Below are 121,217 nucleotides of genomic sequence, written 5' to 3'. Positions count from 1 at the left end.
GCAACTTTTTGGGGGTGCAGGGTTTTTTTTTTTTTATATATATATATATATATACCTGTCAGTTGCACCAAAGGTTGTGCTGCCTGTGCAACTGACTGCTGCCCCCCCTTTTGTGCTGATCAGTATAAACTAAGTGATCAGCACCTTTTTTGGGGTCCAGGGTTTTTTTTTTTTTTATATATATACCCTGTCAGGTTGCACCCACAGTTGTGTGCCTGCTGCCCCTCACTGCTAATCAGTGTTGCATCACTGCATCACTGATCTGCAGGTTTTTTTTTTTGGGAGAGTGCAGTGGGGTTTTGTTTTTACACCCACGTTGCTTTTGTGGGTGTCCTGTGGCCGCTGAGCGCTGATCAGTGACATACATCACTGAACAGCATTTTTGGCACAGGGTTGATATAATTTTTTTTCTGCAGTTTTTTAAATTGTTTTTTTTTTGGAGAGTGCAGTGGGGTTTTGTTTTTACACCCACGTTGCTTTTGTGGGTGTCCTGTGGCCGCTGAGCGCTGATCAGTGACATACATCACTGAACAGCATTTTTGGCACAGGGTTGATATAATTTTTTTTCTGCAGTTTTTTAAATTGTTTTTTTTTGGGAGAGTGCAGTGGGGTTTTGTTTTTACACCCACGTTGCTTTTGTGGGTGTCCTGTGGCCGCTGAGCGCTGATCAGTGACATACATCACTGAACAGCATTTTTGGCACAGGGTTGATATAATTTTTTTTCTGCAGTTTTTTAAATTGTTTTTTTTTTGGAGAGTGCAGTGGGGTTTTGTTTTTACACCCACGTTGCTTTTGTGGGTGTCCTGTGGCCGCTGAGCGCTGATCAGTGACATACATCACTGAACAGCATTTTTGGCACAGGGTTGATATAATTTTTTTTCTGCAGTTTTTTAAATTGTTTTTTTTTTGGAGAGTGCAGTGGGGTTTTGTTTTTACACCCACGTTGCTTTTGTGGGTGTCCTGTGGCCGCTGAGCGCTGATCAGTGACATACATCACTGAACAGCATTTTTGGCACAGGGTTGATATAATTTTTTTTCTGCAGTTTTTTAAATTGTTTTTTTTTGGGAGAGTGCAGTGGGGTTTTGTTTTTACACCCACGTTGCTTTTGTGGGTGTCCTGTGGCCGCTGAGCGCTGATCAGTGACATACATCACTGAACAGCATTTTTGGCACAGGGTTGATATAATTTTTTTTCTGCAGTTTTTTAAATTGTTTTTTTTTTGGAGAGTGCAGTGGGGTTTTGTTTTTACACCCACGTTGCTTTTGTGGGTGTCCTGTGGCCGCTGAGCGCTGATCAGTGACATACATCACTGAACAGCATTTTTGGCACAGGGTTGATATAATTTTTTTTCTGCAGTTTTTTAAATTTTTTTTTTTTTTTGGAGAGTGCAGTGGGGTTATGTTTATACACCCACGTTGCTTTTGTGGGTATCCTGTGGCCGCTGAGCGCTGATCAGTGACATACATCACTGAACAGCATTTTTGGCACAGGGTTGATATAATTTTTTTTCTGCATTTTTTTTAAATTGTTTTTTTTTGGGAGAGTGCTGTGGTTTATTTTTTTTAAATTGTTTTTACACCCACGTTGCTTTTGTGGGTGTCCTGTGGCCGCTGAGCGCTGATCAGTGACGTACATCACTGAACAGCATTTTTGGCACAGGGTTGATATAATTTTTTTTTTTTTTATTGGGATCAAATTCCTGTATAAAGTATTTTTTTTCTGCACTACATACACACTACACACTACATACCCCCCGTGTTGAAATAAAGTTTGTACCCCCCCTACACTATACACGTGTTGAAACATTACATTTACAGAAACACAAAAATAAAAATGGCATCCCAAATGTCATCCCAAATGTCATCCCAGTCATCCAGAAGAATGTATTCAGCGGAGGAGGCATATGCCATGCTTGCCTCTGACTGACACAGCCAGTGATGCAAGCGGGGAATTTGAAGGATTCATCTTAACCTCATCTTCCTCCTCTAGTGATGAGGGACCCCCTCAAAGACGCCCCCGTAGAGCAGCTGAGACCCCCCCCAAATGATTGATCCCGTATGGACCCCACCACCAGACAATTTTGAGCCCCAGGTTCCTGAGTTTTTGGCCATCCCAGGAATCCAATTTGATTCAACAGATCTCAGAGAAATTGACTTTTTCAAATTATTTTTTTCTGATGATTTTATAAATTTAATGGTGGACCAAAGTAATTTATATGCCCAGCAGTTTATTGCTCAAAACCCCACGTCATCATTTGCTAGGTGGACCCCTGTAGATGCAGTAGAGATGATGACATTTTGGGGTCTGGGCATAGTAAAAAAGCCAGAAATTAGGCAATATTGGAGTACAGATGTTCTGTACAGCACCCCACTTTACCGTATGGCCATGACTCGGACTCGTTTTGAGATAATCCCTAAATTTTTACATTACACCGATAATGCACAGTGCCCACCCAGAGATGATCCCACCTTTGACCGGCTATTCAAAGTCAGGCCGGTCATTGATCATTTCAGTGCCAAATTTGCAGAGTTGTACATCCCTGAAAAATGTATTTGTATCGACGAGTCCCTTATACATTTTAAAGGAAGGGTTAAATTCCGCCAGTACCTTCCCAGTAAGAGGGCAAGGTATGGCATAAAAATGTATAAACTGTGTGAAAGCACCTCAGGGTACACCCACAGGTTTAGGGTATATGAAGGGAAGGATTCAAGAATTGAACCGCCAGAATGCCCCCCCTCCCTCGTAGGTGTTAATGGAAAAATTGTCTGGGATTTAGTGCACCCCTTCCTGGATAAAGGTTATCACCTCTATGTGGATAACTTTTACACTAGCATCCCCCTTTTTAAGGCCCTTGGTTCAAGAGGTACAGCAGCTTGCGGTACTGTGCGCAAGAACCAAAGAGGCCTCCCAAAAACGCACATTGCCCAAGTACTGAGAAGGGGTGAAAGCAGGGGAATATGCACCGAAAATATGTTGTTGGTCAAATATAAGGACAAGAGGGATGTCCTTATACTGACAACAATTCACGGAGACAGTACCACCTCCGTCCCTGTACGAGGTACCAGTACCCACACCTCAAAGCCGAATTCTATCCTAGATTACAATAAGTACATGGGCGGAGTGGATTTTTCAGATCAGGTACTGAAGCCGTACAGTGCCCTGCGGAAAACAAAAATCTGGTACAAGAAGCTGGCCGTGTATATCATCCAGATGGCACTGTATAACGCTTACGTGCTATTCCGTTCTACCAGCCAGAGGGGGACATTTATGCACTTTCAAGAGGAAGTCATAAAGGGCCTAATATTTGGGAACCAGCAGGCAGAGGGCCCCAGTACTTCTAGTACTGGCCCCCGTATTGTACCAGGGCAGCATTTTCCTAACGAAATCCCCTCCACTGCAAAAAAGGGCAGGACACAAAAAAGGTGCAAAGTTTGCTATAAAAAGGGAATAAGAAAGGATACTATTTTCCACTGTGAAACTTGCCCCGACAAACCCGGCCTATGTATAAAGGATTGTTTTAAAATATACCACACATCTATGGATTATTAGGTTCATCATTTCACCGTGCTTCGGGGGTCTTGCTAATGCCACATAGCACCCACCATTCATTCCACCAGAATCTGTGCTGCAAAATCCAAAAATCACTCCTTCCCTTCTGAGTCCTGCCATGCACCCAACTGGTATTTTTTGGTCACATATGAGGCATTGCCATACTCGGGAGAAATTGGGGCACAGATTTTGGGGTGCTTTTTCTCCTTCATACCTTATGAAAATGAAAAATCTTGAGCCAGAACTGCATTTTTGTGTAAAAAAATGTAATTTTTCATTTGCACAGCCCAGTTGTATCAAAATTGGTGAAATCCCTGGGGGTTTGAAATGTACACTATAGCCCTAGATGAATTCCCTGAGGGGTGTAGTTTGCAAAATGGGGTCACTTGTGGGGGGGGGGGGTTCCACTGTATTGGTGCTTCGGGGGTCTTGCTAATGCGACATAGCACCCACCAACATTCCACCAGAATCTGTGCTGCAAAATCCAAATATCACTCCTTCCCTTCTGAGTCCTGCCATTTTTTGGTCACACATGAGGCATTGCCGTACTCGGGAGAAATTGGGGCACAGATTTTGGGGTGCTTTGTCTCCTTCATTCCTTGTGAAAATGAAAAATTTTGAGCCAGAACTGCATTTTTGTGTAAAAAATTTAATTTTTCATTTTCACTGCCCAGTTGTACCACAATTGGTGAAACCCCTGGGGGTTTGAAATGTACACTATAGCCCTAGATGAATTCCCTGAGGGGTGTAGTTTGCAAAATGGGGTCACTTGTGGGGGGGTTCCACTGTATTGGTGCTTCGGGGGTCTTGCTAATGCGACATAGCACCCACCAACATTCCACCAGAATCTGTGCTGCAAAATCCAAATATCACTCCTTCCCTTCTGTGTCCTGCCATGCACCCAAATGGTATTTTTTGGTCACATGTGAGGCATTGCCGTACTCGGGAGAAATTGGGGCACAGATTTTGGGGTGCTTTGTCTCCTTCATTCCTTGTGAAAGTGAAAAATTTTGAGCCAGAACTGCATTTTTGTGTAAAAAATGTAATTTTTCATTTTCACTGCCCAGTTGTACCACAATTGGTGAAACCCCTGGGGGTTTGAAATGTACACTATAGCCCTAGATGAATTCCCTGAGGGGTGTAGTTTGCAAAATGGGGTCACTTGTGGGGGGGTTCCAGTGTATTGGTGCTTCGGGGGTCTTGCTAATGCGACATAGCACCCACCAACATTCCACCAGAATCTGTGCTGCAAAATCCAAATATAACTCCTTCCCTTCTGAGTCCTGCCATGCACCCAAATGGTATTTTTTGGTCACATGTGAGGCATTGCCGTACTCGGGAGAAATTGGGGCACAGATTTTGGGGTGCTTTGTCTCCTTCATTCCTTGTGAAAATGAAAAATTTTGAGCCAGAACTGCATTTTTGTGTAAAAAATTTAATTTTTCATTTTCACTGCCCAGTTGTACCACAATTGGTGAAACCCCTGGGGGTTTGAAATGTACACTATAGCCCTAGATGAATTCCCTGAGGGGTGTAGTTTGCAAAATGGGGTCACTTGTGGGGGGGTTCCACTGTATTGGTGCTTCGGGGGTCTTGCTAATGCCACATAGCACCCACCAACATTCCACTAGAATCTGTGCTGCAAAATCCAAATATCACTCCTTCCCTTCTGAGTCCTGCCATGCACCCAAATGGTATTTTTTGGTCACATGTGAGGCATTGCCGTACTCGGGAGAAATTGGGGCACAGATTTTGGGGTGCTTTGTCTCCTTCATTCCTTGTGAAAATGAAAAATTTTGAGCCAGAACTGCATTTTTGTGTAAAAAATTTAATTTTTCATTTTCACTGCCCAGTTGTACCACAATTGGTGAAACCCCTGGGGGTTTGAAATGTACACTATACCCCTAGTTGAATTACCTGAGGGGTGTAGTTTGCAAAATGGGGTCACTTGTGGGGGGGTTCCACTGTATTGGTGCTTCGGGGGTCTTGCTAATGCGACATAGCACCCACCAACATTCCACCAGAATCTGTGCTGCAAAATCCAAATATCACTCCTTCCCTTCTGAGTCCTGCCATGCACCCAAATGGTATTTTTTGGTCACATGTGAGGCATTGCCGTACTCGGGAGAAATTGGGGCACAGATTTTGTGGTGCTTTGTCTCCTTCATTCCTTGTGAAAATGAAAAATTTTGAGCCAGAACTGCATTTTTGTGTAAAAAATTTAATTTTTCATTTTCACTGCCCAGTTGTACCACAATTGGTGAAACCCCTGGGGGTTTGAAATGTACACTATAGCCCTAGATGAATTCCCTGAGGGGTGTAGTTTGCAAAATGGGGTCACTTGTGGGGGGGTTCCACTGTATTGGTGCTTCGGGGGTCTTGCTAATGCGACATAGCACCCACCAACATTCCACCAGAATCTGTGCTGCAAAATCCAAATATCACTCCTTCCCTTCTGAGTCCTGCCATGCACCCAAATGGTATTTTTTGGTCACATGTGAGGCATTGCCGTACTCGGGAGAAATTGGGGCACAGATTTTGGGGTGCTTTGTCTCCTTCATTCCTTGTGAAAATGAAAAATTTTGAGCCAGAACTGCATTTTTGTGTAAAAAATGTAATTTTTCATTTTCACTGCCCAGTTGTACCACAATTGGTGAAACCCCTGGGGGTTTGAAATGTACACTATAGCCCTAGATGAATTCCCTGAGGGGTGTAGTTTGCAAAATGGGGTCACTTGTGGGGGGGTTCCACTGTATTGGTGCTTCGGGGGTCTTGCTAATGCGACATAGCACCCACCAACATTCCACCAGAATCTGTGCTGCAAAATCCAAATATCACTCCTTCCCTTCTGAGTCCTGCCATGCACCCAAATGGTATTTTTTGGTCACATGTGAGGCATTGCCGTACTCGGAAGAAATTGGGGCACAGATTTTGGGGTGCTTTGTCTCCTTCATTCCTTGTGAAAATGAAAAATTTTGAGCCAGAACTGCATTTTTGTGTAAAAAATTTAATTTGTCATTTTCACAGCCCAGTTGTACAACAATTGGTGAAACCCCTGGGGGTTTGAAATGTACACTATACCCCTAGATGAATTCCCTGAGGGGTGTAGTTTGCAAAATGGGGTCACTTGTGGGGGGGTTCCTAACTTTTAGCATCTTATGGTGCCTAGAAACCTACATGGTGCCTAAAAAATATTCTCATAAAAAGGAGGCTCCAAAATCAAGTAGGTGCTCCTTCTATTATGAAGCCTGTGGTTTGGTCAACGTGCACACTAGGGCCACATATAGGATATTTATGAAAACAAAAGAATTGGGGGAATCAATTTTTAGTCACATTTCTCTAGTAAAATCTACTGTGTTCCTTAGAAAAATGTATTAATATTGAAAATCTGCAAAAAAAATGAAATTTTGAAATTTCACCTACACTTTGTTTTAATTCCTGTGAAACACCTAAAGGGTTAACAAACTTCCAAAATGCTGTTTTGAATACTGTGAGGGGTGCAGTTTTTGAAATGGCATCATTTATGGGGGTGTCTCACATACAAGTCCCTCAAAGTCACATCAGAACTGAACTGGTCCCTAAAAAAATCAGTGTTTGAAATTTTCTTGAAAATTTGAGAATTTGCTATTCATATTTTAAGCCTCCTAGTCAGGGGCGTAACTATAGCACCGCAGCCCCCGCCACCGCGGGGGGGCGCTGTGCATGTGGGGGCGCCGGGGGCTGCGGTGCTATAGTTAAACCCCCCCTCAATCCCCCGCAGCGCAGACTTACCTATCGCGCTTGTCCCGGCGGCTCCGTTCTTCTGCTGAGGACCACCAGAAAATGGCCGCCCCCATATAGCATACAGTTATCTGAAACTGTCTGCTGTATGGGGGCGGCCATTTTCTGGTGGTCCTCAGCAGGCAGAAGAACGGAGCCGCCAGGACCAGCGCGATAGGTAAGTCTGCGCTGCGGGGGATTGAGGGGGGGTTTGCATGGGCGGCGGGGTAATTGTGCTCGGCGGGGTAGGGGTGCTCGGCGGGGCGGCGAGGGGGGGGCGCCCCCCCACCTAACGGCGGGGGGGCGCCCAAAACGTAGCTACGCCACTGCTCCTAGTGTCCAAAAAAATTAAAAGGAGGTTGAAATAATGATGGAAACATAAAGTAGACATATGGTCTATGTTAGTTATTAACTATTTTGAGTGTAATGATTATTTGTCTCACAAGCAGAAAATTTAACATTTTGAAAATTGCTAAATTTTCCATTTTTTTACGACATTTTGGTATTTTTCACAAAAAAACACAGACTGTATCGACCCAAATTTACCACTAACTTGAAGTACAATGTGTCACGAGAAAACAATCTCAAAATCACTGGGATAAGTAAAAGCAAAAAAAGTTATCCCCACTTAAGTGATACATGTCAGATTTGAAAAAAAGGGCTCTGTCAGGAAGGCAAAAACAGGCTGCGGCGGGAAGGGGTTAAGGTAGACAATTGAGTTAATAGAAAACAATTATTGAATAACAGTTAGAATAATTAATGAATTGTCTTAATTATAGTTGAAAGGCAAGATTTGCAGTGCGATATATGTGAAGGGTATGCCACCATGCACGGCCGTACGCTCACTCTCACGATCGGTGACACACGCTGAGTTTTCGATTGAAAAAAGGCGAGACCTGTCCATGCACTGTGGCGTACGCTCAGATATATGGAAGATGTCGGTGTGAAAACAGATGAGACCCGTCCGTATACGGTGGCGTACGCTCTGTTGTACGCCAGTTAACGGTGTCTAAGAGGAGACCCGTCCGTGCATGGTGGCGTACGCTCAAGTGTACGCCACTTCCCATTGTCTGTGTTTGTGACCGTCTGTATGCGGCTGTTCTGTGGGCGGACTTTCGCTCACCGTCCGCGTACGGTGAAACGGGTCGTACGTACGTTTCACCGACCTAACTAGAATAAGGCCCTTTATTCTTACCCTGCACTCTATTTAAAAAAAGGTAAAAAGAAAACATAAGCCACTAAAACACAGATAAACATTTTTCAAATACACGATTTCAAAAAATAAATCTGCAAAATGTCTTAGTGCAGGGGTTCTCAGCATGCACAGTCCAAGTCGCCCGGCAGGTACACAGGTGCACTCATTACTCACTGACACATTTTAAAAGATCTACAGGTGGAGCTAATTATTTCACCTGTAATTCTCTGAGACCTGGAAAACTGTACTGTGTGGAATCCTGAAGACCAAATTTGAGAACCTGTGTCTTAGTGAATTTTTACAATAATAACCACTTTATGCCTGACACAGAGTTGTATGCAATGCACATGTGTCTGCTCTGTGCGTCTTTCATGCTGTGCATGCTGTTGATTAGCAATGGTGAATGTGGTGAGGATTAATTTGCAAAGGGACAGTGAGCATTTATGGGAGGTAAGGTGAGAGGGTTTTCCAAATGCAGCCATGCAATGAGCATAGGGCTGCCCAGAAGTTCAAAGCTATGAAAAATGTTGCTGATGGTGTACCTTATGTACATTAGCAGCGGATTAGATACATAGCTGCTGGGCATCTCTGTATTTATTTCTTTAGTTTCTTATATAGCGCAGCAGATTCCATTGCTCTTTACAATAGTAGACAGTGATAAATCAAACTAAGTAACAGACAGACATGGAGGTAAGAGGGCCCTGCTGCAAGCTTACAATCTATAGAGACATACAGTTGTAGGGAAACACAAGGACGGGCACCAGTAATAGCATAGCAGTCCCATCTAGTCCAGAAGCGGAGCTAGAAGATACATAAGTGCCTCTGAGGGTTATGTGTGTGGTACTTGCCTGAAGAGGTGAGTTTTCAGGGAACGCTTGAAAGTTTGGAGGCTAGTGGAGTCTTGTGTGTGGAAGGACATTCCATAGGGTGGGAGCAGCCCAGTGAAAGTCCTGTAATAGTGAATGGGAGCAGGTGATCCATGCAGAAGAGAGACACAGATCGTATGCAGAGCAGAGTGGTTGAGTTGGGAAATATTTTGAGATAAGTAATGGTGTGTACACACGTTAGATGTGCCTTAAGATCCTATCCACGATCTGATCAGATAGGATCGTGGATAGGATCTTAAGGCACATCCGATTTGCATCCTATCTTGACTATATAGTGCAGATCTGCACTATATAGACAAGGCAGCCAAGACTTTCTGGCTTCCGATACATGAACGCGCATCGGGATCGGATCGGGATCGCAAGGGTTAAAACCCTTGCGATCTGCATCCGATGTTGATCCGATGCCGATCCGATGTTGACGATATCGTCAACATCGGAAAGGAAATCGGACCGTGTGTACACAGCATTAGAGATATAAGCAGGTGTATTATGGTTAATAGCTTTATAGTACAGAGCTATGTTGCTGGAGCATTAGCATTTCTTGAGATCCATTGTTTATGGGATCGCTGTTGCAATTGCATTCATGCCCATAACTTATCATTAGCGGCATTGTAAATATGAAACATTTATAGGATGTCAAAATACAGTTTTTTACAGCGTGGGTTTATGTAATAAGATAAAGAACTAGTTCATTTTTCAGTTTTATAAAGCTTAATTTTTATATTAACATTGCAAAAAATGGTGTAGGCCAAACAAGGCATGTGTTAGCAGGCTTTACTTGGCCATCATCTGCTAAAACAAAATCTCCCATTGTCCACTACAAGCCAATGGATAAAGGTTAGTACACACTAGAGCAATTTGTGACATGCCTTGTTGGAAGTGCTGCATGGTCAATCATATTCCTTACTGATCAGTGTAATAAAGGACAGGACAAGGGGCCTGATTCAGACCTGATCGCTGAGCTGCGAATGTCCTACCCTGTGCATGGCAGCGAATACGCTTGCAATCAATCACCATCAAATGGTTCCCCCTGCTCGAAGCTGCCAAGTAAGTCTAAACTGTGATCACCGTAGGGAGACGGAGGCCGCTGCTAACGTCAGTGTCATTCCCTCCCCATGGCAGGTACCACCTGAGTTTTTAGGCAACCCTCATAGAAAACGCTGGAAGCCTTCGACAAACGCCCCCAGCTGTAAATCACCTTGCGAAACAGCCAGTCATGGCTTTCCATCTCTGGCTTTGTTCACACGGACGGCTGATGCATGCGCATTGCAAACCGTGCAGATGTGCAATCGCTCGATAATCGCTGGGACTGCGAATTCGCAGCCGACCGAATGGGTCTGAATTGGGCCCAAGGTATTGTTACTTTATTCTTTACATAGTTTAGTGTGTACGGCCCATGTCGCAGGCTCCAGGCTGAATGGGACTTGGCCCGGCCATCAGGATCATTGGCCTTTGTTCTGGAGTGTACCTTTTCATAGGTGTTAGTAACACATGCAAATGCAATTTAGAACCTCATTTGTTTTAAGACCTCTTCTGGCTGACGTTAACATTTATCTACTGACAAAGAAACCACAGAGAAACTTTACACATACATTTTTATTACATGATTGACTTTTCTTTTAAACACTTTAGGGAAAAATGAACAAATTGGGTAGAGTGGGAATGTATCCTATATATACCATATTTACAAAACTATTGGGTAAGGAGCACGTTCATGTTTTTTTCACTGTCAGTTGAGCAATTAATTTTATTTTTATCTTTTTATGAAAATGGTGTAAAGTAAATATGGTACATACATTTAGCATATTTATTCATTATAAATATGGAATATTTTTACTGTTTATTAATTTATGGTGGATGGTATAGTATTTTCAATATATGTGATTGGACACACAAGTATATGTCAGTAGGAAAACCAGTTCATTCAGTGTCATAATAAAGTTTATCTTCTTCGTTCTTCTCCAGTGTTACATGGAAATGTGTCCTCCAGTGCTAAAGAAAACTCAGTCTTTTCCTTGATAGAAATATAACTCCTTCAAAATGATTTAATTTCCAATGTCCGAAGATGATGCAATTCCTCCAGTGTAACAAAGCAATATCTTCCAGGTTGTAAAATAATTTAAAATAAACTTTATTTTAGAGTCAAAATATTCTATACCACAGTCCATGTAAGAAATGATACCTATATTTCACAGGATAATTTATCACTCCCCATTCCATTGTCAAAAACGAATCTGACCCTCAGCATTTCTCTATCTATTCTTTAATTCCAGTGTCACATGATAACCTGCCCCTTTATTCCAGTGTCAGATGATAACTTACCCCTTTATTCCAGTGTCACATGATAACCTACCCCTTTATTCCAGTGTCACATGATAACCTACCCCTTTATTCTAGCGTCACATGATAATCTCCCGCCTCCCAGCCCAGTAGTGCTGTACAATTATTATTTCCCATTTAAGTGTGACAAGAGTAAACTGACCAGCCCTTTTCCAGTTTCGCAGATAATTTGGTCTATTCCAGCATGTCAAAATAATGTTATCTATTCCAACATGTCATAATATTTTATACTTACATGGTTTCAATTATAAAATAACCTATACATTCCCCAACCCCCCTCCCCCTTTCCCCACATTCCAGTTTGATTGAGTGAGCATTGTCACAGAAGGAGATATAGTCCAGCTCCTAGTGCTTATTAGTACTCAGTAGTATCTGGCGGTTTCTTTCCAGGTGGTGACCCAGTGCCTTGGGCTACTGGGTAGCCTGCTGCATAGCTTCTGTCTTTCTTGTTGTCGGACGCAGACAGCATAGTGAGTCTGTCCAAGACTGTAATGTTTCACACGATGGAAAAATCCAACCTACAGAATTGTGCGTGGAAAAGAGACGTTAGGAGAGGGAAGCAAGTCAGAGATGTTGCAATTACAAAATGTTATGATGGACAAAAAATGAAATAGAGTAAGGCAGTTTCAGGATTAGGGAGAATAGAAGGAAAAGGGAAAATTGAGACATTTGCCATTGGAGAGATTGATGGGTAGGTAGGTCAATGTAGGTTACACATGAGAGATAAATTGTTGGCAAGAAGAATTCAGATATATCATGATTTACAGAAAAGGAGAGAGGTTATGTGAAAAAGATGACAGAAATACAAGGAAGTTTACAAAGATAACAATGTGATAAGTTATAAAGATGAGAGGGAAGAGTGGGAAGTAGTGAGTATGCAGTTATATAGTTGGGAGGGAAGAGGATAGAGTAGTGAGCTTTTAGTTATAAAGGTGAGAGTGAAGAGGAGTTTGCAGTTATAGCGGTAGAATGAAGAGGAAGGAGTTTGTAGTTATAGATATGGGAGGGAAGAGGATGGAGTTTTCATTTATTGAGGTGGGAAGGAACTGAATAGTTATATAGCTGGTAGGGAAGAGAGGGAGTAGAGTAGTGAGTTTGCCATTATAGAGAGGGGGGAGTAGTGAGTTTGCAGTTATAGAGTTGGGTGAAAATAAGAGGGAGTTTTCTAGTTATAGAGGTGGGAGTCCATTATGAAGAATATTCAGAAGCATTGATGAGGTAGAGTATAGTTAAACATAGATATACAAGGTTATATTTAGGAGGAAAGTAAAGAATGGACATAACAATAAAAGGATATTAGTAAAATGATTTCTCTAAAAGAGGAAAATGTTTAAAGATTAAACAAAATTTGAGAACAGTGAAGACAGAATTGTACATATACTTTAGAAGAGAATATATTAGCTTAGATAGAATTATACTGAATATATCAAGAAGGCAAAAAATCTATAATAAATAGTAGGAGGAGGAGGGAGAGGCCTGCAAAATCTGGGCTGGAATTTGGTTACCCGACTGGCGGGGTTGGGGGACAGTGGTCAGAGGTTGTACTCAGGATTCCTGTGTTAATCTCTCAGTTTCTGATGGTTGCACCTTCATCTCAGCCTTCTGACCTCTGACCTCATACTTGGCACGGGTGTTGGCTCTCCGGAAGAATCCACACTACAAGGCAGGAGAGTGGTGAGGGGCCGACCACAAATACTTATTTAGAGAGAATAGGACTATGTCAGAACTTATTAAGAAGCACAGTAGTGCAGAGGAATTGAGAACAGTAACCAGTTGTTACCAAGTAGAAAAACACCATGAAAATTTCACAAGTGTGAGTTCAATGGTGCAAACAGAAAATAATTAGATCAAAATGTAAGCAACAAAGATCCCATAAGAGGTTAAATTCCTTCACCAAAACTCACTCAATTCACTTGCATATTTTTGACTATTGGTGCAAGGTGGATGTCACCAAGCCCCGCCCCCATACCATACAAACTCCGTCATTCGAGGATCCACGCAAAAAGAATCAGGGCTAAAATTATGCGATTTGCATCATTTTAGTCCCACCCCCTCCACAAAGACCTGCAAATTATGGAATTTGTATCAGAGGCTCCCTCCTGCAGTGCAACATGGTTTTGTCCATTTACGAAAAAATGTGATTTGCAATCAGGTCTGAATAACCCCCATTGTTCTGACTATATTTTAGATTTAGAGTTGATAATCCTATTATGCATATAGAGGTGCTGCAGATTATTACCATAAAGCAAATTTGGAAGAAAAAATGTATAGCTCCTATAAGGTCTCCTGTGCCCTGAACACACTACTTCTCTTTTTCTCTCTTAGGGGCCCATTTAAGTAGGATCGCATACACAATGCCATCTGGGTGGAATATTACCACCAGGATCCCATTGTAATATGCAATCCTATCGCAGCAATGTATGTCCCTACGGATGCGTGGACAGGGTTCCAAAAGGAACCCATCCCTGCAATGTGTTCAGCTGGCTGCCAGGGGGTCTGCGCATGCCAGGTTACCGCTGACCCCCTACCGACCCCGCTGACCACACTGCCCTGCCAGCAGTAGGTCTGTAGCCAATAGGAAACAATTGCCTACCGCCATCTAAAGCTGGCCATACATCAGAAAGATCGATCTTAAGATCGATTGCACTCATGATTGTGTACAATTTCCCTTGAAATCCCCAGCAGTCCTTGGTGGTTTTTGGACACACAATCTACACACAATCCATCATACAATCAGTCATACAATCCATCTGATGCATGATTATGTATACAAGATGTGCACACAATCTGCATACAATCCATCATACAATCAGTCATACAATCCATCTTATGATTGATTGTATGATTGTGTACACAAGATGTGCACACAATCTGCATACAATCCATCTTACAATCAATTGAGATTGTATGATTGGGTACAATATCTTTCTGATGTATGGCCAGCTTTAGAATGGTAGTGGCCCATGGACCCGATGCGATGCTGCCCGATATTGATACATTGGGCAGCATTGCATAGCTCATAGAAACCTATGTTCGATGCAGATATCAGCAGAGCAGGAAGGATCGCAGCAGGTACTGGGTACATTCGGGGATACTTAGGGGATATTCAATCCTGGCCGAATTTCCTGGCCAGTTGAAAAATCAGCAATTATTCACCGATTAGCATTCAATCATGGGCGTTTTCGCCTGTTTTTAGTCCATTTTTGCCGATGCCGTTTCACTTTTTTGGGGGCGAATTGGGACGGATGAAAACAGGCGAAAAGAGCCGCGAATTTGGCAAAATTCGTGAATTTGTGGCAATTTATACCCCGTTAATATTTGCAGCTAACGGGTGTTTTGGGGGATTTAGCCGCAAATAATAAATGGGCCCCTTAATCTATCAAAATATAAGCAAGCAAGGTATAACAGGTCAAGCAGGAATAAAAAGAAATAGCTTCAAACAGTAGAAAAAAATTGGATAAGTAACACTTAAACAAAATGATAGGGATAAGATCATTAATTTAAAAAAGGGTTTGTTTTTCTTTATTTTACAATATTTTATTGAAAAATCTGTGCAAATCATATAGTGAATACATTAGAAAACAGGTATTTTCTATTATACATACATAATATAGGTATTAAAAGTTTCTATTTGTAAACAAATATAACAATAAAATAGAAGTGTTGGTGTCTAATTGTTATTTAGAGTGATTGTGAGTCTTACATTTATCCTAAACAATCTTTACATGATAACCTTGTCTTAAGTTAGAGCATTCCATATATGTGGTACTAGTGTATGGCCTCAAAGAGAAAAAAGCTTAAAAAGGAAATGTGCCTAAACTTGACGTTTCTAAATGGAAAAGGCTTTGTTTTCTTGATCACTAATACAATGCAATACACATAGCTTAAATCTTATCAATGTCAAGTTGCCATCAAGCCAGCAACAGTACTTAGCCTCTGGAGGCCAGCAATCTACAGCAGCAGTTCCATCATACTGCAACTGTATATGTTACTGGTTCCTGAAATGGATCAATATACTGTCTAAAAGCCCATACACACTAGACAGTATTAGTCACAATATAATTCTGAAAAGGCTTGCTGAACGATATTGTGAACAATGTCGTCCAGTGTGTACGCTGTGCATCGTAAACGATGCGCACTCCAGCGTATCATTAAGGACCCCCTCCGTCCTCTAGCATTTCCGGATGAGGGAGGTTATCGTTAATGATGGCCATGCTGCAGTGGCAACACAGGCATCATTCCTCCGCCTCGGTCACCCCCTCATGTGTAAGCACCTGCTGATGCCGGTCCCTCCCCTCGATATTGTTGATACACATAGCCATCTTTTCATCAGAATAGGATCAACTTAGTTAATATATAATTAAGATAATTTAAGATAATGATTTTTCCAAAACGACTTTTCCATAATGGAATTAGTAGGGGAGCCTAGGAAAGATGGTCAGTAGATACTGTATTGAGCACACAACCAGCAGATGGCTCAGATTATTATTATCAGTCCTTACCTTCCAAAGGAGAAGAATGATAATACCCAAAAGCAGGATTCCAGATCCTACAGAAACGATGATCACCCAAAGAGGGAGTTCAGCATCAGGAAGTTCCACCAGCTCAGAGTCTATAGTTACTGAAAACTAAACCCAGAAGTAAACAGGGAGGTAGGAGAGAGAGAAATAAAAAATAAAATTAGGGGTTTTTTTTTGTCAAATTCTGCTTTAATCATAAAATGTTCTTTGCTTTAGATTCCTATCTATATATATGCGCAGACACTTGTGGTGTAATCTCATGGTAAACCAGGAGCAATGGGAATCAGCATACAGGATGGTAAAATCTTGAGGGCAGAGAGGTATTTTTTATGTTTTTAAGCTAGCTCTAGAGGCAAGGCCACATTAACAATGGGGTGAATGGGCCTACAGTTCAAGGCTTCAACATTAAAATAAGCCCATCACCATGACACCAATTGGCAGTTTACCACATAATCTGCCATACATCAGAAGTATTAAAAAAATATTAGGGACTTTTATTATAAGGGTATTGCTGGAGATATCACGGATATCTCTTTCTTGTATTTAAATCAAGCTCCTAAAATACAGCAGGAACCTTTGTATCCAGACCTTTGTTCCTTTCTATAGGAGGAAGTCCAGATTGCAAACATTGATCCTTTAGGTTCCTCTATCCCTGCCCTGCTTCTGATGAACAGGATGGCGTTTAAAAGTTGTCATCTCCTTAGGCTCAAGCAACAACCCAGCCACATCTGCATGCACCTCTGAAACAAACTCATTCCCTGGTACTGGTCCATTGTATTTTAGGAACAGGACCAGTCTATGATCCGGTCCTGTTGCTTCTTAAATACGGGGGACCCCAGTTAATCCCCCCACCTCCCATCATATTTAGGAAACTCGGACCGGCTATAAGAGCCCAGGGCTGGTTATACTTGAAGGGGGGATTTGGTGCGATTTTTTTAGCTGTTTAAAAAAATCGCACCCTATTACATCTCACCCTGATGTGCAAAATAACCAGTCTGCTCTATAACTGAACCACTGTTGCTAAACAATTTCCTTCTAGAATCAGGAACTGCAACTAGTCCATCCTATGCAAGGAAATCTGAATAGGATAATCTTAAAAGTTTTAATGGTATAATGTTCTCTCTAATTTAAAATATATGGATATTAAAAACATTGAGGAGCTCTATCCTATATAATAATAACAACCTTACACTGTTCCTGACCTCTGTGGTGTTGCTGGCGGCTACTAGGACAGACACACATGTGCACATGCACGCGCGCACACTCACACACACACACACCTGCTCAGCATGACAGAGCCCCAGCTCACAGCAGCACTCCCAGCCTCAATGGAAAAAGCGGACTTTGATTTCTAATATCCATTACAATTTACAGTATGGATTCATTATGTATAGAAATGTTGGTACTCTTTACCTATCACGGCGCCCATCGCGGGCATCGCGGGTACATTTATGTCTGCCCGCGACGCGACCGACGCGATGTCCGCGATTTCCCATTGAAACCCATGTTAAACATGGAAATCGCGTCGGTCGCGTCGCGGCCGGCCATAAATGTGCACGCGATGCCCACGATTTGCCATAGGAATATATGTTAAAAGGCCCGATGGACACGATTTTCATGGTAAATGGCTCAATGGACCCGATTTTACCATAGCAAACAATGTTAAATGGGCCTTAGAGCCCAAATACTTACCCTGAACTCTGAAATGGCCCCCCCCAATTGTTTACGCCACCCCACGATCAACGTCAACCCAAAGCGTGGCGAGCGCAGCGAGCCCGCGAGGGGCGGCGGTACGCGTCCTCCGACCTTTTCATACCCCCACTATCCACGTCGGCGTGGAGTTGAGAATAGAATAGTGTGGCGAGCGCAGCGAGCCACCGAGCCCGAAGCGTGGCGAGCGCAGCGAGCCCCGCGAGGGGACGCGGATACCTTCACAGGTAAACGCGTCCCCTCGCGGGCTTCACAGGTGCCCGCGTCGCCACGGACACCTGTGAAGCCCGCGAGGGGACGCGTATAGCTGTGAAGGTATCCGCGTCCCCTCGCGGGGCTCGCTGCGCTCGCCACGCTTCGGGCTCGGTGGCTCGCTACGCTCGCCACACTATTCTATTCTCAACTCCACGCCGACGTGGATAGTGGGGGTATGAAAAGGTCGGAGGACGCGTACCGCCGCCCCTCGCGGGCTCGCTGCGCTCGCCACGCTTCGGGTTGACGTTGATCGTGGGGTGGCGTAAACAATTGGGGGGGCCATTTCATAGTTCAGGGTAAGTATTTGGGCTCTAAGGCCCATTTAACATTGTTTCCTATGGTAAAATCGGGTCCATTCAGCCATTTAACATTAAAATCGTGTCCATCGGGCCTTTTAACATTGATTCCTATGGCAAATCGTGGGCATCGCGTCGCGGCCATCGTGTGCACATTTATGGCCGGCCGCGACGCGACCGACACGATGTCCATGTTTAACATGGTTTTCAATGAGAAATCGTGGACATCGCGTCGCGTGCGGGCATCTTTAGCCCGCATACGACGCGACCGACACGATTTTTTACCTCACGATGCCCACGATCAAGATCGTGGGCGCCGTGCTAGGTAAAGAGTACCGAAATGTTTCCTAATGAACACTGAAATGATAATATCAGAACTCACCAATTCTAAACACATGATATTAGATATTATGTAAAGGAGTTTATATGCACATGAACATCACTTGCATAGTATACAGATATACATACTGTGACATGGTGACTCTGCATGTTTATGGACTGAATATCAGTTTTTAGATAAAGTTCTGCTGATCCTTCCACCCACACTCTGTCAACGTGTCTGTAATCCTGGGGGTATAGAAGTGACGGATGTTTAGTACAACATTGCTGATAAATAAAACAAAAAATAAACATGTATCGTACTTTCTGATATTACTGCCCCCTCTGAAAAGGGTCAGCAAGGTAGGAGGTGTAGGAGAAGGGAAGTGGTCATTATGTCTCTGCCCCAGGTAGTCTCCATTTGGAACAAGAAAATATATTGTATCTATTGGCCAGCAATGTAACATGGCGGGTACGTGCGTGAAGTGGTGGGTGGAGCCCTCAGTCCGGACCGCTGTTTAGAACGCCCACGACGTACCCTACACTGACTCTGTTGACTTCCTCAGACCAATGACCAAGGTCTGCAGATAGCTAGACTTCACCTATAGTCACCGCATTCGAAGGAGCAAGTTAGGCCCGCTCCAACCCCCGATGCAACCAGGTCTTATGAGGTTACAAAACTGCGGCAATCGTCAGAGGTAGTGCCAAAAGGAGATCTAACTAATGGGCGCTATCTGGATGGAACACCCTGACTGACAGCACCAGGCCAAGGACGGGGAGTGTGACCTAGTCACAGACACCAGATACAAATTGACCGGAGTGCCACCAAACAAAAACACGCCAAAGCAAATATTGGATACACAAAAACTGACGGTACCCAAAAACAGGCATAAACCCACAACCATCCACCGGAGCACTTATGCGACCAGACTGCAGACCCCGGCAGCACAGAATGGAGTAGTGCAGGCCGGGAACGACTGGCAGGACTGGACGACAGCAACGCTGACCAGGACTGGACCAGGACAAGACCGACCCAGGATGGGACCAGGACAAGACAGTACCAGGACGTGACCAAGACAGGACCAATACGTGACTGGACCGAGACAAAACAAGGCCGGACCATGACAGCAGTGTGGCCAGGACACACTGCATGAAGCAATATCACTGTACTAGGCCAGATCCCTAAAAAGGATATCACTGGCCAATCAGCTGCCACTGCCAGACCGGCCCCCAGTAATAATTAATTAGAATCAGGAGGCCGAGAGCACGCCTGAGTTAGGCAACTGCCAAGCGACGCGGCCTGTACACTACCAGCATCCACCGGCCGGGCGGAAGTGACGCGAGCCGGCCGGGCGGACATGACATTCCGAGATCCTGCGTCGCCTGGCAGAAGTGTCCGGGCCGCCCGTGTCCGAGCCGCCCGTCTCCGGGCACCGGCACCCCGCCGAGGCGACACCGTAGCAGCGGCAGCAGGGGGAACAGCAGCGGCGGACACCTGGGCAGTGTCCGCGCTGCTGACAAGCAATGAGCGACAGCTAAAAAAAGACACAATACAACATGAACCGGGTATCGAACCTCCAAACCCCTCACATAGAGGCACCATGAAATTGGCCTCCAGTAATGGCAGTTAATTTGGGAACAGAAAATAAATGTACAACGGACTAATAACACCAGCATCTCTGTCTGCATCTTTTGCTGCTCTTGCATCCTTCTACATAAACATGATTGCTTGTTCCCGAGGGTAGAATGCAGCCAACCAGAAGATAGCTCATGGAACCCCATTGCAGTATAAAGAAGAACGGAATGAGATGATGTTCCTTCATTCAGAACATTTTCTAGTGTGTATAGTCAATCTCCGCTGGTCCAAGCCGAAGGAAATTCTGCCTAACCATTGGAATGAATGGCCGATGCTCTAATTTGTACCCACACTGAGATGCCATTATTGGTCATTGCACCATAAGTGCAGATTGTTCATAAGTATGGCTCCATTGTACGTGATCTTTTATTTGAGTCTGCACCAACTTCTGTGACACATCCATTACATAAAATGGACCCACTCATGCATCTGAACAGCCCCATCCCACTCTACACCCAAGATAGCCATTAGACAAGTTATGTGCATCTTAATCAATGCTGCAACTCTTTTGCCACTATGACGCATGAACAGTTGACCATTTGCATGATTATCATCAGCAGGGGCGGATCGGGATTTAAAAGTGGCTCTGTATAAAAAATCTAGAGGTGGCCTCCAGTGTGCGGCACCAAATCAAATGTAGGCAGAACCAATACCAAAATAGGTGGGATTAATACCTTGTTACACCTGTGTGGAAGCCATTGGTTTCAATAAGCTAGGCAGTCTGCTGCGATAAAGCACAAACCTGCACATTTTACATAATACCCCTTCCCCTCACTGAGACTAAACTGAGACCCCAAACCTCCATCAAGGATACAAACAACTCATTACCATAATCTGGTGCCCAGAAATACCCCAGATATTGTTACACTTACTCCTGTCCCTGTAATAGATGTCACAATGGATATAGATGGGCACACGCCTTAGATGAGTATTTGTTGCGTTGGGGTCACTAGCCTGCACACATCTTTTTTTTTTTTTTAAGTCATTAACTGACAGCTGGCCTCACAGGAGTGCTGGCCTACCGGCAATATTCCCTGTAAGGTCTATGGCTAAACCGCCCCTGATTGTCAGTGCATCAGACTCAGCCCTAAAGTGCATCAATGTAGTTACAATACAAATAAGGACAACTGGACTAATTATTCAAAGAATTTCCACCATATAATAATTCAGAAATCTCCCTCACCTCGAGAAATGTGCTGTTCCAGACTCTTGCATGCACAATGATATTGGCTGACAGCTTCATGTCATCTAGAGGGCACAGAATGCGTACACATTTTGCACCCCCACCGCCACATTTCTGTGAAAAAAGGACATTTGAATGAGTGTAAAAGACAGTGAGGAAAAAAATACTACAGCAACAACTCTAAGACACACGGGATCTAGAACCTATCCTTTGGGGCTGACTAAATTGTAGGTGATGCCTGTGATGTGCCATTGTGGGGTTGTGTTCATGCCAGCAATGGCACACCAAAGCACTTAAGCTTGGAAATCACAGACTTTGTTTTACAGCACAATGTTAACAACACACAGGAGGACAATATCGTTAATGATATATCATGTATATTATCTAGTGGGTATGCACTATAGCGATAACAATGCACATCGGTCATGTAGGTCGTTAACGATGTCTTCCGTTATCTGAATATTATCTTAAATTTAGACTATATTGTCAATAACCATGTTTTGAGCTGGGGCCAGGTGACATCACTGAATGATATTGTTCAGTGTGTATGCACTAGATTGTTTGCCCAGGAGTTCGAGAAACATTGCTAATGATATCACTCAAGGAGCATATTGTATAGTGTGTACCCATCTGGACAAATCATCAATCCTTCTTATGGAGAACTACACTGAAAAATAGAAGGAGACCTGGAAGCTTAAATAATGGGCAGTAAAAGGCTAAGCAGTAAGCCAATAACAAAAGGGGGAACATTACAGAGTATCTGCCATCAGTGGCTGAGAACCATTGTACTTCAGCCATCAATGGCAAAAATATCAACTATCAGTGGCAAAATCAATATTCATTGCTAACTGACAATGACCATTCCCAAGAAGCATGCTTTCCCATTCCATAGAATCAACAGTGAAGTTCTTAGTTATGCAGTTTGCCCTTCTCAAATGGCTCTTACCAGTGAGGTATTGGGTCTCTCTCTTTTAACAGCTGGCAAAGTCTGAACATCTGACAAATCCCCAATTTCTCTTCTTCTTCTTCCGTTGGACAGCTAAAAAACAGAAAAAATGAAGTTGCTAAGGTGGATGCAGATCATGTGTTCCAGCTGTGATGTACAGACAGCATTCAAAAGAAATGAAAATAAAGTATTCTGAAAGCTCACATCTGTATTTCCACGTAAATGTACCTAGGGTAAATTCTGATTTTTAGTACCTTTGAATGATTATTTAACAAAGGTGGTGGCTGTTCACAAGAACAATGGCTTTTCTACTGGAAATGTAGACCAGGGGTTCTGTAAGTATTTTACTATGGGACCCGTCATACAATAAAAATGATTACAGGACCCCTGTAAGATACTGCAGAATGGCCTCCATATGTGTGGCCAGCAGACAACACGTACACAGTATAGTCTGCCTGTTTCATCTGTAAATTACCTACAGTTCAGAAGCCCAGGACCCAGGAGTGCCCTCACTGTCATGTCTGCTTAATGTGAATATCTACATGGAGATGAGGGATCCAGGAGTGCAGACTGCTTGTGGCAGCAGAGGCAGCAATGCCACAAGTGGAGGCAGCAATGCCACAGGACAGGAGCGGAAGAGCACTGGAGTGGGGGCGGAGCTGCTTGATAACTCCTCAGATTTCTAAGCCCAAGGAGATCACTGGCTGGGAAATCACAGGAGTCAATAGCCTGATGGTCATGCTGAGCCCCCATGCTGAGATGTTTGGGACCCACAATTTGAGAACCTCTGATGTAGACTATACTATCACATGGCATGGTAATAACATAAAAGTGTGCCACCTACCAAAAACATCTCAATTACTGTAATTTGCACCCAGGCCACTATGCTTTCCCACGGATTTCCTTTACTCTGTTGGCTGCCTACGGGTTGGGATCTGAAGCCGCTTTAACCCTTTGAGTGCCAACTTCTATGTGAGAGATGTGCAAAAATACCCCCCAAAAACGCCGACATCTCTGTGAGAGATGTGCAAAATATTGGCTAAAAATGCCAGCGTCGCTCACATTTCTTAAATTAATTCAAATAAAAAATGTTGTGTAAAAAAAAAAAAGATGATATTTCATATAAACGTAAACATTACAGGTCATTATCATGAATAAAAAGGTTTGCTTTGCAATTTTCACACCAATTTTGACAAATTCACTTGGCACTCAAAGGGCTGAATGGGGTTAAAGGCTGTGAATGGGACTGTGTCCAATGACATATATGGGGCAGCTAGGTGGATCTGATGGTCCTCCCAGGAATGCTCATGGTTTCGTGATGTCAGTTTTCATGCCAGAGACTCCATACACAACAGTGGTATCTGCATGTACTCACAGCAATGCAGATGCTGTAGGGTTCACAGTAGCAAATATTTGCTCATTTGCTCAAACATTAGTATTGCGTCCTCCTGAATCAGAACCATAGTGATGGTAATCACAATTAAATCTAATTTTTTTGGGGAGCGGAATGCTGCGACTACTGGCACGGTGCTGTGACTTCTTAAAACAAAAGCCTATTATACTAATAAACTAATGTTTGCATTCAAAATGTTTAATGCCAGTTGCATGCCCAGCTAATGCTTAACCTGTGTGTGTGCATGTGTGTGTTTCACAGAAAAATGCTTTTTTATTTTCAATTTTTTAGATTTATACAATTCTCAGTAATAAGAAAGACACACAAACTTTGGATTCTTAATGTTAGAAAACAGTAAATCATGGTTGATAAAGGTTTGTAATACATAGCAATTTATCACAATATCAGTATAACAAGCAGAATTATTTTTCCCATTGAAATATTAATGCAAAAATAAAAAAAAGGTATAAACTATTCTAGAAACTGTGCAAAATACAAACTTACTGTGAGATTTAAAGGGTCAATAAGATTCCCAGGAGGTTGACACCGCGTTATGTTCCCTGTATTCACCAGCACTTCTGTAGGATATAGCAGCCATTTTCCATTGGCAACTTCGTACGGCCATTCCACAGCTAAGATTAGAGATCCCAAGGACCCCAGGGGCTGACCATAAAGTCCCACCTAAAAGACAAAGATGATTGCTGAATGATTTATTTTTGTCATTTACACTTTTAGGCATGGGGTCAGTTCTGCTTGATTTATCCTCCATTACCGTAAAATCAAAATTCACATGGCTTCCCACATCTTGTTCTGTCACCATGGCGGATTCTCCTATCACGCTGCCACTGAAGTAGGTCTGTAGATTGACAGGCGACCTGGATGTGCAATATTTAAAGGTTAGCAAGAATACTTGGTACCCGCATTAGCCTAATTTGCAACCTACTATTGATAACTATTGGTTACTATTGGTTCTTTTTTAATAAAAGGCATCTTTTCGTTCTTAACTATCCACATGGACACCTTTATCCTTAATCAAAGTTTTACCTCAATATCTACTTCAGTTATCCTTTAAAACACATTATGCAGCCTAAAGGCCCATACACACGAGGCGATTTAGGGCTACTTTCTAAGCAATCTGTGTAGATCACTTAGAAAGTAAGCACGGATCACTCCATGTGTACAGGCCATAGCGCTGGTGATGTCGCTATCTTCTGACTAGTTCTTGACTGCATGCAGTCAAAATCTAGTCAGATCGACAATGTTTTAACCGGAGAACACTGGTCAGCACAGATCGCTCAGCTCACATCCCGGTTGCATCGCCTGTGAGCCAACGATGAGTGCTGAGCGATCTGTGCCTAAGCACATTGCTCAGCACGGGGCCTGTCATGTACGGTCCTTTAGACACTGCAATATCAGGTGCCTAATTGCCGGCTATCACAGTATAGGTCCATCTTAAAGCAGTATAGATCATTTAAGGGAATACTTACACAGATAATGAAGTCTGTAGCGTATAATCTACCAATAATTCAGCATATTGCTTATGAAGGTCTGTTTGTTTACTCAGTCTGTAAAAAAGAAAACAGATATTAACTACGTCATGCAGAGAGCAGATCACGTTAGCTCCTATATACAGAATACAGTCTGCAAACAGCAAAGTCTTCTGGTGCGTCTTTGTCACATTGCATTGCCACCTTCATGCCTCACAGCACTGAGGTCATGGCTTTGGTTCCCACCATGGCCCTAAAGGTGGCTATACATGGTACAATTATTGTATGCGTTATGGACCAGATTGCACTGCATGCAATGCGATTTGCATGTGATATAATTTAAAAAGTATGTGAGCTATGCGATGGGATGTGCGCGGGAGTGCACATCTCATCGCACACGGAAACTGTACCGTGTATGTGCAGAGTTTGTATAAAATCTATGGGGCCTATTCAGACCCATTCGTTTGAGTCCAAATTCGGCCCCTTCCCCGATGTTCGGGGTTTGCACATGCGAGATTATGCTTGTGTCGACATAATGACCTGTCGACCTAAACCCATGTCGACCTAGAATCATGTCGACCTAACCCCATGTCAACCTTTCAGCACGTTGACCTAATGGTGTAGACCTAATGACTGTCAACCAGCCTGCTGTAGACTAAACAACCGTTTCCCGTCAGGATGTCTTTTTTGTTGGCGCATAGAGGTAAATCGAAAGATTATATATGTATGTTTTGTATTAAAATTACAATCTTAAATGTTTTATTATTAAAACTGTGAAATATGTGAAATATCAAAGTACTGTATACAAAAAACACACAAATATGTTTAATAAAACCAACAGTGTCCTTGTGTCGTCTTAATCCCCAACTTTATGGAGCATTGTATATTATGTCTTAAAAATAGACTTATACATTCAGGGAGCTTCTTATGAGGTGGTTACTGTGCACCTATTAGTGTGGGGAAGCACTGAATATTGTTCAAATACCTGTGTTGCACAAACAAATTTCTACAGCTTATTTCTTAAAGTACTTTACTCTCTAATGGCCCATACACACTTGGCAATTTTGAGCTAAAAGTCGATCAAAACAGCAAGTTCAAGCGGCTTTCTGCTCAAAGCCGCCCAGTGTGTATGCCCCGGTGATGAACAGTGAGCACTGCTGCACGCTCCCGCATCATCTCCGGGAAAGCCGCTCATCTGCTGGTAATACCAGCAGATGAGCGGCTTTGAGGATGGCTTTGCATAGCGCTGCAATATGCAAAACTGTCCTCTACCTGCTGATGGCGCGGGCAGGGGGAAAGCCATTTAGTGTGTATGCACTGAGCGGCTTTCCCCCCAGCGATGATAGCAATCATCGCTGTCCATACATGCTGGGCATAGTCACCCAGTGTGTATGGACCTTAAGTTAATACAGATGTTAATACATCCAGCACCGGGGCTCGCCAGACCAGCCCCACTGGCGAGCGGCGCTGCATATGTCCCAGTGTATATGGACCTTAAGAGAGTAAAGTGCTTTAAGAAATAAGCTGTAGAAATTTGTATGGGCAACACAGGTATTTGAACAATATTCAGTGCTTCCCCACACTAATAGGTGCACAGTAGCCACCTCATAAGAAGCTCCTTCAATGTATAAGTCTAATTTTAAGACATAATATATATATTTGTGTGTTTATTTGTATACAGTACTTTGATATTTCACATATTTTGACAGTTTTAATAATAAATAATAAAGTATTGTAATTTTAATACAAAACATACATATATAATGTTTCATCTTACTTCTGTGCGCCAACAAAAAATTCATTCTTTTCTATCCCCTCTATTCATCCTTACATAAAAAAATTAAGTGGTTTGTAAGTGGTTTCAAAAAATCTGCGGATGCATTGACACCAATTCAAGAAAACTTGTCATTGAACACTCTCCCTCGGCAATCTAGTTCTTGATACATTCTGCCCTTGCAGGAATCTGTTTTGCCATGCTAAATAGGTGATGCAGGTCCTGCCAAATAACAGCAGGGGTGAAATGTAATAGGATGAGAGATTCAGAAAGTGAGAGATTTGGTAAGAAATCTCCAGGGTTTTTAAAGCGGCAATCATTTACACTGCAAAATCAAAACTGGTTTTGCAGTGTAAATGATTGCCGCTTTTAAAAAACTGGAGATTTTTTACCAAATCTCTCACTTTCTGAATCTCTCATCCTATTACATTTCCCCCCAGATACAAGATGAATAATCCATCCATCCCAGAATCCTCCAGCACACCGTTGCCATCTCTTACGTGGATAGCTCCAGTCCAGTCATCACTTCCCTGGTCCTCAAGGCAATTCCAGATGCTTCAAATGTGATGTCGATAACAGCCTACAAAACACATAAATAGGTGAAGAACAGGTCCGTCAGGTTTAATACACATTGACTACAGAAATATGTGTGTTCATTAAGGGTATGTCCGGCATAGGTAGCAAGGATTACTCTATCAAGCGGTACAAGCAAATTTATTATTTAGATAATAAAACATCTATAGCAGCATCCATTACCACATAGTCTAAAGAGTCAACCTTTGCTTCTTATACTTGCATTGGAAGATTATTAGTTTAGCAACCTCTCCAAAAATACAAAGTTCATATATCTGTTCCAACTACACCCTGATATAAAGTATAGTGCGGTGGTTCCCACACTGTCTGCCGTGAGGCTCTTGAAGGGGTGCCTCTGGTCTTGGTCCAGAACCAAATAAAATTATTTATTGTCAAAGTGAGAGACAAAACTAGTGCTGATGGCTTGCAAATTATAAAAAGAACACAAATGTACACTACCATTGAACCCAAGGACAATTTACTTATTTGTAAAAAAGTTTCCATATTTATCAATAAATACATTTTTGTCCTAGAGGCGCTGTAAAAAAAAAAAATGAATCAAGAAAGTATAAGAAGCACTGTTATAGTACATGGAGTTATATTCTGCAAGTATCCCATCATTTGCCACTTGATCTTCTATACAATTAGGAGCTCAGCATAAAACCAGGAAGAATAATGTAGGTGAGCTGTAGGCATCTTAGGATGCACCAAGATGTGTGCCACTGCACAGCAGGCATGCTAGCACCCAGATACAGGTAAAGGTCATAAATAAAATAAATTGTTAACAGTTTTTTAATAGTGATAAACAGATTCCTGATTAGGGTTTATTTGATAAAAAAAAACAACAACTATATAATACTGCAGGTATGTTCTTCAAAAGATGAATTGTAAGATTCACCCCCAAAATCAGTTACTATAGGCACAATCCATGAAGAAAGCACTCACGTGTGTCAGAGGTCAATAATGTAGGTTACCTTCATAATTCATGCGTGTATATGCACCAGCCTACAGGTACTGTACCTGCAAGGGATGCCGCTACTGACAGGCACTTCAGTAATTCTATGTGGGTCTGCCTCAGTGGCAATGACACAAATATGTTGTCACTGTATACACACTAGGTTTACCCCTTCCCTCCTTTGTCGAACGTCTCCAATAGTAAGGAGGAGAAGGAGTAATAGCTGCATATATGAACATAGACTCTGCATGAGCGGCCTATAGATTACTTATCACTGTATACTACTGTACTCACCTTCTGGTTCCTTCTAAAGGGGTTGCCAAGCTCACACAGGATAGTCCCTTCAAATACACATGATCCACTCTGAATTGTCTAAAAAAAAAAAAGCGATATTAGCCTGATTATGAGCTGAATGGTACAGATGAAACTGATGTAAGATGTAGGCGGGGAGTCTGATAATTACTCACGGATCGCCTGAAGAGAAGTTCCTCTGGAACAGTTATATTCAAGAACGCCTCATGGGCATCATCAGCCGCCGAGGCCACACTAGGAGCATTAGTTACCGTTACACGTAACAGGAAACGCTTCACACTAACATCATAGTGAAGGATCTGCGTCCCATTTATGCTGTGGGCAGATGATATAGAGCGTTAGGAGTAAAATAGATCTTCACAGCTTACTGAGTCAAACAGCATCAGGCCTAATATGCAGTAATAGAAGCAGTGTAGTGTAAGAGATTCTATGTAATTGGAAGAGCATAGCTACAGGAATCTAGCCTAATTGAGAGAGCTCTGACCTTGGAAGTGGCTCCATATCTTCCCACAGGTACTCATACTGCATCTGTAAGTTGCTCCTACACACATTATCCGTGCCACACTCCTTCTGGAAGTTAATCTACAACACAATAATGAATAATGATCTGGTATAAGAGAATTCTCAGATATTTATTTATAGTTTCTTATATTGCGCAGCACATTCCATTGCACTTTACAAATGGAAACAGCTATTAAACAAACACAGAGGAAGGAGGGCCCTGCTCGCAAGCTTACAATCTATAGATATGTGTTATGAATTATATATTCCATCCTGGTACAAGTTCAGAAAGGGTCACATGAAATATATATAAAATGTACTCTAAAATAGTGAAAAATAGGATTTATATATAGATATATATATATTTCACTATTGTAGAGAAAATTTTATATATAGCAGGGTAGCGATCAGCACTCCAATAGTTAAACAACAGGGTAGATGCCTGTGTGCCTTCCTGTGTAATGTAACACTGAAGATAGAGGGGAGAGAAGGTGGCACTCGCAGGTCTATAATAAATAATAGCAGGAGACAACAAGTCTTAAGCTTAAGACTTGCTGTCTCCTGCTATCATTTATTCAAGACCTGCGAGTGCCACCATCTCCTATATATATATCTATATATATAGCATGCAAGGGACCCGGCACTCAGATAAAATTCCACTGGGATGGATATTAACCAGGAACTATGGCTGTGGTGCCTTCCTATGGAGGTCCAAAATGATCCACCAGACAACAAGGAAAAGAACGAGGCGGCACTCAGCAGTCTTAAAGTAGGTAGGTCCTTTACTCCAACAGTTTCGGGGACCCCGAAACTGTTGGAGTAAAGGACCTACCTACTTTAAGTCTTCTGAGTGCCGCCTCGTTCTTTTCCTTGTTATCTATATATATATATCAAGATCACTGGAATAGTTTGTGAGCTATGTGTTTTAAAACCCCAGGAGAATTTTATTGGCTCTGATTAGAGCATTTGGCTTTTGCCAACCTGGTGTTGGATGTTAGAAGAGAGGGAGGGTTCTCCATTCATTAGGCCCAGTCTGTGTCTTTGGGTTAGGAACCTCATAGAAGACCAATTTGGGCCTTTGGCTGTTTGGTTCGGTTAAAAGTTTGTCAGCCTGATCAATACTCTCTGACACTGCTTGGGAAGGAGAGACTATGGAGTCTCTGTGAGAGATACCTGCTTGAATATCCAGTAGACTGTGCCTGGTAAAAAAAACGGCTTGTATTGTTAGTAAGTTAGGAGTTTCCTGTGTATAGTTATTGCCTTTCTGTTTCTGCACAATAAAGCTGCATGAGGACAGTTGCACCAAAAGCATTACACCCCAAACTATACCCTCATTAAGAGGACCCTGTTATCAGCAGATAATATCTAGAAAAATTATTATCTTCAAGAGAAATATTTTGTAAAATATATACACAGCATATTAAACTTACCTCAACTGTTTGCTCTGGGCTCTGGTCTTGGTTCAGGACAGGGAAGTTGTCAAGAGAGACAAGAATATTTTCTCCTTTCTGCTCTTGCTCCAGAACAGAGTATTTCAGAGAAATATGGATTGGGCGCAATTTATCTCGGATATTTTCCTGGGTTAAAAAAATAATTAAAATGACAAGCGTGAGACATTATTTGGTACTTATGTATTATCACGGCGCCTGGTTGGATTGATTGTATGCCTTAACTTAAGGCATACAATCATATGCGATGGACGCGATTTTTGCGGTAAAATCGCGTTGATCGCATCGCATGCGACCAAATCGCACATGCGATGCGATCGACGCAATTTCCCCATAAGAATCAATGTTAAATGGTTCCAAATGGTCCCTGACACCCGACTTCACTTTAGGGGCAATGTTAAATGCCCCCCAGGGCCCCCCCCCCCCATTTGGTGTATTAGCCCAAATGCCCCCACATTGTTAAAGCCACCCCACTATCAACGCCAACCCAAAGCGTGGCGAGCGTAGCGAGCCCGCGAGGGGCGGCGGTACACGTCCTCCGACCTTTTCATACCCCCACCATCCACGTCGGCGTTGAGTTGATTTCATATAGTGTGGCGAGCGCAGCGAGCCACCGAGCCCAAAGCGTGGCGAGCGTAGCGAGCCCCGCAAGGGGACGCAAAATACATGTTAAGTAATCCGCGTGCACTCGCCACGCTTCGGGTTCGTATTCCGCGTCCCCTCTAAGGGGCTCACTGCGTTGGCCACGCTTCGGGCTCGGTGGCTTGCTGCGTTTGCTACACTATATGAAATCAACTCCATGCCGACGTGGATAGTGGGGGTATGAAAAGGTCGGAGGACGCGTACCGCCACCCCTCGAGGGCTCGCTGCGCTCGCCACGCTTCGGGTTGGCGTTGATGGTGGGGTGGCGTTAATAATGAGGGGGCATACACCTAATGGGGGGGTCTGGGGGGCATTTAACATTGCCCCTAATGTGAAATGGGGTGTCAGGGAACATTTGGAAACATTTAACATTGATTCCTATGGAAAAATCGCGTCGATCACAGTGATCGCGCATGCGCAATTTGGTCACATGTGCGATTTGGTCGCATGCGATGCGATCGATGCGATTTTTCTGACCCGATGGAAAAATCGGCCGCCGTGATAATACATAAGTACCCATTATTTATTTATTTACAGTTTCTAATATAATGCAGCATATTCCGTTGCGCTTTACAATTGGAAACAACAGTGATTAAACAAACTGGGTAGATACAAACCGACATGGAGGTAGGAGGGCCCTGCTCGCAAGCTTACAATCTATAGGACATGCACAATAGTATGAATCAAGGTATGGGAGAAGGGGAAAAAAGGAAGCTAAGCATGTCACTGATGAGTTACATTAAATGGTTAGGATGTCTCCACATTTATACGATAAGTAGCTAAGACTACTGAGAGTAATAGTTCAGTGACCATCACAATGTATTGAGGGCACAATACTCTATTCTATGTACAGTTATAACATAATGTTTCTTGAAATAATACACATAATATCACATTAAGACATGACACTCAGCTACAAAAAGGTTTTAAGAGACCTACATAGGGGCAGGAAATGGGCAACATACAATAGTAATATAAGGATGCAGAAATATAAAAAAATGAGTAATCATACATAATGCTAAGTAACGACGGAGTAAATGAATCACGTACTATGTTAAGAAATGCCAATTGCTCAAACGTAGTGAATGACATGTGAGTGGGTTCTCCATATATTCATGTGGTGGAGATTAGAGTAAATTAGCATTTGCTTTCTGATTTACTGGTTGGTTTGATCCATGTACCGTAGGCCCACTCTATAACAGAACAGTCAATGTGCTTGAAGAAAGTTTTGCCCCTTCACCTACAGACAGAAATCTTGGGGCCCAGTACACTGATATCTCTGGGACCCCCCAACTGCACACCCAGATTTTTATTACATAGAATGTGTTTTTATTATTAGAAAAAAAATAATAATTAATATTCACTGTGCAATAGAGCAGGGCTGATGGAAGGGCAGAGAATTGTGCGTGATATGGCTCACTGTTTTGCGTGATGTCGCATTAGTACTGGTAGCCGGACAGGTGACCAGACCGAGGGGGGTTACTGGATTGGGGTCCGCGGAAGATTCCTTCCAGCAGCCAGGTGGGAAGGTAGCACCTTTCTAAACCATTGCTAGGGCTGCACTGCTGCAGCCATGCTTACAGCCCCTGAGCCCCTCAGAGCCTTGGGGCCCCTCACAAGGTTGGGGCCCAGTATGAGTGTCCCCTTTTACCCCCCACGGTCGCTTGCCCTGCCTACAGACTAAGATATTTTGGTACTTGTGTATTTTGGCGGCGCCCCCGATGTCCGTCGTACGATGAACGGATCGCATCGCATCGCATGCCATGCACCCGATGGCATACGATGCGACGCGATTTTGCCCCCTATACGATAAAAAATCGTATAAGCACCCTAAAGGGTGCTTATGAGCACCCTAATGGGTGCTTACAATGTTAAATGCACCCCCACGCCACCCCCCCACTATAAACGCGAACCCGAAGCGTGGCGAGCGCAGCGAGCCCGCGAGGGGCGGCGGTACGCGTCCTACGACCTTTTCATACCCCCACTATCCACGTCGGCGTGGAGTTGAGAATAGAATAGTGTGGCGAGCGCAGCGAGCCACCGAGCCCGAAGCGTGGCGAGCGCAGCGAGCCCCGCGAGGGGACGTGGACACCTTCACAGGTAAACGCGTCCCTTCGCGGGCTTCACAGGTATCCGCGTCCCCTCGCCACGCTTCGGGCTCGGTGGCTCGCTGCGCTCGCCACACTATTCTATTCTCGACTCCACGCCGACGTGGATAGTGGGGGTATGAAAAGGTCGTAGGACGCGTACCGCCGCCCCTCGCGGGCTCGCTGCGCTTCGGGTTCACGTTTATAGTGGAGGGGTGGCGTGGGGGTGCATTTAACATTGTAAGCACCCATTTGGGTGCTTTACATTGTATAAGCACCCTTTAGGGTGCTTATACAATGTTTAATCGCATCGCATCGTATGGCATCGTATGCCATGTACAATGGCATACAATTTCAAAATTGTATGCCATCGTGCACTATCGTACGATATCGCGTCGCATCGCATACCATCGTATGCGTTATGGTATGCGATGCGATGGGATGGGCGCCGCCAAAATACACAAGTACCGATATTTTCTCCCCAGCTTATGCCTTTAGATGTCTGATTACATTATTTGCCTCTCTCCACCTCACCTCTTTGTCTCATTATATTGATTCTTCTTATATTTCCTAGATGACAACCTTTTTGCCTTCACACTAGTTGAAACCTCTTTTGTAAACCCCACTGGCCTCAATTTATTTTAACTTTTCTAAACCCTTTTCGGTACTTGTGGAGTATCACGGCTCCCACGACCTGCATCGTATGCAGATCGTATGCTAAAAATCGCATCGCATGCGATCAAATCGCATGTGATGCGATGCGATCGCACCCGATTTTGCATTGAAATGCATCAGAATGCATTGAAATGTGTATTAAACTTGTGAAATGCCCCCAAATGCCATTTTTCATAGTGCACCACCCCCACTATCAACGTCAACCCAAAGCGTGGTGAGCGCAGCGAGCCCGCGAGGGGCGGCAGTACGCGTCCTACGACCTTTTCATACCCCCACTATCCACGTCGGCGTGGAGTTGAGAATAGAATAGTGTGGCGAGCGCAGCGAGCCACCGAGCCCGAAGCGTGGCGAGCGGACGCGGATACCTTCACAGCTATAGGCGTCCCCTCGCGGGCTTCACAGGTATCCGCGTCCGCTCGCCGCGCTTCGGGCTCGGTGGCTCGCTGCGCTCGCCACACAATTCTATTCTCAACTCCACGCCGACGTGGATAGTGGGGGTATGAAAAGGTCGTAGGACGCGTACCGCCACCCCTCGCGGGCTCGCTGCGCTCGCCACGCTTCGGGTTGGCGTTGATAGTGGGGGTGGTGCACTATGAAAAATGGCATTTGGGGGCATTTCACTACTTTAATACACATTTCAATGCATTCTGATGCATTTCAGTGCAAAATCGGGTGCCATCGCATCGGATGCCATACATACGATTTTTGAGCTAAAATGCTCAAAAATCGGTAAAACATCGTATCGCATCGTATGCCATCATATGCCACTACATATGGCATACGATGCCATGCGATGGCATACGATTTTTGAGCAAAAATGCTCAAAAATCGGTAAAACATCGCATCGTATGCCATCATATGCCACTACATATGGCATACAATGCCATACGATGGTAGCCGTGATACTCCACATGTACCCCCTTTTCATATATAAATACCTTGTGAATCACAAAAAAACTGAAAACCCCTTATGTATTTGTCCTCATGCTTCATGACACTTTACCCAGCCCAGCCATAAATGTCTTAATCTGGAAAGTGTCAGGCTTAATACTCCCAAAGTTCTAAACCTCGTCTTGACAAAATTACAATATCTATGGGGGGGCATGAAGAGCACACCAGGGGAATTCAGTGGTAGAGGTCAATGCTTAGGGGTGTGGCCAGCCTCTAGAGGGAGTGTGGTCAGTTACCAAATTAATGTGACTAACTATTATAGAGTGTTTGGTCCGGGCCCCTTGATAAATATGTATAGTAAATACTGATAGTGCATGCATTATAATGTACCAGATTAATTACAGGAATTCACTGCAGAAAATACACTATAGTTCTGTGCAGTATAATGTAACATATGTATAAGGTATAATTAAAGTGCATGGTGTGGAACCGGATCACTAGAAGAGAAGGTGAGCCCCCACGCAGTGGGGCTCACTGAGGGTTTCCCGTGTACCCATCATGTACCCATCATAGAATTAGAAAAAATCCGAAGAAAAGCAACAAACTAATTTGGGGAATGGAGAATTTAAGCTACGAGGAGAGATTAAGAAATTTGGGAGTATTTACACTACAGAAGAGACGTTTAAGAGGGGACATGCTCAACATGTACAAATATATCAGGGGCCAATATAAGGAACTGTCAAACACCCTTTTTACTGCTAGAAAGGAATCTAGGACACGAGGGCACAAGTTTAGATTAGAAGAAAAAAGTTGTTGTTCCCTTAGAAGAAAAAACTTATTTTCGGTCAGAGCAGTCAAATTTTGGAACGATCTTCCAGGGGATGTGGTGTCAGCGGAGACAATAGATACGTTTAAAATAAGGTTGGATAAACATTTATTGGTTAATAACATCCATGGGTACAATTAGTAATCATAATCTGTCTTTACAGCAAGGGATAAGCTACAGTATTAAAACCTAGGTTGAACTTGATGGACGCAAGTCTTTTTTCTACCATACCTACTATGTAACTATGTAACTATGTAAGCCCTGTTTGTCAGTCGAAGCCTGTAACACAATGAAAAATTCTACTCAGAACAGATACTGTACCATTATGCCTACTTAGAAACTTAAGTACTCTTAGAAGAGGACTTTAATGTGGTTCTAGATGGCACTATAGACAGAACAACAAACCACATTAAGAGATGAATAAACTCAACAAAAAATTCTCTATATGTAATTTATGGGCTTTAATTAATCCCACAACAAACAAACCTCCACAGATAAATCCAAGAAGCTTTTAAATGTTTTATTAAAACTGTAAAATCGCCTGTCTGAGGGACTCACTTTACAATGTTCAGGTTGTCAGTGTAAACTAAACTGGAAAATAAAAAGACACTTGGATCATATTGCTACCCGGGACAATAATATAAAGATACCAAATCCAAATATAGTACCTATAATTACTCACTTCCTCTATGAGAATCTTATTGACTTTATTAATCAGTTTAAACCTAGACACCACCATAGCCTAGTTTTTTAAGAATCGACAATAGAAAAGAAAACGTAACAATCCTAAAATAACATTCTTAAAGTGTGACACTATAAGGCTTCTCTATAAACCTTCACAAATCATAAGGTTTGGATAGAAGCGCCGAGAACACCATAATATACTACTGCAATGGCCAATGACATCTATGCAATATTTACAAGTTGCAATACATAACTTTTCTGGGAAATTTCTTAAAGGGGTTACACATTATATATGATACAAGTATTCCAACAGTACTTTACACCACACAGCCAATTTAGTACCAATGAAACAAACAGGGTAATTTTATTGTTTTTTTGTGTTCACTGGTTTTTGTATCTTAAGCTTTACAGAAGAGGAAAAGAACACGTCCAAGGACTTAAGTACTTCCTGAGAACATGTATTTATTCTGCATGTTCTGTACTAAAAAGGTGTCCACATACATCTTTGCTCGTGGACTTTGTGACTAGCCTCACCAAGTTTCCTGCCACTGACTTGTTCCCAAAATATGCATTGGCATGGCTAGTGGCTAATGTGACAACAATGGACAAATGTACAAAGGTACACTGACACAGACTACTGGTGTTGGCAATGTAAGTACTTCTGTGCATGAGTGAGTCAATAATCTAAGTAAAAAGACAAGAGTTCTGCTACCACACCCTGCCTTGCACCCCATATCATTATCCTCAATCTACAACTTTATTCCAATTCCATTGCAACTATATAGTGTGGCTGGTACACGGCGAGCCTCTGCATGTGGCTGTGATGCAACAGTTAAGAAAAATAACTTAAAATATGGGAACTGCTCTGCATGGCAGAGTGTCTCTAGGTCACGCTGATTGTTTTGTGCCAGAGGGTGCATAAACACTGGGTCATTGTGGACACATATGTAGATGCAGGTGGCACAGAGAGGGCCATTGCCCTCTTCTCCCGGTACCTTTTCTCCTGGGACATAAAGTACAATCTAGAAACTGCTTTGGAAATACCACCTGGTATATAGGCTGTCTATATACTTCTATGGGAAAGTACCTAAAAAAGGTAACAAATAATGTCTATTTCATAGAATTTATCCAATCAGTCACTTATCTCTCCTAGGAAATATTGTGTCCCACTAAACACTACACAGGATTATTACATATTGCATGCCCAAAACTGTATGAAGACCTCTCAGTAAATTCTGCCCCAAGGAGATAACTGAGAAACTCATGTAGAGACCATGTAGCGGCCATCATTACCTGCTCCTCTGCTTAATGAAGGCTCATAGAGAGATGTCCCTAGTGTCATGGGGTTAAACATATTTTGTTATAGCCAACACTGCCAGGCAATTGAAGCGGCTCCGAAATGAAATTCTGCTTTGATGTAAGACTTGTGCAGTACATACAGTATGTAGCACTAGTGACATCTTACTACTGGAGGAGAGGGACAGGAGAGGAAAAAGATGTGCAAATGGAGGCCAAGTACAGTATGGGCCTGCTCATGTAAATGTGCCACATGCAGCAGTATAGAAATACACATATATGACTTTTTGGAAAGTACAAATATATAATTGGAAACCTTGGCACTCCAGCTGTTGTTGAACTACACATGTAGCAGGGAATGCTGTGATGTGTATTTCAACAACAGCTGGAGTGCCAAGGTTCTCCATCACTGAAATATCCAGTACAAGGATGATGACTTGGCATTAAATCAGTCCCATACAGTAGTAATACAGAGGTGGAAACACCTTGACATGTCTTTGGCTCTGTATATTGATGCAGATAAATATTTTTGAGTGCTGGTTGTTTTTGTATTAAGCAATTTACACCCATTTTGTTTGCAAATCTGCATCAGCTCCACAAAGTATAAAGATGTACATCTATATGTACAGGTAAGACACTTACCAGCAAAAAAAGCTGGTGGTTCCGGCATTTGGTCTCTGGCATTGAGAAGTAGCCCTTGTATACACTGGCAGGAGCCCCCAGAAATCGTACTCGGGCAGGTCGTCTGTCGAAGTCAGCGTCCACTGTGTACTGCAATGCTGTGGGGGGCATGAAACACAGAAAAACCATAAGAAAACAATGACAGGAAGATCAATTATTTTGTATTTATTTTCTAAAAGCATGAATTAAATTCATATGAACAAAATTACACAAATACTCAGGGTTAAACTCTTAATACAGTTTATGGATATTATGCAATATTTCTGCTTTCCAGGAGGTGGCATTGTACAGACAATATATAATAAATAAAAGCATGTTATATCTGCTATTATTACATAATACATAACACTATTACTCCCTACAACTTAAACACATACTTTAAGACCAATGCACAGCTGCATGCAATGCAAAGCTCTGAAAATCAGACAGAAAAGACTTCCAATCAGTACTGTATCCCTGATTACAGGGATTTACTGACACCTTAATCAGGACAATCGAGAAGTATGCTTTATACTGTATTTAAAACAATTGTTCTACATTATTGCTTTAAATGTCACAGATCCACTTAAAAAGTCGATGAACTCACCCACATTCCAATAGAAATCATCTAACAACTTCAAATCCACTCTCTATTTAATTATGATGGGAGCCATGGCCAGCAGATTTGCAAATACTACATATTCTAATGGTATTTATTCATACTTACTAATATTATTCTTGTAGGAGGCATTCCCTGTACTCAGCATATATGAGAAGCAGAGACGGACATCCATACTATATAGAGTACGTAAAGTTCACATCAAAAAATGATTGTAGGGAAAAAACAAAAAGACAAGTTAAATATTGTAGCCTAAATGAAAAGCATGGTAATGCAGCATCCTAACATTGCATATTTGTTACAATCAAAAACTTGGTGCTTTTGTTTATAATTCTGAAATTATGATACCACAGCTGGTGGGGAAATAGATACAGAATGGATATATATATATATATATATATATATACATTTTTTTTTACAAAGCTATTATGGGAGAAATTTACTAAAGGAAATTTGTAAAAAAAATAGGTGTATTTGTATCCAGAAATACACTTATTTTTGACATTTATTATCCCGAAAATACGGCAATTTGGCATTGTCCACTATACTGGACAGATACTGTGATATGTATCCCACAGAGCAGAGGTTATATCGACCATAGAGGGAATAGAATGAGACTTCCAATATAAAGCAATTTTATAATGTGCATAGGTCTGGCAATCCCGAAAATATTTTGAGGTATCAAGAAATAAGAGGGGGATGCCGGAACACTGACGTCTGTGAAATGAGAAATAAGTCCTTGTGTAGCCTTCTAAATCGGGGCTAATTTAGGACGTGACCAAAATTAATGGAGCAAGATGCAGTCCACCCTACATCCCCTACTGCATAGTTTTAAAAGAAAGGCTCTCTTCAATTGTGATGGTACCATGTAAATCTTAAGAGGAATTTTCCTATATAGATAGCCAAGGAAAATAAATGAATCCGAATTCTGCTCCCGAGCATCTTGGCCTAATTCTTTCCAATTTGATTTGGGACCATCTAGAGGTGGTAAGTTATATGATATCCAAATGTGGTAGATTGTGGAAAACAGGTCCTTGGCACATGATTGGAGAAAACATGGACCTTCCTATGAAGATCTGAAGGAAGAACCCCCAACAGGAATGATTAAGGCGTGCAGGCTACATACTGTAGTTGCAAATATTGAAACACAATGAGCGGATCCCATATCAATCTTGTAAATTCGCAAAGGATTTAAAATAGTGTAGCAGGACAATATTATTAAGGAATAAAATACCTATTTCTATCCAGTTTCTAGAAAAGCCACAGTGCCCTCCTTATATTTCCTAATATGTACCATGTTTGATACCAGTTAAATTAACTTGTACTGTAACATCTTTTACTTAGGAATCAAGAAGGAACATTACAACAAAAAGTTGTTACATAGAGAAGAAGAAACGTTGGGACAGGTTTAGTGATTGGTCAAGCGCCAGAGGATATTTGCGTAAATGGTGAGCTACCAACGTGTCTCCTGGGTATCGAATTGCACTGGTTCCAGTGTGGGGAAAAAAGCATTATTGGTAAACCCACATCTGATAACTGGACACGTGCTCCTCTACATCAGAAACATTTAATTTATATGTTCATATAACAATTCAAGACACTATGGGCATTATTCTAGTTCACTCTTTCTGATCAAATCCTTCTTAGATGGACAAAACCATGTGCACTGCAGGGGGGCAGATGTAAAATGTGCAGAGAGAATTAGATTTGGGTTAGTTATTTTGTTTCTGTGAAGGGGAAATACTGACTACTTTATTTTTACACTGCAATATAGATCTCACTTTGAAGTAAAACCCCACCCAAATCTAATTCTCTCTGCACAAGTAACATCTGCCCCACCTGCAGTGCACATGGTTTTGTCCATCTAAGAAGGATTTTGTCAGAAAGAGTGAACTAGAATAAGGCCCTATACGAGTAACTATGGGGTAGATTTATTAAGCTCGGTGAAGTGATAATCTGTCTTGGTTTTTATCACCGGCCAATCAGCTCCTACCTGTGAAGTTACAGGCTTGATTTGAAATATGACAGGTAGGAGCTGATTGGCCAGTGATAAAAACCAGACAGTTTATCACTTCACCGAGCTTAATAAATCTGCCCCTATATGAGTTACAGGCTTTTGTTTGAACTACAGTATGATGGTGTCACTAGCCCCAACATTTTTATTGTAGCTGACATGTCTCAGAACTTTTTAAAACAAAAACATAAGATAAGATTAGTAAATTACAAATGAGTAATTAATGTAAGGAGGAGCAATATCCACAGGAAGAATAGATAAGGTCAATAAATGTAAAGTGATGGGGGCTTTAATATGGCTCTCACCAGGAGGTAGAAGAACATTTGCTGGGATCCACAATAGTTGGGGTTACAGAAAACTCTTTTGAGATATTAATAACAGGGCGAGATCTGAAAAAGAGTAAGAATTACTTTAATATACATCCTAAAATATAAAGACTCCAATAATATGCATTTCATGGGGGGGAACAGTGCATCTCTGAGCAATATACAAAAAGAGCTTGCCGATGTCTCCCTTCTGAGCATGTGGTATTCCTGGTTATGCTCCAAGCCAGCATACGTATGCTCTTTTGAGATCCGAGCAGGTGTTTCAGACAACTGCAGAGAAATGCCATTGTTGGCTTCCCTCACTTCAATATTCACCTCATCAACAACCCACACATGGTATGCCCCTAATTTTCTAATACCTTGACCATATTACCCAATCACAGCCAATCCCGTGAAGGCAAATACATTTAAAAATAAGCCCCTCAATTTGGACCATTGGGGCAGATGTATTAAGCTTTAACAAGAGATAAATCCAAGGGTGATAAGGAGATATAAACATCCAGCCAATCACCTGCTAACTGCCATGTTACAGGCTGTGTTTGAAAAAAGTCAGTAAGGAGCTTATTGGATGTTTATCTCTCTTTATCACCCTTGCATTTATCTCTTGTTAAGGCTTAATACATCTGCCCCATTATAACTTATCATACATACATACATATGTCTAGTGTCCGTGTGTCACCAAAACACTGCCATCTGTTGGCAGCAAGTGAAACTACATCTAGCTTTTGAAGCATTTGCTTACTAGTGCCTCTATATTATCCCAAATGGAGCACTATAGTATAACCTGTGTCTACATACAGTGGTGGCAAACATATGATGAGCTAAACCAATTATTCAATGTATGAATGCACTAGGCACGAGTTATTTCACTAGGATATGAGCCACTTCATGCTTCATGTCTGTGTGATGTCATTAGTTCCTAGTGAACTGATAGGCTGCACTGTAATAAAAATTGGATCAGCCCACACAAGGACTGCTTTCCCTGCTTGCAGACAACAGGTTGATATGTTAACTTACATGATAAACCTTCTCTCAGACCCACACATTATTTAGTGTATAAACTAGATCACTGTAGTCATTATACACACAAGTTACCATTGTACCTGAGCAGAGCAATGCGATCCGCCAAACTGCCCACAAGTAGGTCTGGGTAGGAATTTTGATCAATGTCAAGGCCGCCGCCCAATGAGTAACCAAATGTTGAGAACCCAAACTGGGTACCATCAATTATCTGTAGAGGGTAACATAAAAGAGTCAGTTTCAGATTTTAATGTTTTAATCAATGTTAAAGCAGAACTTCTGTTATATTAACAAATCGATAGGAGGGAATGAGTGAGGGGTCTGCTGTGTTACCTGGCTAGGCTTGGACTGCAGGCCACTAGACTTGCTGTGGTAGATATAAACTTTACCCATTTCTTCAAAAGGAGCTCCCACTACCAAATCTGTGACAAAATGATATTATATTACACACTGACACCAAATGTTATACACTACCACCACAATCTCCTTATAGCAATCAAAATACCCCACTATCTCTGTGTAGTTGTACTTAGAACTTGTATTTATCTATACCTATCCATACAAATATCCTATTGCTTTATATAAATGACTACTCAATATAATTAGTATCTCTACAGCTCATCCTATTATCCCATATACATTTCCCCCTAAGCCCTACTGATATTGTGTACAACCTCTCTCCATAACTCCTCCCATTTGTCCATATGGGTTGAGTACGATATCCAGGGGCTCAGCATGCTGATAGTCAAAACTGCAGCAGAGGAATGGTGAACTTTTAAATATAAATGGATTTTGGAAAAGATTGTTACCCTAACCCACCCCTCCCACAGCCTAACCCTAACCATGCCCTTCGACAATACAAACCTCAATTTTTACATCTAGATTTGTGAGCATTTTGAGTGCCGGCACTGTAACAACGACATATTTTGTGTCAGGATATTGATTACATCCCTTCCATACAACCACTCCCTATAACTCTTCCCGTTACTCTATATAACATCGACCCATACATCATTATTTTAGCCCATATTGACTTGCCCTAATACCTCTCCTACTTACCAGTGAATCCATCCTGGTTTATATCGCCAATGTTTGCCAATGCAAAACCAAAACCAGATGCAGTAGGACCATACAACACTACAGATGGCTTATCAGTAAAACTACCAACTTCATTTGTATAAATGTAGACTGCTCCTCCAAGCTCCTCCTTCCGGTTAAAGTAAAAAGGGGCACCAACTGCAATCTCCTGCCATCTGTGGGGAAAAAATCAACAAACACTTTCAGATAATGTGGATTATTGTCAAAACCATTACAACAGGGGCAGTGCAAAAAAACCTTCACATCCCTATTTTCAGAACTATACTCCAACAGAACAGTCTCCCATGACACCATTTTCTGCCCAATCATTCATCTAAACCAGTGGTTCCTAAACTTTTTTGAAGCACAGCACTCTAGAGAATCAGATATTTTTTATTCACGGCATTAAGATATTTTTGTTTATATATCATTCTTAGGCTCAATTATTTCGTGATGGACAGGATTTATTTCTATTTGTCCATATAAATTATGACCATAAATAATTTAAGTGGGTCCTGGACCAACCCAAGGTACCCCTGCAAGTTTCCCGAGGCACCCCACGGTGCCTAGGCACACAGTTTGGTAACCGCTGAACTAAACTATCTTTCTTCCAAGCCACACAAACCACACTATACTGTACCTTCATGAGGGGCTTTCTCCTTTTCTTGGTAAAACATGTCAGATCTGCTGTTCTTCTGCACCAAAGAACAACTTGCAGGAGAAGGAAGAAAGCCCAGCATGACAGCATATTGCCAAGTGATTTACAGACTCCTACTTCTTTGAATTCCTGTATCTTTTGCTCCAGTAATGTCTCTACATTTAACAAGGATGTGAACTGGCTACACACTGTGCACGTGTTGTTTGGTCTGGATAATTTAATGCAATTTAATGCAATCTATTATATTGTCCGGAACTTGTACTTCCAGGAGCTAAGTGCAAGTCTTTCACTATCAATGAAATGCATTGCTTTTCTGAAATCATTTTGGGATGAGTTCTAAATCGCTGGAAGTATTAAAAGCAAAATCACTCAAAAGTTCCAGAAAACTGTGATTTCTAAACACAAAACACCACAAAAATAATAATAATAATAATAATAATAATAATAATAATAATAATACAATAATTTAATTGTATTTAGAACTTAAACAGAGGCCAAAATTTGTTTATGTAAATTGGGGACCAAATTAATTAGTTCTGCATATTATCACTTTAGGACTAGTTTCTTAATCAGTTTAAACTTTACGTTTTTAGCTTATGAATTGGAGAAGCCATAAATTAATTATTACGTATATAGGATATTGGAATTGTCTTTTTTCAATGTCTCATTATTGTACCCTGGAATTATTTAATTGATAGCGTTATATAGATAAACGTGCCTCAACGTATAAAGGAGGACTGGGAGGTGTAAAATAGTTTTCACTTAAAAGTAATTGAGGATGTGTGAAAACCAGGCTCTATTCTTTTACTGAGCAGTAAATATGCCCTGTCCACCTATTAAATCTCATTTGAATATCTCACTTTATAATATTTTGCTCTTTTATATGGAAATATTAAGAAAAAAAGAAAATGCATAAGCAGACTCTATAGTACTAAGCTCTGCTAATTAGAATAATTATAAGAAACTCTGCAACCTAACATACAGCAAAATTGAGGTGCTTAACTGAATTTTTGGCCAAAAATATGGGACCACCAATTGCAACCAGGAGACCTCATCAGGTGGGTCCCTAACACTAAAGTTCAGGTCCATGGCACTGGAAGGGCACCCGTTGGGATCATTTCTATGCTGCACTTGTGCATCTAGCAAGGAACACCTTATTCGACCAACAAATTGCCTAGCTAAAACAGTAGGCAATATATACAGCAATAAAGGTTCTATTTAATCTGACTCCCTCAGCACCCCATTCTCTGACACACCCAGACATGTCTTAGCATGCTATTTTCTGGCAACTCCAGCATGCACCATAATGCACCAGACTTTCTCCAGTTTCCCGCCACAATCCTAATTTATACTTCATTAGTTACCAGCCGGTCTAAATGATGGAACAAAATAACAGTAATGTCCGCGTCATCGGCTGTGCGCTCCAGAATGGAGCAACGCTTGAATTGCTTTGTGGGGCCCCATCTAGTTGCCAGCACGCAGAACCCTTGAATTCCAGCCTGGGTCATGCGATTCAGGTCCTGTTTACACTGTATGGAGAGGCCGCTCACCGGCACTGTTATAGGATATCACCTCCAAGAACCGGGAGAGGAGAAGCCCTGGCAATAACTGGGTCCAGCCTGCAATGCGAATGGTTTCAAGCTGCTGTGAACGGGTTTCAACAGCTTAAAACCATGTCCATTAACCCAGGAATTTGGTGTGAAAGGGGTATTATAGTGTACCAAGTATTTAAGATTAGTATTCATGTCAGAAATAAATGGTATAAAGTAGTAGATTAAGAGATATTGTATGGTTCGTCACAATGTCTATGGTGAGCCAAATAGCAATATTTTGCATAATTTGAGGACAGGTGTATGAGGTCACATTTGTATAAGCACAGGGTATATACCAGCCGGAACAAGCATAAGAAAAACATATTTTCTGCACTTACCCATCATTATTAAAATCAGCCAGCGCAATGACATTGCCAAAGTAGGAGCCCACCTGCTCCCCACTCAGAACTTGTTTGAGTTTCATGGAGTCTGACACCATTTCCATCAGGTATACCGCACCCTTATGATTCCAGCGTGGAGCCCCAGAGACAATGGTCACATCATTCTGTAGAAGCACACCTTTGCCAATCTGCACAGAGTACCCTATTAAAGATGCACATTTAAAGGTAAGTGACTGATCCTACAGGAGAACTGATGAGAAATCTACTGAGAAGAAAAAAACAAAACAAAAAAAGTCATCTGCAGTAAAACCTTAATCCTTTGAGTGCCAACATCTCTGTGAGAGATGTTCAAACTTTCTGCTAAAAATTCCAGCGTTGCTCACATTTCTTATAGAAATTCAAATAAAAAATGTGTAAAAAAAAAAAAAGATTACATTTCCTATATAAGGTAAACACAACAGGTCACTACGATGAATAAAAATGTTTGCTTGGCAATTATCACACATATTTTGACAAATTCACTTGGCACTCAAAGGCTTAAAGTCTGTTTATTCCAGTATTTTCCCAGCTCTTTCTTAGGGTGAGGGCCCTGGCTTTCAAAATTGTAGGGGCCCCTATCAATAAATTTATTTAGTATTTAGATAATGGGATAGTGCAAGTAAAATATATAGAGAAATACAATAATTAGCTATTTTGGGGGATAAATCAGATTCATTGTCAGGCTGGAATCCTTTTATCTATTAATCCATTTCTTATGTTGTAATGTAGGGTACACACCAGGGCAACCCGCTGACGATGCACACCGTGAGCGGGTCCGATCCGATGGCGACCCGCACCCAGCTGTATGGTCGTCTTTGAGATCCTACCTGCAGCAGGTAGGATCTCAATAACGACCGACCGACCCGCGGGACCGCGCATCGGATCGGTATCGGTCCACACCAGGACAGAAAAGGGCCCAATCACCACACAATCTACATCCAATTGGTCGGAATTGGATCTAGATTGAGGGGATCGGGCCCTAGTCGTCCTGGTGTGTACCCAGCATAAGTATTTTCTTGGAATGCACCAATGAATCTTTAGTGCATTAATTCTATGAAAATACAAATGACATAAGTAATGAATTAACAAAAAAAATTAAGAAAATGGAGCGCTTAATACATTTGGACAGACATATGATTACGAAATGTAGCTCAGAAAATATTAGTAGTCAAACAAAGTTAGTTACCTAATGGAAAATAGTATATAGTTCTGTTGTTTATGAATGATTCACAATAACTTATATGTCTCACGCCCAGCGCTGCCGAGAGGTATGCCTGGCCCCAGTAAAATTTTGGGGGTGTGGCCTAATCACGGTAGGCAGGGCCTCTTCAAGCAATTAGCCAACTCCCCCAAAATGATTAGAGGGGTTAAAAAAACACTCTAAAGTCGAGGGGGGTGGTGTTATCCCCCCCCCCCCCAGTAGCACACACCTACAGCATGTGCTGTGCTGACAGCAGGCTCAACATGAGCTGCTGTAGAGGTGTGGGCTGCTCCTCGGAGCGACAGAGGGGGACGGTCGGACCAGTGCCCCGCCGGGCCTTTCCAGCAAGCCCGGGTAACTTAGTACCGACGCCCTCCCCCCCTCTCTCGGCGGCCCTGCTCAAGCCACACAGCTCAAAGCCCGCTGCAAGCCAGTCACACACAAATCGGAGACACAGCAGAATCATCCTGTGCTCCGATTTGAGTACCAGTGGTGTACACTATTCAGGGGGAGAGTGTGGGGGCCCCGGTACAACCTCCTCAGATCTATGATGCTCCACTTTATAGTTACTGTATGTACCAAACCAGGACTGTGCTATTTATGGGTCATTGGTCACACTTACAGGACCCCCAATACATCAGAAATCTGACCAATAGAGGTTACTTTGAAATATAATGTTTGTTTTAAACACAGTTAGTTGTATTTAATTTAACTGTGCTACCAATGTAGCATGATGGTAAACTGACATTTATTGCACTGTAGGGATTATTTAGAAAACGCCTTGATGCTGCTTGTATGGAAGCAGCAGCAATGCGAAGATATGGTAATGCAGCAGGAGGCATTAGATACAAGTAGACACTTTCTGCATGCACGTGTGATACTATGCTGTGTCTGAGGATGCAGCATCAAATCAACTAGGGCATTATTGGCTGGCTGAGTAACCCATACGGTTTTGCAGATCAGCCACTGCAGCACCATCACTGAGGCCAGGAAACCTCTGTCGGAAGAGACCATGGGGCAGATGTATTAAGCCTTAACAAGAGATAAATGCAAGGGTAATAAGGAGAGATAAACATTCAGCCAATCAGCTCCTTACTGACTTTTTTCAAACACAGCCTGTAACATGGCAGTTAGCAGGTGATTGGCTGGACGTTTATCTCTCCTTATCACCCTTGGATTTATCTCTTGTTAAAGCTTAATACATCTGCCCCCATGACCTCAACACTCACACAAAACGAGCTTCACATGTCAGTTTTCAGACACAGAGCCCATCACAGGCCCCAACTGGCCGTAGTCTGTCCATCGACTGAAGTATGCCGTATTACTGTGTCCAACTACACAGGGCCCGTATGGCACATGTGCAGTACTTGTCCGGAACATGTGTAATTGTTCGATATCTGTACCATTGCGTCACTGTGACCAGACTTAAATCAAGCCCTGTATGAACATAGTTTGATGGTAGGCGATGTGTTAAACGTCATTTAAAGAAAGTCTGTGGTCATTGCTGTAAACTTACTGGCCATTTTTATTTAGCAACATAAAAAATATACATCATTATGTATAGGGCCACATTTTATCTCAATAATACTGTAGATGTCATTTAAGTTGGACATCTAAGAAATCCCTCACCCCATACATCAGGGAGTTCAGGCACTCGTACAACTGTCTGGATTATGTTGCTGCATCATGTGAAAACTTACCGGCTTTATACAATGCGATCTTGTACTGTAATATGCCAAATTAAACCAAATTTTCTTATCTGCTCTTCCTGTCTGGCTACAAGTTCACATGCTACTTAGCTTGTTTTGTGCTTCTGAACTAGCTGCTGCGATTTCTGTGTTGAAGAAGTACTCCGCGGTGACCTTTTAATCTTACAGATACTACTGTATGTCCCATCAGTATCAATAACAATACCAGAAAAATCGACACTTATTGACATTAATTATTATGTACATTGGTGTGTAAAGGTTTTTGCAGATTTCTTCTGTTTTGCTAATTTGTCACTCTTGTCATTCAGTACCAACTGGCTATGGGTGAAACAATAATTATCAATTGTTTGGGGGATGCTTGATTCAGAACCTGGGTAACCTGCCATAAATTCAGAGGGTGTCCAGTCTTCAGTCCTTGATCTCAAGCTTGTGTACAAATGGATTATGCAGCAAAACAAAGATGTGAAGCATGAGAGCAAATTTTGGTATTGGAAGTGTTTGGCTGCATTTACATCAATTAAAACTTGTATTTTGTGTTTATTGAGGTTGTTTTTTAATTTGATTTAGTTTTTTTTAAAGATCTAAAACAAATATGTGTGACAAATATGCAAAAAAAAAGAAGAAATATCAGAGTGGGTAAAACTGTATATTTGACTGTCATTTTAGTATGTAATACTAGTATTAAGACTTATGCAAATCTCAAAAAATTTGTAAAGTGAAAATGTTTGTCATTTAATGGACTTTAACCCCTTCGGTGGCATGGCCGGGAATTTCTCGGCCTGAGCTATGAACCACTGGCGCAGCACCATCTCCCCTGTCCCTGATTCCTCTTAATGTCATGTGCTGAGCGGGGGAGAGAGGCAGCTGCAGCAGCAGCCTATGCGCCGGTAGACAGCCGGCACCCCCTGAAAATATATATATATTTTTTTTACAATGTAGTGGCCAAGCCCCCTCCCACTGGCCACACCTCTCCCATTGACATGCCCCTTTTTACCAGGGATACCCTGGTTGTATTCAGAAAGTCACAAGCTTTCCAAAAACATATTACAATGCATGAAAACAACAGAAAAAGCATGGACCTTTATGACGGCACCCTTAAGGTGTCATCCGATTAAACCCATCTTCAAACTTAGTTCGTCCCTTAAGATGTTATGGTAGTGTGAAAAGTTTCGTTAAAGCGTTCAAGAGTTATTGTGGAACATCCATACACACACAAACATCATTCAATTACTTACATAGATATCCTTTCTGTTTTCTGCTGAGGCATGCACCCTCTATCTTTGCATGACTCCTACAGCTAAGTGGCTTCTCAGAAACTAATTGTGTTGCATTTAAAATGGATATAAATGGGAGTATATTGCCACTAAAACTGTACCACCAGCTATGGCCAATGGACAGCAATGAAGTATACATCACATACTCTATGTGACAAGAAAATTATGCAATGACCATTTTCCGTTCCCATGCTGAGTGTTTTATTTCTGCTCATTTAAAAGCTTGCCTGGCACAACACAGAAATCAATGCCACCCTAGGAATATTTTACTGGTGGTATACTTTGATTGTGGTCACTTTGAAATACAACACTAGTAGTTTCTGAAAAGGCATTAGGCTGGAAGAGCCTTTTACATGTAACAGCTATACAGTAGTTGTTCTCCGCAGCTTTTGTCCCTAACTTTCAGCGGCTTGTCACTTCTCACTGTACTGCAAACATTACGTAGCTGTGTCATAAATACTTAGATAATAGCATTGGTCCTGACTTGCACAAAAAATGGCCACAGATGTGGTAACATTGCAAGCTTGGGGGGAAAAAAAAGTAAATCTCTGGCTTTATTCTGCAATTCAACAATCCCTCAATTTATGAAACTGGGCATCACTATCAGCATGCGTTTGCACTACAGATCTATCCTACGACTCCTAAATCACACAGATCTCTGCATATGCTCATCTCTGACAGCCTGCAGTTCTGCTTACATGTCTACAACATACCTACAGAACACTTAGAATAGGTGGAAATGTCCAGTTAAGGACCAATTACACAAATACAGCTAAAATATTCATACCTCCCAACTTTTATTCCTCTGAGATCAAGACCCTTGCGTGCCTTCAGTGGGTGGCCATGCCCAGAATTCCTGAGCAGATGTGCAGCCCCCCACTCACCTCACTGCACTGTTTAGATGCCATGTACGAGTGCACCGCATTTATTCATGGATCACCCGCTGCTTTGCAGAGCATCGGGTGATCAAAAGCTCCCCCAACTTCACCTTTAATGCATGCAGGGCACTCCGGTCCCTGGGTGGGGCGGTGTCCAAACAACGAGACTGTCCTGCTGGAATTGGGACAGTTGGGGGTATGCACGTGGCTGAAATGTATACGATTCTAAACTGTCCATTCTTGCATGTAAAGCAGTGGTTGCCAACCCGTCGCTCGCGTGCTGGTAGCTCACGGTGGCGATCCAGGTGGCTCAACCACCCTGCAGCCGCCTGCCCATCCCTGCATCCACCGCCGCTGCCCGTCCCTCCATCCGCCGCTGCTTCCATTCTAGGGGAGGAGAGTGCATCCTCTCCTTCCCCTCACTGTGATTTAGAAGGGAGATAGGAAGGTAAAAACACCTTAGTAGAGTACACGGTCACCAGAAAAAATCTCTATGGTAAATTATGAGAGGGAATAATGGAGTGACATAATTAGAAATATGATTCTATTCCACAGGTTCTCAAACTCGGTCCTCAGGACCCCACACAGTGCATGTTTTGCAGGTCTCCTTACAGAATCACAAGTGAAATAATTAGATTCACCTGTGGATCTTTTAAAATGTGTCAATGAGTAATGAGTGCACCTGCCGGGTGACCTGGAAAATGTGAACTGTGTGGGGTCCTGAGGACCGAGTTTGAGAACCCCTGTTCTATTTCAAATGTTAAATAAATACTGTCATTCCCCTTTAAAGGAAACACACCTAAAAAAGAGAGTGTAAAAGACAAACAGTTCTGTGCAAATCAAGTGACTCAGCTTGACAGGCAGAGTAAAGAAGCACAGTACATAACAAGTCCCAACTAAATCTCTGGCATTCCACAGAGCTTAGCCGTATCCCTCCTAGGAAATGATATAAACTTAAACCGCAACTACAAGTGTCATTACTATGGGCGAGATGTACCGAGCTTAAGAAGTTATAAAGTGATAAATCACCAACCAATTAGCTCATAACTGACATTTTTCAGGAGCTGATTGGCTATAGGTTTATCACTGAATTTGATCACTTTTCAAGCTTAGTACATCTGGCCCAATGTGAGGATATTGGGTTAAATGCATAGTTGCCACATTTTATAATTACTCTATGTGAGATACCAGGGGGGCCGGAAAAAAAAGATGGAAGGTGTGTAGGACACTTTATGGGCATTTTATAGCGCTTTGCCGTTTTAAGCCATGACAATTCAGTTCACTGCAAATCACATCAATAAAGCCCCCAACCTCTCCCTCCATCGCTTGCTTGCTTGTCCTGCAGGTGCCACAATGGGACTGTGTCCAAATACTATAGCTCACTTGCTTGCTTCTCCTGCAGGTGGAACAATAGGACTGTGTCCAAAATACTGTAGCAGTAGTGTCCTGTTGGAATGGGGGCAATTGGGAGGTATGCCTATGGGAGTTTATGACTCTGAACTGTCCATACTTGCTCAAAGCTGTGTATGCAATTCTACAGAGCAAAATTGAGTTGCGTAGCTGACCTGCTCTCTCAGAGGTACATTTACTAAGTTAAGAATTAAAGGTGTTGGGTTTCTGCACTTCAAAGCAGGTGCAGCTGAATGCCTGTCATAATCACCCACTATCACAATAATAGAATACAAAATCTATAAGCAGTGGCACCAGCGCACCTAATTGGGGATAAACATATACCACAATAAAGTCCTAAAAGAGTAATTATGCTGTTCTTTAGGAGTTTTCCTTAGTTCCCAAGGTATATAACAGGACTATATATCCTTCAGTTGTTTAACTCTTATCCTTATCCAAGAAAACAGAAGAGAACACACAACTCTCATAGTGCGTACCAGCCTGGATATTTGACATTCTTTTGACCGACATCTGGAGGGTGTTACCCGGGTATTAACATCCACCACCTGACACACAATCACAATCACTGTGCTGCCCGGACACAGGTGAGGGGGCGTCTATGCGGGGCAGCGGGGGTCGATGCGGGGCCGCGGTGGGTCGGTGCAGAGAGGCGGTGGGTCGCGGTAGAAGCCCATAGACTTCTATGGGGCATCGCCAGATAACCTGGCGGGGCATGCTTAGAGCATCCCAAAATGTGTTAAAAACCCGATAACAGGGTTTTTACAGCATTTTTAGTTTAGAGAATTTCCCCCCATATCTGGTTGCTATGGACAACATTATGTCAGCAATAGAACTCCCCTCAGCAGGGCCGGATTTGTGCCTAGGCCTGTGAGGCACCGGCCTCAGGGCGGCACCAATTAAGGGCGGCAGGCAGGCTGACATTCTGTTAAATGGCACAGCGGGTGGGCAGCGGCGAGTGACGAGCGCCGCCACCGCAGACATGAATTATCATATGTCGGTGGCAGCGCCGCTTGTCACCCGCCACTGCCCACCCACTCTGCCATGCACATTACATCACCGCTTAGTGGCTGGGTTCGACGGTCCCCCTGCGAGTCCGGAAATGGCTCAGGCTCACTGCTGCCGGCTCCCGCCCATTGGCTACTCTACACACACACAGTCTATTGGCTGCTGTGTATCCAGCAGCTGAGCTGAGCGGCGCGCAGATCCTCCCTGCGCTCAGTCAGTCACAGTGTGTGAGCCGGAGAGAGACTGACGGAGACACTGTGCTAATCACTGTACTAATAAGTGCCTCCCTCCGGGTCCTCCGTGCAGTGAGCAGTCCAGAGTGCTTAAAAAAATATTAAGGTGGGCTACAGTTAATTTTTTATGAAATATATAAATAACAATGTATATACATATATGATTACATTAAAATAGGGGGAGGGGGGGGGACACAAAAATGTTGTGCGTAGGGGCGGCCTGACCCCTAAATTCGCCTCTGCCCCTCAGAGTCTCATTCCAGGAGATCACAGGTTGTATCCAATAACTGTCTAACCCAGGTTAGAGGATCACTAGTCTATTGCCAGGCTGAAGCCTTTGTACCTTCCTATACAATATATTGCTGCTACTGTGGCTGATGCCTTTATTAACAATTGTGAATCAGGGCTCGCCATTGTTCTTTTGACTTCTGGGGCAGTACAATATGATTTTGGAAAGGTGCACAGTTGCTTGGTATTTTGTGCTTCGTTTCCAAATTCAATGCAGGCCCCAGTGATGCATCACTGATGCAAAACAACCAGCATATATACCACCGGCACGCTTCCCAAACTTAGGAACTGAAACGTACTGCCAAGGAGCACACTGGAAATCTGTGATCTCTGACAAAAATGTATACCAATTAAGCATAAATAGAAAAAAAACACACACATCACAGGACTTCATTGAGGCTAATTTCAGCCAACACAGAAGAGGAAGCTAAAGTAACACGGTTTTCTTCACATTCTTTTTGTGCTACACGATTTACAACTACAGTAAACTGAAGTAGTACAAAGTCCATGGCCTCATCCACGCCCTGAGTCCCAGACACCAGCCACATAACGGCATTTCAAAGGGTGCACACGGTACCTTTGTTCAGAAAAGCATATGGAAGCTGCTAGTTCTACTATTACGTTTACATATGGACATTTTTCTGGACTACCATGATAAAATCTACTAGCTATCATTCATTTTTAATAAAGCTGTACATACAGTAAATAGTATTTTGTATGTCCTGGCATCTTTGAGCACTGCTGGGCCATTGGCACTGTTAGCATGTTATGGGCACTATTGGTACAATCTAGCTTGGTGACATGATTCACTGCAAGTTGAATCATTATAACCCTACCCAATGTGGCAATTGTCAGCGGTACACTGCTGGAATGGTCTCATAAGCTTCACTTGTGAGTTGCACCTCTTCTCCCGGAAGTGTACTGGTACTACCTACAGGAAACACAGCTAATCTCCCTATGGCTCCATGTAGTAAGACTCTGGTGGTATATGAAATTGGAAAGTGAGGCAAGAACAGAATATTTACCCATATAGATGTTAAGCAGTTTTTCGCTTGGGTAGGAGACCTCCTTCAAGTCCCAGTTATCTCTCTGCAGAATAAAGTCAGTACCTAAAAAACAATATAAAACAATTGCTTAGACTATAACAAATATGCATGCCTGTGTAGAGATAATTTACACACATTTGTATACATTTATATTTCATTATTCATTATTAGTGTCTCACCTTGCCAGTTATATGCCCCTGGAGCCCCAAAATATAGCATATTATTGGTAAAGCCCCCACTAATGCCCAGCTGGCACATCCCAGTACGCTCATGGTCAGTGTTGGAGTTGCACAGCTCATTGTGGTAGGTCTGCCAGTCATCTGCGTCATTGAATTCCAAGTCATTTCCTCGTACATAGCACTTGCCAATCATCCTCCGCTGGTCCTCGCTACCAGACCACTGCACTGCTGTATACCTGTGGGCACAAACCTGGCAAAGATAAAGAAATCAGAAGCATTAATATCACATATCTCTGAACTATCTGTTCTTACACTTAACCAATTTTTTAAAAGAGCTTAATTTAATATCTGTGTCATCAATTAGAAATAGCAGATGTAATTGCTCTAAAGACCAGTATATTTATTACATTTCATAAATTATCCCAGAATCCTCTATTACAATACTGCCAATGACCAATAATGTTTCACTCCTGTTCTGTGTGCCAGTGTTTCCTGCACTTACGCTGTGTCATTCAATTAATTAAATTCCATGCCACAAATTAAATATAACCCAAAATCCCTGAATGCACAGTATGTTAATTACATTACATTTTTTCCTACAACAACACATTCTATTCCTTGACTGAAGTTAAAGACACAGTATAACAGCATACTGTAGTTTGCGCCCGTTGTCTTCCTGAGTTGGGGTATTCCATTTCATAGAGAGACTTCAATTACAGGCAATGTTATGGTGAAATATGCAATCTAATACTGTACCCCTTTCGGACAGAAAAATCGAAAAAACCCAGGTATTTACCGGATACAAAAACCCGGGTAGAACTAGGCAGCAAGGTGCTGACCCCCTTTCACACAGGAGCAAAAACTCAGGTATTTCCCATGTCGACCCCTTTCACACAGAAGCCGGATTTTTCCTGCAAAACTCTGTGTGTCATAAGAAAAGGACAGTTTTTAGTGCTTCGCTGCATGCCACTGCCACGCCCGCTCAGCTAATCAGGGAAGCTAAAAAGATCAGCTAATCGCGCAGCGCCATGCTGCACAGCCAATCAGCATGATTTTTCAATAGTCGGGAGAAAAACACGGGTCGGACCCTTTCACACAGCCGCAAACACGTGTCTGACATGGGAAAAATCCAGGTAAATACCTGGGTCGAAGTCCCGGAACTTTAGTCCCGTGTTGACCCTTTCAGACAGAAGAAAAACCCGGGTCGACACGGCAAGAGCCGGGAAATTCCCGGGTCTTTTTTTCTGTCTGAAAGGGGTATAAATGGATGTAATATTCCAGAACATAGCTGTTTAAACAAAGTACTGTGCTGCATGGACACCTGACAAGTCTGTGTATATACAGAAAGATTCATGTTCAACAATATTCCTAAAGCACAACTGGTTAACCCTTTGAGTGCCAACACTGCTGCGAGAGATCCTCAAAATATCCACTAAAAATGCCAGTGACCCTCACAGCGACTGTACTTTTAGTATAAATGAATACAAATACAGCCAAGTCAATACATTGAAGTTTAATTAAATATCGCACCCAAAACAAGAACTGTGAGAGACGCTGGCATTTTTAGCGGATATTTTGAGGATCTCTCACTGCAACGTTGGCGCTCAAAGGGTTAAACTTTAAATCTACATACAAAGTGGGAGCACATCACTGCAATGTTATGACAGCCGACACAGACAAACTAATAGGGGCTGAAGCAGAGCTGAATACCGAGTCTTCACTTGTTGCTTATATGGTGTACCTTGCTTGTGACAAGGTATTCACCCATAGACTACTGTAATTCAGGGAAGACGTGCTTATCACACTGCAGTTCTGCGCCCCTTAGGATGTAAGCTCATCTGGGCAGAACGATCTGTACTTTCATGTCACTGTGGGATCAATTATTAGGAACACCAGAACACAGACATACGGTGGTGTGGATAACGACCCTGAGAATGTCGACATGGCATAATGCTGACATTCACAACATGAATGCCAATAACTGAATGTCCACAGACAATTTTTTCATTATTTAATAGCTGTGGTTAGGGCAAGGTTTAGTGATAGAGATCATTTGATCTCTATCATTTGATCATTTGTCCATGTTCTCCTGCTAAACCTTTCAGAGAGGGATCCTTTGTATCCCTCCCCATCAGACTGTACTGCAATACAATGGCTGCACATAAGCATTAACCTCACTGGGACCCTAACCAGAAATAAAGTGATGGGGAAGTAATTTAAATCAGGACAAGCTCTTATCAGCGAATGTGTTCTGGCTAGAGAGATTTCTAACTGCCATATTTATATGATTTTCTTATTGTTGCAATATGCATCATTAATAATATTTAACAGTGGGGGCTTGACGCAATTGTTAAATTGTAAATAACAAAATACATAAAATAGATGTTTGTATAAAAAATTTTGAAACACATATATAAATTATATGGGCAAGCGATGAAGTGTTTAAGAACTATGAATGCTTTAGTGTCTGTGAATTTTTGCACGCATTCATATTGACACTGCAGTAGGGTAATCTTATCGGACATCATCCTGTGTTAACAGGCTATGACAACTATGATGCATTGCAGATGTCGGCTGATGCAGCGGACAGAAAAGGACATGTTTGGGAAGATGACACAGTAGAACAGCTGTGAATGCAGAGCAGAACCACCTCAGGACACAGGAAGCCTGGATTTTTTTACATTGTTTTAGGATAATGACACAAAGTCAAAATGGCTAATAAAGCGTGTGTCATATAATTGATGGAGCACGGGTACCATTATCAAGACACCATAATTACCCTTTGAGTGCCAACATCTCTGTGAGAGATGCACAAAATATCAAGTAAAAATACCAGCGTCGCTCACATTTGTTATATAAATTCAAATAAAAAAATGTTAGCAAAAAAAAGATAATATTTCTTATATCAGGTAAAGATTATAGATCATTATGACAAATAAAAATGTTTCCTTGGCAATTTTCTCACCTATTTTGACAAATTGCCTTGGCACTCAAAGGGTTAATTATCAAAACACATACAATATATGTATACATTCTGTCTTTGAAATACATTTCTATCCTTTACATGGAGGTGGAGAGGAAATTCCTGGCCACCAGGGCACAGACTAATTTAATCACTGAGATTACTGAGCAATCATTAGTAATATGTTTAGGAGTTTATTTAAGGAGATGTTTGTGTCAGCATGCACAAGTAATGCTGGTCAAACATACAGGAATGGTCCCTACAATATTTGACAGTATCTATGGGCTGATAACTACAGCTAGGCCTATTAATACAGTGCTACAGAATCTGTGATCCTATATAAACAATAATGATGATGCCTTGATTAAAAGGCCTGATTCTGTTTCACTCGCAAAAGCAAAGGCTCTCTTTAATGGACAAAACCATATGCACTGCAGGGGAGGCAGATGTAACATGTGCAGAGAGTGATACATTTGGGTCACGGCCATCTTAACACATGGGCTTAATGGGCAGTTGCCTAAGGGCCCCTCAATACTAGGGGCCCAACGCCCAAGCTTTCTGACAAAGGTCCTTCTTCAGGAGGCTCTCGGTCCACCTAACATACTCCCAATGCCGCTGCTCCGCAAATCCATCCAAAACCTCCAGAATCCCCCAGCACGGGCGGAACTGCCAGAGACAATTCCCGCAAGACTCTAGGCCTTTAAGGCAGTGGAGTAACTATAGCGCCGCAGAATAGGGAATGTGCTGAGAAAGTGTGGGTGCCGGGGGTCTGCTGCCGTCTGCCTTGTCTCTGGCCGGAACCCACAAAATGAGTAGTTAAACCACTGCTCCATTCATGTCGTCCACCTGAGCACAGGACACACAGCAGGAAGCTATATCAGCAGAACGGGACAGTCACAGCAGGAACTGCAGATATATCTTTTTGCTGTGTGTGCTGGGCTCAGTACCAGATATCCCCTTCCACATAAACAGCCTCCTGTCCGCCCCCGTCCCCGCACACCGGAACATTTGATGGGCTGTGTCCGTGGCCTGATCAGAGAACATTCACAGACAATTGCAGAACACACTTGGAGTGTTGCCTCCCACTGCAGCTTCGCATCCTGGCTCCCGGCACTCAGCTCTGGTCTGGCCAGTGGTGTTATCAAGGTGAGGGCTGCTTGCAGGGGATGGAACCATAGGTCACTTCTTGCTGCTGTTCCTGTGTTTGAGGCATGGGCATTACACACTCACTCACTCATCCCTCTTTCTGTGTTTTCTGTTTTTAGATTTGTGTGTGCTCTTGGAGGGGTGCAAGTAGGGGCCCCACTGTGCTGCTTTGTCCGGGGGCCCATAATAGTGTTAAGATGACCCTGATTTGGGTGCGGTTTGTACTTCAAACTGATATCTATATCGCAGTGTAAAAATAGAACAGCCAGCATTTACCCTGCACAGAAACAAAATAACACCCAACTATAACTCTCTCTGCACATGTTACGCTTTTGTCCATTAGAGAGAGAATCTGCTCAGATGACCGCAGACAACCATCAGGCTTTTCTGACATGCCCCATCTAATCTAATTTGGCATCTTAAGTGTATGGTTACCAGAAACCAAAAAAATACACCTGTATTAAGGAGTATCTTTTGCAGCTGGTATAGGATAGGTGCAAAATGCATGTAACTCTGCATAAGGGTAAATATACTGGACATATTTTTTCATACACCCTATTTGCTTTCTACTCTGCATATGGCACAATATGCTAGCTATGCAAACGCAACATACAGTAGAAAAAAGTGCACACCCTTAGCAAACACCTCTACAGCATTCTTTCATGCACTGACCCCCCACCAAACCAAACAATTGTCCCTTTCATCCTTGTTACTAGTGAGCACATGCAAATGATTTCCAGTGGGCTGGCATCCTGTCAGTTTCCACAGGCTTCCGATATCGAATCGATATCAGCGGATGCTGGATTGGCCCATGGACCTTATTGTGGTCCATGCGTACCCGTGCAAATTCGCAAAGTTGGGCGATGTTTTTTTAACTGCTCATGCGCATTTCTGCAGGACTGCGGGGCATGGGGAGGCGGGCCGGGGGATGCGGCCTTGGCAACACCCAGGGTTTCATGGGCGTTCCTATGAAAACGCTGGGCATTCCCAAGGTAATCACCGAGTGACGTGGGTGCCTGATGTCAGCTGCCCTCCATGTTCTCCACGAGAACACACCTGAGAGTGTCTTAGTTTTGCATGTACCTACGACATCATTCGATGATCAGCGACTATGATGTGGGTTTGGCCCCGTAGGCTGCAAATGGATGTTTATGCAAAACCTCCATTCGCAGTCATGCTGCTGAATTCGGGCTGCGAATGGCAAAAGTGAATGGCGGGTGGGCTGAAAATTACACGAAGTGATGTGAACCTCAAGCAGAATAACCCCTCATGTGTACCTGGCACCATAAGAGCTGTGTGGGCATAACGTCACTCCGCCCAGTGACCACAGGTGTATGCAGCTACAATAGTGGTAGTTACTTATCCTTAAATAACCTGGATGGGCTTACTTCACCCCTTCTAGGTATATACAGATAAAATGAAAGATGTGGGGAAAATTTGGTAGCAGATAAGCTTTCATGTGACATTTATGCAGTGTGCCACTTACATCTAATACCTAAACAAGAAAAATAGCCCTGTACCTAACAACTTGGCTACTGCAAGTTGACTAGAACTACAGTCAAATTAAAGGTCATAGAACTGGGGTGTCTGCTATGGGGCCCAGCAGTACATGAGGGCCCTGTTCCAGGACACAACACCTTAACATACAAGCCTAATATGACTTTATAAACAAATGTATGCATGTGGGGTATGACATTATGGGCCCAAGCACATTAATATACACTTATCTATACTATATAGTATAGTATTTCTTTTTTTAAATGGGAGCTTAAACTATTCTACAATGAGAATGTAGTGTGGTGGTAAGCAAGGATGTATCCTCCAATAAAAATGTGAGATTGCATACCGCACATGGACTGCTATATTTTACAGATATTATTAATGCCTGTTTATACACAACTGCCAGTCATATCGAGTATAGGACATACCACTCTTTGCGTCATAGTCCATAACACAGTGGTGAGCAGCTGTGACAAGCACATCCTACTCCCAATATCAGTGACAAAATCATGGTGCACTGAGAGAGCAACATTACTTGCAGAATAAATTAACTCACCAGAACTCGACCGTCAGGACCCTGTGACTCCACTGTGACTCCCAGCCACATATCCTCAATTATGTTTTTACCAGGTAGGCCTGTTTAAGGAACAATAGCATATAAATTGTAGTTACAAGGCAGCCATGAACACAGCAAATAACACCAATTGTTTTAAAAAATATAACTATAAGATTTGAAGACTCTGTGTAGTGGGATAAAAATAGCCCCTTCTATAGGCACTTCTTGAAATACCGTCCTGTTAGTATGCTGATAATAGATATATCTACATTTCCTACCCTGACATGTACCTCCATCACTCATTCCATTCCTAAATGTCTCAATTCTTCTTTTTCTCCTGGATGTCTCAGTGTTTAATTCAATATCAACACGGTCATTAAATTCATTCTATATATATCTCTATCCCCTCCCCTGTCACCCAAGCCTGCTGCCCCTGTTTGTCTCCTCTCTCTCATTCACCCACCATATTCATGCTTTCGCCATCTCTGCTCTTTCAGTAACCACCCGTCCTACCAAACTGTCTACCAGGCAGCGTAGATTGAAACACTCCCTGAAAATGCTCCTGTTCCAAGCCTAACCATCATCCTCTCATTCTTAATATAAATCCTGTTTTCCTTCTCATTCCTTCCCAGGTGACCACCCAGTTTTATTCCCTAACCCCATAGAGTATAAACTCATACTAACAGGGTACATGATAATTAAGACCTCATCCTGCACTACCCTTGTCTCCATTACGCACCATCTGCCTGTTTACACTTTACTAATTCTCCCTGAATGGCGCTAGGCAGTGGCGGTTTTTACCTTTGGGCTGCAGCCCCCCCCCCTCCCCCAGGTAAAATCCGCCACTGTAGTGAAGCCAGATGCAGTCTGTGAGGCTGTTCTGGCTTAACTGTGAATGGCAGTGACTTCCAATTGGAAGTCTGACCTGCCAGTTACAAAGGCAGTCCCATTGAGAGGTGTTCCCTCCCTCCGGGACGCCTTTGTGCGGGCTGCCGTGCAAAAACAGCAGATGCACATGCGCAGTACGTATACGCGCTGGTCCCGGTGCCTGTAACTTACATTGTACAGATTGCTTCTATGGGCTGTTGCCCAAGCAGCCCATAGAAGTTGGCTGCATGCGCGGTACATGTATGTACTGCACATGCGCCAGTCCCGGCGCCTGTCACTCAACGCAGCACAGGCGCCAGGGCCGGGAAAGAAGAGGAGGCAGTGGCGGCGACAGGGGGAGGGGGGTGCCTGAATCGCGGCACCCCCGCTGGGGCCAGAGGCAGCCCCACTCCCCCAATAAGGTACGAGCCGCCGCTGGCGCTAGGTATTCTAATACCCCTTTCACACCAGCCAAATTTCCCAGGTTGGTGTGAAAGGGTCCAGGGCCAAAATCCAGGGACTGATGCCTTGGGATTTTAACCCTGCTAACTACCAGTGTTGGTCCAGGGACCTTCCAGGGTTAATGGCTGGTATGAAAGGAGCAGAGACATGTCCCTCCTTCCAATGTTGCCTCTGCTGATGCTGATTGGCTATACAGGGCAACTTCCTGTTGTTGTGGATTTCCATAGACGCTTATAGAGGCATCACACAGCATGCAGGAATACACTGTGCAAGCTCTGTGGCACAACAGACCCCAGCAGAGCTATTTAACCCCTGAAAGCCTGCAATGTCTGCAAAGACCCACCCTCCCTCTCTCCCTAAACCCCTCTCCCCTCCCTCTCTTACTCAAAAGCATGTGTAAACGGGGCCCAACCCGGGAACGTCCCTGCATGTCCCTGGAATTTAATGACCAGGTTGATCTCTGCACTTCTGTTGTGAAAGGGGTATTACTGGGACATTTTAAATAACAGATAATAATTTAGATTGAAGTACCAAAACCTGCTTTGTACCTTCCAATCCATCCTAGTATGATCTACCAACGACTTACTGGTTCCACAAAAGTTGGGAAAGGTAACATCCACATTCTTTAACTATCCTGCCCGATGTAATATACAGGAGATGGGGTTGGGGTTGGAATTCATAAACAGAGGCACTGACATAAAGCAAAAATGTGTTACTCTGTCCTATCATTTAATTTAAACTCCCCACTCAAGGTCAAGAACTGAATCCACCATGAAACGACAGGTGGGTAGCGTCAAGAACATTTTGTTGCATGAATTAGGAAATGTTTGTGCTGTGTGTCACCATATACGTATGGCTTCATCTCTCCTATTGTTCACGTCCCAGAAATGGAAGGAAAATTAAAATAAATAAATCATACAAAATATTTTCTGTCTGGTGTAGACAAGAGCAGTTGCTGAAGGAAACATGTATTTACTTGCTGTACAGATGTAGCAAACCTAAAATTGTTATTTACACATGACATGCCTTTGGAACGAATGTTGTGCAAAGTGTTAAATTACAATTTGCTACGCTGGTATATTAACTTTCACTGCTAATATGCACAAAACAAGTAACAATTTATAAAAAAGTGCAAAGGTAGCACATCTGTAGCAAAGTGCTTGCTATACAGGGCAGCTGCAACCTGCTCCTCTCCAGATGCCAAGCTACAAGCCTTTGCCTCCCACTGGTTGGAGACATGTGGGAGCTGTGCTCTGCTTTCCAGCAGCTGTGAAACCTCAGGATGCAGACGCCTGATATATCAAACTCCACAAACAATTATAAAGTTATATTTACACTAACTGAAATTTCAAGCCGAGTAGCACTTGGCAACACAAAAGTGTCTAAATCATAAATAAATATCTAAAGGATAAGAAATCATGAAAAATATACTTCCTATTACGGTTTGTTTTACATAATAATTCTAATACTGTCCACTGTTTTTTTTTGTAATAACACTACAGTAGTAACAACTAGCCTCCAATACAAAAGTGCATATACTGTAACTCCTACCACTGTGGAGACAGACATTTCACAGGGCGACCCTGCTGAACTTAAATCTCCTTTAGTCATCCTTAAGTCACCTGCTACCCTTAAGGGGCTGTCCCCGTGGTACCCTCTAATGCTGAGTACACACTAGACAATTTGCGGCACCATCGATATAGTTAACAATAACAGCGGTGCTGCGGGCAAATGATGTTGAGCGTACACACTGAACAATATCAATAACGATACCATTCAGTGACTTCACTGCCCCATACATGCATTGTTGACAATTCAATCAACACTGAGCTACATGTACAGACAACAGGGAGGCGGGGGTCGATAACATACCCAGTTTAACTTCATTAAGGGCCACACATCACCTTTAATTGTGGTAATAAGTTAAAGCAATTCATTTAACCAAAGAAAGACACAGCTACCTGCAAGAACGTATAAGCAGGCATTTGGCATTAGTATTCCAAGCTGTAACAAACATAACTGACAATAAAATCAGGAAGGAGCTGCAGGCAAAGCCACAGAGGGCATATTGGTATTAAAGGCTATACTATAGGTCGAGGAGAACAGCTGAGGTATTTACCAGTAAATTCTGAGTTTTGTATAAACTGGATTCCTGAAAATAATTTTACAGTTATCTTCCAGTTATAATACTGAGAACCATCTAACACACAGGTTCTCAAAGTCGGTCCTCAGGACACCATACAGTGCATGTTTTGCAGGTATTCTCACAGAATCAAGTGAAATAATTAGCTCCACCTGTGGATCTTTTAAAATCGGTCAATCAGCAATGAGTGCACCTGCTGGGTGACCTGGAAAACATGAACTGTCTGGGGTCTGAGTTTGAGAACCACTGATCTAACAGTATCAGCTTCTTTGTAGCTACAGTATAATGGCTACTTGTAACATGTGGCCTGTTTCAGAGATAGGATGTGGAAATGCCTTCAAAGCTGTGAATTTGTAGGCAATGCTGCAGCATTGGATGTGCAAGTGACTTGCTGGTGGCCGACATTCATTTTAAGGTGCAGATCTGATGCTTGTACAGGAATATGCACCCCTCTGATGTTTGAAGACAAAATACTGTAGTGTGGGATTGCAGTCTCAGGCAGTTACATGCCCCCAAAATGGTGGTGACAACCCTCAGTCTCAGCTATTCCCCTCCCCCCCCATTTTCCCTCACAAACGGTGCCTGACGGTCAGTCGTCACTGCGACCATCATCACAAGACCATTGCAGCACTGCGTCCTACTGTTTACTAACTATGCTGTCATTGCTCTGCTGTATAGATATAGATTTCTCACACAAGATGGCACATGACATGTTTGTGTGTGTAATTAGACAAGCTGGCTGCTCTTTATGGATACATTCTTATGGTATTTTCAGCTAAAATGTGTTCCGTGATTACAAAAAGCATAAATCATGATGAATGATGCTAGACAAGCTCACATTTTTCATAGTTAATGAAGCCTAATGTATTTTATCACTGGAATTATGCAAACAATCCTCCGTACCTTGCTGTACAGATGGAGTAGGGTTAATTACCCTTATCACATTAGCCAGTGCCTCACAAAGTGCAAAGGTGTGGATTGTGCTGCTCCTATTGCTATGGCAATTTTGTTAGATAGGCAGTGTGACTGGCATTGCACTTGGTTGTGCCATTTTTTCCTCACACCGGGCCAGATGCACTAAGCTTTAAAAGTGATAAAATGAAGAGTGATAAACAGCCAGCCAATCAGCTCCTACCTGCCATGTCACAGACTGTGTTTAAAAATGTCAAGAAGGAGCTGATTGGTTGGTTGGTTGTTTACACTCTCCATTTTATCACTTTTGAAGCTTATTGCATCTGGCCCACCACCTTTATACTGTATACCTATATGGTATTGTGAGGCACTGCCGAACCCTTGTGGTGCCATATAAATAAATGCTAATAATAATAACAATAATAATAATAATAATAAAGAGGCAGAAATTACAAACAACGATTCTGAAGTACATTGCCCACATTCCAGGGTGTAAGTAGGAAGATATATGAAGTGGATGAGGTTGCCTATTATTGATTGATTGATTGATTGATTGATTGACTGATTGATTTATTAACAATACTGCTAATACAGAAGCTCATATTTGAAGTGGAACCACATGATAACAAGAATTTTATAAAATGTAAACTACTGTTTCATCTAGATCAGTGATTTTCAACCTTTTTCAACTCACGGCACACCAACAACATTTTAAATTGCAGGGGCACACCATCAGGCCCCCACAGGGAAAAAACAAACCTATCAGCCCCATATGAAGAAACAATCTCACTGGTCCCCACAGGTAACAAAAAATACATTGGCCCTCACACAAGAGACCAGTGAATAACAGTTGAACTTGTGGTGGTGGCTGCAAACTGGTGTGGACTTCTCTAGATCTGGTGGCACACTTGAGAACAGCTCAAGGCACACTGGTGTGTCATGGTACAGTGGTTGAAAAATGCTGATATAGAGGCTTCCTTTCCCATTACCTAATATCACTGTGTTAAGTGTGTGATATTCCAACACCACAGAAGTCAGTTCTTATTACAGCAATGATTGACAGTAACAGCATATTAGAAGAACATTGACGAGTTGTTCCCAAACGTACTTTCCTGATTGATGGACACTCTGAAACAGTCTGATGTTGAGGCAGTGATGGGACAGGCATAGAGAGCACCTGTTCTGTTAGCTTTTACATCAGGGGGCGCTGCATCCTGTGGAGCTCCAGAAAGCAGCCTGTGTAAGATAAAAAATACAGGTCATGGTAAAAAAATAAATAAATAAAAAAACTGTCAAATGATCAGCATTTTTTTTATATAACACACTTTTTTTTTTATAAATTACACAATATACATAATTATAATCCACAAGTAATGTTAAGATATGTATAAACTGATGTGAATAAAATTTTCATAGGTAGAGATTGATGTAATCCTAATAATGGACATCACAACTGTACAAGTATTTTTCTTCATAAGATGGAACTATTGTCTTTTAAATATGTGAATGTAACATTTGCATACAGTAACTTAGGACGTAGATGATAACTAATACCCCTTTCATACTGCACAAATAACCCGGTTTTATTCTGGGTTGTTTCCGGGTGCGTTTTTGAAAGTGCCATTTTTGAATATCCCGAGTCCAGCAACCCAGCAATCGAACCCAGGATAAAAGAAGTGTTATTCACAGGTCAGATGGGGGTTACTGGGCAATATGAATGGTTAACCCAGGTCGAGCGACCTGGGTCCCATTCACTTCTATGGAGGAGGCAGCAGCATCACCTCAATGCTGCCTCCCCCCACACAACTGACGCTCCACCCCACGGATGACGTTAGCGAACCGCATGACAGGATGACTTTCCATACCCACTACTATGATTTTCAAATAGCCCAGCATCATCCATGTTTCTATGGCCATTTTGAACTGCCCATCTCACAGTGCTATTATGCAGGTTTAAAAATGACAATGTTCTGCTATAGCTCCATGCATCGGAATCTTGTCAGGAAACTACACAAAAAAAGATTTCAACAAACTATAGCATGACCATCCATCCGAGTGAAGACAAAATGTAATGGCTATGGAGGTTAGGCCAAATGTCTGAAGCTTATCTTGTATCTTTAACAAATGTATATTTGATCAAATTGATATGTTTGACAGGGATACATATGGGTGAGCGGTGGTCGGTATGCCAGTGGTCAGAATCCCGCATCCTACAGGAGGAAATCTTAACAGGGGTCAGGTAAGTATACTTACCTTCCTCTAGTATCCGGTTGAAGGGTCTACAGTGTCTAGATTGGTATGGTCGACATGCAAAAGGTCGACATTGACAAAGTTCAACACAATCAAGAGGTCTACATGAAAAAAAGAACTAGATGTGAAGGGGTCGACGAGTTTTTACATTTTTTTTTTGGACTTCTTCATAATTTAACATCCAAGTATACTCTGACTGGGAACAATAAAGTGTGCCAAACACATTGGTAGCAGTGCGAGGCACTATGCCCAGAGCATGTCGAATGAAGCAAGCCATGCAAGGGTATGTGCTACGCTAATTGGGGGCACAAAAAATTAAAAAAACTCATGTATACCTTTTCTTGTGTCTACCTTTTTTTGGTACTTGTTTCCTAGAACGGCGCCCATCGCGGGCATCGCATGTACATCGCATGCCATTATAATGGCATGCGATGCGACCGATGCGATGGCAGCGATTTTACATAGAAATGCATGGTAAAATGTAAATCGCGTCGGTCGCATCGCATGCGGCCAAAAAATCGCATGCGATGCGACCGACGCGATTACCGATTTTACATAGGGAACAATGTTAAATGGCTCACAGACCCCAAATAGCCACCCTGAAGTGTGAAATGGCCCCCCCAATTGTTAACGCCACCCCACCATCAACGTCCACCCGAAGCGTGGCGAGCGCAGCGGTACGGGTCCTCCGACCTTTTGATACCCCCACTATCCACGTCGGCGTGGAGTTGAGAGTAGAAAGTGTGGCGAGCCCGAAGCGCGGCGAGCGGACGCGGAATACGAGCCCGAAGCGTGGCGAGCGCAGCGTGGCGAGCGCAGCGAGCCCCGCGAGGGGACGCGGAATACATGTTAAGTAATCGGTGTGCGCTCGCCACACTTCAGGAGCGTGTTACGCGTCCCCTCGCTACGCTCGCCACGCTTCGGGCTCGGTGGTTCGCTGCGCTCGCCACACTTTCTATTCTCAACTCCACGCCGACGTGGATAGTGGGGGTATCAAAAGGTCGGAGGACGCGTACCGCCGCCCCTCGCAGGAATTCCAGAGTCCTAATTGCCTTCAAGATTCAGTGTCGGTCTCCTGGCAACAGTTGGGATGCCGATGTCGATATAGTTAACACTGACATCCTGTCTACCGGGATGCTGAACATATGGATTATAGTATTCATTCTAGCACCCACTATCTTTGAAAATCCATGCAGTTCCTGTTCCCTGCCTGGGGTGTTGCTGGCTGCTGTGGTGTTTCTAGCACAGGTCTGGTTTGCATATCAGTGCTGATATACAGACCACACTGTGCTAGAAGCACTACAACAGACAGCGACACCCCAGGCAGGGAAGAGGAACTGCATGGGTTTTCAAATATGGTGGGTGCAAGAATGAACACTACCTGCTTAGAAGGTTGATTTACATTCAGGGCAGTTAAATTATGGAACTGTCTTCCTGGAGCGGTGGTACAAATACACTTAAAATAAGGTTGGATAACCATTTATTGGTTAAAAACATCCAGGGGGACAACTAACATAATCATAATTTGTCCAAAGTTAAAGCAAAACGCACAATTCAAATAGGTATACAACAAACGTCCCCGATGGATGTATGTCTTTTTAAACTACTATGTATCTATGTAAGAGAAAATATTTTTATTTAGTTATATTTTTATTTACAATATTTTTTTTTGCTTTCGTTGTATTATTCTTTGTATTTCTTTGTATTTTATTATCTCATTGTGAGAACTTCATTGTCTCTATGTTTGTTTAACATTGTGTTTACATTTCCGTTGCAGCTTGGTACAAGCCACTGTTATCTGTTATCAGCTGCATTTCAACCTGTTTGGAGAGTCCTCGAATACCCATTTTCCACTATGCAAGCTGGGTCCCACCCGGGCTTTTGTACCCAGGTGCCACCAGGATTGCAAACCCTTTCCCATTAGCAGCCCAACCCGACATAAATGATGTCATCGGGAGGTGGGGCCAGGGCGGCGCTGGGAGAAGAGAGCATCTCCTAGTGGCGGCTTTGTATTGCAGTGAACGAGACAACTACTCCTGGACAGGATATGGTCGGTTGGTCGACCTAGAGTTGATCAACAGTCATTATGTCGACACCACTAGGTCGACAGTCAAAAGGTCGACATGGGGGTTTTCACTGTTTTGTGAGCCAACATGTGCCGACAGGCAGTATTTCATGCCCTACTGTCCACTAGGGCATGGTGGGAGAAAAACATAACACAGTGAGCCATGCTAGGGGACGCGGTGCACTTAATCATTTGGCCATGTCGACTGTGTTGACATTCGGGTAAAAAACAATAAAAAACCCCATGTCAACATTTTGACTGTCGACCTAGACCATGTCAACCTAATGCTTGTGTCAACCTAATGACCTGTCAACTTTGTCCCATGTCGACTTAGACCCATGTCGACCTTGCAGTATGTCGACCTAGTGGTGTCAACCTAATGACTGTCGACCATCTTTAGGTCGACCAACCAATCCATAGCCCCTGGATCCGGGAGCATCCCGGGTCCAACCCAGTTACTCGGATTGAAGTCGCCTTGGGACACTTTTTCGTGCGCGTCCCTGCGCAAATCCCAGGTTATTTTTGCTAGTGGAAAAGGAGTAAGTTTGGTACATTAATTGCACAGATTAGTGTAAATCACTGTACACAGTGAGCCACCCTCACTCTAAAATTACAGAGGAGAAGGGAACAATAACTCTACATAGCCACTGGTAATCTCTTTGAACTCTCCCAGGAACTTTCCAAGAATCTTATCTGACCCTGGGCTAAATAGACAAGTCTGAAGAAAAAAGGCCAAATCTGAGCTCCACTCTATCAACTCTATCTGATCAGATCTATGATGGACCCCTGAAGGATTCAGATCAGACAGATCTTTGGTGCAGCACCAAAGTTTTCTTTCTCAAATGGATCGAGCTGCTCATCTGATCGGAGGGAGCTCAGATTTGGCCTAATTTGTCTCTCAGATCTGTCTGAATCTAAAGAAGACAGGCCAAATGTGACTAGCGGATGGGGTCCAGTGGTTGTTCTCTCCTACTCTCACCTCAGAGCAAAAGAGGTGGTTTTAGAAGGGTGTGGATTATTAGATAGACAGTGTCTAGATCAGGGGTAGCCAACTCCAGTCCTTGAGAGCTACCAACAGTTAATGTTTTCCAGGTCTCCTCACAGAATCGCAAATAAAGTAATTAGCTACATCTGTGGATCTTTTAAAATGTGTCAGTGAATAATGAGTACACCTGTGCACCTGGAGGTGAGCTGGAAAACATGCACCGTTGGTAGCTCTCGAGGACTGGAGTTGGCTACCCCTGGTCTAGATAGAGAGTCAATAGGTCTAACCCATAAGGTTGACATGGAATAAGTCGACAGGGTCAACTGTCGACATTGGCAAGGTTACTATGGGAAAGGTTGATAGGGTCAAAATATCAACATGAAAAAGGTAGCCACATTAAAAAGGTAGACATGATTTTTTTTCCACTTTTATTTGTGTTGACATGGACCCCCAATTAGTGTAACACATCGCTACACTTGGTACATTATTATAATCTCGCTCTAGACCCAAATGGACATCAAAGTAACAACAAGGCACTTAAAAAAATCATGAAAAACTCATTAGGACCTTATCATGTGTATTTTGATCCTGTTGACATATGGACCTTTTGGGGTAGACCAATTGCCTGTCTATACATTCACTGTCTATTCACAGCAGAAAGGTTTTTCATACTCATATATATATCCCCTCCCCCCCCCCCCCAACTATCACCGCCACCACTCATTATTGAAAATACTCTGGGCTAGATGTGGGAGCACGCATCTTCCTATTTTTAATAAAATATGCCAACAATGTTATTTACACATGGGCTGCATTACCCAAATACTGTTAAAAAATTATATCTTTTCAGTCTTCCTATACAATCTTTGTCTACTCTTTAAATTCTTATCTCCCCCCACGATTTCTCATTCCTCATCTCTCCCTTTGCTTCCTCCCACTGCCTTCTCTCCTCAACATCCTGACACAGTGTATACATTAAGTATGCCTGGTTTTAGTCAGCAAATGGGCTGCATGGGAATGCACCTAGCCAACATGCCTCAAAACTAGAACCACATTAATCCATTATATATTAAAGCAACGTTATAATTACAGTACTTCTTTCTACTTAAAAAAACTGCCTCAAAGCATGCTGGGACTTATAGTTTCATAACAGCTGGAGACACAGATTTGCTTTCATGTGGTCTTGCTTCTAGCACAAGTGTTGAACGTCTGTATAAAATATTAAGGGCCTGAGGGGGTTAATGTCTGATGAACTGAGGAGACCGGGAGTATTACATCTTGTTTTGTACCATAACAGAATTAATTGAGTGTTTGCCTTAAAACACCTTTTAGTGTCATGTGGCTAATGTTGCAGATCATTGCCTGAGAAATGATATGATTTTCTGCAGTACAATTATGATTACTTCACAGGAGCTTAATAGGCCAATGGTCAGATTGAGAGAAACAGGAAGAGATTCTCCTGTGTGACTAACCATAGGCTACCTGCATGTCTGGAATGCATAGGGTAGGAGGTGATTCAGAGGAAGCTGAAGATAACATTCTGCACACCACACCCTACATGACACAAAGCGGGCAGTACCAACATTCATTCATGCACACAGGCTTCCAGCACAATGACGAATGCAGGGTGCTATGCCAAGCTTCAATGACATAAAGCACTACAATAAGAAATGAGTACACAGAGCAAGCAGAGACAGTACCAATGCAGACTCTAGGTCAAAACTAGTATGTACTGTACTTATTGTAGACAAAGGCCTTATATAGGGTTGCCAGCCTTCTGATTGACATTTTGCACAGCTAATTGGTGCTATTGCACACTTTTAACCCTTTGAGTGCCAATGTTGCTGTGAGCGATCTTCAAAATAGCCACTAAAAATGCCAGTGACTGTTCTTTTAGTATAAATAAATACAAATACAGCCAAGTCAATACATTGGCATATATTCAATGCCGTGGGCGAGCGGTGACTGCGAGCAGGACTTTTTGCTCGCAGTCACCGCTCACCCTGTCAGTATTCAACTGACCCCCCTCATACGCAAATTCCCCCTCGCTCCGTTTTTTGAGCGAGGGAGAATTGGCGTATGTGCATCCAAAAGCTGCGAGAATCGAGGCTAATTACAGCGAGTTTGCTGCACTAGCCGCGGCTCTCGCAGTTTAGGGGAATCCTCGCCGTTCTGTGACTGCGAGGATTCCCCCGGAACGTTGCATAGTGCGAGCGGCCGGCGCGGGGGTTAAACTGCGAGGATCACTGGTTTTCTGCGATCCTCGCAGTTTAACCCCCTCGCACCGGCATTGAATACATGCCATTGAAGTTTAGTTAAGTAATTGAAGTTTAGTCACCCGAAAAAAGTCACCCGAAAAAGAACAGTGAGCAGGGCTGGCATTTTTAACAGATATTTTGAGGATCTCTCACAGCATCGTTGTTAATTAAGGGGTTAAATAACTACCTGGGCACAATAGCAATGCAAAATTCTAATGCCACCACAATGAAAAATATAACAAGTACAGTATATAAAACATACTGTATACTGCAGGGACTATGTAATGCTATATACCACTCAACACGTAGTGAACAGTAAAGTTAGATCAGTGGTTCCCAAGCTTTCTTGAATCAGGGACCCTAGAGAATCAGCATTTTTCTTACGGCACCCCTAAACCTTATGCGACATCTCAGAGGGAGAAGTTACATAAAATTTCCCTTGAACCCCCCAGCAGCTTCCTGGGCGGCAGGATCTCATCCGATACATTGTGGAGGTCATTCTGGTTGACACGCAAATGTCCATGCACACATGCAAATGGATGTTTGGCATAAGCATACATTCTCATCTTGAGTGCGGGGTGGAAATCATTTGATGGTTGCTGACCATTCAGAATGACCCCCTGTATGTGGTCCTTTTGCATTCAATATATCCTATGAGATCCCAGCAAGACCTGCGGGATCCGATAAATCTATAATACAGGCTCCGTGCGATGCTCATTGGATCGGAATCAGAGCTTAAACACATGCGATTTGACACATTTCAATCGCAAACCTGTCATCTCCAGGGTGAGTTATGGGGTATTGGGCAGGGTTGTGCTGCAAACTCTCCACATATATTAAGATTGACAAACCCTTAGCATTGTTTTTGCCCATCACCTTGACCATAAATAATTTGATTTGGTCCTGGACCAACAACCTGAGCCTCAGCAAGAGCCTCAAAACATCCCAGGGTACCACGGCGCACGGTTAGGGAACCACTGAGATAGAGGCTAAATTGAGACAACACTAACTCAACTCTCACGTCTACCATGCTTGGTTATTAGAACTTGCATCATAAAATAACTTGCAGTGTCAGTACAACAAAATCTATACAGTGTATCCACCCGAAGGGGTTAAATTAGACATTACCTTTAGCATGCTTTATTAATCGCTGAGTTAATTATTATTCCTTTTTAATATTTTTTCTTTTCTTTTGTAGTATTAATTCATTGATATTTAACTCATATTATTGTGTATATTTTTTTTGTTCTGGTATATTGCTTCAATGTGTACATTACCTGATTGAGACTATTGTACTATTGCATTGGTATTTGTATTTGCGACGTCAGGGCCCGGCATCCATAACTGGAAATGCCCCGATGGCGAGGATGCTTTGTACACAGGGTGACGGGATATAAGGTGAGAGCATCATTATTTTTTAACTTCCTGATGAAAATCTCTGTGATTGAAACGTTGAAACAGTCGTGGTTTCTGTGGTGTTTTCTTTTGTGCTATGAGTCCCACTGGTTTGTGAATATATATATCTATATATAGTATATATTTGTAGAAGCAGGCACTCACCATTGGCAGCATAATAGAGTTGAAACAGGTTTTTATTCAGTCATAGCTGTAGTCGACATTTCGGTCCTCAACAGGGACCTTTGTCAAGACACTAGACATCAAAAGGACTGGGGGCACCAGGCAGTGTGGACAAATATATACTATTTATGGGACTTTGATGCCTTTAAAAGTGGAGCACCACTGAGTTGACTTGCGAGTTATAGTGTGTGTGGTATATATATATATATATATATATATATATATATATATATATATAGCACAAGGTTTGTCCGGCACTCTCATCAAAGCACTTTATGCACTTTTTACAGAGCACAAGTCCTGAAGACAAAGCCGTTCCGGCTTAGAAACGTCATGTCGACAAATGCTTGTAATCTTCTGCTTCTAAGATAAAAACAGGATTCATTCCTTAAAGCTGATTGAGTGCCGCCTGTTCTTTTGGGGTCCCCACCAGGATCCTTACATGGACATTGATTGCTGCTATATATATATATATATATATATATATATATATATATATATATATATATATATATATATATATATATATGAAAAGTGATTGAGAAAATGAGCTACAGTTTCAAATATATTTATGTAATAAAAAAGCTCACATATATATCAGTATAAAATGAACAGCTTGCCAGGAACGGTGATCGGCATTCACACAGAGCCCTCCATCAGCCGTCTCAAGCTGCGCAGCATTGCACGCTGCGGTAGGGAGAAGTGGATACCGGACACCAGGATTCACATCACTGCTTAGCCACGCCCAACACGTTTCGTCAACGAGTTTGGACTTCGTCAGGGGGTGTGTATATATATATATATATATACACACACACACACACACACACACACTGGTATATATATATATATATATATTTATATATATATACATAAAATGTATTTATTTATTAATAGTTATTTGTATAGCGCACACATATTCTGCAGCGCATTTACAGAGAATATTCGAACATTCGCATCAGACCCTGCCCCAGTACAGCTTACAATCTATATTCCCTACCACATGTATACACACATACACACACATTCACTTGGGTTAATTTTTTGGATTGTGGGAGGAAACCAGAGTACCTGGAGGAAATCCACGCAAGCATGGGGAGAAAATACAAACTCCACACAGTTACGACTATGGTAAAAAAAAAAACATGTCTCCAAGATATAAATGCAGCATGAACAAAGGCAGCAGTAACCTGCAGTACTTATTTTTACACACAAAATGTTTGTCATATGCCCCAAAATGTTAGTATTTGAATACACACCTCCTTCTATTTAACATTGCCTCTGGAGTGACGGTCTTTTGTTTGCACACACAAAAACGTATATATATATATATATATATATATATATATATTTATTTATTACACACTCACATTGACCTCTGAAATGAAGACAAGTGAGCTGAGAGTAGTCTAACAATGTCATCAGTGACAGTTCCAACCTCCCCCTTTGCTTGCATGTTCCAGCAGGAGACTACAGACAGGCGCTTCAGGCTAAATAGATGGCCAAAGGGTAAGGGGAGGGGTGATATATGTATACTATAAATTATTTATTACCGGTTATTTATATAGCGCACACATATTCTGAGCGGGTTCCAGAGAATATTTTGGACATTCGCATCATTTTATTAACAGGTAACAATTTTTTAAAATAAATCAGCAAACTGTATATAAAACTGTACAATGTGTTTGAAACAGTGAAATCACGTTATGGCTTCTTTTCACCATTAGATGCCGAAAATATCGATCAGCAGGATGTAAAGACACTTTGGCCAGTGGGGGAGACAGGCAGGGAAGCATTTTGAGAGGAGTTGCTACAATGCAGCGTTTTCAAGAGAAGTGGGGTTTTTTTTTTCTCGGTTTGTCCCGAATGTCGACATGGTCGACATGGACACTGTCAAATTGTACAGCTGCACTTGCCATGCAATGGACATACTATTCTATTCTCCCTCTACGCCCTAGTGAATGGTAGGGCATGAAATATAACCTGCAAAAAAAATGTGGAAAACCCCGTGTCAACCTTTTGACTGTCGACCTAGCCATTGTCGACCTAATGCTTGTGTCGACCTTCCAAACCTGTCAACCTAGTTCATGTGTCGACCTAAGCCATGTCGACCTTCAGTGGTCGAACTAATGCATGTCAAACTAATATGTGACAGCATAATGACCATAAACCCTCAGCTCATAGATATTACTGTGATTTTACAGAATATCCCATAATATTATATGAGTTAAAAAGGAAGAAACTCATTCCAAAGTTATCCGTGCCTTAACGTTATTGTTTTGTGCACAACAATCATTTATTTCAGGTAAATTAAATACATTTTTCAACTGTTTGTAACAAAGGGAAGGAGCACCAGAGGTGGAACTACCACTGGTGCAGTAGGTGCAGTGCACGGGGGCCCCTGAGGACTAAGGGGCCCACTCCTGCCCCTTTTAACCTCTTACTTTCACCCTCTGCCCACGACCCACAAGTCCTGCCACTGAGGAGCACTTCCTTTCTAAATGGTATAACGCCGCCCATACGTGGTGCGATGCTCACTGTGCGTTTTGAACTACATTGCATCGCACCTAATTAAAAACGTATGCGATGTGCTAAAGCAATGTGCGTTTTGAACTAGGTGTGATGCAATCCAGTTCAAAAAGTATGTGCAGCACACACTTTTTGTACAGTGTGATGAACGGGAGAGCGCATTGCCTCGCGAGTTACAAAACGTACGCTGTATGGGTGGCTTAAGACACTGTGAAGACACCTTCAAGTACTTGGCCTGGAGTCAATGGTACAGAAATCTTATCAAGTTAAACTGTTTTATTTTAAGGTAGTACACAAATTTTGGGATGAGAAAAGTATCTGGCTAAGTATCTTGGTCTTCAAAGATGGTTTAAACAAATATATATATATATTTATTTATTTACACATACAAACATACACACACACACACACACACACACACATACATACATACATATCAGTAGTGTAGTGATTTTTGTCCCTTGTAGGGAGTGTCATTGTGTATACATAGTGGACTCTTGAATTTTCTTTTGCTGGAGGGCGAATGACTGAATTTTGCCCCCCAGGCTGCAGATTTGAAAAGAAATGAGATGAGGTATGTGCAGCAGGGAGGAGCGCTGAGGGCTGAAAGAATCCATGGAATGCACAATAGGAAACTGAGCTTAGAAACACACCTATACACATACTATATGCTCCACATCTCTACTGATACAGGTAACATAGCAAGGAGAACTCTGTAACTTTGTAATAGGCACATGGGATATACATACTGAGTATCCTTAAGCAGATTATTCTGAAAACCAGTTTCCAAAATGTATTTTTGTTGTTGTTGTTGCTAAAAGCACTACTGGGGACATCTGTAATTGGAACTACTGGCACTACCTGGGACATGATATGTAACTGGCCAGAGACATAACTATGGCCCTTATTCTGGTTGGTGCGGTAATATCCGCGTGCGTTCGTGCTGCCGATGTTTTGTGTCTGCGCATGTGCAGAGGCGTGTCTGCGCATGTGCGAGCCGGACGCACGGCCACATTCCGCATGAAATGTGTACACTACAAACAGGGGGTGGAGAGGGGTGTGAAGGGCTGTTTGGGCTCATTACCATATGTTTACACCCCGCGTTTCATGGGCGTTCCCATGAAAATGCTGGGCGTACGTATGGTAATGCGGCCGTGACGCACGTGTAGGGGGCGGACATATGACATTGCCGGATGTCAGCTGCCCGCCCAGATTCCTGCTTTTGCACAGAGAAATGCCCGTGTGGTCTGAGGTTGCGGGAGCTGGCGGACCACTCGGCCCTGCATTCGATGTTCTGCGACCATCGAATGATGGGGGAGGTTCCCTAAGATGGAGGAGGTGTATTCGTGAGAAATACACGTGCGGTCCGTTCGGACAGCTTCTTACCGCGTACGGACGGAGTTGGCGATCCGTATGGAAGGCGGGGTTTAGGACGCACGGTGCTGGCCGCATATTCGGATCCGGCCGCACCGATCAGAATAAGGGCCTATGTGAGGCAATGGAGTCATCTGTTGCCGGTCTCCTTCTCCCAAGGGGGCACCTCTCCTCCCCTGCAAGTTTGAATCAGTTAATTGAAAGCCATCAATATTGCTTCTGTGGCTGACTCTCGCTCCTAACATTATTTTTCAAGTGTCACACCCTGTATTAGAACCCATTACCTGATTTACTGGAGACAGACACCTTACTGATTGAGCTATTTGGGGGCACCAATACTTATCTTGCCTCCGGGCAACTGGGGCAAAGTTACGCCACTGTTACTGGCACTAAATATGAAAATTATTGCTTGGCATTCAAATTCAGTACCTGAGATAGCACTTTTTTCATGTTTTTAAACCTTGTTTTATGCACAAATAAAATATAATTGTATTTCATGTGTTTGATGTTTACACAACATAAATGCAAGCTACTGTACCTCAAGATACATCATTGAATTATAAAAATATTATGAAATATGGAATAATCTGTTATCCAAAATGCTTCTGGTGCCAAGCATTTTAGATAAGGAATACTTTAACTATACTACTATTTAGAGCATATAACATCACAAAGCAAAATAATGGGTCTACTCAGCACAATGTTATACAGGTTGAGTATCCCTTATTCAAAATGCTCGGGACCAGGAGAATTTTGGATAACGGATTATTCCGTATTTCGGAATATTTTAATATTTCAATGATGTATTTTGAAGTATCTTGCATTTATGCTGTATAAACACATAATATACACACAAATATATTTTATTACCACATAAAATACACACAAATATATTTTAATTGTTCAAAAAACAAGGTTTCAAAACGTGAAACAAAATGTGTGTACTATCTCAGCACTGAATTTGAATGCCAAGCAATCATTTTCTTGCACATATATAGTGCCAGTTACATATCATGTCCCCAGTGATGCTGTTACAAATGTCCCCAGTGAGTTTTTAGCCCAAAAAAATTTTTTTTTCACTTTCTGGAATGTCCGTATTTCGGAATAATTCGGATAACGGATATTCGGATACGGGATACTCAACCTTTACTGCTTTCACATTGCAGAAATGGGTAATGACACAGTATTCTTAAATGGGACTTTAAAACGGGTCTGAGCCTTGAGACCTTTCACATTGCAGGTGAAAACCGTTTTAAAAATCATTTAATACCATTCAAACATTTAACCCGTTTAACCCCCAAGGGACACGTTTCAAGCCATTGAAATAGAGCTGTTCAAACTGCCAAAAAAACGGCTTTAAAACGTGTAGGACTCTGCTTTTTAACCGTGTTGAAATACCGGTTAACTTTAACCGGTAAATCAACTCTGGCACTTTCACATTGCAGCCTTAAACGTTTTAAAATGGAAAAAAAACGGCAATATACCGTTTTAAAAGTGTGATGTGAAAGGGGTATAAGTTATATGTTTAATCCTTTGAGTGGCAACATCTCCATGAGACATGTGCAAAATATCTGCTAAAAATACCAGCATCGCTCACATTTGTTATTTAAATTAAAATAAAAAATGTTGTGTAAAAAAAGTTTATATTTCATATATAGGGTAAGCGTTACAGGTCATTATGATGAATAAAAATGTTTGCTTGCCAATTTTCACACCTATTTTTGACAAATTCACTTTCACACAAAGGGTTAAGCATTCATTTCTACTCATTAATTCCCGTATACACAATGCTTTACAGATACCTTTGAAATACAATACCAGCACAATATATGCCTAGTTATGCCTGCAGCCTTATTTATACTGGCAAAAAAATACCCCTTTTGCACGAGAACCCGAGTCAGCGTCAGTGTAAAAGGGGTACTGAAAAAACAAAACACGGTTCCATTTCCCCGCAAATCCTACAAAGGTCCTGACCAGGGTGGAACACAGGGATAACCCAGGTGGTGGGGCAGTGTAAACGGGTATGCCGGGTCATCCGACCCCGGGCCCATTCAAACCAATGAGGAAGCCGAACCTCCTGACCACAGCGTCCTGCGATCAGTAGGGAGGTTGGGCGGGGGGCGCACACAGCCAGGGAGGAGTGTAAACTGTGTAAAATCCCGGATCCGACCCAGATTGGACCCGTGTTCCAAATACCAGGTTGGATCCAGGATTTTGGTGTAAAAGCAGTATAATTTGCAGGGACACTATCCAGTGCACATAAGCAGGTCACAATACAGTCTAGACTAGAGCGTGACTGTGGAGGGAGCACTATAACACCTATAAAAATATATAAAAATATAAAAATATAATATAATAAAAAGGTGGACAGTCAATAGATTGCCCACTATTAGTCGACATGACAGGTCAACACATGAAAAAAAACCATCATGCCTTAGATTGACATGGTTAAAAGGTTGACACTTGCAGTAAGTCTACATGAAAAGATCAACATGAGTTTTTCAAAATGTTTTTCCAAAGCAGGTGGTTTTTCATACTTTACTCTTCAAGTGGAAATAGAGCTAGATTATAATAGTGTGCCCCGAAGCGAGGTAACGCAGTACACTTATACTGTGTCCATGTTAATGTAAGTCGACAGACAACAAAAATAGAGAAAATTCATGTCAACCTTTTTATGTCGGCCTTTTCTACGTCATCAGTTTATCACACTTTCGGTCTATGGCCTGTCAACCATTAGTGATTGACCTTCTTACTGTCTTACTATGACCCATGCCCTTATAATACTTGGCAGGATAATCTATGTTATAGGGGGCTTCAGTGCTGCTCAGGCTGTGGCAGTGCAGTTTTCTTTGTTTTGTTTTTTGTTAGGAAAGGGAGGTTTGGTGCCAACCCAAACTATAGTAGCACTAGGCATACTGATGAGGGACATGATTCCTTCCTACATTTTGACTGTCTGTAACTATGCAGTTTGTTTTAGCAATTTCCAAATGCTAAGGTACTGCGGAATTTGCTGCACTATATAAGAAACTGTTAATAAATAGAGTGCCCTAAATTAGCCCGACCATGCATCATTTTGAACAGGGTACAAACATTTTTCCAGCGTACACATTTAGGGGCGCCAGGCTGTTTTTAGGTTGCTTTAAGCCTTCATCCTACAACATTCCTCTTTCATCATCATTCACTATTAAGCCCCACTCAACCACCTTACCCATCACTAACCAAAGCCACCACCCTGCGTAAAATGTTGGCTGCACGCGGAGTGTACCCATGCCGATCCTCTGAGCAAGTTCTACATTTTTATGCTGCAGAATGCAGAGATGTGCTCACAAGCTTCTAGGCATAAATCAGATCCCATATTATATGGATAGCAGAGAGCTTATTGTACAGCTCTTGTCTATGCCACTCAGTTTATTTTATTGTTTTAAAAAAAAGTTACCTTCACAATATTTCCAAATGTTTTCCCAGTTGTGTGATATCAGTGGATAGTGAATGCATCACTGCCACAATGCACATGCACATTTTGTGTAATTGAGCTAGTAGTGAGGATTATTTTGCAAGTGATTGACAGGAAGTGGCCATTTTGTGGGGGCTAATATGGAGTGGCAGCAAAAACGAGAGCGTCAGGACTGTTTACGCTGACTGCTAACATGTACACAGAAAACACATCTCCGATACCTCAGTTCCGGTGGCCATTCTGAGTGACTCAGGATGTCCATGTTTCCCAGACACCATAGGGTCGTAGGGTTCGACATGCAAAATGATCAACAGGCAAAAGGTAGACAGTGCTTAAGGTCAAAAGGGTGAAAGGGTCAACGTGACAATAATCTGTAAACATATGGTTGATGTAAGCTTCTTGGGGTCTATTTTCACGTTTTCCCAGCTTTTGCTTGATTTACAGTGGGATGTGGAGGTGGACTATAACCGAGAATAGAACTGCGCAACAGTAAAGTGGTGAGCGAAGCAAGCCCACTAAAAATACTATAGTTATAGATACACTTTCAGCATTTTACAGTTTTCATTCCATTAAAAACACATTAAATCTGAAGTCCTATAAGTGTTTCTTATGGTTTCAAACTAGGATTATTGTTATTTTTAAATACTGGCTGCTTTATTTTTACACTGCAATATAGATTTCAGTTTAAGTACAAACCTCACCCCAATCTAACCGTCTCTGCACATGTTACATCTTCCCCCCTGCAGTGCTTATGGTTTTGCCCATTAGAGAGAAAATATGCATTTGCGAGTGAACCAGAATCAGGCCCTATGTTCTTTTCAAAGCTCTTGCCACTAGGAATAATATATCATGAAAATCTCCAATCATCCAAATATAAGGAAGAACAATGGTGGCTGCAGAGGATGGGGATCTGCTAATAAGATATAGAGAGGGTAGAGCAGCTGGAGTAAAATACAATTATTGCTCTGAGAAAATCTAATAACATATAATTACAAAACTAGTCTCAGTAAGTTGAAGTATGAGAAAAAAACTGATCTCCTCATTGAATAAATCTGTCCAGCATGTTATGTCACCTCACCCAGCCAAATATTGACACAAGTTTGCCACTTTGTCCTTCCAGCTTGCCTCCAAAAGCAGGTACCTACATAACAGCTGAGAAACGAATGCCTCTTATGCCTTATATACAGTAGATCACACTAGATCAGTGGTAGGGATCAAGAAACACTCAACCAATTTGAAGCAGTTGCCAATCGTCGTCATTATCTGTGCAAGTTTTGTACCAGGGGTACAACATCTGTAATGGTTCCCATACACTAGGGAGAATTCATGGCGATTTGGTCACTTTTCATCCGATTGGGGCAATAAAGCAGATGAAAAGTGTCCAAATTGCATGTTTTTGACATTAGGTCTGATGCGAAGCACCGTCCTGTATATTTATAGCATCCCAAGCTTCCCAGAAGGCTTAGCTGGGAATACATATGATACAGTGTATCAGTGTATTGTAAGGAGTCCCTGCCGTCCGGGAGGTTCTTGGCGATTCAAGCGGGCTACTTAAGCTATATGCCTACTGACAGGTGCAAATAGGTGTTTTTGTGCTCTGTGTGAGCCATATTTGCATAAACAGGCCCTTACCATAGTGTCCAATAATCACACACCAATAATAAAACACCTCCTCCCTTCCCTGTTCCTCCTCTCTGCATAGATAAAGTTTAGTGTAAATGCACAGAATGAAAGCACATCATTTAGACAAAATATTTTATGTTCAGCTGTACTGTACATCAGCCCCAAACTGCTCTGCACTGAGTGACAGTCCTTCCTGAAAGATGTTATACAAGATGTCTGGCTTGGTTTGAGAAACCTGATAGCTTTAAGCAGAACTGTAGCCTGTCAGCATGCACTCACTGGCTTTTGGCCAATGCCCGCCCAAATAAATCCTACATTACTGTACATTCATTTTGATATATTCTAGGCCACTGGCTAGGAGAATGCTTTTAGTAATTATAATAAACAAATCACCTTTTCATCAATGTTGTCAAGAGCCTGTTATACATATACTATACTAGGTGATTCATCGCGCCCTACGGGCGCTCTTCACACCGGCGTAAGGGGCTACGCCCCTTAATTTGTGAACATTTGTATTGTGAGAAATATGGTTAGAATTGTATGAAAGATGCCCTGTATTGCAGCTTCTGGCAGTGGGTGAGGGTCCAGCGTGGCAGCACAGGAGTACCGGACGGTGGCCCTGAGTCAGTGTCTCCTCCTACTGGGTGGGAGTTAGGGTGCATGAGAGCAGGAGGCTGGGATATGAGGCATGATAGGGGTATGTGGGCAACACAGCGTCAGCGATTACCCAGTGGTGGAAGTTACGGTTCAGGAGAGCAGGAAGCTGGGTAGTGATAGGGGTGTGTGGGCATACGGGGGACTAAAGAGGGTGGTGGACACTGTGCAGCTTCTGCCAGTGGGTGAGGGTCCAGCATGGCAGCACAGAAATACATGAGTCAGTGTCTCCTCCGACTGGGTGGGAGTTAGGGTGCATGAGAGCAGGAGGCTGGGCGGTAAAGCATGATAGGGGAATGTGGGCAACACAGGGTGAGCGGGTCTCCACTGGCGGAAGTTACGGGGCAGGAGAACAGGAGGCAGGGCAGTGTCCTCCCACATTGATGGCAAAAGTATTCAACATCGGCCATAAACCATCGATTATTTGAAAATCATTGATGGTCGATGGGCATCCCTAGAACTGGAGGAGGGTGGGGGACAGTATGCAGCTCCCGGCAGTGGGTGAGCGTCTCCTCCCACTGGGAGGGAGTGAGCGTGCATGAGAGCAGGAGGCTGTATAATAGTGGTATGTGGGCAAGACATTGATAAAAGTTGTGGCGCTGGTGCAGAGGGCAGTGGGGAAACCTGCAGTGTGGCAGCCAGGGCCGGATTTCCCACCTAGGGGCGGTACCTGCTTGTGGTGGTACAGGATCCCCCATTGTCACGGGGGTACGTGAAATGCGGGAGCGGGGGCCGCGGTGGTCCGCTGGGGGGTGGAATTGCCGGAAGGGGGTCTGGGGGGTCTGCAAATTGCGGGAGGGGGGGTGGTGTGTGGGGATCCGCGGTTAGCGGGAGGGGGCGGGGGTCCGCAAATCGTGGGCGGGGGCGCGGGGGGGCTTGAATCGTGGGAAGGGGGGTCCGCAAATTGCGGGAGGGGGGTTGTCAGGGTTAGTGAATTGCGGGAGGGGGGTTTGCGGAGGTCCGTGAATTGCGGGAGGGGCACGTGGGGTGCCGTGAGTCAAGGGAGGGTGGTGCGGGGGTCCGTGAATCACGGGAGGGGTCATGAATCGCAGGAGGCGGGGGTCGTGGGGGGGGCTGCGAATCGCAGGAGGGGGGGTGTGGGGGGTTGCCGTGAATTGCATGAGGGGGGCGTGAATCAAGGGAGGGTGGGCGCAGGGGGGTGGTGCGGGGGTCCGTGAATCGCGGGAGGGGGCATGAATCGCGGGAGGGGGGGTCGTGGGGGGTTCCGAATCGCAGGAAGGGGGGTATGGGGGGTGCCGTGAATTGCGTGAGGGGGGCATGAATCGCGGGAGGGGGGGTCCCCGAATGTGTGAATTACGGGGCGGTCGCAAATCGCGAGAGGTGCCGAGGGGGCCCGCAAATCGCGGGAGGGGGGCGCTACGGGGGGTTTCGTGAATCGCAGGAGGGGGGGTCGTGGGGGGTTGCGAATCGCAGGAAGGGGGGTGTGGGGGGTGCCGTGAATTGCGTGAGGGGGGCATGAATCGCGGGAGGTGGGGTCCCCGAATGTGTGAATTAGGGGGCGGTCGCAAATCGCGAGAAGTGCCGAGGGGGCCCGCAAATCGCGGGAGGGGGGCGCTACGGGGGGTTCCGTGAATCGCGGGAGGGGGCGGCGCGAATTGCGGGAGGGGGGTCGCAAATCACAGTAGGGGGGGTGCCGTGAATCGCGGGAGGGGGGGTCGCGGGGGGCCCTTTTAATGCCGGGAGGGGGGGTCGCAGGGGTCCCGCGAATCACGGGAGGGGAGGATGCAGGGGTCCTGCGAATCGCGGGAGGGGGCTCGCGGGAGGGGTCGCTGGTGTCCCGCGATTTGCGGGAGGGTCGCGGGGGTCCCGCGTTTCGCGGGTGGGGGTGGTTGCGGAGGTCCAGCGAATCGCGGGAGGGGGTGGTCGGGTCTGGGACGGATATTAGACAGCACTTACATCGACAGCCATTACATCGACACCATTAGTTCGACAGCTCAATAGGTCGACATGGTTTTAGGTCGACATACCATTAGGTCGACATGTCATTATGTCGACAGTCAAAAGGTCGACATGGGTTTTTTCACTGTTTTTTTGGCCGAAATGTCGACACAGTCGACATGGACACAGTTTGAAGTGTACTCGCTATGCTTCGGGCACGGTGCCTCGCTGCGCTCGGCACACTATTTTATTCTCCCACCACACCCTAGTGGATAGTAGGGCATGAAATACCGCCTGTCGGCTCAATAAACAGTGAAAAAACCCATGTCGACCTTTTGACTGTCGACATAGACACTGTCGACCTAATGGCAGTGTCGACCTAAAAACATGTCGACCTAATGAGCTGTCGACCTAATGAGCTGTCGACATAATAACATGTCGACCTAATGGTATGTCGACCTAAAACCATGTCGACCTATTGAGGTGTCGAACTAATGGTGTCGATGTAATGGCTGTCGATGTAAGTGCTGTCTAACAATAGTCCGGATACCGTGGTGGTCGCGGGGGTCCCGCGAATCGCGGGAGGGGGGTCGCGGGGGTCCCGCGAATCGCGGGAGGGGGGGTTCGCGGGGGTCCCGCGAATCACGGGAGGGGGGGTCGCGGGGGTCCCGCGACTCGCGGGAGGGTGGAAAGCGGGGGTCCTGCGAATCACGGGAGGGGGGGTGCGGGGTCCTGCGAATGGCGGGAGGGGGGGTCACGGGGGTCCCGGTCCCGCGAATCGCGGGAGGGGGGGTCGCGGGGGTCCCGCGAATCGCGGGAGGGGGGGTCGCGGGGGTCCCGCGAATCGCGGGAGGGGGGGCGCGGGAGTCCCGCGATTCGCGGGAGGGGGGGGTCGCGGGGGTCCCGCGATTCGCGGGAGGGGGGGTCACGGGGGGTCCCCGCGAATCGCGGGAGGGGGGGTCGCGGGGGGGTCAGAGGGTAGGGATGTGCAGGAGTAATGGTGGATGGTGGCTGTGGAGTAATGGTGGATGGTGGGCGTGTACTGTAGCCCTGGCTGGGCGGGGGGAGGTGATGTCAAGGGGGTAGAACGTCAGACACATGAAAGTGAAACTGTTTTACACAGGAACGTTCTCCACAGGGGTTGAGTGACAGATCTGGCTAAATATATAAGAGATACAGAGTCCACAAAAGAAGCTATCACTACTGAAGAATAGTCCCAAAATATTTTACAATCTGTAAATATACAGATTTTCTGTATAGAGCAAGAACTATTCAGATGTAGCCCTAACAGTTAACTCTTTGCCACTTACTACCAATGGTGGTCCAATGGGGTGCCGGACTGGATTCCGACAGTCAGTTACCCGACGTCGGGATCCCGACTGTTAAAAGACCGACAGACGGGTTCCCGATGGCCACCGGCTATTCTCCCTCATGGGGTCCACGATCACCATAGAGGGAGAATAGAATAGGTGGCGAGCATAGCGAGCCACAGTGCCCGCAGCACGGCAAGCCCGCAAGGGGCTTTGTTGCGCTCGCCATGCTGTCTGAGTCCGGCCAGTCGGGATCCCGACATAAGGCTAATGACTGTCGGGATACCGACTGTCGGAACCCTATACCACACCCGGTCCAATGTTGGCACTATCATTTGCATAAAGATGGTTATATATCCAGTGTATGGCGGATCAAGATAGGCGAATAAGGAATGATTTTCAAGTCTATACCCAGAATTGCTAGATAATGTTTAAACCTTCATTTTGTGGAATGATGTTGCTTCTCATACAATATGTACAGTATGTCAATGTAACAACTTTCTTCACTGCACTGTCATTCTGGTATACTGGGTATGGGTAATAGGGCCGACACAACTAAGGTTGACATGCATTGGGTCGACCACTGAATGTCGACATGGGCTTAGGTCTACACCTCAGAAGGTCAACATTGGCTTAGGTCGACAAAAGCAGTAGGTTGACACAAGCATTAGGTCGACTGTGAAAATGTCGACATGGATTTTCACCTTTTTTTTGTCCCAAATGTCGACAGTCAATATGAACACCGTATCTGTTCACTGCTGCGCTCATTATGCTTCAGGCACTGTGCCGAGCATAGCGTATTCTCCTGACACGCCCTAGTGGATGGTAGGGAATGAAATACCGCCTGTCGGCACATGTCGGCTGAAAAAGAAGTTAAAAACCCTTTTGACTGTTGACCTTGCCCATTATGACCTAATGACCCTGTCAACCTAAGCCCATGTTGACCTTCCGGGGTGTCACCCTAAGCACATGTCGACCTTTGGTGGATGACCCAATGCATGTCAACCTTAGGTGTGTCGACCTAACGGACATATACCATACTTGGTGTATTACTACAATGGTGTGATCCCAGTGCCCAGTGTGATCTATTTGTACAGCAAGGCAATTGATTTGGTTTGTCAATGTATACACTTCAACATTGCACTGCTGTGTCAGTGTGTGTGCTGTGATAGTGTCCTGAGGTATTTGCACACCCCGCCTTTCAGGTATTATAAACTTTCTTATCTGCAGGTGTGCTCTGAACCAAGAGGAAGAAAGTGAGGTTACAGTTGTTCATAAATGTCTACATTATAAACTCACATTGACCCTGGTACATCTATAAAGGAGCAAAAAAAAAATGAATTTCAAATTACTGAATTGTCCGTCTCAAACTATGAATGGTTACTGCAGTAATTCCAATGTCTCTAGATATAATCTTTGCATTACACTCTCCAATGACACAAGCATGGTGAGGATTACACAATAACCCGCTGGGCATCTGTATTTGCTACAGTACACATCCTATTATTATTCTATAACCACAGCATATGGCTCCTTGTCACTATGAATGAATGTCCTCTCCCAAATTTACTCATACTCACAGATAGCGCTTCTGCCCCTCACTTTGCTGGTGCATGGTCACTGAGAAGCCGAACATCCCCCCCGGGACCCCGGCTTGCTTTATCACCGGGAGATCGGTGTCCACGTTAAACCCTAAACAGGACAGGCAGAGTCCTAGGACGAGAATGACTGAAGCCGGACCCACGCTCATCCTGTGTGCGGGCTTCCTCTGGTTCTGTCCCTGGTGCTGATCAGGAGATGGGGGATACACTTCGCTGTGTCCAAGTACTGAACCTTTACTCCTAGTCGCACTCCCGTCCGCAGTGTCTTATTGGTGTTCTAGATCTGATCCTGGTCCCTGTGGTGCCCAATAGATCCGTTCTGGTCCTAGTTGTGTTCTAGTTTGCATACACCTGAACCCAGTGCAATCTCAGTGCTGGCATGTGGGGGTGAGTGGGAGCTCTCTCTCCTCGGTGCTGATCTCTTCCTAGTATGGATCCGTGTCAATCACTCCCTGGCGGCGCAGTGTGAGACCTGTGTGATTGCCCCACTCCTCCCTCTCAGACCCTCCTCCAGCATTGCACTGCCTGCCTGTCCCACCCCCAGCACCGTCTGCCCCTCTCCCTCATTTCCTGCGGGCTCCTCTCCTCTGCTCGAATTCACCTTCCCCCCCTGTCCTGTCCCTTCCCCACCCCTCTCTCCTGTCTTCCGGTGAACTTCTCCCTTACACCCGGTACAGATCCCAGGCAAGTCCTCTTAAAGGAGCCGTCCCGCTGCACCTGCCTCTGCCTGGTCAGACGTCTCACACTCGGCACACATACTGTATGCAGCTACACACCCCCACACACTGCAAACAGCACTGTGCCTTCACACTACACGCACACATATGCAGCACTGTACCATTACACTCAGCAGAGATGTCTACAGCTGCTGCAACACACCCACTCTGCACCCGCATATACGGCACTGTGCCATCACACTACACACACATATACAGCTGCACACACCCCACACTGCACCCACATATACAGCACTGTACCCTCACACTCTGCACCCGCATATACAGCACTGTATCCTCACAGGACACACATATAGAGCACTGTACCATCACACTACAGCTGCATACAATATATATATAGGACTGTATCATCCAGGGCCGGTGCTAGGGTGTCTGGCACCCTCCTGCAAACCATAAATTTTGCGCCCTTTCACATTGCCATTGCAACAAGCTGCAGCCCGATTGTGGGAGCGAATGCAACATGCGATCTTATGGAGGATCTCGGGTGCATGTACCACTGAAATGGTGCATACACCATCTCAGTGCTGTGTCCGTAAAATGTTGCAGGAAGTAAAGGTGCCCATACACACTGCGAGAATCGCATACATTATGGGATAGATCACATCGTACGGAATACATGCAATGTGTGTGCAATGCGATCCAAAAGCAGCACAAAAAGTATGCTATTGCAAAAAGTGTCTAAATTAATATAAAAAAAATCTACAATTATTAAAAAATGTGTTATAAACATGTTCAAGAAAAGACTCACTGTTCTTTTGCTGTTTAACTCTTGTGCAGTCCCTCCTCTTCTATCTGCGTAGGCAGGACGCTGAGGACACTATTACACCCCTCTCATGACTGAGAGGGAAAGGAGGGGAGAGAAGGAGGAGATAAGGGCGGAGTGTTGAGGACTGCCAGTGGCACTGGCACATCACACTGAGAAGAGAGAAGGAAGGGGAGGCGGCACTGCTGCCTGTTCGTCATTTGATTGACAGCTGATAGGTGCAGGGAGCAATGGGTAGGGGGCGGATCCGGACATGACATGTTATCCAGGCATTGACAAACAGCGCTACATGCCTCAGCGCAAGTGTCCGTGAGGAAGAAGGGTCAGGTTGCAGGAGGAGGACAGTGTGTGTGCGGTGCAGGGAGCTGCTCAGCCTCTCCATACTGCCGCCCTCTGTCAGACAGGCACTGCGGGCGGCATGCAGGCTGTGTGCACTCGCGGTGCAGGGAGCAGCTCTTTATGCTGCTGCCCCCCACCCTCGGTGTCAGGCAGGCGATGCGGGCAGCGTGCAGTAGGCAGTGACAGTGAGGGCTGAGGCAGCTTTAGCAGAGCAGGGAGGGAGACGGCGCCTTTTCAGCATGGCGCCTCCCTGCTTTGCAGGAGCTGCTGAGTGGGTAGCGCCGGCCCTGGTATCATCACACTCAGCACATATATACAGCTGCTGCCGCTGCAACACACACACACTCACTGCAGCCACATATACAGCACTGTTCTATCAAACTACACACACTAATGCACCTGCACACCCCCGCACAGCACCAACATATGCAGCACTGTACCATCACACTAAACACAGATATACAGCTGCAACAGACATACACTGCACCCACATATACAGAACTGTGCCCTCACACTACACACACATGTGCAGCACTGCACCCTCATATTACAGCCGCATACATGTATCATAACACTCAGCATACATATGCAGATGCACCCCCCCCACACACAGCACTGTACCCTAACACTACACACACATATGTAGTACAGTACATCACACTCACCAAACATATACATCATTTTACCATCCTACTCAGTACACATATGCAGCTGTACCTCCCCACACTAAACCCAAATATACAGAACTATGACATTACACTACACAAACACATATGCAGCTGCACACCCCCGCACTGCACACACATATGTAGTACAGTACATCACACTCAACAAACATATACATCATTTTACCATTCTTCTCAGTACACATATGCAGCTGTACCTCCCCACACTAAACCGAAATACACAGAACTATGACATTACACTACACAAACACATATGCAGCTGCACACCCCCGCACTGCACACACATATGCAGCACTGTACCATAACACTACACTTACATATACAGCACTGTACCATCACACTCAGCACACATATACATCACTTTACCATCATATTGCACACATGTATATGCAGCACAATATCACCACACTGCACCCACATATGCAGCACTGTACCATCACACAGCACACATATACAGCTGCACAACCCTCCCCCTACACACACACACACACACACACACACACACACAAAATGCACCCAGTGCTACAAGGAATTACATACACTGGATAAGAATGAAGTCTGTTTCTTTATTGATACAGTAGCAGTCAGACAGCATGCAGTATGGACAGCTTAACAATTCAGAGGTTACAGCATGGAAGGAGTTCCAGCAGGCAACAGATAGGCTTCACAATGCTTGTACACTCCAGAGATCCCAAGCGTAGTTACCCCCATTTCCTCAGCCTATTTCCCAGCAGCTAAAAGGCTTTTGTCAGATCAAGAGTGGTAAGATACTGGCTCTTTTCTAAATTTTCCACCAGCTCATCAACTCGGGGCATAGGGTAAGAATCAAGGTGAGAAACTTGATTTAACTTACAAAATTCGGTACTTCTTTACTTTCACGGCGCCAGCATGGCGCCGCGCGTCAGAGTCCCCTTGCGGGGCTCGCTTCGCTCGCCCACGCTGCGGGCTCGGTGGCTCGCTACGCTCGCCACGCTAATTAAAATCAACTCCATGCCAACATGGATAGTGGAGGTATGAACTATCCATGTTGGCATGGCGTTACCTTCGTTTATTTTACTTAGTTTGTGGCGAGCGTAACCCGGAAGTAGCATGGCGCCATGCTGGCGCCGTGAAAGTAAAGAAGTACCCAAAATTAATTGCCAAATCTTAAAACAGTGGGGCTCGTCCACTCCCTGGTTGATTCCTTTGAGACCCCTAGGCATAGCATCTCCTCTACTTCTTGCATTACTGCTGCCTTCTTCACTTCTGGTATGCGCTATGGCCAGAGACAGAACTCTGGGAGGCAATGGAGTCATCTGCCGCTGGGCTCCTGCTCCCAAGGGGGCACCTCTCCTCCCCATGCAAGTATAAATCAGTTATGTGTTATCTTTCTATATAAATATATATTTTATATAAGGTTTTATTGTGTTGTGTGTGTTCGTGCGTGGGGGGGGGGGGGCACCAATATATATCTTGCCTCCGAGCAACTGGAACTAACTTACGCCACTGGCTATGGCCTTTGTTTAATTACCACCATGGGTGGAGACACAACATCATGGTGGATGTTCTGTGTCTTTCCCAAAATGCCAGAAAACACATCTTGGTACTATGCCTTTGGTTTAACCACTGGAACCTGAGTTCTGGGCATTGGTATTGGCACAAATCCTGACCTGACTTTACTTAACTTCCACAGGGGCAAGTGCCGCTCAGTCACTACTGCCAGCTCCTCAAAATTCTGTACTGTTCGGTCCAATACCCACATAGTACAGTGCATCTCCACTGCAGAATCCACGGAGGCTCAGATGCAGCCAGTCATTAAATTCTTGGGCTTTGCTGGGGCCCATCACTCCAACCCCACTGAGTATAGCAATTTATAGGCCAGGGTAGGAGCATGCCTCAGCTACAGTCATATCCACATAGTCTCTCTGCGTCTCCCCTGGTAAACAGGGAGCCAGTCTATCATGAACATTCCACTGCAGTCCATTTTAAATGCATGGCAGTGCAAAACGTGCAAAAGGAATGCCTCAATGTCATCAGCTGGGGTGAGCTTTAGTAACACCTTTTGCTCCTGCCCCCCTTTTGTCAACTTTGTGTACTTGTTTCCTAGCACTGCGCCCACAATTTTCATCTTATGCCATCGTTTTGATCACATCGATCGCATTGCATCACATGTGACCAGATCGCATGCGATGCGATCGATGCAATCAAAAGTATACTCATCTTCATCCGTGCCATTGCCATGCGGTGTCCCACAAGGTTCTATATTATCCCCCATGCTTTTTGCAGTGTACATGCTGCCACTGGGTGAAATAATTAGGAGCCATAGCCTTGTCTACCACTGCTATGCAGATGACACACAGCTGTACTTGTCCTTTGCTCCAGGCACTGTAAACCCAATAACCCTAAATGGCTGTCTAGCTGAGCTCCAGGAATGGATGACTGCCAGTTGGCTTAAACTGAATCCTGATAAAACAGAGGTCCTTATGATTGGACCTCAACATCAAAGGACAAGACTGCAGCACAGCCACCCAACTGGACTGACACTTGGGGGTACAGAATTACAAAACTCTGATCATGTGCGGAATCTTGGCGTGGTACTAGATGTTGGATTGACACAAACATCAGATATCAGCCACAATCAAATCCTCATTCTTTCATCTGAGGAACATAGCCAGAATCAAGCACTTAATCCCATCTGAAGACCTGCCAAAAGTCATACATGCATTTGTATCATCTCGTTTGGATTACTGCAATGCCCTTTACCTTGGTCTACCAAGGTATAAAACACAGCTGCCAGGCTGTTAACTAAACAGCCCCGCTCTAGCCACATTACTCCCATTCTCTACTCCCTTCACTGGCTGCCAATAAAATGGCGAATAATTTTCAAGATCAATCTACTGAGTTTCAAAGCCCTACATGACCAAAGCCCAAGGTAGCTTCTGATTCCATACTGTCCCACCAGATTACTGCGGTCTGTAGATGAAGGGCTTTTAGCAGTCCCTAGGATCTCCTGTAATTCATCTGGGGGTCGAGCTTTTAGCTATTCAGCTCCGACTTTATGGAACTCACTTCCCCGCACAGTTCGAGAGACCCCCACTCTAGAACGCTTCAAAAACAGACTCAAGACCTTCCTATTTACTCAAGCGTTTCCATCAGTCCCTTAAGTATTGTTTATGAAAAGCTTTTCTGTACTGTATTACATGCATTCTATCTGTTAAGCGCCTTGAGTCCTATTGGAGAAAGAGCGCTATATAAATAAAATTATTATTATTAAAAGATTTTTTAAGTGTACATGCACCCTTATGGGTAATTACCATGTTATATGCACCCCCATTGTTAACGCCACCGCCACTATGAACCCCAACCCGAAGCGTGGCGAGCGCAGCGTGGCGAGCGCAGCGTGGCGAGCGCAGCGAGCCCGCAAGGGGCGGCGGTACGCATCTTCCGACTGTTTCATACCCCCACTATCCACGTCGGCGTGGAGATGACTTTATATGGTGTGGCGAGCGCAGCGAGCCACCAAGCCCGAAGCGTGGCAAGTGCACGCGGATTACTTCACATGTATTCCGCATCCCCTCGCGGGGCTCGCTGTGCTCGCCACACTATCTAAAATCAACTCCACGCCGACGTGGATAGTGGGGATATGAAAAGGGGTATGAAAAGGTCGTAGGACGCGTACCGCCGCCCCTCGCGGGCTCGCTGCGCTCGCCACGCTTCGGGTTGGCGTTGATAATGGGGGAGGCGTTAACAATGGGGGTGCATTTAACCCATCAGGGTGCCTGTACAATGTAAAATCGGATGTAATCGAGTTGCATCGCATGCCATTTTAATGGCATGTGTCGCAATGTTAAAATTGTATAGGAAGCTCTTAATATCAGGTCAGATGGGGTCCCATCGCATACCTGAACTAATGGTATGCGATGGGACCCGACGGGCGCCGTGCTAGGAAACAAGTACCGTCAACTCCTTTAATTCCTCATGCAGCACCTTAATTTGCGCTTGCTGTCCCTCATTCACCAGCTGACTTTAGGATTGCTGTTTATCAGCCAAGTTCTGCTGAACAGACAGTTCAGCAAACATTTTCATTAATTGCTCCATAATACACGGAGGGTGACATTTAATGGGATAAGATTTTTAGTCACTTTCCAAAAGCGCACTTTTTAAAATCGCATTTCTCTTTCAATGGTCCTGGTGACACAGCTTCACATTGGGATGTAGGAGGGTCCGCAGGAGCCAGGCACCTATCCTAAAGCTTTTGGAGGGTAGGCTCCTCCCCTACTGCATCCCAGACTCCTCAGTTCGTGTTAGGTGCCCACTGGAGTGGGTGCTATTCTAAAGGGCTGCCGAAGCAGCCGAAGGAGTAGAGTTAGTTAGGGTTTTTATTATTTTATTAACTTTTACACTAGCTAGGTAGGCACAGTGTGAGGATTCTCATTAGTGAATCCTCACACTGCTAGCGCAGCAGGAGCTGACAGAAGCGCGTCCTGTCAGCTCGCTGTGCACAGGGGAGACGCTGTCGGGCTCTTTTAAGAAGCTGCCTGGGCTCCGGAGCGTTCTGAAACCGGCTTCACGCTAGGTGGGGATCATGAGGGACAGGCGCTCCGTGATGGCGGCGGCCATTTTCTGCGGAGCTTACACACTGAGCTCCTATATGAGAGGACAGCAGTGTGTTACAGGCATGTTCCGAGTGGTCCCCAGCTGAGGGGGAGATACTGGAACTAGGAGATCCTACAATGGGAGCGGCTGTCTGGGGGTAGTTGGCGCCAAAAGTCACAGACCCCGCAGCAGCAGGGACTTGGTCCCTTCCCTCACTCTGTTTTGGCGCCATTCAGAACGCTTGCAGCGGAGCTGAGCTGGCTTACAGATCCTGACAGAGTGATTGGATTTCCTGGGCATCGCTTTCCCCATTCTGAAGACTACAGAAAGCTAAGTGAACTGAGTATATTGGTTCTGTATATAATGTCTGTACATTTAATGCTGTGACTGTGTTATTTGAGAACATCATGTCTGAGCAACAGTCTGTGGTTTTGGGGGAGGGAGCCTTTAATGCATTGAGCGCTTGCAGTGGTTGTACACTGAAATTTGTCCCTGAGCAGATAACAGGGGGGGCTTATGTATTTCTTGCGCTGCTGTGAAACCCATGGGAAGTGAACCCCAGAGGGTAGTGCTATCGGAGCTTGCGTGGGCTAAGTCCCTGGGCAGGTCTGAAAATGCTTTGGTGCATTACTGGACAGGCAGAGTGATGGCTGGTAACTTCCCCTAGACCATTGCCATTCTCTCAGCAGTCCTCTAGCTCCTTGCCTCGGACCCAGACAGATCCTAACTTATTACAGGTCATGCAGGATACTGCTAAGGGAATCAGCAGGTTTAATTACTTGTTGGACAAGTTTTATGGTTATTCTGTGGGGACCCCTAAAAGGTCTTATTCAGTGCCATTGTTAGCTGCTGATGAGGAAGGAGAGTACACAGACATACCCTGGGATCAGGGTGATGATTCTGAAGAGTCCTCAGCCTCAGGGGTGGAGGATTTGATTACTGCTGTTAAACAGGCATTTAATTTGTCTGTGAAGAATAAACTCCTGCAAAGGTTGTTTTTAAGAGACAGCGTAAAGAAACTGATATCTCCCTGCAGACGAGGGTTTACAAGATTTATTGGAAAACCCCTGATAAAAGGCTTTAGATGCCTAAAAGATGTTTAAGCCTGTATCCCATGACTGAGGATCATGCAGACCTCTGGGAGAAAGTTCCAGTGGTAGATGCTTCTGTGGCATGCTTGTCAAAAGCCACTGTGCTACCAGTGCAGGGGGGAACAGCCTTCAAGCAAGGCAATGGTTAAAAGGGTGGGCTACACACTCCACCCTCTGATTGCTTCAGCCTGGGTCTCTAAGGCCATGATTGGTGGGTCAATGACCTGTGCACTATTTGACATACTGTTCCTTGTGTGTTGTTACTTGCGGAGAAGCTTAATGCTGCAGCAGAGTATGTGATTGAGGCTGAGCAGGAAGCTCTCAAAATGGCTGCCAGAGTTTCCTCAGTGTCCGTCAATGCCAGGAGAGTGCTCTGGCTTATAGCTTGGGAGGCAGATAACGAGTCTAAGAAGGCTTAGAGGCATTAGCTTTTAACGGAAAGCTGTTATTTGGTTCAGAACTGGAAGAGATTATTAAGCAGGCCACAGGTGGAAAAAAGCACTTTCCTGCCTACCCCTGCAGCCAAGCAGACATCAAGGTTTTCTGCTTTCAGGCTGTCCTTTCGGCCCTCCCCTAGAGGAGGTGCGTCCTTTCGAGGACAGTCTTTTAGGGGATAGTCTCAGTCCTCCAGGGGCAAGGCCCCAAAGTCAAAATTTGGTTCCTTTCATAAGAAACCAAAGGAGAGGACAAACCCTCTGCATGACTGCCAGGGGTTTTGCCCGGCGGTGATCAAGGTGGGGGGACGTCTGTCACTGTTCAAAGACACATGGGCACTGTTAGACCGGGACTCTTGGGTGTTAGAAATTATAACCCAGGGTTACAAGATTCCCTTCAAAGGTCTTCCGCCGAGAAGGTTCATTCCTACACCACTACCAAAGGAGGCTCGGCTCCGTACAGCTCTCTTGGGAGCGGCTCATTCTCTTTTAGAGAAGGGTGTGGTAGTCCCGGTCCCCAGAGCAGAGTAGGAAAAAAAAAAAAAGGCTTTTGTTCCACTCTGTTTTTGGTGCCCAAACCAGACGGGTTTTTCAGCTGATCCTAAACTTAAAGTCATTAAATATCCATTTGTGGGTAGACCATTTCAAAATGGAGTCTCTACGGTCTGTGCTGCTAAGCCTGGACCAGGGAGAATTTTTGGCGTCCATGGATGTCCAGGACGCATACTTGCATGTTCCTATCCACCCAGAACATCAGGCTCTATTGAGGTGTGCAATAGGAGACCTACTCTTGCAATTCCAGGCGTTGCCCTTCGGTCTGGCCACAGCGTCAAGGGTATTCACCCAAATAATGTCAGTAATGGCGGCTGTGCTTCGACTGAGGGAAATCACGGTGATTCCATTTTTGGACGACCTGCGGTTCAAAGCGGAGTCAGCAGACAAGTTGAAGAGTCACTTGGCAGAAGCCATCGGGTTTTTGCAGATTCACGGCTTGCTTTTAAATTTACAAAAGTCTCAGTTGGTGCCGTCACAGAGACTCCAATTCTTGGGGGTTGTTCTGGATACCCAGTTGCATCGGGTGTTTCTACCAGAGGCAAAGGCCAGGGATCTGGCTGCCTTGGTACAGGAGATCCTCGGGTCTCAGAGCACATCAGTATGGAGGTGCCTCAAACTGCTGGGGAAGATGGTGGCGTCTTTCGAGACGTTACAGTTCGCCAGGTTCCACTCTCGAGTGTTCCAGTGGAACATTCTGACAGACTGGTCAGGGAATACTCAGACCATGATGTCAGAACAAATAGTGTTGTCTTCAGAAACTCGATCCTTCCTGAAATGGTGGACGGAGGTGGATTCCCTTCAGTGGGGTCGGTCCCTGCAGTCCTGGAACTGGATAGTAGTCACTACCGACGCCAGTCTCAGAGGCTGGGAGGCAGTAGTCTTGGACCTGCGTCTGCAAGGCTTGTGGACTTCAGAGGAGTCTGCCTTACCGATCAACATCGTGGAACTGAGGGCTGTGTGGAAGATGTTTTCTCTGGCGGGAGAAAAATTACAAGGGCTCCCTTTAGGGATTCAGACCGACAACGCCACAGCTGTGGCATATCTGAATCACCAGGGAGGCACACGCAGCAAGCTGGCTATGTGGGAGGTGTCCCGAATCTTCTTGTGGGCGGAACAGAATGTCCCAGCATTATCAGCAATATTCATACCAGGAGTGGAGAATATAGAGGCCGACTTCCTGAGCAGGGAGGAGCTGATGGAAGGGGAATAGAGCCTGAACCCACAAGTATTCCACCAGATTACACTGAGGTGGGGAACCCCGGATGGGGACCTGATGGCATCCAGGTTCAACCATCAGGTACCCAGGTTTTATGCCAGGACGAGGGATCCATTGGCAGAAGCAGTGGATGCCATGACTATCCCCTGGGAGGGGAATCTTCTTTATGTTTTTCCGCCAGTTCCAATGCTGGCAAGAGTGTTGAAAAAGATACAGGCCCAGACAATTCCAGTAATTTTAGTGGCCCCAGATTGGCCAAGGAGGTCCTGGTACTCAAGGCTTCAGAGATTGTCTGTGGACTGGTGGCGTCTACCTCTGAGGTCAGACCTTCTAAAACAAGGACCGTTCAACCATCTGGATTCAGCTCGATTAATTTTGACGGCCTGGCTGTTGAAACCGCCATTTTGAGGAATATAGGATTCTCAGAGGCGGTGGTTAACACAATGATTAAAGCCAGAGAGTCAGTGTCTTCTGCAAATTATTATAGGGTCTGGAAGACCTATATTCGATGGTGTGAAAGACAGAAGTCACACACATCGCGATTTAAAATGGCTAAGTTGTTGGAGTTTTTACAGGATGGCCTTTCCTCTGGGTTAAGCCTTCAGTCACTCAAAGTACAGATCTCGGCCTTGTCAATTTCTTTCCGAAGAAGGATTGCATTAATACCGGAAGTACAGACCTTCCTGCAGGGGGTTTCTCGATTGAAACCTCCCTACAAGCAACCAGTAGCGCCATGGGAATTATCTCTGGTTCTGGAGTACCTTCAAAAGGCGCCTTTTGAGCCGTTAAGGTCGGCTGACCTTAAATTCCTTACAGGGAAACTGGTATTTTTGTTGGCGGTGGCGTCAGCAAAAAGAGTATCGGAGTTGGGAGCTTTGTCCTGCAAGTCTCCCTCCCTTATATGTCATGATGATAGGGCTGTCTTTCGGACAGTACCCCAAATTTTTACCAAAAGTAGTCTCTGCTTTTCATCTAAATCAGGAGATAGTTCTGCCTGGTTTCAACCCCAGAGGGTTCAAGGAAAAGGGGCAAACTGAGGAATTTGGATGTTGTGCGCGCCTTGCGCATTTATGTGGACAGAGGAAAGAGTGTCAGGAAGACTGATACATTGCTAGTTTTGTATGATGTACATAATAATGGTTGGCCTGCTTCTAAGCAGACCGTTGCTAGGTGGTTGCGCTCTGTTATAGCGTTTGCATATACTAAAGTTGGTAGGCCTGTGCCAGCCAGGATTAATGCGCATACCACCAGATCAGTCGCCACCTCTTGGGCGGTTCGACATGGGGCAACAGCTGAGAAGGTTTGCAGGGCTGCCACTTGGTCATCTGTTCATACTTTTGCCAAATTCGATAGGTTCCATGAGTTCGCGTCGGAGGACGCATCATTCGGGCGAGCAGTGATGAGAACTGCAGACCTGAGCGTACCCACCCAAAGGACCGGCTCTGGAACGTTCCAATGTGAAGCTGTGTCACCAGGACCATTGAAAGAGAAAAAGGGATTTTTGTAAGAACTTACCGTTCGAATCCCTTTCTCTGATATGGTCCTGGTGACACAGCGATCCCTCCCTTACGCTCAGTAAGTATGCCAGTGTTCATGATGTTTCATGTTATAATTGGTTGAAAAGTAAAATTTTAAATTGTGCATATAATATGTGCAGGCGTTGTACTGAGTTAATGTATTCCAGTGGCTTTGAAAGATTGAACTGAGGAGTCTGGGATGCAGTAGGGGAGGAGACTACCCTCCAAAAGCTTTAGGATAGGTGCCTGGCTCCTGCGGACCCTCCTACATTCCAATGTGAAGCTGTGTCACCAGGACCATATCAGAGAAATGGATTCGAACAGTAAGTTCTTACAAAAATCCCTTTTTTTTTTCAGTGAATTTGAATATTTAATGAGCTGTGTATTCCGGGCAAAAAAGTGCATTTTGGACAGTGGTTTAGTCCCACCTCTGCAATTGCCACTGACAAGGAAGTCCAGGAGCAGAGCATTTTGTCCCTCCTGGAATGGGTCATGTTGGGAGCTATGTCTATTTTAGTCATGAAAATGTACAAATTTTAGTCATGGAAATGGGCTAATTTGATGACAGGTGCGATTTTTTGTGTAAAAAAAATGGTGTGAGGTTCCCCTTCCTGAGCATAACCATCCCCAGGCTCATTGAGGGGGCAAAAAGAGTAGGGGTCCCCCATATTTCTAAAACTAGCCCCGGACTCTTGGACCTGTCCTGGTTCCAAAAATATGAACGTGATCATCGCTGTCCATACATGCTGGCCATAGTCAAGAATAGATTTGGGTGCAGTTTGTACTTAAACTGATATATACAGTATATTGAGGTGTAAAAATAAAGCAGCCAGTATTTACTCTGCACAGAAACAAAATAAACCCAAATCTATCTCTCTCTCTCTGCAAAAGTTACATCTGTCCCACCTGTAGTGCACATGGTTTTGTTCTCTAGAGAGAGAATTTACTTTTGCAAGCAAACCAGAATCAGGCCCTTGATGCTTTAGAAGGGAAGAATATTGAGAAGGTTAAATAGGAGTAGGAGAGAACATGAGGGAAGAGGGCCTTGCCTTTGAGAGCTTAGAGTATATCCCAAATAAGTAATGCACTTGTATACAGGGGCGGATTGGCATTTCCCTGTCGGCCGGCCCACAATAGAGCAGAAATGGCCCCAAACCATAACTGCAGGCCGGCCCCTAAATGGCATTGTGACACCCGGCCATATAGAACAGAAGGCTGAGAGGATCCCAGGATGGAGTGCAGTAATACAGAGCATCCTGCCCACAAGCAGCCCATTTAAAGCCACAGGAGGATGAGGTTAGTAGTGACTAGTGGGGATAATGTGTTCAAACCTTCAGTGTCATTAGGAGCCATCTCCCTCCCCCCGACTAACCCTAACCATACACCTTCCTCACCCCCATACCCTAGCTATACACCCCCTTTAGCAAAATCTTGACTATACACCCCCATCACCTAACCCTAACTATACATGCCCCGTAGCCTAATCTTAACTACCCATCCACCCATAGACTAACCCTATCTATACACCCACCCAACTATTCACTTCCCACCTGCAGTCTAACCCCACCCATCCCCCTCCCCACAACCTAAACCTAACCATACACTCCCCGCAGCCTATAACCCTAACCACACACACACACCCCACAACGTAACACCCCCCCCCCCAGTTTACCATGTTCCCATACCTTCCAACTGCATGCGCACAGCATCTATTCATTGCAACCAGAGGGAATGGGGGCATGGCCTTGCGGTAGCGCAGTGAGTACTGACCACGCCCCTTTTTGGGCCACTCCCCCAAATTACGCTGTGGTGTTGCTGGAACCTGATGTTGGGAGATATGTGTTCCCTTGAGACACCCTCCCATTATGGCTGCTTCAAGCTAATTCCCAGGCTGATTTTAATTCCCAATCCGCCCCTGCTTGTATTTGACAAAAGGCATTTGATCGTTTCTGGGGATTACATTTTCTATTATTCATTTTTCAAAATGGTATTCTTCTATGAATTACAAAATATGACCAACAAAACTTTCAAGGTCATAATTAGATATTGCAAAGGGTTACTTAGCTCTTCTAAAGAATGAGTCTTATGCTGGGTGCACACCTATATTTGTCTGTCCAATATATCTGGTGGGAACAAAAATCTGGCAATGTATGGGAGCATATGAGACTCAGCCATTTGCTCCCAATTGCTGTAAAACAAACAATAGTAATTCAGGTAAATTGGTTAAAGTCCTTTCAAATATCAAATTAAATCAAACAAATAATTTTCATACATTTCAGATTCCCACCAGACAAATTGGACAGATACATCTTTGTGTGTGTACACAGCTTCGGTCTCTCATTTCTGAAATATAAAATAACTCGCAAAACAAAATAGTCTGGTTGTGGTGTGCACCTTGGTTTGTGCAGATGTGTTTAGATTGTTGCCATAGGACATTGATGGGTTTGAGTAGGAGCAGATGCTTTCTGTAGTGTATGGGTATACTGAGGATTGTGAAGCTATAGAGGTTGGCCTTCTTTAGAATTTTTACAGCTCAGTGCACATGCTCAGCAATGCTAATCTATGGATACAAGTTCTGAGAGGGATTAGTAGGCATTAACTGCAATGCAACTATAGAACTTTATAATAGATTGCCTAATGTGGAGTTCTACCAGGAGAGTGGGCAATCCACCTGAATATCAACCTCTGCTCCAGGCTTAGGTGTCCCCAACCCATGCTTCTCTACTAGAAATGTACAAATACCATACTCATTCAACATCTGGAGGGCAGAAATCGGTACAAATTCAGACAGGTGGCATGGCCATGGGTACATGGGGCGTGGTCACACCCTCTTTCCTATATTTTCAATAGACAGTTGGAGACCCAGAAACCCGGTACAAAGCCCTTTTTGGCTGTCCTTTGATAAAGCAGTTTGACACGACGAAACGCTATGGGGCATCTTTTACATTCTGCTAAACACCTGGTTATACCGAATTTCTTCAATGTCAATCCTTGGACCCATCCAAACCAGCCCTATTGCCACATCATACACCCCCTCCAGCACAAGAGCTTCCATTGGAGCCTAACGCCACCAGCTATCCTCCATTAATGAACTGGATTCCTTTTACAGGACCAAGCCAACTACATCTGCCAAGGAGGCAAACATCAGAGCGGGACTGTGCTTCACTTAACAATCTTATTATATCATCACAGAGATTTGTCAAGGGCCAAAATAGGAACGGACAGGAACCAAGGACTAACCAGGAACTGTATTGAGAGTTTTAATTAGTCTAGTGCACTAGCATTTTTTACAACAAAATAAAAACATTTTTCTTTATTTTTATTTTTTTTAACTGCATTTAGTTCCGTTTTTACGATTGGTCACTTACCTGTTTAATAAAATGTTTTGTTTATACCTGTAAAATCAGTCCAATAGATTAATAGTGTCCAAAAAACTGTGAGCGCTGCTATCCATCTGATGTGTGTGCTTTTTAGCTATTTGGGTCAATGTGCCCTCTAATTTTACGAAGGCTGTGTGCGGCAAAAGATTTTGGCTGTGCAACTTTGGAAGGAAATGTAAATTTTTGTGCGTCACTTATATATAACTGGAAAATGACGTTCATCATTTGTGTTAACTTTACTTCAAAATGATATTAAGCATTTAAACATTCAAAACACAGCACACAATGTAGTTAATGGGTGAAACACACATTAATTGAGTCCACAACTGTAAAAAGGGACCACTGTTGCTTTGTGCGCTCTGTTGTAATGTCTGTGCGCACGCTCGTTGAGTTGTGTGCGCGCGCACGTGCGCACAGCTTAGAGGGAACACTGGGTCTGACCACCCCTTATCACAGCTGCTAATGAAGCAAAATGTGTCAAGCTCCTACACCTCCCTCAAGGGTGTCGGTTCTTTTTTCATACCCATTCAACATCTGAAGGGCAGAAATCGGTACAAATTCAGAAAGGTGGCATGGCCATGGGTAAAGCAGGCGTGGTCACACCATCTTTCCTATACTTTCAATATGGAGGAAAGAAGAAAGTTTGTCATATGGTGGTGCACCATTTATAATAACGAGACATAAAATATACCTTTTAATATTTATTGGTTTAAAATCTGCGAAATATAACGAACAACATACAACATAAACACAAGTGAGAACAAGTGTGAATTAAAATGGCTTGTGCGGGTTCTACAATTAGTTACCTTACTAATGATACAATTCTGACACAATTTCAGTAATCCCTCTTTATGATTATATCAAGTTTAGGGGAGACATGTGTCTTATTGAAATAATGGTTGTGGACTGTATACAGAGCCCTGCAGCTCCAATTGTAACTCCTCTATTATGCCACACTCTGTGCGATTATTAAGGTAATACTCTTATGGTAATTTAGTATATTACAGTGTGGAGAAAATAGGTATGTATACACATGGAGTAGATAACTGCAGGACTTTCATGCACCGCAAGTAGCGTGTATCATGGAGATAAGTTGCAATGTGGCTATGCGCCTAACTAGTGCAACTGTAGTGTACAGCATACATGTGGGCATATAAAGTATAATTATAGCGTTGCTATAACGGTGCCGCTGCTGCCGCTAACCACAGACTCTCCCTGTTGTGATGCCGGCTAGCGTGCACCCGCCGTCACACCCATCGCCGCTGGTATTAAACACAGCGGTTGGCTCGGGTTGTTAGCGATATAGCTACTTGGTACATTAGAGTCCTGAAAAGGACTAGAAATACAGTCACACACAATATAGGTAATAATGAGAGAACGTCCGCACGGCCAGGTCAGCCGGCGTACGCTTTGCAGGTCTTCTTCAGGGCAACCTTTTAGAGAACGTCCGCACGGCCAGGTCAGCCGGCGTACGCTTCGCAGGTCTTCTTCAGGGCAACCCTGAAGAAGACCTGCAAAGCGTACGCCGGCTGACCTGGCTGTGCGGACGTTCTCTCATTATTACCTATATTGTGTGTGACTGTATTTCTAGTCCTTTTCAGGACTCTAATGTACCAAGTAGCTATATCGCTGACAACCCGGGCCAACCGCTGTGTTTAATACCAGCGGCGCTGGGTGTGACGGCGGGTGCACGCTAGCCGGCATCACAAGAACTCGTCCCTGACAGGGAGAGTCTGTGGTTAGCGGCAGCAGCGGCACCGTTATAGCGTAGCTATAATTATACTTTATATGCCCACATGTATGATGCTGTACACTACAGTTGCACCAGTTAGGCGCATAGCCACATTGCAACTTATCTCCATGATACACGCTACTTGCGGTGCATGAAAGTCCTGCAGTTATCTACTCCATGTGTATACATACCTATTTTCTCCACACTGTAATATACTAAATTACCATAAGAGTATTACCTTAATAATCGCACAGAGTGTGGCATAATAGAGGAGTTACAATTGGAGCTGCAGGGCTCTGTATACAGTCCACAACCATTATTTCAATAAGACACATGTCTCCCCTAAACTTGATATAATCATAAAGAGGGATTCCTTAAATTGTGTCAGAATTGTATCATTAGTAAGGTAACTGATTGTAGAACCCGCACAAGCCATTTTAATTCACACTTGTTCTCACTTGTGTTTATGTTGTATGTTGTTCGTTATATTTCGCAGATTTTAAACCAATAAATATTAAAAGGTATATTTTATGTCTCGTTATTATAAATGGTGCACCACCATATGACAAACTTTCTTCTTTCCTCCATGTTAAAGTCTATACTCCTTTGTCCGTGGTAGCACACCCCTAAAAGCCTATCAATTATATACAACTGTATTTAACCAGTAAATAAAGAGGGGGCCTAATTCAGTAAAATAATATCAATACTCAACTCCCAGTCTTGTACAATAGATCACCCTTGTTTGACCTACACTATACTTTCAATAGACAGTTGGAGACCCAGAAACCCAGTACAAAGCCCTTTTTGGTTGGTACAGCAACTGTACTGTACTGGTTGGTATAACAACTGTACTGTACTGACCAAAAAAGTACAGCTGGAGGGTATGAAATATCTGGGAAAATGGCCCCATTGGCATGGGTGTCACGATCCATTCATACCCAATGATGTGCTTTCCAATTCCCTATATTAGGTAAATGCCATACACACAATAAACTAAAGATACAAACACCACATTATGTACAAAAAAGGCACAAGCAGGTTCCTCTTGAAAATGTACCTATTAGTTATCCATCGAAGTCCCAAATTTATAGTTTATAGTTCATAGTAGTGCGTATATTGGACCATACTCATGTGCAGACCCAGGAGACCAAGCTGGCCTGATTCACGCCCATTGCCCGTTCATGCCCATCTCCCCGGTCAGTGTAGATCCCCACTTCTCCATTTCTAGATCAGACTATTAAGGTTTGGTACTGCAATGTTATGCTGTTATGATTTGGGTATGCGGGCAATAGTTCGACAGTGTCTAGGTCGACAGTCAAAAAGTCAACATGCATTATGTTGACATTGTCAAAAGGCTGACACAAGCAAAAGGCCGACTTATAAAAAGGTCAACATGAATTGGTCATGATTTTTTTTTTAAACCAACTTGTTCATACTTTACTATCCTGGTGGGCATAGAGGGAGAATAACATGAAAATCCCATGTCAACATTTTGTGTATGTCAACATTTTTATAATGTCGACCTAATGCACAATTTCACGTGTCGACTAATAGTGGTCGATCTATTGACTGTCAATATCACCTATCACTCTTCTGCGGCCTCTTTAATGATAATATCTGTATCTGAAATGAGATCTGTAAGGGCCCTTTTTTTGTTTTTTGTTAAATTAGATTTCATTTTCTTGTTAGATCCTGATTTGATATTATTACGGGATGCGGTCAAAACACTGAATGGGTCAAAATCCTGAATGGGTCAAAATAACGACAAGGATAAAATCCCGACAAGGTCAAAATCCAGACATTTAAAATCCAGACAAGGACAAAATCCCTACATTTAAAATCCTGACAAGGTCAAAATACCGTCATAAAGAATGTATAGGTGAAACAGTCAACATGACTTTCTGTCGACAGGTCGCGAGGTCGACATGGTTTTTTTCACAGTTTTTTTGACCCGACATGTGCCGACAGGCGCTATTTCATGCCCAACCAACCACTAGGGCGTGGTGTGAGAATAAAATAGTGAGCAAGGAACCCTGCCCGAAGCATCGCGAGCGATGTGAGGGGCTGCGGTTCACTTCCAACTGTGTCCGTGTCAACATTCGGGTCAAAAAACTGTGAAAAAAACCATGTCGACCTCGCGTCCTGTCGACAGAAAGTCATGTTGACTGTTTCACCTGTACATTCTATATGTCGGTATTTTGTCCTTGTCAGGATTTTAAATGTCGGGATTTTGACCTTGTCTGGATTTTGTCCTTGTTTTGAACCATCCGAAATTTTGACCGTCGGGATTTCATACCGAATCCATTATTACACATGGATTTGATATCAGCCAAGGTGGTTTTATAAAAGCTTTCCACATTCAAGCCCTTAGAGAAATACTCAGACCTTATCTTCAAACCTCATCTAGAAATATTGAATAGGTTTTCAGAAAAAAGAGTGACAGCAGGGCCAGATAGGGACAGCAGGGGCACAGAGAGGGACAACAGGTGGAAGGGAGGAGAACTGGGCCAACCCACATGGGTTCCCAGCAGGGACCACAGCAGTAGTCGGAAGAAGACCGGTCCTTGATGTAGAGCTGGGTACACATATGTACAATTTCCTTTTTCTTGCGACCGTTCGATCGACCGAATACACGTTCGGCCGTCCAAAACATACGACCGTTCTGCGCGTACACATATGTACAATTTTACTTGCGACGTCCGATGTACTCCCGTCCAAACAATCGCAAGAAGAAGTATATGAGAGACCCTGTAACCCTTTGCCTGCTGTTTTAACTAATATGTGTATAATGCCTCACTGCCCAACACTTTAGAGGCATCACTTTAAGACATTAATCAATGTTGAAGTTTTAATAGTGTGTTATGGTGCCCTGAAAAGAGCTTCCAGCACACTCTATTAAAACTTCAACATTGATTAATGTCTTAAAGTGATGCCTCTAAAGTGTTGGGCAGTGAGGCATTATACACACATTAGTTAAAACAGCAGGCAAAGGGTTACAGGGTCTCTCATAATGCAGCATACCACCGTGATTTGTCAAACTGTCAAGCATATCGATCGAACATGCGTACACACTTCACTTTTGTTCCGATATGGAGCCGTCCTGTCGGATGAAATATTAAGCAGCAAAGAACCTTCGACCGACCGACCGTGGACGGCCAAGAGCGTTTTTGGCCGTTTATCGGTCGCACAGCAGCAATTGGGACAGCGTACACACCTATACAATCGAACGGCCGTTTGCCCCCAGATTGGAAGAACGGCCCGACGATTGTATATATGTGTACCCAGCTTAAGCCCCCACTCTTGGCAGATGCGGTGCTGCGTCCCTGCTCTGTGTGGCCCCAGACCGATGCATTTCTTCCCCTTAATCTGGGGAATTGCTCAAGGTCCAAAATAGATGACTGCCAACGGTGCCTGCTGGTATTGCCGGTGTCCCCGAGGCAGGGATACCAAGACGAGGAGTACCTGTGAAAGCTGCGGCTGGCTCTACCACCAAGGCTATGATTGATTGATTGTCACTGCAGCCGTTGCCAGCGCTGCTAGGGCATTAAGTGGCAATATGAATAGAGCTGAGGCCCAAGTCTGTTACAGATATTTAGCTAACTATGAGGTAAAAAATTGTATTAGCCTAGAGCGGATGGAATCCTTAATCAGTCACTGGCCAATCTACCCTACATTAGGCCATATACACCACTTTCACGCAGCCCTGTCTACTCTGCTGCTTTATGTATGAACTAGTCAATCTCACCAGAAGTGTGGGAAAGGAATGTTTAGTTCATATAGTATGCTTTAGTATTGTGGATAGTTAATCAAATTTAGGGTTTTGAAATCCTGCATTTTCCCATTTAAAAACAACACTTTCCAAGGAACACATCCAATAGACAGTGATTACTATTTGGCAAATGCAGCTAAGGAAGAACATACTATGGCCTCTTAGGCGCCGTACACACCAGAACGATCCTGATTGTTAGCAGATTGTGTGATGGTCGCACGATCTGTTGGAGCACACGATCTGCTAACAATCTGATCCCAATCCGATCTGAGTCTGTATCCAGTTGAATGGATCTTTTACAGATCCTACCTGCAGCAGGTAGGATCTGTAAAACGACCAAACGACAGCGGGGACGTGCATGGGATTCGAATTGGATCGGAATTGGATCTAAACATCCAAAAACATGCCCAATCTACATCCAATCTGCATCCAATCGGCCGGAATTGGATCCAGTTTGATGGAATTGAGCCCAAATCGTTCTGGTTTGCCCCCCCCCCCCCCCCCTCCCTTACAATGATGTATAGACCCTTACATTTTTTTGTCCTACTTTGAAAAATGACTTTCCAATATATTTAATATTTGAGACCCTTTGACAAAAACATTTTTAAATCTGACTAGACCCAATTACAGCGGCAAAGGGTGGTTCCCAACCAAAGTCACTACTGATGTGGAGAAAAATGTTTGACAGTTTACATATCCTGTGTAGCTGGGAACCGTTATTCCAGCTATGCAGTTTTCACAGCTTACATGTGGTTGCAGAATTAAAAATATAGAGATCTCATGAATATAAAAGCAAATTTCACACAATATTATTCACAGTTGTGTATTGTACAAAAGAAAACAAAGCAGAAACAGATTCACTTTGTACATGATGAAACAAACAATGTAAGTCCATAAACTTATCATATGTAAATATGGAATGAAGATATTAGCAATATTTTATATTTGACCCAGTTTAATCCTACAACTACAACTGGCATTGTTACTATTCATGTTGTTAGCAAGCGAATGTATCAGACATCCACATTACATTAAGTGCCCTCGGTTTTGGTTCATAGCCTTAACCACTGAATATACAGTATAGTTCTGTCCATTTCGGTCAACAGTGTCATCCAATTAATACCATACACGCTGCGATAGCAGTGTGCAATGCGATGCACGTTCCAGCGTGCATCTCATCGCACAATACAAAAAGTATGTGCTGCACATACTTTTTGTACTGCCCGTGGATTGCATCGCATTGCACGCAAATCACATGCAAAACGCATGTGTTGCGATGCGATACAATGCTATCCAGCCCATAATGTATGGCAGCCTGTATGGGCACCTTCAGATGTTTGCAGACTACTCATCTGCTCGGGATGCGTTTATCATTCTGGCAGTTAGAATGCCGGCATTTACAATACCGATGCCGGCATCTTGACATCAATGAGGATTCCAGCACAGGAATCCTGACTGCTGAGCTGCTGAACGTAAGTGTAAGCTGTGTTAGGGTTAGGGATGGCCATCGACCATCGATGATTCGAAATCATCGATGGTTCATGGCAGATGTTGAATACTTTTGCCATTGATGGGGGAGAACCAGATGGTTTCCCCCCATCGATGGATGAAACAATGTTTTGCTTCCCCCCCCCCAAAGTGCCGGGATAGCTCCGCCCCAACACCCGCGAACCCCGCCCCCGTGTTTTGATTGGCACACAGGCCAATCAAACAAACAAAATGGATGACCATAGATATGTAAAAATATTGATGGTCATCCATTGCACAGTTAAGCACGATCGATGGCCAGTTCGATGGCAATCGATGGCAATGGCAACGATGGCCATCCCTAGTTAGGGTTAGGTCAGTTGTGTGGGGGTGGGGATTTAGGTTTAGGCACTAGGGAGGGGACTTAAGGTTAGGTACTAAGAAGGGGGTTATGCTTTGATGGCAAGGTAGGGTGGGTTAGGGTTAGACACTATGGGGGTTATTCTGGTTCATTCGCTCGGATGAAAATTTGCATCCTTGCTAGTGAACCAGATCCGGCCTTGTGAATGGCTGTAGGCGGGCCCACCATTCTCAAGGCGCGTACTTTTGCAATGTCGGCGAATGGATGTTTTACATAAAAATCCATTCATATGCCATTGGGAACCTCCCACATCTTTCGATGATCGCTGACCATCGAAAGATGTGGAAGGTACACGGATATGTAAGGTTGCTCTGAGCAACCTTACATATGTGTATATGCTCGGGGGGGAATAGGCGGGCATCTGACATCCAGTGATGTCAGCTGCCTGCCCACTGCATGTCTGTCACAGCATCATTAACATGAGTTCCCATATGCTGATGGGCCGCCCCGCTGCCCCCCCCCCCCTCTCCATTCGCAAGCCTGGGTGTTTGCAGTTTGTTCTCCGTGGGTGCACACACCCAGCGCATGCACAAAGCAGAAATGCACAAAGCGCAAACACCAGCTGTGTGCAAACAGACCTGAATAAGGTCCTATCAGGGAGGGTTAGGGTCGAGCTTTGGAGGGGGTTAGCATTGATGGAGGCAGGAGAAGGCTATACATACCTGACCCCGGTTGGGCTTTTTAGGATGCTGGTGTCAGTATTCTAAATGCTGACATCCCAAACTCTGGTCCTCCATATGTATCCCATCTACACTGCATCACCCCACCCCCTCTACCTAATATCATGGATCGAAATATTACGATAGTACTTGTTTTTCTTTTTTAGCTTGCTCACTCCTTAGTAACCTCTGGAAATCCCTGGCTGCAGGCTTTTGTGGTGCATTAGAATGAGGCTGTGGTGACCTGAGACCAGTCACACTATACTTTTCATAAACTAGTTCCTTTCTTGTAGGACATTACATATTTCATTATGGGCAAAGGGGATGCAAGCATTAGGTCGACCACTATGCGTAGACAGTCACTAGGTCGACACAGGAAATAGATCAACATGCATTAGGTCCACATGGTCATTTGGTCGACATGAAAAAGGTAGACATGAGTTTTTCATGGGTTTTATCCCAAAAAAAGTGGATTTCCATACTTTCCTATCCAAGTGGCCATAGAGTGAGAACATAATACTGTGCCCAGGGCATGAAGAGCAAAGTGAGCCATGGGAGGCTTAAGTTAACATAGACACCAAAGAAACATGAAAACTTATGTCTGCCTTTTTTAATGTCGACCTTTTCAAAGTCGACCTAATGCTTTAGTTGACCTAATGACCAAGTTGACCTATTTCATGTGTCGACCTAGTGACTTACGAGCTATAGTGGTCGACCTAATGAGAGTGATAAACAACCAGCCAATCAGCTCCTGTAATTTTTCAAACCAACCAGTAACATTTTTGTAACATTTGATCAGTTTTTTTAAGCTGGATACATCTGGCCCATAAAGAGATAGCAAGCTTAAACTTCATATGGTGCCCATACACTTGTGACATCGCAATGTGATTACCCATTGATCCGATCACAGCTTAAGTGCTTTTTTCCAGTACTCAATGTTGCATGCCATCGGGTGCTGGAAGAGGGCTGACGGGCGTCAGTGCAGCGGAGCTGGTGGCAGGAGGGCTGGCGGGTGGTGGTAGTCAGTGACGGGTGGCAGAATTTGAAGAAACATTTCAAAACACTGGGCAGCCCTTTAATTGACTGAGAGATCTCTCAGCCAATCCGAGGGCCGCCCAGTCTTTTGAAATACTTTCTTTAAATTCTGATGCCCTCCGCTGACTATCGCCACCCGCCAGCCCTTCTGCCACCCACTCTGCTACACCGATGCCCGCCAACCCTCTTGACGCTCGCACCAGTTATCCTGCCACCTGTCGCATTATGAGTGATTGCATGTGATTAAAACCACATGCGATCGCACATGCAATGCGATAAAAATTATGTGCAGCACATAATGTTTATCGACGTGACACATGCGATGGCATGCGATCTATACAATTTGACATGACGATTTATCGAAATCGCATGGATCACATGCTATATCTCACATGTGTATGGGCACCATTAGAGAAATAGGGTTTTGATACATAGGGCAGTATTCAATGAGGATAATTCGCCCTATTTCACAGCGAATTTGTGCTATCTTCGCGTTGGAAGGTGATTTTTTGGGTCAGAAAGGGAATCACCCTATTCAACGTGCACTTTTTGCCGTCTTTCTAAGTGATTTTCGCCGTGTGTCGCCGTATAGCAAATCGCCATCTTTTCATGGTGAAGTGGAAAGTGAACTTTTAAAAAAAAGTTAAAATCAGGAATTTTATTCCGTGAAGGGGCATGCTATTTTTATTTTTATTCATGTGCTTATAGCACATGAATATATATTTATTCAAAAAAATATATATTTTTTTACACATAGCAGCCAGCAGGGGTCCGGGAGCCGAGAGCCACTCATTAGATATTCATATATTCACTGCTCCCGATCATTACAAATGCACGATCGGGTGCAGTGAATACCCGGTCCCCTGCTGGCTCTCCCGGGGGGGGGGGGGGGGCAGCCTGTGCTGCCTGGCTCCCAGGGAGCCCACCTCCCCCCCACAAATACGTTCTGGGGCAGGCAGGGAGACTTCCATCTCCCTGCCTGCCGCCGTCCTCAGGCTCCGCAGGGGTTCACATTTGCGGTCAGGGGCAGCGAGCCCCTGCCTCATTGAATACTGTGTCAGCGAGGGCTCCAGCCCTCCGGAACACGGCGAATGTGCAGCGAATCCTAAACAGGATTCGCTGCACATCGAAAAAAGGGACATTGAATACTGCCAATAAAGATAAGTGCTACATTGCATCACACATTGGTTTATCCAGATTGCGAAGGTTCTCGATCTGTTAGCATATAATTCCACATGGTCACCACTACGCCTTACTGCATCTATCATGTAGGCATTACTCAGCAATTCCTTCCTCTTTGCTAATCACTGCCACAAGCTATTGATAAAAGCATGGTGAGAGTTATGATGAACATGATATGAGGCACTTTCCACTGCATCTACTAAAATTCTACCTAAGGCTAAGTACTCATCCTGTTCCTGTTCAGCACAGACTTTTCTGTTAAGGCAAATGAGTTTGTAACATTGGAAAACTGCATTAGATCACACTGATACATTTGCACCTATACATGCACAAACCTGGCTCCCCAGGGGGTCCTACAGGCTCTTTCCTGCAAAGGACCAACCCATATACAGTAGCATCCATTAGCTCATACAGATAGAACGCCAGCAGTACCTGAGTCATCCTATTTTATGTGTCAGTCAGTTTTCAAACATAATGTTGCAGTACTTGCTTTTTTGCAGGCAGGTTAGGGATCATATTCTGGAGCTCCGGAAAGGAATGATGAAGCCGCTGACACCACCAGGAGGCGGAGAAACGCGTCATATGACTATATGCTACTCTCACCATTCCTTTCTGGAGCTCCAGAATACAATCCCAAACCTGCCTGCAAAAAAGCAAGTACTGCAATATTACAACCCAGCACTACACTAACAGTAGCTGGTCAGTGAGCAGCCACATAAAACTGGGATCCGTCCTCTTCTTGTTTTAAACTGTGTCTGGCCAGACAGTGGACATTAAAGAACTTTTTTATCTTTTTTTAAAAAATTTTAGGGGACAGTTTTTTCCTTCTCTGTCCCAAGAAAGCATAAATGTTGATGCATGATTAACAATACTCATGAAATTACACTTGGATCTAGACCATCCTAGGAGAGTGTATATTAACAAGCTTAAGGCTGTTTTTACAAGAGAACCAATCAGTTATTAATATTATATCTGTTTTTAATACTGTTTAGCATCACTGGCCAGTGAAATATATTTGTTTAATAAATTCCTAAACTTTTTTTACATTGTTTCTAGCGCGTGTATCCATATACTTTCTTTACTTTGTTTCTACACTGGGAATTGGCATCTCCCTATCACACTGCCTAATACCCCTTTCACATTGCACTTTTAAAACGGTATATTGCCGCTTTTTTCCCATTTTAAAACGTTTAAGGCTGCAATGTGAAAGTGCCAAAGTTGATTTACCGGTTAAAGATAACCGGTATTTCAACACGGTTAAAAAGCAGAGTCCTACACGTTTAAAGCCGTTTTTTAGGCAGTGTGAATGGCTCTATTTCAATGGCTTGAAAAGTGTCCCTTGGGGGTTAAACGGGTTGAATTTTGAATGGTATTAAATTAATTTTAAAACGGTTTTCACCTGCAATGTGAAAGGTCTCAAGGCTCAGACCCGTTTTAAAGTCCCATTTAAGAATACCGTGTCATTACCCATTTCTGCAATGTGAAAGCAGTATGAACCAGATATGCAAGGAAGATTCCCTCTAGACTAGTTATGTTTTAATTTTTTTTCTTCATATATTAGTATACAATAATTCAACTCCATTAGTGGATTTAACAGCAATTTTGGGTTGACGAGGAAAAGCGCCGGTTTCTCTCCTCCAGTTTTCAAACATGAATGTGTGTAACCATTTTCACATTCTACAACTTATATCTGAGGCATTACATTCAGTGGGTCTCTTCCTATGCCAATAGTTTGGAACAAAAGAAACATGTAGTAAATGATAGAGATTCGACACGTTATTTTTGAAAACTCGCTGGATGTGCATCTGGAATTATTGCTGCCATCAAATAGCTTCTGCCATCTAGAATATGTTTCACTAACTTTTAAAATAGTGGCATTATTTATTTATTAACAGTTTCTTATATAGCGCACACATATTCCGCAGCGCTTTACAGAGAATATATGAACAGTCACATCAGTCCCTGCCCCAGTGGAGCTTACAATCTATATTCCCTACCACAAGTACACGCACACAAAGACATTCTAGGGTTAGTTATTTTTGAATGTGGAAGGAAACCGGAGTACCTGGAGGAAAATCACGCAAGTACGGGGAGAATATACAAACTCCGCACAGTTAGGGCCATGGTGGGATTTGAACCCATGACCTCAGTAGTGTGAGGCTGTAATGCTAACCATTACACCATCCGTACTGCACAATACTTTTGTTGGTAAGCTGCTCAATCAGAGGTGTGTCATTCAGGTGCCAAAAGGGAGGAGTAATTCTGTCTAGGAAAAAAAAAAACATTTTGTATCCCAATTGCACACTGAGTGAGAAAATAACTACATATTAATCAGTGCAGTTGAGAGGCATAGATGGATCAGCATTAGGAGGGATTGCTGACACCTGAGTGCCATTGGAGAAGCCAGGGGTATCTCCAGGTAAGCTGGCTCTCAGACGTTATACGCCATTATCATGTGGCCTTACACTGGGCTATTAAGCCCAGACATATATGTTATTTCTTATGTGATGGGTTTTTGGAGTGTGGTGCCCCCTGTGTTGTTAGGGCTGGTCTGCTCCAGGTTAGCACACCCTAACACTTTATTAACTCTTATTTTTCCTATCACATTGTATATATTTTGTATTTTAATCCCACCTTCACTTCCCTACATAGCACTTATGTGCTTTTTATTAACCCCTACTAACCTTCATTTGTGTGCTGCCCTGGAGTACTCAGCCTGTGTCGGCATGTTGGGGGCCCACACCCCAGACCCATACCCAGTATTAGGGACCCCCAGTGACAGAGAGGCCTTGACGTATGGCCTGGGGGCTTAGCCCTATATCTGCAGATATATGCAACCAAGATCTCTGTATTATCTGATTAATATGTAGTTATTTTCTCACTCAGTGTGCAATTGGGATACAAAATGTTTTTTTTTTTTTCCTAGACCATCCGTACTGCCCCAAAACATGGCATGTGCCTATTAAGGGTGTGCACCGGCCACTTTTAGTGTTTTGTGAAACATGTTTTGGGACAGTATCTCCGGCAGTGTTGGATCAGAACCTGTTCCAAAACACCACTCTTCAGTGTTTTGGATCTGTATTTAAAAAAAAAAAAAAACTGGTAAAATCACAGAATTTGAGTTTTTTTTTTCTGCACCTACACTATTATTAGCCTCAATAACATTAATTTCCACTCATTTCCAGTCTATTCTAATTACCTCACAATGGGCCTTATTCAGATCTGATCTCAGTACAAATTTGTTCGGAAAATGGGCAAAACCATGTGCACTGCAGGTGGGGCAGATGTAACACGTGTAGGGAGAGTTAGATTTGTGTGAGTTATTTTGTTTCTGTGCAGGGTAAATACTGGCTGCATTATTTTTACACTGCAAGAGTTCAGTTTCAGCACACTCCACCCAAATTTAACTCTCTCTGCATGTTACATCTGCCCCACCTGCAGTGCACATAGTTTTACCCATTTTCCAAACAAATTAGTACTGAGTGCAGATCTGAATAAGGCCCAATGTTGTTTTTAGGCCAAAACTTTGCACCAAGGTAGCCGGATGACGATGTTAGGTGACACAAGTTTGCGGCACAAACACGTGGCCTATCTAGGAGTGGCACTGCAGCAGCAGACAGGATGGCAGTTTGTAAAATTAGGCCTCAAAGAGCACATAGGCCCTTATTCTGATCTGTGCGGCCGGAGCCGCATACGTTGCTCCGGCCGCACAAACCAATCCCCGCCTACAATACGGATCGCCACGGCCGTCCGTACGCGGACGGCTGGCGATCCGCATGAAAATGGTGGGGCGTACGCCTCCACCATGGTGGGAGCTGCCCCCTGCATTCGATGGTCGGCGACCATCGAAGGCAGGGCCGCACGCTCCACCAGCTCCCGCAAGCTATAGAAAGCTTGTATGGGGGCGGAGAGCTGACATCCGGCGATGTCAGCTTTCCGCCCCCATCACTGGCGTCATAGCCTCATTACCATGCATACGCCCCGCGTTTGCATGGGAACGCCCATGAAACGCTGGGCGTATGCATAGGGTAATGAGGCTATTAAGCCCCTCACGCCCCTATACGCCCCCTTTGCGGCGTATACATTTTTTGTGCGGCGATTTCGCCTGCACATGCGCAGAGTGACCTCTGCGCATGTGCAGAGTGAAAACATCGGCGGTACGGCCGCACGCGGGCCGTACCGCCGAGATCAGAATAAGGGCCATAATGCCAAAAAAAGAGGTGCAAGATGGAATTGTCCACGGTAGAATATTACATGGGTTGGGATCATTGGGTCGACCTAATGATAGTCGATAGTCATTAGATTGACACCGTTGGGTTGACATACTGCAAGGTCGACAGGTGTCTAGGTCGACGTGGCACAAGGTCGACACATGCGTTAGGTCGACAGTCAAAAGGTTGACATGGGGGTTTTCACTGATTTTTGACCCGAATGTTGACACAGTCAACATGGACACAGTTTTAAGTGCACCGCTTTCCCTTACATGGCTCGCTGTGCTCCCTAAGCTTTGGGCACGTTGCCTCGCTGCGCTCGGCACACTATTTTGTTCTGTCGCCCTGACCCATGTCGACCTAATGCTTGTGTCGACCTAGACACCTGTCGACCATAACATGCTAGTCGGAGCATCTGGATTATCAGAGAGTTGTATAATATAATATATGTGGTCTACAACTGGAGGTGGTCAGAAAGAATAGGGAAAAATTACTTCAGAGAGTACGTACAAACCGGCTGGTATTAGATGTCTTGTGGGATCTAGAATTAGGCTGATAATCTGATAGCTCTAATGGGGAAGTGCCCATCGCAGAGGGCTTAGGGCGTCTGGCTCCCGGTCAAATGTGCTTGTGCAAGCTGCAGTAAATGTCAGGGAACTACAGTAAAGCTGATCGAAGTATAGAAGAAGTGTTGTTAGGACACCCATCACCAGCTTCCAACAGGGTACCCTGTTGCACCTTTCATACAAATTCTCTAATATGTTGCCACGTGCTTTGGTTTTTCTGTTTTTCATAAAAAGTTTTTTGCAAACTGGTGTGCGGACCACTTTCTACCTAGTGTAGAGACGTGTTTTATGCAAGTGTTTATGTGCTCTGGCACCGCGGTGTGGTAACGGACACCCCCCGCGATACCTGTACTGTGGTCTGCGGGGGGATCTCCGTCTCCTCCCTGCCGGCTTCTGATGCCTACGCGCCGGGGACAGCTAAGCAGGCTGTCCCCGGCGCCTCCTCCTCCCCCCTGCAGCTGGAAGGACGTCCGGCTGCATTGATAGGGGAAGGTAGGGCTTACCTTCCGGGGTCCTGAAGGACCTGCATGAAGGTAAGCCCAAGGGAGGGGGAAAGGGGGGGGGCGGCGAGGCGGCGGGATTGCGGCAACGTGGCGGGAGGCGCAAAGAAGCCCATAGGCTTCTATAGGGTATCACCACCCAGAGGGTGACGATACCCTGCCTGGCGAAAATGGGGCAGACGGGTAATAGTACATAGGAAAATGTGGTAAAACCCCTATTTTACCGCATTTTCCCTTTAGTACATCCCGCCCTTGCTCTTGCTGAGGAGTGCTGCTCTACATCATATGATATATATATATATATATATATATATATATATAACCATTACAGATACCATCATTCCCCAGACAAATTACAAATTCCTCTCATTCATGCGGTTCTCGGGATAGTGGGCAATGAAGATGTAGGATCATATTTTGGGAGCAGTATAAAATCCCGGCGGTCGGAATCCTGACGGTCGAAATACCGACGCCGGAATCCCGACCGCCGCAATGCCAACAGGGGGGGGGCGTAGATCCCCCACCCTTGGGGGTGATCTAATTAG

The 121,217-nt window shown here is 43.9% G+C and overlaps 1 protein-coding gene across 2 annotated transcripts; it reads right to left on the bottom strand.

Moving 5' to 3' along the window:
• Positions 1 to 10,970: 10,970 nt before the first annotated feature.
• Positions 10,971 to 90,619, bottom strand: ITGA3 (integrin subunit alpha 3). Of its 2 annotated transcripts, XM_083147364.1 has the most exons (26): positions 89,817 to 90,619; positions 67,366 to 67,493; positions 61,874 to 61,953; positions 55,710 to 55,959; positions 55,510 to 55,593; positions 46,445 to 46,649; positions 43,839 to 44,032; positions 43,113 to 43,201; positions 42,863 to 42,990; positions 41,739 to 41,822; positions 39,528 to 39,595; positions 38,783 to 38,919; positions 31,022 to 31,168; positions 29,575 to 29,672; positions 29,246 to 29,405; positions 29,073 to 29,150; positions 27,751 to 27,830; positions 25,477 to 25,554; positions 24,762 to 24,864; positions 24,494 to 24,670; positions 22,597 to 22,689; positions 21,651 to 21,764; positions 18,982 to 19,080; positions 16,235 to 16,360; positions 13,238 to 13,388; positions 12,111 to 12,250 (listed from the first exon to the last, which is right to left on the bottom strand). In XM_083147364.1, the coding sequence occupies exons 1-25, from the start codon at positions 89,984 to 89,986 to the stop codon at positions 13,278 to 13,280; spliced, it is 3,081 nt and encodes a 1,026-aa protein (XP_083003490.1). In that variant the 5' UTR covers positions 89,987 to 90,619; the 3' UTR covers positions 12,111 to 12,250; positions 13,238 to 13,277. The 2 variants fall into 2 exon arrangements, with proteins under 2 accessions (XP_083003489.1, XP_083003490.1); XM_083147363.1 differs by lacking the exon at positions 13,238 to 13,388 and having other exon boundaries at positions 10,971 to 12,250; positions 89,817 to 90,462.
• Positions 90,620 to 121,217: the final 30,598 nt, after the last annotated feature.

This window comes from Crinia signifera, chromosome 6 (assembly GCF_055691185.1).
Source record: "Crinia signifera chromosome 6, ASM5569118v1, whole genome shotgun sequence".
Classification (NCBI taxonomy): domain Eukaryota; kingdom Metazoa; phylum Chordata; class Amphibia; order Anura; family Myobatrachidae; genus Crinia; species Crinia signifera.
This window is presented reverse-complemented; position numbering and strand designations above follow the sequence as displayed.

Bases quoted from the DNA above. Each gene is read 5' to 3' on its own strand.
- ITGA3 (XM_083147363.1), bottom strand. From the start codon at position 89,986: ATGAGCGTGGGTCCGGCTTCAGTCATTCTCGTCCTAGGACTCTGCCTG. The intron at 24,865-25,476 runs GTAAGTATTCCC...TTGCACATCCAG, and splicing joins CTACAGACTTCATTATCTGT to GTCGCCTGTCAATCTACAGA. The intron at 16,361-18,981 runs GTATGTATATCT...TTCTGGGTTTAG, and splicing joins TGCAGAGTCACCATGTCACA to TTTTCAGTAACTATAGACTC.